Source organism: Nomascus leucogenys, chromosome 14 (assembly GCF_006542625.1).
Source record: "Nomascus leucogenys isolate Asia chromosome 14, Asia_NLE_v1, whole genome shotgun sequence".
Taxonomy (NCBI): Eukaryota; Metazoa; Chordata; class Mammalia; order Primates; family Hylobatidae; genus Nomascus; species Nomascus leucogenys.
In genome coordinates this window covers 28,682,816-28,816,921 of record NC_044394.1, presented here as the reverse complement: position 1 = coordinate 28,816,921, position 134,106 = coordinate 28,682,816, and the positions used below count along the sequence as shown (strand labels likewise).

Genomic DNA, 134,106 nt, shown 5'->3' with positions numbered 1-134,106 from the left:
TGATGGGGTGCACACTGGGAGTGGAGCCAGCTTCAAAGGAAAGAACAGAAGTCCAAGTTTGGACTTGTTAAGTTTGACACATGAAGCAGGCAGCTGGATAAAGCTCTGGAGTTCAGGAGAGAAATCTGAGCTGGAGGTGCACATTTGGCAGCTTCTGATGATATTTAAGGCTATGAAACCAGGTGAGATAACCAAGAAGGTGAGTAAGGAAGAGAACAGGACTAAGATTATGAGGTCAGAGGGAAAAGGCGGGACCAGTGAAGGAGTCTCAGAAGGAAGTGAGGAGGAGGAAAATAAAGAAAGGGTGTGTGCTGGAAGCCAAGTAAAGAAGCTGTTTCAGAGACAAGTCAGTCATCACTGTGTCGGATGCTACTGACACATACCTCAGATGTTGCCTGAGAAGTGAGCAAGGGGCTTAGAAAAGTATAGGTCAGGCCATGCGCAGTGGCTCACACCTGAAATCCCAGCCCTTTGGGAGGCCAAGGCGGGCAGATTGCTTGAGGCCAGGAGTTTGAGACCAGCCCGGCCAACATGGCGAAACCCTGTCTCTACAAAAACATACAAAAATTAGCTGGGCATGGTGGCACATGCCTGTAATCCCAGCTTCTTGGGAGGCTGAGGCAGGAGAATCACTTGAACCCGGGAGCTGGAAGTTGCAGTGAGCCGAGATCGTGCCACTGCAGTCCAGCCTGGGTGATGGAATGAGAATCTGTCTCAAAAAAACAGAAGAAAAGTGTAAGTCATTGGTGACTTTGAAAAGACAAGCCTCAGTAGAGGATTCATGGGAGGAAAACTTGTTTGGAGAAAGATTAAGAGGTGATAAAAAGAGACAAATTAGAGGCAGCAAATATTGATAACCATTTAGAAAAATTCTGCTTTCAAAAGGAGATGCAAAGAATTGGGGCTGTAGCCCCATTTTTCTTAAGTGTTTTTGTTAGGTATTAGCATGTAAAATTAATACTTGCTAAATGAATGTCCTATTTTTTCAGACAGGCAAACATGTCTAATAAGTGTCTACTAAATACTATGTAATTACTAGAACATTATTGGAAAATTAACAATTTACAATGGAATTAACAATCTGAATTCTCTTTTCCGTACAAGGTCTTTTTAGAGATTATAATATCATCTCCATTATAGAAGAAACTGTGCAGGCCGGGCGCAGTGGCTCACGCCTGTAATCCCAACACTTTGGGAGGCCGAGGCGGGCAGATCACTTGAGGTCAGGAGTTTCAGACCAGCCTGGCCAACATGGTGAAATCTTGTCTCTACTAAAAATATAAAAATTAGCCAGGCGTCTTGGCACGCACCTGTAATCCCAGCTACTCGGGAGGCTGAGTCAGGAGAATTGCTTGAACCTGGGAGGTGGAGATGCAGTGAGCTGAGAATGCCACTGGACTCCAGCCTGGGTGACAGATCGAGATTTCATCTCGGAAAAAAAAGAAAGAAGAAAGAAAAGAAAAAGAGGGAGAGAGAGAGAGAGAGAAAGAGAAAGAAAGAAGAAAGAAAGAAAGAAAAAGAAAGAAAGAAAGAAAGAGAAAGAAAGAAAGAAAGAAAGAAAGAAAGAAAGAAAGAAAGAAAGAAAGAAAGAAAGAGAAAGAAAGAAAGAAGGAAAGAAAGAGCAAAAGAGGCCTTCTCAAATTGATATATGTTTTAGGATCTTCACTCCCATCTTCTCAAAATGCTACCATTTATCTCAGCAGGAGCACCTTGTGAAGCATAAGCACAGCAACCTTTGCCACTTATACCCAAGACCTTGCAGCTCTTAGCATCCACTGTCTTACTTCCAATAAACTGTACAATGGGGAAAGGCAGTGAGTTGGTATGTGGGTGCCGTGGGTGTGAGGAAGATAAAGAGAGAGGAGGAAGCATGTCTTAAAAGTCAGATATAACTCCAGTGACTAATTTTGACTGTAATTTTGGTGTCTTGTGCTAATAACAAAGGCTAACTTCAAACCCAAAGGTGCATGTGTGTTTGTTTGTTTTTAAGACTTTTCTTTTTTGGAGAGGTGAGAACAGCAGGAATTTTATGCTATTTTGCTCTTTATTCAAACTATACCTAGGCTATATCATGGTATCTAAATCACTGGTAATATCCTGAAACTTGCATTTTAAAAATCTGATTTAATTTAAATAGCTCTGAAAATATCCTCCAAAAGAGATAACATTTATTGCACCCACAATCATAGTAAAGATCATCTCTAAGTAAAAAGAACATGTTCTATCTTATGCCTTTCACTGACACAGATCATTCCTCACCTAGCTGTATAAGTAGTTTCATTGTGCAAGAATAAATGTTGAAATTATGTTTAATATACTACAGAAAAGAATGTATTGCTAAAGTCTGTGTGAAACCTATGTCTGTGTTAGCAACATTCCAATTGTAATATAGCAGAATGGTTAAGAACACTAGTTTTGAGACCTGCAAAGACAGTGATAGCCCAGGAAGTGCCAGTGAAGGGGGAGGCATGCCCTCCTGAGTTCATCTGGGCACTGGAGAGACAGGTACTGCATGGGGTTGGGTCTAGGAGGTGGCAGAAAGACAGAACATGAGGAGGATGCAGGGCCTCCTGCTCCCATGCAGCGCCGGCTACCATGAGGGCAACAATGCCTCCATGCAGCAGAAAAAGTACTGCAGGGAAAGCTGCATCCTCAGGCCCTGGTGACCTGCAAGTTGGAGAAGTTCCAGGACCAAACAACCCAATGCACCTGCAACAACACAGTCAAAGAGTTGATGGATATGGGGAGCAAGAGTGTGGATGAGCATATAAACCATAACCACGATCAAAAATATAAAGGGTTCCCTCTCATCCACTGGGAAATAAGAATCTTTGCCCATGACCATCGGGGTAAGAACAAGGACTATTTAAAAGAATGAAATATTTTGTCTTTTAAGAAAAATTAAGGAATGAAAAAATCAAGAATTGTATTAAGTTCAAATAATATGTTAACTTGCCACTGGACATTTGGCTCCATTTTACATTTTAATCCATAGGAATAGAAATTGAAGAAAGTGATGATAAATTTGGGGTCAGAGGCTGGGCACGGTGGCTCACGCCTATAATTCCAGCACTTTGGGAGGCCCTGGCAGGCAGATCACTTGAGGTCTGGAGTTCGAGACCAGCCTGGACAACCATGGTGAAAGCCCAACTCTACTAAAAATACAAAAATTAGCTGGGCATGGTGGTGGGTGCCTGTAATCCCAGCTACTCGAGAGGCTGAGGCAGGAGACTCGCTTGAACCCAGGAGGCAGAGGTTGAAGTGAGCCAAGATGGTGCCACTGCACTTCAGCCTGGGTGATGGAGTGAAAGTCTGTCTCGAATAAATAAATAAATAAATTTTGAGTCAGTAGTAGTGCAAGATTTTTCTAGAGCCAGATTTCATGCAGTAAGAGCTTGTTTGAGCAGTATGGGTTTCCCCTGTCACACCAAGCCAGAGCCCTCTGAACCAGTTGTTCTTGGTACACAGGTAGCAATGAACTAGAAAATTCCCCTAATCTACCTGTGGTCTGATAGAATTTGAAGAGGGTAATTCTGTTTGTTGCCAAACTCCCATATACCAGGTGGTGCCACCACACCATTTTCCACAGGCCATGAAGAAACCTACAGATGTCATTTCTAATTTGAAAAGAAAAAATATTTTCAGAGTATTTTTGTATGGTTTGGTTTGATTTTTATGTTTGTTATGGTTTGAACATGTTCCATAAAGTTCATGTGTTGGAAACTTAATCCCCTACCCAACAGCATTGAGGAGTGAGATCTTTAAGAGATGACTTTAAGAGACAGGCCCCCTTCCTCACCCTCTCTCCTTCTCACACTATCTTGCTCTTCTGCCTTCTGCCATAGGATAACACAGCACACAGGCTCTTGCCAGGTGTAGGCCCCTGACCTTGTACTTCCCAGCCTCCAGAACTGAAAGAAACCTGTTCTTTATAAATTACCCAGTCTCAGGTATTCTGTTATAGCAGCACCAAATGAACAGGGACAACATTCAAGGGATTGAAATTGATTAAGATGTGGCACTTGGAGAGAAGGATAAGGATTAGAACTTGGACAAACTCCTGATGGAAGTGCCTTTCTTGCCACCAAGACACAGCTGTGCTTTTCTCAAGGTTCTTGCACATTACATCTTTCAGCCTGGACCCCGTGTGACACATGAGAGGCATACATCATACTGGGCATGAGAAGCAGAACTTTTCACTCACCTCCATGATGGACCCTGGTGCTTCCTTCCCCTGCTCTTCTGCAGGAGAATAGTGGGAAAGGCAGTGACACTCTGCTTTGAAGGGAAAAGGGATTTTGATTATAATGTGTACCAGTGACTGGGCATAAACACTGAAAGACAGATTCTTGGCTGCTTAATTATGAAGTGTTGTAAAGTACTAGATTTGGGAAGACTTGTTTTTTTCTCAAACAGAATGGGATGAAAGCCTAAACCTGGCGTTGCTTGTTTAGCCCTCTCTAGTTGCAGAGCCACTACTAAGAAGATGCCTTGGAAACAGTGAAGATAAGAAAACCATGTCCCCTTCAGCACAAAAGAGTGTCAGCACCCCCTTTTCCAAATACCACTTTTGGTCAAGCCAGGGGCCTCTGGGTCGCGCCACGTTCCTTCCCTGGCCTGGGCATTGTGCTGATTAGGATCTTGCTCTCTTTCTACCACCTGATTATTTGAAAGGATAACAGCTTGTATATTTGCAACTTCAAGGCTATGATATAGTTTCCGTGATTAAAAAATAAATAAGATTTACTCCACTCACCTACCCCCGGCCATAATAAAGCTACAACTATGAATCAGACCAACCAATATTTGAATCTCAACCCCTTGACTTACTAGTTAGGTAGGTTTGGGCTATTTTTGTTTGTTTGTTTGTTTTTTTCGAGACGGAGTCTCACTCTGTCACCCAGGCTGGAGTGCAGTGGCGTGATCTTGGCTCACTGCAAGCTCCACCTCCCAGGTGCACGCCATTCTCCTGCCTCAGCCTCCCGAGTAGCTGGGACTACAGGTGCCCGCCACCATGCCTGGCTAATTTTTTGTATTTTTAGTAGAGACAGGGTTTCACCATGTTAGCCAGGAAGGTCTCGATCTCCTGACCTCGTGATCCGCCTGCCTCGGCCTCCCAAAGTGCTGGGATTACAGGCGTGAGCCACCGCACCCGGCCGGCAGGTTTGGGCCATTTTAACCCTCCAGGGCCTTGGTCTTCTCACTGTTTTTGTTTTGTTTTGTTTTGCTTTGTTTTGTTTTGTTTTAAACGGAATCATTTTGCCTACCTTCATGGGTGAGGATCAAGTTAAGTCAATGCAGGTAAACTATTAGGCAACTAGTCAACTCTCAACATTTGGTGGTTATCAGAGTTCACTATGTGGATGAAGACGATACAGCTATGAGCCCTCCTAGACAGACCCTGGAGAGGAAGAGCTGCTGCAAAGTGTGCAGGAAGCAGGGGGCACCAATGCAGATTTTGCACCCCCTTTCCTCAGGAATTCCCAGGAACAGCCAGGTCACTCCCCATGCTGCTTCCAGCACCCTCGTGTATGCTGATCACTCCTCCAGTGGAAGTGAAAATATTTAATACTTGGAGAACTTTGCAAAGGTCAACTGTGGCTAATAATCCATCCCCCTGAGAACCTCATACCACAAGAACACAGACACACGCACACACATGCATGCACAGACACTCAACTGGCTTAAGAGCATCAAGAGTCAAGGAGGTAGAGCAATTCCAGAACACTATTTTCTCTAGATGTCAACTTCCACAGAGCAGGGCCAGAGAGATTCTGAGACCTGTCCCCAGGGGAATTATTTCTAATACCCTTGATAAAATGTACAAAGCTAGGGTAGGAAGTAGCAAGGTGACAGCAGTGGTTAGGTGGAAAGGTTCTCTAAGAGAAAGAACTAATGAATTGGTTCAGTTGAAGTTTCTTTTATATATTTATTCCTGTCACCTTTCAAGTCAGCAGCTTTTTCCAGGTGACACGGCAAAAGGGCCTGGCAAGTGCACAGGGTTAAGCCAAGGACTATCAATACTGCTCCCTAAAATATTTTCGCCTCTGGTTTTGGGGATCTACTTCTTCTCGGGGTCTCTCCCGCTGCTTTCCTGGTAATAGCACCTAAAAGACCCATGAAACAAATCCCCAATTCAATACAAATTTATAGCTGAGTAAATATGAGCATAGGCTTTAGGAATCCACAGAATTGGAGCTTTGCTTAATACCAGCCGGGAAAATGTGGTTGTCAGTTAACCTCTCAGAGCATCTTCGAGGCTTGGTTTGCTTATCTATTAAATGAGTCTGAATAAGCCCTATTCCCCCAGGTTGTTGCTAGCATCAAACGAGAAATGTATGCAAAGCCCCAGTGCCATGGCTGACACACAGGAAACATTCAAGTGGTAGTGCATTTTCACTAAGTAAAAGGAGTAATGATTTCTTTAGTGGTTTCTTTTAACACAGGAGTTTCTATCCATCCCAAATAGAGGAAAGATATTCTAATAAACCAATCTAATAAACCAATTCTAATAAACCAATTTATGTGATTTGTGATTACACCGTACAACTCAAGTTCCTGTGGAATGCTTAGAGTAATGAATCCAAAGCTCTCAGCAAGCTCCCTGGGCCTGATTTTCAAATCCAAAGTTACTGTAGCAAAGAACTAAAGGAGAGGAAGAAAATCACCACTGTATTAAATATACCCTCCTCCCCTTTTTCCTAAAGGCTGTTTGTCCCCTTCTCTTGATAACTCTTCAGTTCCCAGAGAGCAGAGACTCTTGGGAAACAGGAAGTAGCAAAATGCCAGTGAGAAAATCCCCAGATGAAGAGCAGCAATAAGTCTCTGGGCAACAGTGTGGTCAAAAGGGGGAAATTCCCCCATCAGCCCTCAAAAACAGTCCCTCGGGAAAGCTTAGTGAAGGTTAATTTGGGAAATTCCCTCAGAGGCCATAGAACAGAAACGGAAAACTGCTGTTTAAGAGAAATCTGAACGGAGCAAGCCAGTTTGTGGCTGCCCGGGGTGCTCTCTGCATGAACCGCGCTGCTGCTCCTGCCTGACTTCCTCCTTTTCATCCTGATCCTGAGGGTAACCCTGAAGGGGTCCAGTTGCCAGAGCCACTTGACACCCACCCTGCCCAGGCTCCCAACCCAGGAGAATTAATGCCGCAACACCCAGCCTCTTGACATGAGCTGCTGCTAAAGCAGATTCGCCTCCCCGTTAGGACCTCCTGTGACCCACCCCAGCTCCTGTCCCCCTGGTAGACTAGCAAGCCACAGTCATCATACTGTGCATGTCCCTCACAGTCACTTGCTATAACAAGTCCATCAGGTTTTACTGGGTTTTAATCTAAATGTGACCTTAGGATGACATTTCTTAGTGCTGCTAAGCTCCAAGAGGCAGGGAGGAATCCTCCCCACAGAGAAGAAGAAAAAAAAATCACATAAACATTGTCCCATGAAAGGCTTAGAATGGAATATCCTCTGATCAGCTGAAGCGGAGAAAGCATATAAACACTGCTGGAAAGGGGCCTGGGTCAGGGGGAAGTACTGGCTCTACAGAGCCCTGACCTCCAGATGCAAGCGAGGCCCAGTTCCCTGCTGCAACCACCTCTCCGTGAATCATTTCCATTCCCATAGAACTTCTATTTGGTGTTTTGTTTTGTTTTTTACGTGTGACTTAAAATGACCATTTCAAGAAGATGACAAAAAGGAGATTTCAGTAGAAGGGAGAGGAAAGTAGACTCCATCATGATAGCCTAAATTTGTTCTACTGTATACTTATGCAAAATAGGTATCAAATTTTGGAAAAGAGATTTTAAAGGAGAAAGTACTCTGGGTTTAAAATTCTATTAAAAAATATGCTCTACTAGAGCGTGTATGCCTTTTTTATGTAATCAGGACCCACTGCTGTATGAGTCACAATTATAGATTCTACTTTCAAATATTTTTTGACTCCTAGAAAACAGCCCTGACAAAAACCACTTTTCTGATGTCTTCAAACAAACAGGTTCTTATTCACTTTCTTTCCTGTGGTTTTGTTAAGATTCTTTTCTCCAAAAATTGTAAAGATTGTCAGCCACCTAGTTTTTCCTATGCTTGAAAAAAAGCAATAAACCTCCTTTTTAGATTTGCAAGTTTCCTAGCAATTAGGAATTCATTTTGTATACACAAATAATAATTACAATCATTACATTTAAGCTACTTTCAAAGTCTCCTACACTTGAAAATTCTAGGTAGATTGTCAACATACTCTAAAGAATTATTCTTTCCATTTTTCATCTGAGAAACTAGCAGGTATTCAATTCTTAACTCCTAACAAGGAATATTTTTTATTTCAGGGAAAATTTTTCACTGGCTGTCAGCGCCACTATAGTTGTGAATGTGAAATCAATTAAACGAATATGCAGGTCAGCAAAAAAAAAAAAAAAAAAAAAAAATCTCTTTAATGCAGGCACAGATGAAACAGATTCCAACGTGGGGCTGAGAGTAATAAATAAACTAATAAAAAAAGGAAAGCATGGAGCAACTTTGATAGAAGTAAGCTGTTTGCCTTTGCCCTGGAAAGTTTATAGTGTTTTAAGCAATTGTAAACATGTCAGTATACGTGGATACCGTTTCCATAGCAGCATAGCAACAGTTAGGAGTTTCTCCAAACATATCCAAAGGAAACTAAAAATAGTCTGTCTTCAATATCAAAATACATACATATACATATTCAGACAACAGTACACAGAATGATGTGTAATGAGAAGTTCTGCAAACACCAACCTTTCACAAAAGTACATCACGGATAGTTTTAAAAACCATTGAGTTGAATGTTTTTAGAAATGGAGTAGAAACCAGAGTCTGAGGGAAAGCCACATGCCACGTTGAATTCTAAGATCAGAGGTCCTTGACAACAACTGCCTTCAGCCATTGCTTTGGCTGCTCTACCTGACACTGCTTTTGCCCTTAAAGACCTCTGTGCCCTATTCATCTTTGGCCTGTACCAAAACTGGAGTTGAGTATGTGATATGATACATACTATAATCTCCATTTATTGCAGTATTCTCTCATCTTCTTAAGTTTTCATGCCATTCATTTCTTCCTCCCTATAGAGATTGGATAGCAGCTGCATTTTGTAAAACAATGTAAAACCACAACAAAAATAATGTGAACCAAGTTCACATTTTCCCAGTGAGCTGACTTAAACTGACGCTCAGTGACAGAAATAGTGATTCCAAAATGAAAACAGAGTGTCAAGTACATTTTTGGTCCTTTGCTGTTTGTACTTTTTATTTATATTCAAGAATTACAAGTATTTTAAAAACATCATCTAGTGGGAAATATTATTACTAGGGTATATATAATTTATCATCTAAAAAGGAACACTTGAGAGTGAAAGGGGGTGCTATTTATACTTACATTGGGAAAACAGGTATAAACCAAGACTGTCTCAGGAAGGCCCAGATGAATGGTCACACAATGTTACACATAAGAGTGTAAGTGTCTTGAGGGCAGGAATGTTTTGTTTATTTTTGTATCTTCAGAATCGACTGCAGTGCTTGACAGCTAGAAAGAATTCAACAAATGCTTTTTAAATGAATAAATTTTATCATTGGATTATGTTTTTGTAAAACTTTGAAAAGTATTTCTTATACATAATACTAAGCTGAACATATTTCTTTTTTTAGGTCCATAGTCCAAATGTTAGGGTAAAATAAAATCTTATGTAGCACTACAGGGTGAATCTTCTTCATCATCTGATCTTCTCCCTCAAAGTAAAGAGGATAAAAATGGCAAAGTAAAATATATCCATGAGTCATAAAAAAGATAATTCTATCAGTCTGGGATGGTTTATGAAAGCACTAAAGAAAGGTTAGAATATGAATTCAGATAGGAAGCAATTTTATAATCTGATTTCTATGGCTATGATCCTGGTTTCATTTTTCTTTGCCAGGAATTTCGGCCCCTAGGGAGAAACACAGAAGGAGTAGCAAATGAGCCCACTGCTGGAAAAAATACTATTTGTCTTTCACTATGTGGAGTTTAGAAGAGCACTGGCCATTGGCGAAATCCCAGAAGTGAAGGTAAGAGCCTCTTCTCTTTCTGCCCCTATCTGCCAGTTTTGCAAGAAGTGCCTTAACACAAATCATTTTTCCATTTGATGGGCTTCTAGTCAGTTTTTGGTTTTGTTTATTTGTTCGTTTGTTTTGTTTTGTTTTGTTTTGTTTTTAGGTGGAGTCTCGCTCTGTTACCCAGGCTGGAGTGCAGTGGTGTGACCTTGGCTCACTGCTACCTCCACCTCCTGGGTTCAAGTGACTCTCCTGCCTCAGCCTCCCAAGAAGCTGGGATTACAGGTGCTCACCACCATGCCCAGCTAATTTTTTTTTTTTTTTTTTTTTTTTAGTAGAGACAGGATTTCGTCATGTTGGCTAGGCTGGTCTCAAACTCCTGACCTCAAGTGATCCACCCATCTTGGCCTCCCAAAGTGCTGGGATTACAGACGTGAGCCACAGCATCCAGCCCAGTTCTTGGTTTTTAAACCACACCAGGCAGGGTGCAGTGGCTCACACCTGTAATCCCAGCTACTCGGGAGGCTTAGGTATGAGAATCCCTTGAACTTGGGACACAGAGGTTGCAGTGAGCCGAGATGGCATCACTGCACTCCAGTCTGCCAGGTACGGTGGCTCATACCTGGAATCCCAGCACTTTGGGAAGCCAAGGCAGGAGGATCACTTGAGGCCAGGAGTTTGAGACCAGCCTGGCCAACACACTGAAACCCCATCTCTACTAAAAATACAAAAAAATAGCTGGGCGTGGTGGGGCATGCCTTTAATCCCAGCTACTTGGGAGGCTGAGGCAGGAGAATCGCTTCAATATGGGAGGTGGAGGTTGCAGTGAGCCGAGATCGCACCACTGCACTCCAGCCCCTGGGAGACAGAGCGAGATTCTGTCTCAAAAACAAAAAAAAAAACTATAAACCATACCAAAGGATTGGTGGGGGAAGTTATCATTACATTTAAGCAAAGCACTGAGTGATCCTCCTATGAAAAGGTCTTGCTATCAATCTGCTACCCCTTAGTGGAGAGGCAGCAGAGTTTGGGAGATGGTATTACCTGTCCTTGTCATCTCAGACACTGTAGTCATTCTGTTTGTTTGGGTTTGCAGCCAGATTATTCTACAGGATGTTGCCTAGCATATCTGGATCCCAGTTTCTTCATCTTTCAAAGGGGAAAATAATAATAGTATCCCTTCTAGGGTTATTTGTGAGGGTTAAAAGATATCCATGTAAAACACTTGCGACATGAATCTAAGCTATTATTATTGTCTAGCTCTATATTTCTTTGGACATTTAGCAAGAGTACTACTGAAAAAATATGTAATTAAAGGCAAAATTTGTACTTTCATGTTTCTAATCCAAATCAACCCAAATGTATGTAACCTAAGGCCAGAAGGAATCCGCTAGGCCTTAGGCCACTTAAGGACTAGATCCTATTTTCATCTCTTTCCCAAGAATTCAATTGTTTATTGCTTTCACACCAAGGAGACTTGGCGTTTTATTATCGTTGTTGTTGTTATTCATTAAATTCCATCAAACTCTAGCCAGTTTGTATTCTGGGCCACACCTAGCCACTACATTTTAGGGAAAGCCGAAGGCCTGTCCCAAAAGAATGATATCTCTTCTTTAATACCTAATTTGAGGCTAGGAACATTCCAGATAAGTGAGTTTATTTACAGAATTATGTAAGGCTTTACATTTAATGAATTTCTGGTGTCTAAGGGTAGGAGCAGGGAGAATAGGCTCTTTATAAATACCAAATCATGCTGTTACCTACAGAGTGTGTGCCAGTTGATTAAATAGAGCCAAATTCTGTTCAGTTTGATAATTACTAAATTCAACATTCATAGAGGTTCTTTTTAATTCTGGGAATAAGAAATCCACAAACTCATTAAATTATGAAATGTTTCAACCCTATTATCCTAATACAATTGCCCCACAGACTACATTGCCACAGGAAGTCTTTGGGACAACTCCTAAGGGTTAGAAAGACTCAGTAAAAGGGATTTGATTCACATAAAAGCCACCACCATGTGTGTGTGGTTTTTTTTTTTTTTTTTTTGACAAGGTCTTGCTCTGTCACCCAGGCTGGAGTGCAATGGCATGATCTCGGCTCACTGCAACCTCCACCTCCCAGGTTCAAGCAATTCTCGTGCCTCAGCCTCCTGAGAAGCTGGGACTACAGGTGCACACCACCACGCCCAACTAATTTTTTGTATTTTTATTAGAGACAGGATTTCACGAAGTTGGCCAGGCTGGTCTTGATCTGACCTCAAGTGATCCACCCACCTCGGCCTCCCAAAGTGCTGGGATTACAGGCGTGAGCCACCACGTCTGGCCTGGTTTAAAAAATAAAAGTGAACATTAATCCACCTGATATAAAGTTATGGTTAATGATTCTAAAGAAAGATATTTTTGCTCATGCCCAGCATAGAGTCTTTATCCAGTAAATCTACACTGGCATTCAAAGTGACAAAGGGCAAAGGAAACAGGATCCAAACTTCTTTAAGAATATCTGGGGGCAGGAAACTTGGCCATACATCTGTTTCTTTTGAGTAACAATAGCAATAATTTACTTATCTAGTAGTATTGCCATTTATTCCTTAGCCACATCAACGGAAATCTAATTATTTCCCACAAAATGAGAACTTCTAATGAAACTGTTCTTATTCATTTAATAAACTATAAAGGTCTAAATAGCACCCAGATTTTCTTAGCACCCTGACTTCTCCAAACCTCTCCTGAAATGTGCGTGTACTATGAATGGGACAAGTGTGGCCAGGTGGAAGTACATGAGACTGAGAATAGGAGATATAGCTTCCTACCACAGTCATGGTTCTGTGACTTAGTTTCTATGAAACTGGGTAAATCTTTTGGCATTAAAATGTTGTCAGAAAACAGGAAATTCACATAGCTTCAAAATTTCACCCCAGACCGGGTGCGGTGGCTCACACCTGTAATCCCAGCACTTTGGGAGGCCGAGGCAGGCAGATCACGAGGTCAGCAGATCGAGACCATCCTGGCTAAAACGGTGAAACCCTGCCTCTACTAAAAATACAAAAAATTAGCCAGGCGCGGTGGCGGGCGCCTGTAGTCCCAGCTACTTGGGAGGCTGAGGCAGGAGAATGGCATGAACCCGGGAGGCGGAGTTTGCAGTGAGCCTAGATAGCGCCACTGCACTCTAGCCTGGGTGACAGAGCGAGACTCCGTCTCAGTTGCAAAGAAAGAAAGATATCTACACAATGGAAAAATTTGTCCTTCGAAATTAAAGTTTATTCATGTAAATACTCCCAGTGGTGGCAAAGATACTTCCTTTAAGGTTGAATTTGTGCTTAAATGTCACCATTCCCATTCCAACCCAGCCTACCTTTCTCTTCTTGTTATTTCTCTAGCTCAGTCCCTTATCTGTTGCCTTCATACCTCTTATCCCAACTCCGAACTGTTTTATTAATTTGTTTGTTAGATGTTGTGGCGGGGGTGGTTTTGGTCTGTCTTTCTTATTATATCAGCTCCAAGAGAGCAGGAACTGTTTCTGTCTTACGCATCACAGAATCCTCAACTTCTAACACAGAGCCTGACATGCAGGGGCATTCAACGAGTACTTATTGAAAAAGTGAATCTATGGATGAATGAGTAAATGAATAGATTTAATTTTTTTAAATATCCCAAGTTATTTGGAGTTAAATCTAGAAGGGAGAAAAATAAGTAATCAACCTTCTGTGTCGTAGCTAAAAATTGAAGTAAAACACTAAGTATTTAGTCCCAAGTGGTCTACAGACCCTAACCTTAGTTCTGAAGGCAACTCTAAGATAAAGAGTTCCAAAATGCTTTGCAAAATGGTGTCTTTACCAGGATAAGTTCATGTCTCCCACTATGATTCCTGGAAGAATAACACTAATTTGAATGTATAAGCTATGCCATCTTTTTTAGTTGTGTCATTTTTTAAAGCAAACTGTATTCCTTACCTCACAGTCCTACATACTCCAAATATCTCACATAACACATGGAGAGGAATTTTCTCACTATAAGTCTCACTTTAGAAAACTCCCTGGTCGTCAGCTGACCCCATGAACAAAGCGTCCTTTCAATGCTGAAAGCAACCACAGCTGAATAGCAGATCGGATGAACCAATACTGCCATGGCTGTAATGACGTCCTTAGAAACGCAAGAGTCCTCACTGAAAGAACAAAGATCAATATTTAGTTTCTTGTGTCCCTACAGGCTGTTCATCAATTTTATAGCCTCCTGTTCTGCCACTTCCCTCACCTCTAACTCCAATTTGCTCTTCTAGGAAAAGAGAAAGGTCAGGCTGGAAGTACATAATAGTAATACAAATGCAAAAACACTTTCAACAAAATTCAAAGTTTGAATTACAATAATTGTGCTATGTTGACACCAATATTTGGTATTTAAAAAAAAATAAATATTTTGCTGTATTTTAAAACATTTCAATGCATTTTAAGAGAATAGATCTTTGGCTGTAGTTTAACACTTTTAAATGCATTTTTGGTAGTAACTAAATGGACTTTATTAACTACCTTACAAGTGAAAGAACAGAAAGAAGGGGGAAAAATTATTGCCTAGTTATCTTTTTTTTTTTTTTTTCAGATGGAGTCTCACTCTATTGCCCAGACTGGAGTGCAGTGGCAATCTAGGCTCACTGCAACCTCCACCTCCCGAGTTCAAGCAATTTTCGTGCCTCAGCCTCAAATGATTTTCATGCCTCCGCCTCCTGAGCAGTTGTGATTACAGACAACTGCCACCTCACCCAGCTAATTTTTGTGGTTTTCTTTAGAAGAGACAGGGTTTCACCATGCTGGCCAGGCTAGTCTCGAACTCCTGACCTCAAGTGATCCACCTGCCTTGGCCTCCCAAAGTGCTGGGATTATAGGAGTCAGCCACTGTGCCTGGCATCCTAGTTATCTTTATATCCATTTTATTCCCTGAAGTCCGCAATACTAAGCATTGCACAGTCTGACTCTTGGCCTCAACCATTCCCAGACATAGACTTTACATGCTGCTGCCACGGTTTCAACTCCCATGATACACTAACCTCCTAATTTTCACACATTTAATTTCTTAATAAAACAAGGAAGAAATTAAGACTAGTCTCATAATAATATAGTTCACTTTCCACATAAATTTCTTCAAATAAAGTTTGGAGCTGATGGCGTGGTTCGGGAGTGTTTTTGATGATCAGCCAAAATGGGATGTGATATGATATGCAGTGAGGAGCTAAGCCAGGTCCTTGTCACCATCCACCTTTCCTGTTTAGAAAACATCCATTAACATCGCAAAGAGGCTGCCAAGTTAAGTAATTGTAAAAGACTGTCACTAGGGTAAAAATGGAAGATATCTGCCAAATGGAATATGTTGAATGAATGGCCAGTGTCACCCAAGTGAAACCACAGCCAGAATATGATGTGACAGAGCCAACTAGATTTTTAAAAGAGCTGGGTAGCACCGCGTATGACAAGACCCCCTCATCCCACATTCCTGTGGTGGAGAGCATGGAGGTGACTGAGCTGTTGGTGGCAAACTCATGCCTTCTGCAACTCAATCAGACATCACCAAGGACATTATTATTCTCTAGCTTATGAATAACTGTTTTTATGTCTTCACTATTTATAAACTTATTGTTTGTGGAAATAAATTCCCTGGTCATAATGAAATAAAGGAAAAAAAAAAAAATACGACAGACTTTTTTTCAACCTACCAGAGCATATTTTCTTTTTTTTTTCTTATGACAACGTTTTTAAATTATTTTTTTAAATTGCTCATCTCTTACTCATAACCATCCTGTTGATCAAGTGAGGGATAAGAGTAACCTGCCCAAGGTCCCCAGGTATTAGCTGATTAGAGCCTCTGGGCAGTTGTATCACTTTGGTTCCATCATAAGCTTTTCTTTCTACCCCTTCCCACATCCCATCTCCAGACACTCACCAGGTATGCCATCTCCAAGTGTCCTGGAGCTCCAAAATGACCCTGCCCTTTTCTTCAATAGTTAGTACCTGGGAAGGGTTCAGTCTCATGCAAAAATGACAAGTTTAAATGCATCTTTGTTGCCTCAGCCTATCTGCACCCTTCTGGTAACCTTCTCCTGTGACATTCCATGAAGGGGGTTGTGGGCACAGGCAGGTTGTACTGGGGTTGCAGAAACAGAGGCATCTTTATAGGATCATCTCTATCTTTAGGCATGAATCCACCCACCTCTTAAGATTCTGCCAAGAACTTTCAATTGGCAGAAGTCAGATAGCTCCATGGAGCCAGAGAGTGGTCCATTACCTTAATGTTGCATTATTCAATTTGTGTTTGAAAATGAATTTATTGGTCTGCAGTTTTACCAGGTTGTGATTTGTCAATTAATATTTAATAATTTTTTTGAGACAAGGTCACATTTATCGCCCAGGCTGGAATGCAGTAGCACAATCAGGGCTCACTGCAGCCTCAACCTCCTGGGCTCAAGTGATCCTCCCACCTCATCCTCCTGAGTACCTGGGACTACAAGTGTGTGCCACCACACTTGGCTAATTTTTTTGTATTTTTTTGTAGAGATAGGGTCTCGCCATGTTGCTCAGGCTGGTTTACTATGATTTTAATTCCATTAGAGTACTTTGCATTTAATTGTACTTTAAAACAAAAATGTTTTGTGATATCTTGTTCACTGCTACCCACTCCCCAGTTTACCACACACTTAATCCTTCCAGTTTGGTAGGGTAACACCAAATGCTAGCCTAGATAACTATTAAAATGTCAGTGGTTTAGCACAATCTGTTGGTCAGCTTTTGCTAGGTTATTCTCCTGTGACAAGCAATCCCCATATCAACCGCAAAGGTTTATGTTTTGCTATGGAATATGTTGGCTACGTGTCAGTCGCCCCTCTGCTCCACTTGTCTTCTTTATCTGGGATCCAGCCTAAATGCCCCTTCTGTATATGGGATTCAGGCTAAATGCTGTTCTAGAACAGGAGAAAGGATCATGGTGGAGTCATGCAATAGCTCTTGAAGCTTCTGCTGGAATGTGGTCTACATCACGTCTGCTCACATTCCACTAGCCAAAGCACGTCAGATGACCAAGCCCAACATCAGTGGACAGGAAGGATGCTCTTCCTCCAGAGAAGCTCACCACAGAAGACCCCTGTAGCTCTACAGGTAGCAGATACAATTTACCTAAAACTAGAATTTTGTTTCTCATTCACGTAATACTTCAATGCAAGTGCGCCTGGTTTGTAGGCAGCTTTCCTTCGTGTGATTATTAAAAAACCCGGGCTACTTCCGTCTTGTGGTTCCACCCATCTGCATTCAGCCAGCAGATGGGGAAGAGAAAATGAAGATGCCTCCACTCACTTCTTAAAAGTCTGGGCCTAGAAAAAGAGACGTGCACACCTTCTGTCACATTTTATCGATGACCACCTGGATGCAAGGAGTCAGGAAGGTAGGACATGCTAAAAAATGTAGCCTGCATCTTAGAAGCCACCTTTCAGCAATAACTCCACTATGAAAAGAAGAGGGTAAAGTTTTGATGAATCATTGGCCATCTCTGCCATACAAAACCTCAAACTGGCTATCCGGGGTGTGCCTAGGCTTTATTTCTAGACCCATTTATACTGAAATGGAATGGCCAAAAATATTCCAGATCTTGTTATTTGGGTTTTTGTTGTTGTTGTTGTATTTTTTCATTTTTAATGTAGACCCTACTGAGTCAAATAACAAGGCATAAGCGACTTAGAAAATCCCCATGTCCTGGTCAGGTGCAGTGACTCACGCCTGTAATCCCAGCACTTTGGGAGGCTGAGGCGGGTGGATCACCTGAGGTTGGGAGTTCGAGACCAGCCTGACCAACATGGAGAAACCCCATCTCTACTAAAAATACAAAATTAGCCAGGCATTGTGGTGCATGCCTATAATTCCAGCTACTTGGGAGGCTGAGGCAGGAGAATCGCGTGAACCCAGGAGGCAGAGGTTGCAGTGAGTCAAGATCACGCCATTGCACTCCAGCCTGGGCAACAAAAGCAAAACTCCATCTCAAAAAAAAGAAGAAAAGAAAATCACCATGTCCTTTGTCTAAGGAAACTTTCTACCCCATGTATCATGTCCCAAAAACCAAATAAATAATTTTATTTCTTGGTAGTTCAGAAAGAAAACATTAGTAATGATTTTCACAGTTGTCTCTTAGTTTTTCCATTTCCCAGTTTGGGGTTACGCAACCACTAACGCCGTTGTGTTTGTCTCCAAACCCCTGAATTTGCACATGCAATCCTTTTGTTGCTTAACTGCCCAAGTGAAAAGAATAACTGGCCATTTACAAGCACAAATTTGTGAGTAGGAAGAGGGATTTCACCAAAACTAGGAATGCAAATACATAAACTAAAATTGAAAATTGACCTCAGTGATGACAAATGACTACTGAGAAGTAGCTGCTTCTTCAGTCAACAGAAAACCTCTCTATCAGCAAATCCCCCAACTACTTCCAACTACTCCCTAGCATAGGCCCTTCACTTCTGCCTTCTTTAACATCTGATGGTGGCCCAAATGCACAGGATACTGGCTGAGAGCTCATTTGCAGCCATAGCCTCAGGCTTCTAGAGAACTTTGTTTTTAACTTTTTAATAGCACAGTCACATTCTGCCTTGTATCTTAGTGGTTTGTATACAGCTCGCTCTCTCTCTCCTATGTAATAATAAACCCCTTGAAATCAGAATCCATGTCATATTTGTCTTTCTATTTCCTACAGCACTTACCTGGCACATAATCAAAGCTTACTATTTTTTTCTTATTTTGAATTAGGTCAAGTTACAGCTTAATCTGGGCTCAAACCCTGCAACTGAGGCCACCTTCAGATGGTGCCTCCACTAAGTAAGCTGTGGGATGCCTACGTTGCATTCATTAGGTCAGGCACGTCAAGGTCGCTAATTCCTCTCTCGTAACCCCTCCACTTCTGTCTGCCTTTTCACCGAAGATGCTGATGTCATTGAATCTTGCTTCTAGAGTTTCACATGATAGAAGAGGAACTCAAGAAGGAAAGGGAAATCTGTCCTGCCCTCACCCCTAGCTTCCTTTTTTCCTTACTTAGTTTCCATGTTGGTCATGTGGCAGCCATAGGAAGATGTCTTGGGGTTCTCACTCTGAGGCTCTTGAAAACATAGGAAAGCTGTCCTAAACCTCTGGCTCTCCTTTTTGGTCTCTCCTATCCCCACTCAAATTCATAAGCCAAAAAGCTCATCCTGCTTCTTTTAATTCTTCAGGAAATTGGAGCCTAAACCCAGACAGACCTTTCAGATTTTTCTATTGTAGATTTAACACATCTCAGTAATATCTGTGAAGAAACCATAATCCTGACTTTACCACAAAGGAAGAAGGAAATGGAGGAAGTGTCCTGGTGTGGTAGAAAGAACCATCCAGCAGCCTGGGCAACATAGCAAAACCCCATCTCTACAAAAAATAAAGAAAAAAATTAGCTGAGCATAAGTGGTGTGCGCCAGTAGTCCCAGCTACTTGGGAAGCTGAGGTGGGAGGATCGCCTGAGCCCAAGAGGGAGAGGTTGCAGAAGGCTGAGATCTCACCACTGCACTCCAGCCTGGGCAACAGAGCAAGCAAGACCCTGTGAAAGAGAGAGAGAGAGAAATGGAGAAAGGGGGAAAGAGAAAGAAAGAAAGAAAGAAAGAAAAAGAAAAAGAAAGAAAGGAAGGAAGGATCCATCCAGGTAGGAATCAGAAGATCTTAGTTTTGAGCTCTGGCTCTTTTCCGTTTCACCTGGTTGACCCTGGACAAACTATGTTATGCCCCTCTGGATCTCACTCCTCAGCATAGATGAGCAGGCTCGATTAGGATACCTTTAACATCTTTCCCAGGCCTGGAAGTAGGAGTCACTAACATGGCAGGTTGACGCTATTGTAATAGAGCCACCGTTTCTGATCTGCTAGAGATACGATTTTCAGCCCAAGCATTTGCCATCTGCCTCTTTTGAGTCTTGGCTGGTAATCCATCAACTGTGCTAGATATAAGACCTTATCCAGTGAATTAAGTGATATTTCTTCCATTTTTCCATTTAGAAGAGGCACAAAAGTACATATACCATCCTAATAAAACAGACTTCCATTTTTTAAAAAATGTGACCAGCAGCACAGTACTCTCCTAGCACACCACCTGCCATTATCTCTCCAGGTGTTTACTGTGGGCAGGAGGCTAACAAGGCCTAAGCTTGCTCTTCTACTTTAGAGCTCACTAAAGGAAATAATGACCCCAAGTGAAGAAAAAGCTCTAATTTCCAGCTCCAGTTCTAGTTGGGGTAGAGGGTTCTGTTGTTTGGCAAGGTGTTCTAATGGGCTTCTCACAGCAGGAGTTAGGGTATTATCTGCAACAGGAGAAAGGAAATGAAAGTGTTCTGCATAAAAAATGTGAAAGTCTATCTCCCTTGTGGGCACAGGAATTTGGACAAATACTCCCAGTTGTATTTAGAAAAAAAAAAGGTTTCTATTCAGTCTCTGAGAATTGTTGCTTTTTCTTTGTGCATGCTTGCATGTGTGTTTGTGGTGTCTGTGTGTGGGGAGGGAGGGGTGGGCCGGGAGAGGGAGGTGAAGGAGATGTTCTCATATTCACCCATCCAAAGCTTGCAGGGAGAATGAGAAACTTCTGCACATCTCGGCAGTGAAGAAACCTTGAGGGGACCTTTCCTGAAGGGTTGGAGCTTCTCACTGACTGTCCTGATAAAGTCCCCATGGGGCTATTCTTGATTGAATAACTCAGACCTTGGGCAATGCTGTTGTGGTATCATTAGACTATCTGGTCAGACAAAAGGAGGGAAGCATCTGGTACTGATTTTAATATAATTTCCCTCTTTGGCGGAGTTTCATCCCTGAAGTCAGTTGGTAAGGAACTAAGAAGGAAAACAGAGAGTTGTAGATCTCTTAGGTGGCTTTATTGTTCCTCTATCACTTTCTAGACCTGAGGGTAAAAGAATGGGATGGAGTTTTTCTAAAAACGAGAGCAGCAGAGAAGCAGCACTAAGAAAATTGAAGAATAGGCCATTCTCAGACAGAGGAGACAAGAGAAGCCTTGGTAACACTGGAGCAAGGTTGAGAAGGGCAGTGTGCCTACAGAGGAACCCATGAACAGTTCCCATTGTTTACTGATTTTACCTTGCTTGACTAGAAAATGCATTTGTCAATAGGAATGTTATCATCTCCAAGGGGGCAAATATTGGTTCTCGGTGGATGAACGAAATCTTAGATATTATAATGGCTTGTGGCCCTCCAAATGGCCACAGTAAATAAGGAAATATACAGTGTATCTGTGGAGTTTAAATTTCATAAGTGGAGTAAAGGTTGGGATGGAGTACAATTAGGAAAACAAAATGTCTAAAGGTCTCCTTTGGGGGAAGGGTGATAAGGAAAAAAAAAGGTTGAGGAACAGTGTTCCAGAGCAATTATATTTAGCTTCAGTTTCAAATTATTCACTCCTGCTTGTAATTCCCTCTTGTTCTCTATCCTTTCATTTAAAAACATATAAGTTATGTGTTTGAGGGGGTGTGGGGAATTAGGCCTCCTGCACGTTAGCTCCCAGCTGGGAGCTCCCAGACAGCCCTGGGATCCAAGTGGAGACAGGCAGTGAAGGAAGCAAGAGCCCAAGGCAGAGATGAAGGCTGTGGGTGGATCCACGGCCACGGGGGCGATTCAGAAACTGACAGGAGGCCAGTTCCATCTGTGGGTCTTGAACTGTGGTGCCTGGACCAGCAGCAGCAGAGGCATCACTGGGAACTTGTCAGAAATGCAAATTCTCAGGTCCCACCCCAGACCCTCTGAATCAGAAACTCTAGGGGTGGGGCCCAGCCTCCAGGTGAGTCTGATCCTCCCTCAAATTTGAGAGTCATTGGTTTAGAAGTGAAACAGGTGACCCAAGGAAATGAGGAGCCACGCTTTGGGAGAAAGGAAAACGCAGAGGTTCAGTAAACTAAAATTTCCCACTCTCTAGTTTTTTAATCATCTTTAAAAATTTTCTTTTAGACCTTAGCAATATAAATATTGCTCGTTTCCACCAGGGAGGAAAACAACTCTGCTGTCAAATTTGCTGAGCACAAAGTGAAAGGAAGTCTGCAATCCGTTGGCTAATTAAGATCCATGTAAGTAATCAAGGCAGACAAGTCAAGGACAATGAATCTCAGGCTTGTCTTGGCTGATTCTGCCAACTTCACCAATCACCTAAACTAAATAATCAGCAATCACTTTATTTTGTGTTGTGTAAACACAGTAGAAATGTTCACAAAGTATTCCTAATGTGTAACAGAAAGATTGTTACTTACTCAGCTTCCTATGTAGGGAAGCTAACGTATCTATTCAGGATCACACTGCCACTGACGGCAAGATCCAAGCTCCCAGGTTCTGACCCTAAACTTTCAAATGATAGAGTTCAACTTCTTTTTCTTTTTAATTCTCTCCTTCCTTATGAACTACAGCAATTTGATTTGTAACTTTTTTTTTCTATTTATGAAGCATTAGCAATTATTTGCCCTGAAAACATTTTTAATAAGAAGAAAACTAAGGTTGAATGCAAACACTTTAGTAACAACCCACTTCAGTTTGGTCCTTCTGCTCCTTAGGCCACTGCCGGGTGCATGAACTTGCAAAACTCCAGATTAAAACCCAGGTTCTCCACAGCACTTTTTGCAGGGTTAATTTCTGTCAGAGACATATTAATGATAGACTTTAGAAGAAACACCAAATAACAGTGACTTCCTAGTAACTTCAGTACTAGTCCCGCCCCTAGGTTACCCTATGAAGCTAGACTCTAGTGAAAATATGCCAATTCTTTTCCTGACCAAAACCATAACTGAGTCTCTAGAAAAATTTGTTTGCTGTGATTTGTATTTTTGATATAATAATTATGCCTCCATGCTATTTATGGTTTATATCTGAAATGAACTTGTACCAACTGTTTTGACTACTCTGGCAAGGAGATACCTAAGATTAACCCTAAACAGGTTAGCTATCTCGTAAGGAAGTAAGTCCTCACTCCCTTATGATTTAAATAATCCAAAATACATTTTTTAAACAGTATTGCCCTCCTTCTCTTACTGAACCCGTTAATGTATTACCTTTATGATAACTTTTGTCTGTGTTTCTCAAAAGCCTGTGCTGGCCTTGATCACATGTCAAATTTCAGGTCCTTTGAGTTCTTGACTGTGTAGTTATTTGGAAGGTCATAGCATCTTTCTCCTTCTGGTGGGTTTTTAGATCATATCTCTTTGCAGATTTGTACAGAGAGGTCTGTTTCAAACCAACACCCTCCCAACTCTGAGACGCAGGCTGAACTAAGAGCTAATGAGAAGGCATTCCTGCAGAAGAAAGGAACTGCTCTCAAGATATGCACAGCCTCAGTGTTGTTTTTTTTTTCTTTTTGAAACTGAATGTTTTGTAAAGTTCTTTAATTGCCTTTTTATTTTTGAGCAAACCAGAGAGGGAGACCCTAAGTGTCCTATTATATTATCAAATGAGTACATATGTAAGGAAAGTCTTTTCTTCTGTTGTTTTTTTTATATGAAACACTGAATTAGACAAATAATTTACACTTAGTAGCAGGTGTAATCCTTCTTAAAGACATTTCTTAAGGATCTCCAAGCTTTCCCTGAACAAGCATACATTTTATTCAAACTATGAAGTAATACCCACTAGAGCCTCTCTGGGTATTCCAAAACACTCTCTGCATGTTCCAAAAGAGCCTTCTCTTAGTACAAACCGCAGGTAAACTAATGAAACCACATCGTAAGAGCAAGCCTGAGCCACAGATGCTAAAGGCTAATGTTTATTGAGCGCTTACTATTTGCCAGGGACAGACCTGAATGTTTTACATGTATTCATTTGGACTTCATTAAAAATCTGATGACCTAGGTAGACTTATCATCTTCATTTTACAAATGAGGAAAGTGAGGCCCAGAAAAGTTAAGTAACATGCCTAAGGTCACCCATGCTGGTGAGTGGTCCGACCAGTTAACAAGATCTCTCATATATGGCTTGGAAAGATCTTCCCCACCCCCAACCCCTACTCTTTTATCCCACTGCCTCCCACTCATCCTCCTTCCCACTTGCCTCTTTATGCATTTTATACTGTGGGGTTGGTTAAGCTGGAGCTCTGGTTGCCTTCAAATTCCTTTCTTTCCCTAAACCCTGTCTTATCCTACCTGCAGCCCTGCCCCTGACTGGAGTCACACAGAAAGCCTGAACATCTGACACTCACTGGTCATGCTTCCTCCCACTAGGGACTCGTTTCACGCTGTGCTTAGAGATGCATGCAAAAGTATTATCTTCTGCTGCAAGCAGCAGCCCCTAGGATATACATGTACTCTCTGCTGATGGCTAAATTTGGGGAAACTGAGGCACTCTAACACAGCAGGAGCAACTTAATTTCTCAACTGCTTACATTAAAGATGAGATCAAGGATGAACATACTTGGACTTTTTCAACCTGATGTTTCATCTATCATGCTGCCCCTCCTCCCAAGACTTTCTCTTCCTGAGGACCTCTTGGTGAGAAGTTGCACACCCCACACCCAAGCCAAAGTGGACTGGCAGAGCCCTGCCAGAAAAGCAAACAATGTTTCTATTAAAGGCAGGTGGCTACTGCTCCTTCCTCTTTCTCCTTATCTGAGATGATTAGAAGTCCAGGTACAAAGGACCTGACCCATGTGTCCTACCTTGAGGACCCTGCAATATTAATTAGTTATCATTGTCTGCAGAATAAAAAAGAAAAGAGCCTGTCCATGAATAGCAAACAATACCATCTTCCTCCCCACCCCACCAAATACTTGTGTCAAGGGCAACTGGAGGCAGCAATTGTTCTATTCAACATTTGTCTAGTTGAGACCATTTTGGGGTCCGCTTTATCTCTGCCAGAGTTCAAATCCATGGGAAGTTTTAGGAGATGCAATAATAATATTGGAGCAGGTTTATATTTGCTGCATACAAGTTGGATCATATCAAGGTTATCATCCAAAACTTATTTGAATAATGTTTCATATAACATCCAGGAATTTGAGAGCTTGTTAAGGGAAAGCTTTCAAATGTAAGAACAAACACAAAGCCAGACTCCTGGTATGGCTGAACTGTGGCAGAGATAATTTCCCTCTCATTTCACAGTCAACATGGGTTTATGGTGAGAGCCAAAGACAAAGATTCCTGTCCTCATGAGACTTTCCAATGACTTATTTTGGGAGATTCTTGGATACCAGCTATTTACTTTCAAAAAGTTCAGTGGGAATTATTTTAATGTAAGAAATACTCATGACAGCCGGTTCGGGGGCAACTTTTCCAAACATGCTGTAACAAAATTGGCACTTTTAGCTAAATCACACCCTGTTCTTCAGACATTTGACTCAGATTTTTCTTTACTACAGTAAATCTGTACTTGGATCATGGAAGCTTGTAGGGACTAGCCATGCCAGTACCACCTTAAAGACAGAGTTCCAGGCTGGATTGCATTTTCTAGAACAAATCCTTCAAATATTTTCATTCAAAGAGAACAGTAATGACAGCTTCCAATAATCAACCTGAATATTTTAGTAGAAGGTTTTCTAGACATTTGTGTTGGGATAACTAATGGAACTAATAGATTTAGGAAATGCCAGAACTCCTAATTAAGCCCCGGATACTGCCTCAGATTCTGAATGACTGAATATATTGGGCATTTTATGCCTCATCCTTCATGTAATCCAACAAACACCTATTCTATATTTATTCTAAAAAACTTTACTAAAAACGTTACTAGAAAATATTAAATTTTCTAAATCCTTTCTAAAACTTTACTAATATTAAATTTTTTACCTAAGATCTTTAGAAAATTTTCCAAATTTTATAAAATTGTATACATTTTTGATGCTGCTATTGCTATAGATGTCTTCTGGAAGTTGAGTTGTGCCTTTAGGAATATTTTCCTACTACATCACTGGAATGAGTGTTACAAAAAAAAGTCTCTGTACATTCTGCATGCCTTGATTAAATGTATTAATTTTCTACCAGATCACTATTCCTATAAGTGTTTAAAATAAAAATGAATATGGTCTTCAAACATTCATTCTTCTACTATTTACTCTCCCACTTTCAAAAGCTGCCAATTACTCAAAGTTGCATATTTCTCAGATTCTGTTATATATGATTGCAACAGCAGTGAGTGATTGAAAGACATTTTCCCTAGAATTTTAAGTCCTTTTCTATGCAAAGTTTCAACAACAAAAAAATTTTTTTAAATAGAGACAGGGTCTTTCCATGTCGCCCAGGCTGGTCTCAAACTCCTGAGCTCAGGCAATCCACCCGCCTTAGCCTCCCAAGTGCTGGGATTACAGGTGTGAGAGCCACCGTGCCAGCCAGTTTCAAAGAAATTATAATGAAAGAAAGTTAGGCAGCGCAGTAGGAACAAAGAATTCCACTTCCATGTCATAAAGACTCGGGATCAAGTCTTCTAGTTAGAGCCCTAGCTCTAACTAGCTGTGTGACCTTGAGCAAGTTACTTAATTTTCTAGACCTCAGTTTCCTCATGAGCAAAATGAAAATATTAACACCATCCTCAAAGTTACTGTGAGGACTAATTAAAATAATACTTGTATCCTGCTTAATCCAGTGCCAGCACATAGTAAGCTCTCAATAAGTGGTTGTTAGAATTATTACCAACACATGGGAGGACCAACTTTACGTGAGAGACAGTGCTGGGAGATCTCACATATGCTACCTCATTTAATCCTTCCCAATCCAGAGAAGCAAGGAAAAATTCTTCCCATTTTTATGGATTAGGAAAGTAAGGATCAGAGAGACTGAGTAACTTATTCAAGGTCATATAGCAAAGTGACAGGGCTGGAATTTGCAGCCAGGTCTACCTGACTCTGAAGTTCATTTTTACATGGAAGTTCATCCTTTCCAAATTTCTTTTACTATTTCATGCAAAAACATAGATTTCCATTTTCAAGTTTGTGTCCTTTAATACATAGCTACATGAAACTGTTTCTTTTATCTTATATTATCATAAATAACAAATATATCTTCTGCCATATTTAGTTCTTTCTTCATTCAATTCGAGATAAACATATTTTGTCTAAAGGTTTTATTGGCATTTGGAAGAAACTCAAAATCTGTACTTAATTAAGATCTGTAAACAGAAGCCAGATCAAATCACAGAATAAACAGATTCCCAGTGCTGGGTATGGATCTGTCTTGATCTAAATTTGGATTTCAATCATTGTAACCCATCTTTATACATTCCTTCCTTCATTCAATAAATATTTATTGAATGCTGTATGAGTTAGTCATGGAGCCTGCCTTCAAGGAGCTTAGGGTTCAATAGGAAAGAGAGATATACAAAAAGACCTATAATTCCAGGCAAGAAACAGTAGGTGCTAGAAGAAAAATAGGGAGAAAATGCTGGGGAGTCTCAAGGGTGGCCATTACTTCCTAGGGGAGCAAAGGATCAAAGAAGGCTTTGGGGGAAAAGTGGCCTCCTCTATTAACTGCTCCATCCATCTGTAAACTATTCATGAATTTGTTTTAAAATGCAGCAGGTCCCTGGATAACGTTTCGTTCAACATTGTTATTACGTTGATGAGAAAAAAAAATGGACTCCGCGCCAGGACCCCTGTCTTTGTGGCATTTGCATGTTCTCCCCATGTCTGCTGGGTTTTCTCTGAGTACTCCTACTCAAGTTTCCTCCCACATCCTAAGATGTGCACATCAGGTAAACGGGTGCATCTAAATGGTCCCCATGTGAATGAGTATTGGAGTATGTGTGAATGCACTCTGTGATGGGATGGTGTCCTGTCCAGGGCTGGTTTCCATCTCTGTGCTCTGAGGTGCTGACATAGGCTCCAGTCACCTGTGACCCTGAACTGGAATATGCAGGTTGGAAAATGAATGAATGAATACAAGTTATTATAAAATAAAAATCTGAAAAGTGTTCAATAATCACACAAATGCACAACAATAAATGACGCAGCACAAAAGCACTTAGGAAGCCTACCAGATTTGTCCTTGTTTGATTTTGAACCGTATTGGTGGGAGAAGATGCTCCTTATGATTTGTACTTTGCAAACATTTATTCTTTGATTTAACCCACTACCTCTATGACTACCATCACTCAGTGATTCACCAAAATTTGGTAATTATCCTGTTTCTATTAATCTTCCTTAAATGTAGGTATAACTCACATTTATTTCAGTGTTTAATATTATAAGTGTTTAGGGTCTTTATTTATAAGTCTGGTGATGTTTCTGTGATCAGAAATATGCCATGGAAACTTAACTCTTTTTTAAAAATGTGATTTTTATACATTTAGGGGGTACAGGTGCAGATTTCTTACATGTATATAGTGCATAGTGGTGAAGTCTGGGCTCTTAGTACATTTTCAATCCTCACCCCTCTTCCACCCTCCCACATTTTGGGGTCTCCAGTGTTTGTTATTCCACTCTGTATGTTCATGTACACCCACTGTTTAGCTTCCACGTGCAAGTGAGAACAGGTGGTATATGACCTTCTGTTTCTGAGTTATTTCACTTAGGATAATGGCCTCCAGTTCCATCCATGTTGCTGCAAAAGACATGATTTCATTTTTCTTTATAACTTTATTCCATGGTGTATCTACATCTCATCTTTATCCAGTCCTCCATTGTTGATTCCCTATGTTTGCTATTGTGAATAGTGCTACAATAAACACGTGAATGCCGGTATCTTTTTGATGTAATGATTTATTCCCTTTGGGAATATACCCAGTAGTGGAATTGCTGACTGGAATGGTAGTTCCATTTTTAGGGAGTAACTCTTGTTTATATATCAATTACCCTATGACAAAATTGGTTTTCTTACACATTGTTTCTCAGTTTCCAAGAACCTATGGATGAAGTTAAGTGAAGACTTGCTGTGTAATACAGAAAGTGGTGAATAGGTGGGGCTGTAAATGAAATAGGACTGGCCATGAGTTGATCATGTGAAAGCTGAGTGATGGCAGTACATAGAACTTCATTATACCAGTGTGTCTGCTTTAGGATATGTTTGAAATTTTGCACTATAAAAAGTTAAGGCCGGGCACGGTGGCTTATGCCTGTAATCCCAGTACTTTAGGAGGCCGAGGTGGGCGGATCACGAGGTCAGGAGATCGAGACCATCCTGGCAAACACGGCGAAACCCCATCTCTACTAAAAAATACAAAACATTAGCTGGGTGTGGTGGTGGGTGCCTGTAGTCCCAGCTACTCAGGAGGCTGAGGCAGGAGAATGGCGTGGACCCAGGAAGCAGAGCTTGCAGTGAACTGAAATCGCACCACTACACTCTAGCCCAGGCGACAGAGTGAGACTCCGTCTCAAAAAAAAAAAACCACAAAAAAAGTTAAAATATTGTACAAGCTAACTTACCTGTAGGACTTCCACAAGTCATTTACATGTACATATGTAAGTGGCTACAGAATGTATGATAATGGTTTGGGCCTGGAGGGACATTAGTGACCACCAGAGTGAAATGAACTGAATCTCCCTGCCTCCCCCTCCATACACACAAGCCTACTCAACAAGATCTCTTTAATGTAAAGCCACAAGTCAGAAAGGGTGAACACAGGGTAATAACCCAGGGACTTGCCTAGAGGCAATGCTTACCTCTGGGCAAGGACTGAGCACATATCCTAATGAAAACAATTCGTGTGTGTTTGAAAGAAAATTGAATTCAGTACAATCGATAACGTTCAGAGGCTTCAGGGGATCTGCAGATGTGGACTCATGGAGCAGCATCCTATCACTCCTATCACTCATGGAGATTTTACACATAGGCCCAGGGAATGACATGGTATCAATTTGTCTCATGTGGGTGAGACAAAAGCATTCAATACTGTGTCAACCCAAGAGTTCTCACTGGCTCTATGTAGCACATACCCCCAGAATATTCAGGTGTGTTATGTAGTGATTTCTATTGAATGCAATATAATGTTGTTATAGTTATTATGCGTGTCACTTAATTCACATACTCTCAGGCATATAAAGAAGGGAAAAGAAAGGGTGAAGGATAGAGTTCAGCCACCTGGCAGCATTCCATAAAAACTGGGCAGATTCATGAAATATTACAGTGGGGGAGGTGCTCAAAATAGTTTTTGCACGCTTTTGAAGATAAGAGAGTATATCTGTCTTAGATATTCTGCCTGGATATGTTACTAGCATCGGGATGTTTTGAGGAGGCCGTGCCACCCTGACTCCAACCCCAAATTAAAATTACAGCAGGCAAAATTAGAGTGTCATGCGGCCAGGCACGGTGGCTCACGCCTGTAATCCCAGCACTTTGGGAGGCCAAGGCGGGTTGATCACGAGGTCAGGAGATCGAGACCATCCTGGCAAACACGGTGAAACCCCATCTCTACTAAAAAATACAAAAAATTAGCCGGGTATGGTGGTGGGTGCCTCTAGTCCCAGCTACTTGGGAGGCTGAGACAGGAGAATGGCGTGAACCTGGGAGGCAAAGCTTGCAGTGAGTGGAGATTGCACTGCTGCACTCCAGCCTAGGTGACAGAGTGAGACTCTGTCTCAAAAAAAAAAAAAAATAGAGGGTCACATGCTACTTTAATTCTGTGTTGTGGTACTTCAGTGGCTTCTCATTTGAAAGTGCATAATTATTTTCAAATTATCATATATCATTTCATGGTTAAATTAGATTTTCAGCTAGAACTTCCAGGGGGATTGGAATTCTACATGCAAACTATATTTCAATCCCTATTTATGATCATTTTGGACAACTTTGTTTCCTAAACCCTCAGATCAACTATTTCCCTGGATAACCCTAAGGCACTGGGAAATATCTGAATGGAAGAGATCAGCGCTGTTTTTTATGGCATGTTTGCAAGAGACATATTTTGTCTATGTCAGAAACCTAGCTATTCAGTAGGGATATATTTTTCCAAGAACATCTCAAAGTATTTCTTTAAGAAAATGTAATTCATCTGACCACTTTCCTCTTAATTAAACCCAGCTGTGTGCATATGTGTGTGTGCGTGTGTGCGTGCGTGCGTGCGTGTGTGCGTATATGTGTTTTCTGTACCTTATTTCAATAACAGAGAAGGAAGCTCTTAAGGGCACCTCTGCCTTACACACTATGAGTCAAAATGACTTGGAATTTTGACTCTGTGTTGAACAACTGTGATCAGTTGTTGAACTTTCAGTTTTGACAGCTTTAATAATTCTAAGCATGCTCCTGATATTCTTCTTTCTAAAGAGAAACAGTTGTTTTGTTTACATATGTAGTCAGTATGATAATTATCTAAATTTGTTCCTACCAACCTTGTTTGATCTCTGTAGTGTCGACTGATAAAATCCATCCATTTTGTAGAGCCAAACATCTTTTAGATCTCAGGTCAGAGGTCATTTCCTGGGGGAAAATCAGAAGACTTTAAAGAGGTTGCAAAGCCTGGACTTCCTCACAGAAATCACCACACAGAATAATCTTACAACCTTCAGTTCTTCTAATTTCTACCCCGTGTGATTATTTGATTGGTATCCATCCATGAGACTATATAAATTCCACTAGAGTAGGGCCTTGGTCAGTTTTGCTCACCATTATGTTCTCAATGCCTGGAACAAAGAAGGCCATCAATAAATATTTGTAGAATGAATAAATGAATGTAAAAATAACATAAATGTGTCCATGAATAAGTGAGTAAATTACAGAAATTTCACAAAGAGGTTTTATCAGTAACACTTTGGAACTGCACTGTTCAATACAGTAGCCACTAGCCATATGTGATATTTAAATTTAACCTTAAATTAATTAAAATTAATAAAACTACAAATCCAGTTCCTCAGTTGCACTAGCCACATTTCAAATGCTCAATAGTGACACATTGCTCTTCACTACTATATTTGACAGTGCACAAGATATAGCATTTCCATCATTGTAGAAAATTCTACTAGCACAACTCAAGCAATTCTAAAATTCTAGGCCAAAGAGAGCACTATTTTTTCCAAAATGAGTCAGATCATTATTATTGGTGCCATTGATAATATTAATTGTGCAACTTAAACCTCTTTCCTCTAAAACTATTCCCCCTTGACGACTGAGCTTAAACCAAGTATTTCACCTCTTTTTCTTTCAAAATATATAACAAACAATTTGTCTACTTTGATTTGTAAGGGTCTATATATAGTTTTATATACTTTCCTGAGTACTCAAAAGAATCCTTGAAATTGGGAATATATACTTTTCTAAAAGTGCATTTTTTACACAGGCCAGGCCTCTATGCACTATACATTGGATAAAAATGGGAAAGATATAATGTGCTTTAGAAGCCATCACTAGTATATGAGGAATTGGGATTTGTATTAATTTCCCTAATTATGTTAAGTGCGTGATTGCACACATTCTGGAATTGTAATTATGTGTAAATTGATATAGTTTTCCAAATTAATAATATTCAGTATGTTTGGTGAGATCCTTTAATTTCAACAATTAAGTTTTTTTTTTAAATCAAAGACTCTAGTTACAGTCATCTTATTCTGTAAACTATAAACAAGTATTTTGTTTGTGAAAGCAAAGATCAGAACATTGCCAGTTAGGAAAACAAAATTATAACATTTATACTTAATTTAAAGCAATAATTTGATTTAAATACCCATACAAGCAAAAGCATCTTTAATTATATAAGTTTGAGAAAAAGCATAAGAGAATGGTGAAGATATAAAGGAATGGGGCAGATGCTCAGATTCAGGTACACATACCGGGAAACTGAGCACACCAGGGGAAATTTGCAAATGTAAATTCCTACAAGGCTTCTCTTATAAAGAGCAAGGTTTTATGTCTCCTTTTAGCAAGTTAGACTCTATAATCCCATTTATCCCCATATCTTCATAAAAAGGGAAGATTCTATTCAATAAATCTATGGATACCTTAACTACACCCAGGTGTTTTAAATTATGCCACAAATTTTTTTGTCAATCTTTACCATAAAATACCAAATCCAGCTTTTGCTTGTCAACATAGCTAAAACATTATCATTTATCATATTCTAGTACCTTCAAGTTTTCATACCACATGTGTTCCAAACTCTAGGAAATTAAATATTTCTCTAATACCACACTTTAAAACTTCAAGCCCTACAAATTGAGAAGTACACAATTAACCCGTTTTCAAGTGTATTTGCGGAGATTGCACCTGTGCCTACTTATGAACAAATCCTAAGTTTTCTGTTTCACTCTTCAGTGCTTAGTCAGCCTTTATATCTCAGGATTTTTCATTTATAAAATGCATGTCACATTTGACAAAGGAGAAATTGTATGGTTTCAGCACTTGGTTTTTTGAGCAATTTAGGTCTTGATTCTTAGAAGGTAAACCTAGCAGTTGTCAGAATGCCACACAAGAAGTTTATCCATAAAGAACTTTCAGGAATGAGCCGGGAGGGAAGGGGTCAGATGAGTAGAAAATCGAACTGGGAAGGTCCATGCCCCTTGTCTCTCTTGATTTCCATGTGGAAATTCAGGACCAGCCAATCCCTTTGAAATCTGTCCTAGAAATCATGACTGCAGGAATTGGAAGCTCACGTGACTTCTAGATTGAGGCATGTAGCATCAATAAGTGAAGGAAGGCTGGGAGAGAGATAAGGAGAGATGATTAGAAACTGTGATAAGCCCCATCTGAAAGCATTTAGATATTCTTTTTCTTTTTTTTTTTTTTTAAGTTTTAAAAGATTGCACAAGCCCACTCCATGCAATCTGTAGAGCTGCCAATTTGGAGTTTCTGCTTTAGGAGACAACTCGATCTTAGGGCTAGGGTAAGAGAACTACTGGCTGTAATAATTTCAGGAACTTTTTGTTCCAGTAAAAGTCACAGGCCATGCTTTAAAAGGGCTTAGGAGTCTATTTAGAGCAAGTTTTTCATGTATTATGTTGTAAAACTGAATCTAATTATGAGCCAACTTTAACCTTTCTTCAACTTTTCTCCATCTCTCTTCCCAACTTCTTCTACGTTTTGTTGGCTTGAGCAAGGCTACTTTGTCAAACACTGCCTCATACCAAGTTCTTTCTGACCACTGGTCTTATTGCAAAACATAGAGGGCAGATTTATAATTTGCCCAGATTTTGTATGAAACTATAACAACAAAAAAGGAACTCTAAGATCTGTTGTAAGTTTTGAAGGTGCTGTATTTCTCCTACAGGAGGTATTCCTATTCTTAACAGAAACAGATTATTTGAAATGATTAGGTTTACATTACTCCAGAGTAAACTGGCACTGTATTTAATCCTGTGTAATTTGGGGATGAGTAAATAATCTCTCTACTTCAATTTCCTCATGTTTTAATGTGAATGATGATGGTCACAAGATTGCTATAAGTATCATGTGTACTAAAGCATGTAAAAGTACATTGTATGTTACCTACTAAGTACTTAATAAATATCTATTTTATTGTTACACATCGCACAATCATTCACTAATTATCCTGAACATTGATGATACATACCACACAATGACACTGATAAATTTGGTAATAGTGCTTAGGTAGAAGAGTATCATGAGAGGAAATGGATTGAAAGCAAAGCATAAATGACAACATTTATTGGGTGCTTACTATGTGTCAGACTATGAATAGTGCTTTCTTTGCATGTATTAAATCTCATTTACTTTTCACAACATCCCCATGAGCTATGAACTCTGAATAACTACATTTTTAAAAACGATTCACGTGGTGATTTTTACTCCTTCTATCAGTTAAGCTGGACCTTCTCCAGAAGGTTCTCCAGAATCCTCTCCCCAATTTGATTCTGGGGTTGATTTTGCCAAAAGTAAAATTTGCAGGAGATTTGGAAGACATAAGTAAAGCAGCAGCCATTACTCTCTGAAGATCATCATCTTTCAATACAGTAGTGGACAGACATAAAGGTGCCAGTGGGCTCCAGCTGTCTGCTCTCCTCCACTCCACGTCCTGCCATTTTGGGGGGCCTCTGGCATCAATGACTAATTGCAGTGCCACCTTATACTTGAATGTGAACCTTCTGCGGCAACAGCCCCTCATAGATTTCTCCACCAGCTCCCTATTCACAGTCCTATTTCAGCAGCTGGGCATGTCTGCCTTCTCAGGTGAACTGATGGGTGGCCCCTCTGATCTTCTAGCTCCCCCTTCAGACCCTCTCCTCCCCAGTGCCTCCCATAGTAGTGGCTCTGTTTCTCTGGTTGAACCTGATTGATACACATGTTTAAGATGAAGTAGTTTACCCCAAGATCACTCAGTTTGAATGGCAGAACCAACATTAGAAGCCTTAATCAGCTTCCAGAGCCCATGCTCTTCATAACCACAAGGCAGCATTGTCTGAAGGAGAGGGGAGGAAGAAGGAGATAAGGAAGAAAGAAAAGAGAGAAAGCACAAAGGCTATAGAGAAAGAGGAAGGAAGTAGAAAAAAAAAAGGCAAGGAGGATAGAGAAGGCAGGAGGGAGGACTAGATGATAAGCAATGGGGAGTGGGAGAAAAGCGAAGAGGAATAAAAAATAAAGGGAGGTAGGATAGTACATTGCCAGCTCTACTTGCTCTGCCAATGCTTTAGCACAAAGGGGGAAATTTTAAGCATGGCTAATATATGCCACAGGACTGCAGAGTTCTAGCGCTCAGGTGTTGAGGAAGCAAGTACCCTTTTGGTTTTACTCTTCTGTTAGGAACTAAATCTAAATTTTCATAAAAGTTTGGTTTTGTTTTTAACAGAAGACCTAATAATTTCTCTAAGTATTCACTTTTTTTAGCCATTTTTAATCTGTTTTTTACAATCTTACATAAGCCAGTGATAAATAACGATTTGCAAAGCAGCAATCTTTACTATAGATTTTACCCTTGAGTTGAAAAATCAAATATTTTTATGCAACAGAACAATGGCTAATAATTATAGATCATCATGTTCAACTGGGGTAGTTATCAATTTAACTCTGTATTATTCAACAACAGAGATGCAGCAAATTTTGCACATAATTCCAAAATAGAGGTGTGAAATATCATTTTCCCATGTGACTATTTGGTTTAACCTAGATATTTACTATGTATAGTATTACAGCTGCCAGGGAGACATAGAAATTAAAAACAAGATAAAATCTTGTTGAGTTTTATTTTCTACTCTGAGGCAGCTAATTTTTAAAATATCCTGCCTACGGTACAGGAAGTGCTCCTCAGATGTCCTGATGTGCATGGAGGCAAGAGGACATTATGCCTGATTTAAGGACAAATCATCTCACCTGCTGTCATCCTGCATGACTGCTCATGCACTGCTCCTGACTTGCATTTTAAGCACTGGTCAGTTTGCTTTTGGCAAGAGTGTGCTAGAGCAGGTTTTATGAGAGGACAGTGATAGAAGATGTGACAATCTTGTCCCAAAATGCCCCTTCTCTCCTTAAGGACTTGTTTCTCCTTGAAGCTCTAAGATGCCACAGTCCCTGACCAAGGGATCAAGCTATAGAGGGAGAAGGGGACACCAAACTTGCTCTTACAATGGGTTACCTTCTTGCTTTCCCAAGATGGGGTTGGGTAGGGCAGGCCTGGCTCAATATATTATTTAAAAGGCAGTTATTTTAAAAGACTCTCATCTAAATTTACTTCACTAAATGGCAGTGAGTTTTGCCCCTTCAGAGGCTATTCCAGGCTCAGAATGGTATCAGAAGGCAAAAATTGGATTTTTAAAATTTTTTATTATAAATAATATAGTGACAAATTATGATTATATATGCAACACATATAACTAAATATATAGTTATATATAATAGTTATCCAGTTATAGATAATATATACTATTATCTATAACTATAATGGTAATACATACTATCTATAGTTATCTAGTTATATACATACTATCTATAGTTATCTATAGATAATAGTTATCTAGTTATAGATAATATATACTATTACCTATAACTATAATGGCAATACATACTATTATCTTTGACTATATATTTTTATAATATGATATATGTAACATATATCATTATATTATATAAATTATAACAAATAATTGTTAATTATTTATTATCACTGTGAATCAGAAGAGGCAATGTTAGTTCCCTGAGACGTCTGGGGCTGGGCCTGGAGATTCACCCTCAAGCCCACTCCCTCAGCCATCACCACATGTAATTGTGCCCAAGGAACGCTAATACCCTCAGCCTTTGTCTTACTTCATAAACACCTTCCCACCCTCCTTTTCCTACCGGTTCTCAGTCCTCCCAGATTCTGGCCTCCTGGTTTATTTTCTTCTCTGTCGCCTTTGACATGACTCAGGTTACTGCTGCTGGAGCCCAGGCCTTTCACTACCCTACTCTGCCAGAAGCTCTCTCTGACTAGTGATGGCTGGAGGTGAGTTCTGTTAGGATTCTTGTCCTTTATCCCAAAAAGAATGAAGGCTCCTCAAGCTTCAAACCAATTTCAGAACCACTTGGGGCAGAGATGACACATGACAGCCACTTGCTGCTTCTTTTGCACTGACTTCACACCATCCCCTGGCTATGAAAGGGAATCCAGATATGCAAATAACCTGTAATTATTATGTGGGTGGATTACCATAGCAATGGGTCTAGGTATTTTAGCTGCCTTAGATTATTCCCTAAGGAAGCATTTTACCCTTTGTTGCAACCAGCCTTCTCACTCTGGTTCCAGCCTTCTGCCATGAGCTGAGATTTTGGTTTCTGTGAGAAGCTGGGTTGAAGAGTGTGCCTTCAAGACAAGAAGTGGTTTGTCAAGGCAAGGCCTCAATCACAAACGGATATTATCTACACATTTTCTTCTGGACCATCAACATATTTACTGAGGTCCTCTCCTTTACCTCCTCCTCAAGTCTCTGACAGCTTTGACGTCAGATTAGCCCCACACTTTGATTCTTCCATTTGCCCTACAGTAGTCAAGATTCTTGTATGTAGACAACTGAAATGGACTTTGTCTTAAGCAGATAAGCAATCTATTGGCAGACTAATAGGTAGCTCCTAGAACTGATGAGAAGCCTGAAGAACCAGCTGCAAGAAATGAGCCAGAACCAAGAGAGATTAAGAGATCAGAACAGTCAAATCTACATGTCTGGTCAGGGTACACTGGACTGCTATCACTGACAACCTCTCCCCTACCTCCACAAGACACAGAAATGACCCTGGAAGCCCCATGGATGCTGTTGTCACTAGACACTGGATGCTGCTGCCACTGTCACTTCTGCCAAAATGAGTTATTTCTAGACCTTGCTTCTCCAGTCTAGAGTTATTAGTGGTCTAGATCACATGGCATGCCCTTATTGCCAAGAATATGGAAATTGAGTCACTGGCCTTGCACTTTAGTGATGGAAAGTGGGTCCTATAGCCACCAATTAAGAAAAGGGTTCGACATTGAACACTAAAGACAAAACTATTATATACCTTTACTCAGACATTCTATTTTGGCCCAATATTTAGCCCCAGAAGCCTGCAGACTCCGATTTTGTGTTATGGACCAGGTTTGGGCATTCCACATTCCATGAAGCTCCAACCTGTGCCCATCCTGGTTTTCAGGGCTTACTAATCTAGCTAGACATTTATAGCTTGTAATGACTTTGTCCCAGCAGGCATCCCAAGTTAAGACTATTTTAGTTTCTGCTTAAAATGATCAGGTCAAATTCTGCCCCTAATATACACTTAATTTATATTGAGGCATTTGAGTATTTTGTACAATTACCTAAGGGTTGAGAAATTATTTTCTTTTTTTTGTTCTAGGGTTTGAATAATATTTATTAAAGGCCTATTATGTATAGACATATTATAATTGTTACTATAGTGTCGTATTATCACTCGTTTTTACAAATGAGGAAACTGAGGCTCAGTGAGATTAAGTGATTTGCCCACAAAACTAGTAAAGCCAAAATTTAGATTATATTCTGATTCCTCAGCTTGTATTTTCCCCACTGTACCGTGCTGCCTCACCAGAAAAACTAAGAGTTCTATAGATACATTATTCCATATGCAGGTAGAGCTAAAATTATGCCTACCAATTTTGCTTCAGATTTTAGATGTGTGCTTACTGTTTCTTGCCTGACAATTTACTTTCTATACTTGCCTGACAGAGAAGGTAGCAGATGCACTGTGTGAACAGAAGAAAAACAAAATGTGTCCTCATGCCAAAGTCAAAATTAACTCTAACGAGAGGGAAAAGTTGAAGGCAATTTGCTTTGTGATAGAGTTTACTTTAAATCGTCCATGTTTCTACAACATTTTACAAATCATAGATGCTATAGGGAATCTACCTTTAAAAAATTGTTTAATGAAAAGGTTTGCAAATTTTTTCAGAGTGATAGTTAACACTTCTTACTTATTTGCTTACACTTTTTCTTTCCCTACTTGACTCTGTGATCCATGGATACCATATATCTTATTCATCTTTTTATCCCTAGTACCTGACAAAACACAGGAACTCAAAATTTAATGATTTAGTGGAGGGAAGAAGGAATAACAAGCAAACTATTATCAAGGCAATAATAGTATAAAGGAGGTTGGGCAGTCAAGGCTAAGATCTTTTCTCTCCCAACCAGAGTTCTTTATAGTCCTCTATCAATCTCCTTAATAGGACAGGAGTCTCTTTCCTAAAGTGTAAAGGATACTTAAAAGGAGGTAGATTCAAATTCATCTAACACCCACTGAGCACCTGCTGTGTGTCAAGAGCTTTTCATGTACGATATCTTATGAGAAACATCTAACAAGCTCATAGCTATTATTATCTCCACTTTTCGGATGAAAAAGCTTGGGCTCAGAGAGGTTAAATGCTTTGCCCAAGGTTACATAGCTAATTAAGGGCAGGGTTGGAAGTCAAATCTGGTCTCAGTGAAAGCTCAGCCCTCATTCTACTCCTGCATTACTCCATCCCCATAGTGCATCAACCCATGTACAGTCATATGTTGTTTAACAACCCAAATACCTTCTGAGAAATGCATCGTCAGACAATTTTGTCATTGTGTGAACATCATAGAGTGTGCTTACACATAACTAGATGGTATAGCTTACTATGCACCTAGGCCATACGGGATAGCCTGTTGCTCCTATGCTACAAACCTGTACAGCATGCTACAGCCTACTGAATACTGTAGGCAATTGTAACACCGTGGTAACTATTTGTGTATCTAAACACAGAAATGATACAGTAAAAATATGATATTATAATCTTATGGGACCACTGTCATATATGCAGCCTATTGTTGACCAAAATATTTTGTGTGGTGTATAACTGTATCATATTTCAGTAGAATTTTTAGCACATCTTTTTCACAGCTTAGCAGCCCTGAAATAGAGATGAGTTTTATAAATAATAGTCAAATTATATGAAATATGGTCATGGTTTCCCAAAACATAGTAAGTCCACCATCCCTATTCTATACCATTACCTCTAACCAAGAGTTAGTGTTGGAGACCACCATTCTGTTTGTACTGTTAAAAGAAATCAGGAATGACCTGTAATAATTTAAAGACTGTTAAGAAGATATCTGATTAAAAAAAAAAAAAAAACTGGTTTTTTTTGGGTTTTTTTTTTTTTTTTTTTTTCAGATAACTACCAAAACCTGTAGCTTAGTATATAGTCATTTAATTGGCTTATTTCCTGTAAACCCCCTAATGGAGATCACTTCAGAGGCAGCAATGGTTTTGATTGAGAGTTAGATGCAGATCAATTGGGGAACTGAAGCCATTTGAGAGGACAATGGAGTACTTTGGAAAATATAAAAGGTGCCTTAAAAGAAGGTTAAACAAGAAAGGATTGGGTTGAGGAGTGGAGTTTAAAATGGTAGTAAGCATTTTAAGAAGGTAAATAAATAAATATACACCAAACACAGACTAACTTAAATTTTAAAAAGTATTCACAAAGAGACGATAGCCACTAGAATGGTGACATTAAGAACAAAGGGAAGCTCTAATTTCACATTTATGAGTTAACCAAATGCCCAAGGTAAAGTGAAATAGTTCATAAATTATATTTTAACATCAAAACAATGTCAAGTCACTGATTATTACATTGTCCTAAGAAAAAACTATTGCCTTTTGTGCATATTATCAACTAAAAACATTCTCAAAGTTGACTATTTAGGTCATGACCAAGAAGTATCCAAAAGGCATTGTGACCTTATGTTAATCATTTTAGCTCCTCCTACACATCAGTGAAACCTGTCAGGTAGTATTACATTCATGTGATTTACTCGCCTTTGATTCACTCTAAGACACACCTAGACACATACCTCTTGCCACTAGCAAATTTGATGCCTCATGATAAATAAAACTTATAGCAAGCAGGGACTTGCATTGTTGAGTAGATGATTTCAGCTGTTTTTTTTTTTCCTTCTAAAATCAGAATAGTAGCAGAGAATGATGGATTTCTGCCATGTGGGGGAAAAAAAAGATTATGAGAGCTATTGAGATCATCTCAGTAGGACCAAACTACTATAATTTATTTCTTTGCAAGTTATTATAGATGGGTAAATTCAATCTAAAAGAAAGAAAAACAGAAGGAAGCTAAAATTTACTGGGTATCTACTATGTGCCATCACTTTACACAGATATTATCTTAATTATTTACCACCATGCAGTATCTGTGGGCTAGATAGTGCTGTTTTTCAGTTAATTAAACTGAGACATGAAGACGTTATATGATTTGGCCAAAATCACACAACTAGTACATGGTGCTCCAAGAATTCAACCCAGGTTTCTAAATCCAGACCTCCAAATCCATGCTTCTCATAATTTCATGAAGCATGAAAAGCAGCAAACCTAAAATACACCCTAGGAGAGATGACCCAGATTTTTCTGGGGCTATTCCAAAAAGAAATAATGTTCAGGAAGGGCTGAGCTGATTTTAGGAAAGCCCCCAAAGCTTTTGAAGATGGAAATCTCTCATGCATTCATTTATGCTTTCATTTATTCAAACAGATTTAATGAGTTAGGCTAAAAAGGAAATAAGGATAAAAAGACAAGATTGAAATCCCTGTTCTCTAGTTTCCTCACTGTATTTAGGCATAGACCCATAAGTAAACAGACAGAAAATTATGATATGGGTCGGGGGGTGGGTAAGAGCTGTGATAGGAATAGGCAAGTGGTATTAAGGGTCCTAACCCAGTGCTGCTCTTCAGTTCCCTGGGAAACAGGCTCAGAGGGATATTTGTGTGCAGGAGGCTTGCTTTCAGAATTAGCACCTATAGGGTGAAGTGAAAACAGCTGAACTGGGCAAAAGGGGAAGTGGGATTATGATGTGGTTGCCACAAAGTCCTCAGCCTTTCTATGGGAGAATTATGGAGCTAGGATGGCCTACAGAGTTGTCCCCACTGGAGCAATGGGACCAGGCTTATAAAAGTATAAACTTCTGAATCAACTAATAATTGTAGTCATTCCTGGGCTGGCTCTAGGAAGGAATGCGTGATCTTAAGCTCTCTTCAACCAAGGGCAATCTCTAGAACAAAATGTTGACAAGATCTATCCGTTACCAACACTCCCAGCAGTTAGTGAAATCTGTGCTTCAGTCCGGAGGACATAGAGAAATGCATGCAGCACACCATAGCATCCACTACACCCACCTCCAAGGAAGATTTCCTGGAGAAGATGGCCTTGGAGCTGAGTCCTAAAGGACTAGTAGGAGTTGTTCAGGAGAATGCCACATACAAAAACATGGTGGGTCTGAAGAGAGCGTGCCCAGGGAGGTTTATCACACCTGTGGAAGCACATAATGCATAAAGGAAAGTAGCAAGTGTTGAGGTTGAAGAGGTGAGCAGAGGCCAGGTCCTGCAGAACCGTGGCACGTTCTGCTAAGATGTTTGGATTTTTTCCTGACGGCAAAGGGAGGGCATTCAAAAACTATTTAGAAAGAGACATAATTGGATTTGCTTTGTAGAAAGATCATTCTGGCAGCAAGTGGGGATTATGTTCGATGGGGATAAAACTGAAAGAAGAGAAGCAGACTCATTAGGAGGCTGTGACAGTAATCCCAGAAAAAAAGAATAATACTTGAGCTGACAAGTAGCAGTAATGGTGAGAATGGATGGATAGAAGAGGACAGATTCCAGGGATATTAAGTGGGTAAAACTGAGAAAACTTAAGAAATCAACTGCATGTTACAGGTAGGAAAACGTAGACTTAAGAGTGACTCAGATTGGTTCCAACCATTTGTTGATACAAATCTGTAGGGAAAGATGGTAAGTTCAGTTTTGAACACCTTGTCTGTAGAAACTTCATGTAAAGATCTCCAGCAACCCTTTCCTGAAGCTAAGGAGAGAAATAAGAGTTGGATAAAAAGTCAGAGTCAATACGTAAGTGGTAGGTGGAAGCCACGGGAGTGGATGAGATCATTTGAGGAACATATACTTTTGAGTGTACAGAGACACAGGAGAAAAACAATGTTTAAGGTGGAGAGAGGTCCACAAAAAAGTACTAGAAATGTACAAAAAGTGCTAGAAATGTAGGTAGAAAATCAAAAGAGAGGAAAATTAGAAGTGAGAAGAAGAGAGAGTATCAAAAAGTACCAAGTGCAGTTAAATGCCACTAAAAGAAAAAGGAAGACAATTTTCCAGAATATTGAGGAAGTAGAGGGCCATGAGTGACCTTGGCAAGGAATGTTTCAATGACATAGAGAAGACAGGTCATAATAAAGAGAATAAAGAAAACATAGACGAACCTTGAAGACATTCTGCTAAGTGAAACAATCCAGTCACAAAAGGACAAACTACATGATTCCACTTTTAAGAGGCACTGAAACTTCTCAAACTCATAGAGACAGAAAGTAGAATGGTGGTTGCCAGAGGCTGGGCAGAGGCGGAATAGAAAGTTATTGTTTAATGAGTAGAGGGTTTCCATTTGGGAAGATGAAAAAGTTCTGGAAATGGATTGTGGTAATGGTTGCAGAACAGTGTGAATGTACTTAATGCCACAGAACTGTACACTTAAAAATGGTTACAATGGAAAGTTTTATGTATATTTTAGTACAATAAAAGAAAGATACTAAACAAATGAAAGAGAGATAAGAAAATGGACTGAATGTAGCCCCCTCTCAAGAAACTTGAATGGGAAGAGAAGGAGAAACAGACTAATAGCTAGAGAAGGGGATAGGGTCAAGGAGTGCATTTTTGGGAGACAGCCAGTGAAGAGGGAGATATTAAATATACAGCAAAGAGAGATGCAGTACTGTGGGCTGAGCAAGACAAAATGATGTTGAAACAGGGCCTTGAGAGCTGCCTCTGAATCCCTTTCTAGTGAACACTGAGGGAGGTAGGATGACATAATGGAAGCATGATCATAATCAATGGCAAAAAGGTCTTGCTCTGCCTAGATGAACTTAAACTGGAAATATTTAGGAAATCACTAATGCTGTCTTTAAGTTTAAAAACAATATCCTGTTCATTGTGACAGTTTTAAACCCCGACAAGTCACCCACACAAGTCATTTAAAGATAAAATTGATCAATCACATAATGTAGTGCCTCATGTACAATGAATACAATGAATGATATTATCATTGTTTCCATTGCAATATGTAAGTTTTTATTTTCCAATTACATGTTAGATGATGTTTTATTCAAGAAAAAGAAAAAAAATTATGAATTTTGAAGCTCACTATCAAATTTCAAAAGAAGAATGCTGTGTAAGTGTGGCATTTTTTTTTTTAATGGAGTCTCACTCTGTTGCCCAGGCTGGAGTGCAGTGGCGTGATCTCGGCTCACTGCAACCTCCGCCTCCCCGGTTCAAGCTATTCTCCTGCCTCAGCTTCCTGAGTAGCTGGGACTACAGGCGCCTGCCACCACACCCAGCTAATTTTTGTATTTTTAGCATAGACAGGGTTTCTCCATGTTGGCCAGGTTGGTGTGGATCTCCTGACCTCATGACCCACCCTCCTCGGCCTCTCAAAGTGCTGGGATTATAGGCGTGAGCCACTGCACCCAGCCAAAACGTGGCATTCTTAATTAAATATTTTTCTAATTAAATTTGAATTTACTGCGTGTTATTTTTATGGTATATTATTTAAAATACCTACAAGAAAAATATATACAAATCATGGAATCCTTTAAGTCAAAGAAAAAAAATTTAAATAAAAGAGTAAATTATTTTTTCCAGAGTGAGAAAAGTGGGAAGGAGTTTCTTTAGAAGCACCACATCTAATTCACATATTTTAGGTCTGTCTAAATGGTCCCTGCAAATTATCATCACACATATGAAAAATAATTCTCAAATACTGCACTGTATTTTCTTCTGTCTAGACATAAAAGTTTAGGAATTACAAATATAGGAATCCTTAACATATCTATTCATGAACATGCACATACACTCAAAGTGCCTGTGGAAGATTTGGCTGTTGGTTATGGTTAAATGAATTTGCATAATTTCTTAGTTATATAGAGATACAAGACCAGGAAATCAGATACAAACAGAAATGCTCTCAATTTCAGAGCCGTTACATGAACTGAGTGTTGGGCTTTCTCCAGCAACCTTTAGAATCCTGTTTCAGATCATGTATGATCTCATTAAAAGAAACCTTCAGAGTCATAATATGAGTCCATAATAATGATACTAATATACACATAATCTATGCAACCACATACATTAATCCCAAAAAATAGGTAAATTTAAAAATCCTGATTTTATATATAAGAAGTATGTCACAACCGCCACAAAATATATGTAACCCAAGTATTACACAAAAGCAAGTATGTTTTAGGAGCCATCTATATTGTACCAAAAGAATAGGCATTAGGATATTAAGGATATGCTACATTAAAAATGAAAGCTGGCATTGTCCTCTGAGGTTTAAAACATATGAACCAATTAAAAGTTGTAAGAAAAAAAGAAAGGAAATTAAAAGATTGGTCTTTTCTAAGAGGATGTCAACCAAGTGAAGATAAGGTCTCCTTTCAGCGTTTTCTTTAATAAGCAAGAAGTAGGGTTGTCCTGTATTTACACCATTACTGCTAAAATGCTTCCTTTTCTTTAAAGGAGTAGAAAACAAAACATTATGTTCTTTTAATGAGTCTACTATCTGAGCTTCATCAAGGTGTGCAAAGTACAATTACTTAATTGTTGCTTTGACAAGGCCTGTCATACCGATTCAATATTTAAATAATTATTTTCCTTTTCTTTTTCTTTCTTTTTTTTTTTTTTTGAGACAGGGCCTCATTCTGTCACCCAGGCTGGTGTGCAGTGGCATGATCTCAACTCACTCCATCCTTCACCTCCTGGGCTCAAGCAATCTTCCCACCGTAGCCTCCCAAGTAGCTGGGACTACAAGCACATGCCACCACACCCAGCTCACTTTTGTTTTACTTATTGTAGAGATGGGGTTTTGCCAAGTTGCCCAGGCTGGTCTCGAACTCCTAGGCTCAAGCAATCTGCCCGCTTCAGCCTCCCAAAGTGCCGGGGTTACAGGTGTGAGCCACCATGCCTGGCCTAAATAATCTTAGAAAATATAGGCTGGGTGCGGTGACTCACGCCTGTAATCTCAGCACCCTGGGAGGCCAAGGTTGGTGAATCACCTGAGGTCAGGAGTTCGAGATCAACCTGGCCAACATGGCGAAACCCCATCTCTACTAAAAATACAAAAATTCACTGGACACGGTGGCGCATGCCTGTAATCCCAGCTACTCAGGAGGCTGAGGCTGGAGAATAGCTTGAACCCGGGAGGCAGAGGTTGCAGTGAGCTGAGATTGCACCACTGCACTCCAGACCAGGTGACAGAGCTAGACTGTCTCAAAAAAGAAAGAATGAGAGAAAGAAAGAGAGAAAGAGAGAAAGAGAGAAAAGAAAGAAAGAAAGAAAGAGAGAAAGAAAGAAAGAAAGAAAGAAAGAAAGAAAGAAAGAAAGAAAGAGGAAGGAAGGAAGGAAGGAAGGAAGGAAGGAAGGAAGGAAGGAAGGAAGGAAGAAAAAGAAAGAAAGGGAGAGAGAGAGAGGGAGGAAAAGAAGGAAGGAAGGAAGGAAGGAAGGAAGGAAGGAAGGAAGGAAGGAAGGAAGGAAGGAAAATATAATTATAATAAATGTTTTTTAAAAGGAGAAATATATTCTACATTGTTGAAATACTGTCCTAGTAATCGATGATAAACTTTTTCTAACTTACATATTAATCAGTATATATGTGCTATATGAAGCCTTAAGTTAGAAGAAAGAACTTTCAAAGTAGTTCTGGCACAATGAAGCTTCAAAAATAGGTCTCTCTATGGTTTTATAAACCCAGACCATATCTCATAAAATTTCTGAAGCCAATGAGAAGGCCTATCCAAAGTCAATTACGCTTTGTTACTTAAATATTCTAAATTTTTTGGAACCCACCTTTGGAAACTCTCGGATATTACATTTGGAATCAAAGTAAAAGTAAGATTTTCCTAAAATTGTCAGACTGTTACCCCCTATGGTGTCCAAACATTTTGAAACAAAAATGAAACTGAATGGTTTAATATGGTTTCAAAACGTAATATTAACATTTGAACTGCCTTGAAAAATCTGGAACAAGTAGTTGTAGCTATGTAGCCTCCATCCATCCACCAGAAAAGTGCCTAGGAAGAAAATAATGTTTTTCTTTCTCTTGTACTTTAAACTACACTCACTTCTTTGATTTTTTTTAAAAAACTTCCCACAATTAGCAAATAGGCTTGGTCAAAACTAAGCCTATTGCCTAATTACATTTTTGTAATCAACATAAAGTGCCACTTTCCAGTGCACATATATTCGGATCTAAATTAAGTAATTATCTCCAACACAAAGTTTTCTTGCAATACAATTAAAATGTTAAAACTATTCAGTATCAAATGGTATTTTGCTTGAATGTTGTCTGTCTGTGATCATTAACCAATTGAAAAATTCTTACTATTTTTAAATTGTTAAAATTTTTTGGCCATGCACAGTGGCTCATACCTGTAATCCCAGCACTTTGGGATGCTGAGGCAGGCGGATCACCTGAGGTCAGGAGTTCGGGACCAGCCTGGCCAACGTGGTGAAACCCCATCTCTACTAAAAACATAAAAATTAGCCAGGCGTGATGGCTCCCGCCTGTATCCCCAGCTACTGGAGAGGCTGAAGTGAGAGATTGCTTGAACCACAGAGGCGGAGGTTGCAGTGAGCTGATATCAGGCCACTGCACTCCAGCCTGGGTGACAGAATGAAACCCCGTCTCAAAAAGAAAAAAAAATTGTTTTTTCATTAAAAATATGTCAAACTCCTAAGCAGGACATAGGACTTTAAAGTCAATGGAAGTCAGTACAACTAACTGCAATCAATGAAAACATGGTTTTCTTATATTTCTAGGGAAACTTTCCAAAAATTTTTTCACAAAAATTTTTAATCCCAGTACTCTGGGAGACCGAGGTGGGTGGATCACAAGGTCAGGAGATCGAGACCATCCTGGCTAACACGGTGAAATCCTGTCTCTACTAAAAATATAAAAAATTAGCCAGGCATGGTGGCACGTGCCTGTAATCCCAGCTACTCGGGAGGCCGGCAGGAGAATCGCTTGAACCCGGGAGGCAGAGGTTGCAGTGAGCCAAGATTGCACCACTGCACTCCAGCCTGGGTGACAGAGCGAGACTCCAACTCAAAAAAAAAAAAAAAATCTAAAAGAATTAATAATTAATATTTGAGTTATCTGAAAGCTACCAGATAAGCAATAATTGACTAATTTTTAAATATAGAAACCAAGGCTGAGCACAGTGGCTCACACTGGTAATCCCAGCACTTTAGGAGGCCGAGGCGGGCAGATTATGAGGTCAGGAGATCAAGACCATCCTGGCCAACATGATGAAACCCTGTCTCTACTAAAAATACAAAAATTAGCTGGGTGTGGTGGCGCATACCTGTATGCCAGCTACTCGAGAGGCTGAGGCAGGAGAATCGCTTGAACCAAGGAGCTGGAAGTTGCAGTGAGCCAAGATGGCACCACTGCACTCGAGCCTGGTGACAGAGTGAGACGCCATCTCGAAAAAAAATATATATATACATATATATAGAAATCAAATATATTATTCTCCAATTGCAACGAATGTAGTTTATCCTTTTGTTCTTTTGTAGCTTAGAGGACAGAATGTATATCATGATTATCATTATGGGACCAATCATCAATACAGTAATATAGACGGGGAAAGTGTAGGAAACAGAGTTAAACATGCATTAAACATGTAAAATATACATTGTTCTTTTAAGTAAATCATTTGTTTACTTGGCTGAATGCCTGAATTTTAAGTTTAGAGGTTTTCTGAAGAACATCTCATGTCCTTTCTTTCTCACCAAAGTATACTGCAGGGGAAAATCCAATTATTTCACCTTTCTAATAGTTTGAATTCCTGATAAATTATAATTTCTTATAATTTGTAGAAACATCTAAAAATACTGTGTGATTCATCATTAACACATAATCTAAGTTGGTATTAAAGGGCTGGGACTACTGTTGTTTTATTTTTTATTTTTTCTAGGAGAACATGAAACAAGGAGGGCCTTGTTTCATTCATATTTTTTATTGGGCCCTTATTTATTTTATTAAATAAAGGTTATTTAGCCTTTATTTTTATGGGCCCTTTATTTATTTTATTAAATAAAGGTTAACACAAAATAGCATAAACCTTTATTTAATATGTCTATTTGTACTGTTTCCCTGTATTGAAAACTTTATCTGGTAGAAAAGAAAATAGATACTCCACATAGAAGAATTTTCTAGGTACTTGAAACTCATTCCTTTAAATCCACAAATTAGTTTTATTTTAACCATATCTATTTTTAGACTTTAAAAATATACCATACATTGCCCTGTTTTCTTAAACGGAGACTAACCAACAGAATGCAGTTGTTTCTCAATTATTACAGTCTTAATTTTACACATTCATTATGGTGCCATTTTTATATTCAACCATTTATGCATTCAACAAAGCCCTCAATGACTAGCGTAGTATGCTAAGGACTGTTTCCTTTTACACAGAGTGGCCCAGACTGAAATGTTCTTTAAGCGCTTGTGTTTGTAGTTTTTTGTTACAGCAGTGAGGTATAGTGAGAAAAATTAAGCTTTGGTGACAAACAGACCTGGATTCAAACTACAGGTCCACTGTTTACTAATTGTGCAATTTGGGGAAATGCATGTGACTTTTTAAAGCCTTAATTTCTTCATCTAAACAATGATGATGGTAACTTGCAGAATGGTTGTAAAGAGTAAACGAGATAATAACTGTAAAAAGTCCAGTGCTCCCCAATCTTCAGCCCCATCCCTGTTGTTCTGCTCTTCACAGTTCTTGCTCCTGCCAGTTCACGGTTCTCTCTTTTTTTTTTTCTTTTTGAGACAGTATCTCACTCTGTCACCCAGGCTGGAGGGCAGTGGCACGATCTCGGCTCACTGCCTAACAGGTTCAAGCAATTCTCCTGCCTCAGCCTCCCGAGTAGCTGGGACTACAGGCATCACCATGCTGGCCAGGCTGGTCTCGAACTCCTGACCTCATGATCCACCCGCCTTGGCCCCCCAAAGTGCTGTGATTACAGGCGTGAGCCACCGTGCCTGGCCATGGTTCTCTTACTGTTCCCTGTTGCTTCTCGACCATAAAAACAGGAACCTCTGCTGCTCTGTTCATTGCTGTGTCCATGGCCCCTGCTGTTTGCCAGTAGTACCTGAAAGTGTGGACACCAGTAGAAAACTTGTGTTTGAATCCTGACGCTACTACTTTCTACTGTGTGATCTTGGCCAAATTAATCAACCTCTCTCCACCTCAGTTTTCTCATTTGTAAAATGAGGAGAGTCATAATACTTACCTCAGAGGATAAAATCAGTTGCTTGTGGAATTATCCCTCGCACATAGTTAACACAAAATAGATGTTAGAATCTATAATGAGGCCGGGCGCGGTGGCTCACGCTTTGTAATCCCAGCACTTTGGGAGGCCGAGGCGGGCGGATCACGAGGTCAGGAGATCGAGACCACGGTGAAACCCCGTCTCTACTAAAAATACAAAAAATTAGCCGGGCGTGGTGGCGGGCGCCTGTAGTCCCAGCTACTCGGAGAGGCTGAGGCAGGAGAATGGCGTGAACCCGGGAGGCAGAGCTTGCAGTGAGCCGAGATCGCGCCACTGCACTCCAGCCTGGGTGACAGAGCGAGACTCCGTCTCGATAAAAAAAAAAAAAGAAAAAAAAAAAAGACTCTATAATGAATGGAAAGTTTTTGTTGTTTCTAATCTTCTATGGCCCAAGGAGTGAAATAATCAGGTTTATTTTAATGAGTTTAAAACAGAATAAATTTTTCTATTAATCAAGTTTCTGAGCTTCAGTATATAGCTTTTTAAACCTTTTTTTTTTTTTTTTTAAAGCAGCTCAGAGGTTTTACTTTGACTTCTGGGTTAGTGAGTCCTATTTTGATTGCTGGATAAAGATCTCAAGGTAATTGGGATTTTTACCACATAGAACTGCGAGATGGCCTTTTTTTCTTTCTTTTTCTTTTTGTTTTGTTTTGTTTTGAGACAGTTTCCCTCTGCTGCCCAAGTGGGAGTGCAGTGGCATGATCATGGCTCACTGCAGCCTTGACCTCCCAGGCTCCAGCAATCCCCTCACCTCAGCCTCCAAACTAGCTGGGACTAGGGGCATGTGCCACCACACTCAGTTAATTTTTTTTCTTTTTTTTTTAGAGGCAGAGTCTCACCACATTGCCCAGGCTGATCTGGAACTCCTAGGCTCAAATAATCCTCCCACCTTGGCCTCCCAAAGTGCTGGGATTACAGGTGTGAGCCACCATGCCTGACTCTTTTTCTTTTTTTCTTACTATGTGATTGGACTCTATTTTTTTCTGTTCCACTTATAAAGATAGATTTGCAGTTTTATGCTAAGCCAACCAGTTTGCCTGTGTTCCCATGTACAAACGTTTGCCTTTTATTCACAGATAGCCAACCGTATCAATAGCCAAGTCCACAGTTCACCATGTTATCAGTAAAGCCGTGATATTTATAAATATTAACACCTAACTCATTTCATAATCTACTAAAACGTCAAATATTTACATTATGTATTCCATTTCCTTGTGTCAATTATCACCTATTTATCTTCAACTACTAGCCCAGTCTAATCCTCTAGCTGAATAATCTGTTGGAATTTGGCAATGGAGAGTAAAAGATGAGGGTAAATAGCTATTGTTGAGTAGTGAATAGCAACAACTTGTTTAGGATAGCAAAATTATCTCATAAACGTTACATATTCATGGTTCTAATTGAACAATGAAATCTAGTAATTGAATAAACAAATGTTTTAACTGAAGCTCAAATTACAAAAGGGCTTATTTTCTTACTTTGTATAAGTTTCACTGCTCTATACTTACAGAACAAGGTTTCTACGGTTCCTTTTTATGCTTATTTATCAAGACATAATATGACTATTGATTCCAACATTAGTAGAATTCTAATGGCAATTTTTTTTCTCTGTTGTGTCAAAAGTCATACATAAGCATATGTATCTATGCTGTCATTCTCTTCTGTTCCCTGGACATTTTTGGTTACCCAAGCAATCTAAGGGACTGCTTGAACTACACAATTGTTAGGGTTGATTGGCCAGGATTTAGGTGTAGCATGCTAGAGACTAGAAATTCTAAAACTTTCCCACACAATGGAAGACAGCTTGGGGGTGAGGGAATTCTTGGCAGTATCAGACTTTCCCAGAAGGCATTTGGCATTTGCTCAGTGATTGCAACACAGCAGACACTTTTCCAAGGGGAAAGGTAAGATGCAATAATGACTGCCAGCTAAACACCATTCCTAAATCTTAACATTACACACAATCACTAATCTGGCCCTTTGTTACCTCTCAAAGCTGTACATGGGGACCTGTCTTCAGAATAATTTGACATGTTCTGATTTTATTATTAAGTATCAACTAACAATGATCTGCAACCCCTAGCCAGTCTGATACTCCAGTTGAATAATCTATAGGAATTTGGAAATGGAGAGTAAAAGATGAGGGTAGATAGTTATCAGCTGAGAAATAAATAGCAACAAATTGCTCAAGATAGTAAAATAATGTCACAGGTGGTAATATATGATTGTAATAGAAGAATGAAATTTAGAAATTGAATAAACAAAACTTCAAGCTGAACCTGAATTTATGAAAGGGCTTAGTTTCTTATTTTATATCAATCCTACTACTTTTATGAACAAAACAAGTTTTTCACTGAATTCTGTTTTATTCTTATCAATCAGTAAAACTACTTCTGAATGACGGGGCTTTCTTGGATGTCTAGTCTTCTAAGAGAAAAAAAATTACTTCTCACAAATTTCCTAAATATTAAGTCTGGTCAGTAAGAAACTAAAATGTAGGTATATATCATAGTGATGATAATCTGATTAGCCAAGTTGCGTTCTTTAAAAAGACATACTGGTGGGCTTTTCAACACTTTTTCTCCCTCCATATGAAGGGACTTTTTAAACCGTCTTCATATAGTCTTTGAAATTCTTATATCCAGATAGAAACTGGTGAGTGCAAGCAAAATATCCAATAAACAAAGAATTGAGACCCAGGCTATGGCTTAGGGCATGCTGTTATAAGTTCTCAATGTAAGAGCATCTTAGGAGTGGGGATCATAGGAGAGCTTTATAGGAATTATGGTTTCAGGTTGGGAAGGCGACTGGAATCTGTCAGCATAGAGATGTATTGTGGTCAAGGATCCCAAGATAGTGGTAGCATAGCTCTACGACTTGACTCCAAGAAGTATCTTAGGTTGGGTATCTGAGCTAGGGGGAAATTTTAAGGGTGAGAGTGGAACAAAAGTCAGGTGACTTATTTTCTGTTGTCATCATCAAAGAGAATAGTAGTAGAGGTTAGAGGTTGGAAAAGGTAATTGTGATGCTAATATTTGGAGAATATGATCTTCATCTTATTCATTTCTTGTAGTATCCCTGATAATGTTCTTCAATCCAGCTCTTGCTTAGTAAGTCAAATACAGAGCAAAAATATATGACTACAATTTATAAAGATCTTGGGGGGCATAAAATCTATTTTCAAATGTAAATCACAGATAATTAGTTTTTTTAATACAAATTTGATGTTGATAAATTAATTCTTCAGATTCTTAATAAATTGTTCTCTAAGGTACACAACCAGGTTGAGACAATTTCCTTTACCCATATTCTGGAATCACTTGGTCTGTTCTTACTAGGCCTTCCCATGCATATACCTTCAATTCCAGGTCAGGACTATTTTCCCTTTCATTGGTGAGGCAACATCATTTCTGTTTGTGCCCCACCTCTACCTCTCAGCTCCCAGGTAAAACTGATTCTTGCAGTCACCTCACATCTGCATTAGGCATGTCTCTCCTTTTCCATTCATTGAAATACCTTAGAACTGCATCCTTTATCTTTATTGAGTATACAACTATCAATCTCCTCTTTTTTTCGAATCAGGTTTTTAGTTAAACACTTTTATAATTCTCTTTCTAGAACACATGTCATTCCTACCTCTATATATTTTTTTCTCACTTTGGCAGGAATCTTTGTTAGTAAAAATGTTAGCATATCTAAAACCCAATTTATTTACATTTTCTCCTCTCACAGTGAGTTATGGTTACCCTTACATCCACACATATTTTGGGGCAGGATACCCCATCAAGCCCAAGTCTCCTGGAATATAGTCCCATCAAGTTTACTGAAGGTAGGAAGCTTACTCTTCTTTTTAGTTTCCAAATTTTAAGGTAATAGAAATAGATGATAACCTTGTTTCATATCTATACATATGTGCTGATGCTTCTTGACTTACAGTGGGGTTATGTTCTGATAAACCCATTGTAATTTGAAAATGTAAGTCAAAAATGCATTTAATACACCTAACGTACTAAATATCATAGCTTAGCCTAGCCTACCTTAATTGTGCCCGGAACACTTACATTAGCCTACAGTGGGGCAAAATCATCTAACACAAAGCCTGTTTTGTAATAAGTGTTGACTATTTCATGTGATTTATTGAATACCATACTGAAAGTAAAAAACAGAATGGTTGTATGAGTACTCACCATTAACACACACAGCTGAAACAACACTGGGCCTCAAGAATGTTTGAAGTATTGAACTAAAATTAATTGCTGGATGATGAGGATGCTACATCAACAGGGTCATCAATTTCTCTCTCTTCTGATGAGGCTGGAGAATCAGTGGTAGAAGGCACTGGAGCAGAGACACTTGTTGATATTAAATTCAAAGTATGGTCTCTACCGAATGTGTATAGCTTTCACACCACCATAATGTTAAAAAATCATGTGTTAAGCCATCATAAGTCAGGGACCATCTGTACATATGCTGATACACATATGTACAGTTGCTACTCATCATTAATGAATTCAGTATTCATGAATTTGCCTGATCGCTAAAAGGTATTCATAACCTCAAAATCAATACTGTTGTGGTCATTCATGGACACTCACAGAGTGGCCAAAAATTGAGTCACCTGATGCATATGTTCTCAGATGAGGTCGTGCTCTCTACCCACTTGTTTCAGCTCTCATACTGTAAATAAACATCTTTTTTGCAGTCTATTTAGTGCCATGTTTTTTGCTTTTTGTTGGTGATTTCACTGTTTAAAATGACTCTCAAGCGTAGTGATAAAGTGCTGCCTAGTGTCCCTAATCACAAAAAGGCTGCAATGTGCCTTATAGAGAAAATACATGTGTTAAATAAGCTCAACAGAATAAATATATTGTAGTAGTTATAGCAATGAAAAGAAACAAACTAATCCAACAACATGAATAAATCTCACAGATATTATAGTGAGAAGAAGCTGGATGTAAAAGAGTATAAAGTTGTGGAAGAGTCACTAATCTAAGGTTAAACAAAATCAAAACACTGGTTGCCGCTGAAAGAATAAGAGACACGAGACAATCTTCTGGAGAGATGAAAATGTCCTGTGTTCATGATAGTATTGTGGGTTACATTAATATATTCATTTGTCAAAGTTGTACAACTAATACACGTTACTTCAAAAAAACTGTTAAAAATAACAATCGAGGTGGGGAGTGGGTGAAGGTATAGGTGATGTAAGAGTGACAGACAATTGATCGTTGTTGAAGCTAGATATAGAGTACATACATTATTCTGTTTGCTTTGTATATGTTTGAAACTTTCCATAATGCAAAGGTTTTTTAAAAAAAGAGAGATATAAGAGATACATCAACCAATGTCATGTATATTCCTTATTTGGATCTCAATTTTTAAAAACTGGATATTTGAGAGTATTGAGAAAATATTTGGGGTTTTTACTTTTAGGTGTGATAGTGTTATTGTGCTTATGCTTTTAAAAAAAGATATCCCCCTTTTTAGAATCACATATGGATATACAAAATAAATTTTAGGGCATCTGGGATTTGTATCAAAATAAACCAGTGGGTGTGGTGGAGGTAAAGATAAAACAAGATTGACAAAGAATTGAAACTATGGAAGTTGGATGATGGGTACATGGGGTTCATTAGACTATTCTTTCTCCTTCTGTTTGTTTTGAAAGTTTCTATAACAAGAATATTTTTAAATTGTGCATTAAAAAAAAATCTCCCATCAACTGAAAAACTCCAGGCTGGCTAGGTCTAGCCAAATGGATAGAACTGCACTTATGCTAATACTACATGATACTGATTTTATCTGAGAAGAGACAAGACGAAGGGCAGGAGCCTGAGCTGGTAACACTAGAAGTGGGCGTGGGGTGACTCAGGTCGGGAGGCTGGAGCCTGGGTGCTTTTTATGTTGACGAAGTGGGGTGGAGTTGTGAAGAAATATCCCTGAGAGGTAACTGTGGAGGCTGGAGGAGCAGGAGGAGACACAGGATGATTAAGGCAAAGTGTGAAACTGCTTGGGGGGATTATGTGACAAAATATTAAGAGCAGTACCGTTGGGGAAAGCTAGTTCTGCGGAATCAGTCTCCAAAAACGCAGAACTCAAACAGGAAAGTTTAATTGGCAAAATCCAGGATTACTGTACTCAGGTCTATAAAGAGATTTAAAACAAAAACGGAGGCGTTTAGGGCATAACTTGCTACTTGAGCTTCTAGAGTAACTTGGAGAACTAGAAGAAACTAACGAGAAAGGATTGGGTTATGTGGGCACCCAGCTGGAGGGACGAAATAGGGAGAATTAAACTGAGCTTTATGAGTTTATATTATTTTAATTTACCAAATTTAAATATAGTTGTTACCCTAAGCTCTCTCCTGACCCTGTTCCAGATCTCCAGGATTCTCTAACAATGTAATAAGAGTTTCTACATTACAAATCTGGAGATGGGGATGCCTGACTGACAGTATGTTTCTTTTCTACTTAAACATGAATAAAGTAGCATTTTAGAGAGTCAGATGTGTTCTTACAAGTATCCCTGAAATACTTTTAGAAAAAGAGTAACGTAGGTAGTTATGGCAAAGTGTCGGAAATAATTTTTAAAAATGAATGGAAAATAGGTTCCTACATCATGGCAGACTGAGCTAATGGAAGCCACCTTTTCCGATATGAATATGTAGAAACACTGGGTAAATATAACCACTAAAACAACAATGAAATACATAACTGAGCTTGAAAGAAAGAAAAATTCCTGTTATCAGAAAAAAAAAAAAAAAAAAAAGCTGGGGATGGTAGAGTGGGGGGTAGGGATAGACTCAAAGCCAGAAGCCTGAATATATGCCCTGGCAGCTGGTAGCCAGGGTTTTAATGCCCACATAGGGAGAAGACATGTGCTCTTGCATCTGCAGTGCAGGGGCTACAACTGGGATTTCTGCTAATTCCAGGACATAAAGTCCTATAAAAGCTACACGGTCAGCAAAAAGGAGCCAGAAAAGTTTAGTCTGTCAGACTGAACAAGTACCAAGCAGTTTGTTGTCTGCCCTGAGCTCTAGAGGGAGAAAAAGTATTCTCCTGGGAGAAATCTAAACCCAAAGTTGCATAACTGGTGAGTGTAGGGTCTAAATTTCCATTGCCTTTGTGGCAAGAGAATCCCAAGTTGAGAAACTTAGATAAAAACTAGTCCAGGTAGGAGAAAATATTACATATATATATACACACACGCATACACAGACACATATTTGATGAATGACTGGTAACTAGAATATATAAAGAACACCTGTAAATCAGTAAGAAAAAAAAGAAAGACTATATAATTTGTAAATGGGCAAAATTAAACAGCCTCTTTGAAGACAGGATTTCCAAATGGCCAATATTCTTATAAAAAGTTATTCAGTTGCATGCACAATCAAGGAAATGTAAATTAAAACTACAGTGTTGGGGATGGGCACAGTGGCTCATGCCTGTAATCCCAACACTTTGAGAGGCCGAGGTGCGAGGATCAGTTGAGCCCAGGAGTTTGAGACCAGGCTGGGCAACATAGAGAGACTCTGTCGCTACAACAAACAAAAAAATCTTATCTGTATATAGTAGCACAAGCCTGTGGTCCCAGCTACTCAGGAGGCTGAAGTGAGAGGATTGCTTGAGCTTGGGAGGCCACTTCACTCCAGCCTGGGCACAGAGCAGGACCCTGTTTCCAAAAAATAAATAAATAAATAAAACTACAATGAGACACTGCATACTTACTAAAATGAAACCAACAGAAAATAAAATGTTGGTAAGACTGTAAACACACGAATATAAATAAGTATTGACTGCAAAAAGCAATAAAAAGTTGCTTTTCCTCTATACTAATGAATAACTGTAATATATAATGCCCAGCTACATGACCAGAAACCTCCAAATGATCCTTCCTTTCTCTTTCCTTCACCTCTTACATCCAATCAGCATATCAAGCCCTATTCATTTTATCTCTTGAAACATCATTGGTCTCTGCCCCCTTCTTTTGATTCCCCACACTTACTTGGTTTGTCCATCATCTCTCACCTGCATTACTGCATATTCTCTTAGCTAGTCACTCTGTCAAATACTAGTATAATTTTATAGCACTCCTCTGCTTAAAATCTTTCAACAGTTTCTCATTGCCAAACTCTTTTGTCATGACATGGCATATACGACTTCTATGATCTGGTCTCAGAAACTTCCTGACCTGGCCCATGTCACACCCTATGATCTGGCCATATTGAACTGCTTGTAGTTCTTTAAATGGACTGTTACTTCACTCTTTCCATGTCTTTTTTAATATCGCAAGCTCTGCTGAAATGTCTTTGTTCAGCTTGTGAGCACCTACTCATTTTTTAGGATTCAGCTCAATTGCCACCTCCTCTTTGAAATGTTTTTCTGACTTTATTCTCATGTAAAATTGATTATTCCCTTCTCTGCATTTCCCCTTTCCTAAACATCAAAAAGCTTAGGACCAGCTGGGCGCGGTGGCTCATGCCTTTAATCCCAGCACTTTGGGAGGCTGAGGCGGGTGGATCACGAGGTCAGGAGTTCGAGACCAGACTGGCTAACATGGTGAAACCCCATCTCTACTAAAAATACAAAAATTAGCTGGGCGCGGTGGTGGGCGCCTGTAATTCCAGCTACTCCGGAGACTGAGGCAGGAGAATTGCTTGAACCCGGGAGGCGGAGGTTGCAGTGAGCGAGATCGTGCCACTGCACTCCAGCCTGGGTGACAGAGCAAGACTCCATCTCGGGAGAAAAATTTAAAAATAAAAGCTTAGGACCAAGACTAATTAATCTTTGTATCCATAGTCTGGCACCATAGTATGTGCTCAGTAAGTATTCCATGAAAGAATACATGAAATTTGAGATACAAAAATTTAAGTAATTAGTCTATCAGCAAATACATCTATTTTAGGGATGAAAACACAATCTAAATCTTCTCTTTATGGGTTTTCCACTTCTCTCAATTCACAGTATTATTTAAAATTCGAAAATAACTGCTTGTGTATATGTTGATTGCACTAATACTGAGAATTTATAGGCTGCATTCTTTGGTGTACAAGCAGACTCCTTTAAAGCATTGAAATTTTAACTGCCTTGTCTTTGACATTTTCTAAATATATCTAAAATGTCAGAGCCAGCATTTGGGGCCTACAAATCTTTTGAGTGAAAGCCCAGGCCTTCAAATTATGTGCCATTCACAGGTTTAAAATAGGAACATGTTCTATGTTGACTACGAGCTATTTGGAGACTTTGAGGACATCAGGAGAGAATAATTTTATTTTTGGGAGAAATATTGGAGGTAAGAATTCTGAGAGATAACCTACTTATAATCTGAATATTAAACACACATGCACATGCACACACACACACACACAACTTTATCACTCTCAGATCCCAAGAATGTCAGTAAGAGTCCAATAGGCAGTCTAGGGTCAGTATAAACCGTGAGAAATTTGGACTAAACATGGGAAGATATGTTCATTTGAAGTGGATGAAATATTTGCAGTGAAAGGAGAAAAATAAGTTTGCAGCAGTTTCTTCAAGTTATAAGAAAAGACGTGTATCTAATTTCCTCTTCCTCATTTACTAGCAAATTATATTTATTTCATGTTGTTTTAGAAATGGCATCAATATTGTGATTTTTCCTTATGTTCTTATCCCAAACACTGTTTTCATGTTTGTTTGAGGAAAGAGTAGAAACACAGTTTTAGTTGATTTTGATATAGTCAGATTGTACAGGAAACTTGAAGTTTACTGAGCAACATCCACAGATCAAAAACTTTTTAGAATTTAAGAGATCCAAAAAACTTTAGTCCCCCAGGATTCACTTTCTTACTGAAATGACTAGATGACTGAATATACCAAATTGGAAACTGCAGATAAGCAACAAAAGGATAGCCCCTCTGGTGAAAGAAATGTAGGTATTTAACTAGATATGTAGACTGAGCATATGGTAATTGGAGGTGCACTCATTTTCCACGACTGAACTGTCCTGAATTCAAAGGAATGTAGATTCTGAAGAACTGTACAGAACTGTATGGTGGAGGTAAAGTCACAATTTCACAAAGGAATTTACAGATTTTGATATATAAGTGAATGTCATCATGATTTTCCACACCTGACTTTGGAGAACAAACCCGAACTTATGTCTAACCTGTGGGCCATCTACCTTATTATTGTGGTTTGGTTTCAAAGTACTACATATTGACTGAGCATTTGCTGCATTCCAAGGCTGGGCTAAGCACTTTACATGTATTTTCTCCTTCAAGAAAAACTAATTAAACTAATAGTAAATGATGCCCACATGAAAGATGCTGTATCCCTGGAATTTTAGTGACAAATATAGGAACCTCACAACTATGTTGAAACGCAGGTGGATCTACCTGATTCTGAGAAATATACTCTATTTCATGAAACTTCTAAACTTCTATAGGCTTTTGAGTTTGATTAGGTTCAGCTATACATAACACAGTACAAAACAGCAATGTCTTTATACAACATATAAGTTTGTTTCTTGGCTGGGTATGGTGGCTCACACCTGTAATCCAGCACTTTGGGAGGCTGAGGTGGGAGGATTGCTTGGGCCCAGGAGTTCAAGACCAGCCTGGGCAATATAGCAAGACTCTGTCTCTATTTTTTTAATATAAAAAATTTTTAAAAATAAAAACAAAACAAGTTTGTTTCTCACTTAAAAGAAGTCAGGAGGTAGAGTCCAGAGCTGGTATGTCAGCTCCACGGTCATTAGGGACATAGATATCTTCCATATTTCTGCTTCTCCGTTCAAGCTTTTTATTTTTAAGATTTCATTTTATCTCCAGTATTGACTTCTTAGCCGTATCTGTTTTTTTCATTTTGATGACTGCTCTAAGGTTTAGCTTATGCATTTTTAACTCATCACGATTTACCTTCAAATAATAGTATAATACTTTGTGTGTAATATAAGACCTTTCTATATAATTCCACTTCCTCCTTCCATCCTTTGAGCTATTGTTATCAAACTACATGTTTGAAGACTTCAGCTAGAATTTTGTCCCTTATATATAAATGCTGACAGAAATCTTTAATTATGAACCTGAAAATACAGTCTTGTCATTTTTATTTTAAAGTCAGTTATCTTTTTTAAAAAATTTTTAAGTCAGGGGGAGAAGTTTTTTATAATTACTCATATTTATCATTTCTGGCACTCTTCATTCTTTAATATAAATCCAAGTTTCCAAGAAGCTGCTTTAACATTTCTTGCAGTGCAGTTCTGCTGGTGACATCCTCACAGCTTTTGTTGTCTTAAACTTCATTTTTGAAAGATTATTTTCTCTAACTATAGGATTCTACGTGTCAGGGTGTTTGTTTGTTTGTTTTGAGACAAGGTCTCGCTCTGTCACCTAGGCTGGAGTGCAGTGGCGTGTTCACAGCTCACTGCAGCCTCGACCTTCTGGGCTCAAGCGATCCTCCCACTTCAGACTCCGGAGTAGCTGGGACTACTGGCATATGCCACCACGCCCAGCTAATTTTTGTATTTTTTTGTAGAGACGGGGTTTTGCCATGTTGGCCAGGCTGGTCTCGAACTCCTGAGCTCAAGGGATTCACCCGCCTTGGCCTCCCAGAGTTCTAGGATTATAGGCGTGAGCCACCATGCCAGGCAGGTTTTTTTTTCAGCACTTTGGAAATGCCTTTTCATGGTCTTCTGACTTGCACAGTTTCTGATTAGAAGTCTACTGATATTTGGCTGGGTGCGGTGGCTCATGCCTGTAACCCAGCACTTTGGGAGGCCAAGGTGGGCAGATCACGAGGTCAGGAGATCGAGACCATCCTGGCTAACACGATGAAACCCCGTCTCTACTAAAAATACAAAAACATTAGCCGGGCATGGTGGTGGCCGCCTGCAGTCCCAGCTAGTCCGGAGGCTGAGGCAGAAGAATGGCGTGAACCCGGGAGGCGGAGCGTGCAGTGAAGCCGAGATGGCGCCACTGCACTCTAGCCTGGGCGACAGAGCGAGACTCCATCTCAAAAAAAAAAAAAAATAGTCTACTGATATTTTGTGTTTATTCCTCTATACATAATTTGCCTTTTTCCTCTGGCTGCTCATAATATTTTCTTATTATTGGTTTTCAACAATTTAACAGTGATGTCTTTTGCAGTGGTTTTTGGGAGTGTGTGTTTACTCTGCTTAGGGGTCATTGAGCTTCTTGAATCTGGGTTTATAATTTTCATCAAACGTGAAAATATTTTCAGCTATATTACTTCAAATAATTTTTCTGTCGCCCCTCTGACCCATCTCTCATCTGGAACTCCAATTACACAAATATTAGAGCACTTGGTATTATCCCATAGATCACTGAGACTCTGTTTTGGGGGGTATTTTTTCATTTTTTTTCTTTGTGTGCTTTCTTTTGGCTAGCTTCTACTGCTATGTCTTCAAGTACACTAATCTTTTCTTTTGGGTGTCTAATTTGCTCTGTGCCTAATCTGCCTCTGAGTGTTAATCCCATCCAGTGAAATTATTTCAGAAGTTGTCATTTTAATTTCTAGAAATTCCATTTTTTATATCTTTGATTTCTCTCTTTCAGCATACTGAGCATACTTACTATTATAATTGTTTCAATATTGTTGACTGCTAATTCTATCATATCTGTCATTTGTGGCTTTATGTTGACGGACTCTCCGCCTGGTTGTAGATTACTTTCCTGCTTCTTTGTATGTCCTAGTTCTCTTGCTACTTCCCAGGCATTTTCACAATCTTCCTGCCTACACCTTAAGTGCTGATGTTCTCTAAGGTGCTATTATTGACTCCTTTTTTTCTGCTGTGCATACTCTCCCTGGGTGATCTCATCCATTGCCATAATTTCAACAGCCATTTATATGATGGTATATTCCAGTTGTATCTTCTGCTGCCCAAATCTGTCTCCAGGGCACAAGAGTCATGTACATAACTGATCACTAGCTCATAAGCACACAATCCAAAAATCTGGGATCCATCGTTGGCTTCTTCCTTGCAGTAGACACTGTGGTCCACTTCTCAGACTCCATGCTTCTTTTTCTGAGTAATCAGCTCAATTTTCACTGGGATATTTGCACCTCCTCATCATAGCTTTGGTAGAAGCTGACTTCTATGGCTCTAAGGGTACGCACCTGTCTTCATCCTAAGATAATTATCCTTGTGCCATCTCCTGGCAGCCATTTTTGGTTTATGTAGGGACATGTGACTAAATCATTGAGGCTTCTGGGAAAGGAGTTTTCTTTCCTTTACAAAAGAGCTTCCAAAAGTGAATCTTTTTCTTATTTCTTCTTGGACCTAAATAGCGAAACTTAAAGCTACACAAGTTTTTGGCAACCGTCATTGACGATAAAGCTAATACTAAAGAAGAAAAAGCAATTAAAATGAGGAAAAAAAAAGTGCCTTTAATGACATCTCCGATTTGTTGAATCAGTCATCCCTATAGACTGCCTTTTTCCTGAACTTTCTAGCTAGATGGTTCAATAAATCTCCTTTATTAGTTAAGCCAGTTAGAGCTGGGTTTTCTGCTGCTTTCAACCACAAGCATCATAATTCATAACTTTACTTTTCCCTTCACCCCCAAACCTAGGCAATTAGTCACGATGTTCTATATTCTATCCCCTGAATAGTGTCTGATTACCCTCAGTTTTCTCTTCTGCCACTGCCTTACATTAGTTCAGTCTCTCATGGTTTTTTCCCCTGTAATACTGTAACAGGTCCCATACATGCCACACTCCATAGAGTGATCTTTCTAAAATGCCTATCTTATCAAAATTTCATGTGCTTACAATTCTTGTGTGGCTTCCCATTGTTTCCAAGAAAAGGTCCATGTTCCTTAGCATATTGTGCAAGATTCTACATTATCTAAGCTGTCTCCCTTACCTTTTTCAGTGTCTCCTCCTGCCACTCCCCCAACTCCATTCTACTGCCAGCAATGCAACTATTTGCTGAACCAAAATACGTTTGGGTCTCACACCTCTAGGTATTTGCACTTGATGCCCTCCCCAACACCACCCCCAATGCTCTCACCCACCTCTCTCTTCCTCCTCCCCTACCAAAATGCACAAACATGCTAATTCCTAGTTATCTCAAGTGATCTTTGAAGCATTTCCTGATTTTGCCCACATCTGTGGATAGCTGTGCATTTTCCTATTGTAGTACTTCTCAAATTAAGTCTATTTACCTGTCTCCTCCTTTGCATAGTAAGCACTCTGAAAATAAGAATGTTTCTTTTACATTTTTGTATCTCTATTTCTGGGGCTCAAAACAGTGCCTAGCACAAGTAGACACTCAACAAGCATTTTTTGAATGAGCGTATAATTGTATAGTCTGTAGATATAAGGATTTCTGATCTTGAGACTCCCTGAAAGCCTTGCTCCAAAAGTGTGTCTGATTCCCAAGCATTAATCTTTTTCTTCCAGGGTGTGGGGTTCTAGGTAGGCAGAGAAGGAAAACAAAAACGCTCAGGACGTGTTGCCTTTAGCTCTCTGGAGAGCCAGTAATGTGTCCTGCCTTTCTCCACCCTCCTCCCTACCACCTATCCACACCTGGGTGCCCAAGATGGGTGTAGACTTAGCTGACCAGCCCAACAACATACTCATACCTTGGTTCAGACTGCTCTTATTACCAAACTAAAGTTGGCCAATACATATAAACAATTTTCAACTTGTCTTTTCAACGTATACTTTATAAAATTTGTATGTCTTAAAAACTGTAGGCCTTAAAATGAACGAACCCGGATTCTTTTATAGTAATCAAGTAAAATACAGGGGTCTTAATCCTGTACTTTGCCTTTGCTAATCTTAAAGTTAGATGTGACTAACTGAGCAAAGTAATTAATTACAGGATTTTGATAGTGGTGATATTCCTAAATTTTATAACTTAATTGTTCAATTACTGGAAACAACTACATTTCAACAAGTCTTAGGTAAAGAAAATTGAATTTAGAGATGATTCAATTGAGGGAAGTGAGGGACAGAGGAATTTATGATTTAGGGTTTGTGGAAGATAAATTACGCAGCAGGGAAGACTGAAATATGGAGAGGAAGTCAGACCTCACTGGGTACTTACGACTGGTGAGGCTAGGAGTTGGGGGTGGAGCGAAGTAGGAAGGACCGTCTAAGGGCTGGATCCCCAACAACACCTTAATACAAGACCGCCCTTGTTCAGCCAACAGCAGCACTGAACACGTTCGCTAAGTGTGTCGGTGACCCTGGTAACGGTGGGAGGGGGCGGCCCAAACCTCGCCCTCGAGCATGCTCAGTGCAGAGTGAGCCTGGTCGGGTGCTGGACAACAATGCATCCCTTTTTTCTTCAAGCGGAGAACTACAATTCCCAAGAGCCTTCTCGGCGCGGCGACACCGCCTTCCGCTGTGGCCCTGCCCCGTCCCCTCCCTCAGGCCCCGCCCTACGGCTAGACCCCTCCCCTCCCTGCGAGTGTGTGTCAGTGACCCAGAGGCTGTGTGAGGCGGAGGGACCGTCGGGGGGCGCCGCCGCCGCCTCCACCAGCAGCAGTAGCAGCAGCAGCAGCGCCAGCCCCGCGGCGCGGTCGAATTGGTCCCCAGCCCTCCGGGAGCGCACCACAAAGCAGCCCCAGCGCCTCTCCCTGCGTCCGCAGCTCCTCAGCGCTCGGCTCCGTGGTCAACTTCCCCTCGCTGGGCTCGGCTGGCTGGCGCGGAGGGCAGCGGCGGAACGGCAGGCTGTCTACTCGCGCTCCCCGCGCACAACAGTTCACCCTCTCGCCTCGGGTCTCGGGGGCGTCTCTGGGATCCCGGCCACCAGCAATTGTCCGGTAAGTGTGGCCGCGGGATGGATGGCGGCGGGGCCGCCGAGGGGCGCGGGGAGGGCGGGCGCGCAACTTCCTCGGCGGCTTCCCTAGCGGCCAGCCAGCCGGCTCTCCCTGCCCGCCTGCGCGCCCCTGCGCCCCCGCGGCGGCGGGGAGCGGAGTTTGCGGCGCCTCCATCCCGCGCCCTGGCTGGAGGAAGCGCCTTTGTCAGGAACCGGCCCTGTGCGGCCTCCCCCTCCGCCCGGGAGCGGGGCGCGCGGCGGCGAACTCCGAGCCCCGCGCCTGGCTGGCTGCGCGCTCCGGCTGCGAGAGGGGAGCTCTGCGGGTGGCGGGGAGGAGAGGGAAATGAGAGAAACAAAAGGGGCGGTGGGTTTCCCTTTTGTTTGTGCGGATCTGATAACTTCTTTTCCTCCCTTACATAACGCAGACTTCAAGTTAGTCATTCTTTTTATTGTTATGATTGTTGTCATCATCTCTGCGCGTCTTTCACATTTCCTTTCATCTTTGGATCTCAGAGCATTTTAAACACACTAATTAATTTCACTCCCGGGTCCCCTAGGAAACAAGTTAATACGTCCGTTTCCCTAAGTGGGTAAACTGAGGTCGTGAAAAGCTCTCTAATTGATGGATATGCTTGATCTTCTACCGCGCCCAGTGTCTGAGGATATGAAAGCGTTTATGAGGAAGAACCCGTTCTCCAAAGCCCCGTGGAAAAGTTAAAGATACTCATTTTACTTACAGGTTAACTGAAGTCCAAAAGATGTCTAGGTAATTGTTACGTAGTTCAAACCATAATTCTTCTTACATAGTGTTTGAATCTTAAAACCTCTAAAGACTTAGTGAAAAATGCCCCGAGTAGGGAAATTAATGTAAATCATAAACTCACGTCACCATCTACTTTTATTTTTGTACGTGCAGGTCTTGTAAGAGAGCAAGAATGGGACAGAGGGCAGAGGTTTTTAAAAAATGTACATTTAACAGATTTTAATCACTACACACAAGGAAATGTGCCTTGGTTTTAACAGCACCAACAATATTCCTGTCGTTTAGTCATCAAACAGTATATCAACAAATATTATTGAGAACTTTGTTCATAAGGTGCTGGTTGTGCTAAAAACTGAAGCTTTATATATAAGAAAAGGTCATGTGTTTCGGTTCACAGGCTCTTTACTTTTTCTTTCTCTGCAGAATGTTACTTTGTTTTCATTGCACATGATCTTTTGTTTCAGAAATGGCATTGTCCTTTACTGTGTTGAATATGTATTACTCTTACACTTAAGGATAAATGAATTTATTATTCAGTTCGCAAAATAGGGTGAATTTAAAATATTTTAATTGTGGTAAAGGTTCACTTTATTCAGTTCTGTTTCAGTTTACGATGCGTTTTCTTTATAGCCAACAAAATATTTTCTGAGTGATAAGATTTACATGTCTCAAAACATTGTTCTTATTGTACAAATACAGCATATGAATTCCTTATGTTTTTTAATTTATACCAACAAACTCTTCTGGAGAAAAATCTTTAACTCTGAGGACCTTATTTATTTTGTGAGGTTTCATTTCTTCGGTACCAAACTGGAAAGTACCAAAAACTTAAATCAAGCATCACTTCTACTAGCTCTTTCCTCAGGTAAATAATAATCAGAACTGTAGTAATAGTGAATAGTTTCACTTACTCTAAATTCTCTTAAATTTAATTTTGTATTGTATAGTTGTCCTTACATTTTAGATTTTGGTGGTTGCATCAGAAAATGAAAGTGAGATGTTCGTTATTTTATTTTTTTTTCCCAAAGCCTTCTAACCTGTTCCCTTTCTATAGTATGTTAAAAGAGATCTTGAATTTAAAATAAATAATTGGAAAGTAGAACAGTTATATGTATGCAAAGTTGCATGTAGTGAAGTGGTTATAATGTCGCATGTAGTGAATGTACAGGTTTTAAAGAGGAAACTATCACCTGGCTTTTTATTAGCATGGTAGAAGTGCCGTAATGTAATAGTAGTAGTATTTATTTGCTTCTAAAAAGTAAGCTGGAAATTCGCCTCAGTGGAATTTGTAGGGGGAGGGAATCCATCCTTTCCTTAAGATTGGCATTTAAATGTTCTTACAGTTGGTTATGTTGAACTTTCTCTGTGGTATTTTCAAGCCAGATTTACCAGGGACATTTGTACGTTAAGGAAGCTATTAACACTGTCTTGGCTCAGTCACTGGAATCCGCAGGCAGAAGTTAGTGTTGACTGGCGAAGTCTGGCTTTGCAGGTTTCATAATTTCTTTGAGACCCCTTAAAGGAAATGACTGAAAAGTACGGGTTAGGAGGTTAGTCTAGTACTGCCAAATGCCACCGAGGCAAGTTTCAAAGGGGAAGCCAAAGGATGTTTCCATTTGATTTAACTTCAGCCTCTCCTGGGTTGTCAGAATGTCACTTTTGTATTTTAAGAGTTCTATCATTTCAGAATATGATTTATTATGGTTTTCTAGTAGGTCAGGTGATAAGGACTGTAGATAGTCATTATGCTTCGTGGACAACTAATGTTTTTAGGCAGAAGCTTCTATAGCTGATAAAGATTTTAAGCCAAAGACTTAGAATTGAAAACTAACACATACATACACATTTTACCATAATACATCAATGTAGACCTATCCTAGTATTTATTAGGTTAGAAAGGCTTTTTGGATTATTTTATTATACAGATATATTTAACTGTAAATATTAAAATTTCATAATGACTAATATATGATGGCACTGAGGTGGCTTTAGGAGCTCCTTTGCGGGGGGAGAAAAAAAAACATGTTATTCCAAAAGTTACAGTTATGTCTTTGAGGAGAGTAAAGCAGATTTAAAAGCCAGTGAAAAAAGGAAGAAAATCAACAAAGTGAAGAAAATCTGATGAAGATGTTTTTAAATAATACAATATAAAGATTCTTGGCAGCATTTATATATAAGGGACAAAATTCTAGTTGAAGTCTATAAACAGTGAATTCCACTTAGCACTTTCTGTTTATAGATTTCTAGCCATCTTTTCCAGATTCCCTCTGAATATATTACACAGGCAAAGTAAATAGAAGTCATTCTTTCAAGGGATTTGGGTTCTTGGAGATTTTTTTACACTTGTGGTAGTGGGGGAGGGGAAGTGCTTATTATGTTTTCTTAGTTTAAGTGTGACCTGTGCCATAGAATATTTCCCTAGACTAATGTGTGGGAACCTCACATTGACATTGACAAGAAATATTGGTCATTGAAAGATCTGGATATGATTTCAAGTTCTGCACTAGCTTTTTTTTTTTTTTTTTTTTTTTTTGCGTGTTGTCTTGAGTAGATCACTTCAATTTTTCCTTCAAAGACTGAAAATAACTGCCTAACATATTATGTTTAGTAGGTCCTAAATACTTTTTGTTGTTTAATGAATTTACAGGTAATAAAGAGAAAACACAGTGTTTCTTGAATGGATGTCAGGGAATTTCTAATTTTTTTCTTTTTTGATAGAAAAAAGTAATCAAAACATAAACATCTGATTGGAGTCTTTCAATTAGCATAGCTACCTTCAGAAATAAGCCTAGAGAAAGAGAGCTTCATCTGGTAGTTTAACAGAAATGAGTTGTAAATGACTCTTAAGAAGAATTGACAATTTTTCAGAATGTTGTGCCAGATGTTTTAGATTCTTTTTGCCACATAAACTCCACTTCAGAGAAATGGGGTTCTACATAGTACTCTTGTATCACCCCGTAATACCTTTACACCTCAAAATACCAGTTGCAGAAAAATAGAATGTGTTGCTGATGCCTATAAATGGGAAAATCCTGACATCTGTCATCATCCTCCAGTTAATCTTCATGTAGTTTTTTAAAAAATTAATTCAACACACATGTAATTTACTTCCTTTTCAGAAAATTTGTTGTTAATTTTTATTTTATAACGAGCCTCTTGGGATGTTGCTAATTCTAAAAATATGTAATACCCCCGGTTTCCCACCATCTTCTGCAGTTTCTTTTTCTATTATGTTTTTGGCTACAGTTTTCTTTTTCCCCTAAGCTGTCTAAAATAAGCTAAGAAATGTTTAAATGTAGTTGACAAGAAACACAGTCAGTAATTTATCATGCTAAAATTTCAACATACAAGGTGCAATGAAATCTGTTTTAGGGATAGTACACTTTTGAAGGGGGCTAAAACAAGGACAGCAAATAAATTTCATTTGGGGTACCAAATCTGATTGTTTAGTGGTGGCTGCCTAGAGTGCTGTGTTTAGAAAACTGGGAGTCCTTGTTCAAACTTAGCAGGAAAGAGTACTGTGATTAGCAATTTCTGCTGTTGGTGAGCGGTGGGCTTTTGGCATGGATGCCAAATACATTCAATATTTATTGATGCCGTTTACATGTCACAGGTCTAGATGCTGATACCTCACAGACTGAAATCTCTGCTTTCGTGGTGTTTACATTCTAATAATAAGACACAAACCATAAAATAAATAAAATACATTGTGTTTTAAGAGAAATGACTGGGCGCAGTTGCTCACACCTGTAATCCTAGCACTTTGAGAGGCTGAGGTGGGAAGATCCCTCTTGTCCAGGAGTTCAAGACCAGCCTAGGCAACATGGTGAGACCTTGTCTCTACAAAGGAGTTTTTTAAAAAATTAACTGGACACGGTCCCAACTACTCAGGAAGCTGAGGTGGGAAGATCACTTAAGCCTGGGAGATTGAGGCTGCAGTGAACCATGATTGCACCACTGCACTCCAGCCTGGGCAACAGAGCGAGACCCTGCCTCAAAACAATAAAAATTAAAAAATAAAAGAAAAATGGGCCAGGCGCGGTGGCTCACGCCTGTAATCCCAGCACTTTGGGAGGCCAAGGCGGGTGGATCACGAGGTCAGGAGATCGAGACCACGGTGAAACCCCGTCTCTACTAAAAATACAAAAAATTAGCTGGGCGCGGTGGCGGGCGCCTGTAGTCCCAGCTACTCCGGAGGCTGAGGCAGGAGAATGGCGTGAACCCGGGAGGAGGAGCTTGCAGTGAGCCAAGATCGTGCCACTGCACTCCAGCCTGGGCGACAGAGTGAGACTCCGTCTCAAAAAAAAAAAAAAGAAAGAAAGAAAAATGACCTGATTTATTCAAAAAATTAATAGCAAGAAATAGGGAGGGAGAACTATAAGATTAAAAGAGACTTAAGAGGCTTATCCACCAAATGCAATGTATGAACCTTAGTTATATCCTGCTTTGAGCAAACTAACTGTAAAAAGACATTTATTCAAAATTGGGGAAATTGAGACTCTGGATATTTAATGAAAAGGATTTGTCCATTTTTTCAGGTGTGAGAATGTACTTTTTTTTTTTTAAGTGTTCTTTTAGAGATGTATAATAAAGTGTTTACAACTTAAAATGTGCTGTGTGGGTTTTTACTTCAAAATATTGAAAGGGAGAGGAACACAGATGAAACAAGATTGGCCATATATTGAAAATTGCTGAAGGTAGATGCTATATGGATACATGAGGTTTCTTACTTTGTCTTTATTTTTGTGTATGTTTGAAATTTCCCCTAATAAACAGTTTTACACACAAACAGAAAAATAAAGCAGGGAAGGAGAAAGGAGAATAAATGGGATATGTGTATGAGGTTGGGAGGAGGATACAGTTTTTTGTTTTTTGTTTCTTGTTTTTTGTTTTCGAGATGGAGTTCTGCAGTCGTCACCCAGGCTGGAGTGCAATGGGGTGATCTCAACTCACTGCAAACTCTGCTTCCTAGGTTCAAGTGGTTCTCCTACCTCAGCCTCCTGAGTAGCTGGGATTACAGGCACACGCCACCACGCCCAGTAGAGTTTTGTATTTTTAGTAGAGACAGGGTTTCACCATGTTGGCCAGACTGGTCTGAAACTCCTGACCTCAAGTGATCACCCACCTCGGCCTCCCAAAGTGCTGGGATTACAGGTGGGAGCCACCACACCTGGCCAAGATGCAGTTTTAAAGGGTAGTGAGAAAAGACTTCATTGAGAAGATGATAAAGAGTTAAGAAAGTGAGTAATGACCTGAAGGAGGTAGCACAGCAAGCCTTGCAGGTCTCCTTGGAGCAAGACATTATACACAGAGGGAATAGTAAGTGCAGTGGCCCTGAGATGAGAGCATGCCTACAACTGCAAGAAACTACAAGAAGACAAGGATGTGAGCCAGGCATAGTGGCTTGCACCTATAGTGCCAGCTACTCAAGAAGCTGAGGTGGGAGGATCACTTGAGCCCAGGAGTTCCAGACCAGTCTGAGCAACATAACTAGATCCTGTCTAAAAAAAAAAAAAAAAAAAAACAAAAACTAGGGTAACAGGGTGAGTATGAGTACATAAAATCAGCATCAGCATGGGAAAGGAAGGTTAGAGCAGACTAAATTGTGTAGGGCTGGTTATCTGTCTTTAAAGGAAAAATATTTTATACACTTATCTAAAATAAGTCTTATACTTTAGTCACCGTGGAAATTATACACTTAACAATACTATCATTACTCAGTATTTTTAGAAAAAAATTTTTTTTTTGTCATCTAAGCCAGTTTAAGACACTTGAAAATAGCTCGTTACTTTGTATTTGCTCCTTGTTTTTAAGGAAAAACGGGGTGATTGGCCACGTGATATTTCATGTTATTTATCAGATATGACTCACAGAGGATCTTGACAGAAAGAAAATGGGAAGTAACTTGAGGCTATTTCTAAAAATCAGATCCAGTCTGAGAAGGCTGTTATTGTTTGTAAAAGTCAGATCCACCCATAGACTAAAAAGGAATTTTAATAATGTTGTGGATAATTGTAGCATCATTTGGAATAAGGGTATATAACCTCTAAGAGTGACTAGTATGGAAGGCACCATACTAATTTGGATATTTTAAGGTCTCACAAAATGCACGCACACACACATACAAGATCATATACAATTCTTAATACTAAGTATTCAAAACAGTCATTTCAGGTAAATTTCATTTATATTCTGCATTCAAGACTAAAGGGATGGTGTTTAAAATGCAGTGAAGTTGTTTAACTCATGTCACTATGGCATACACTTGGGGAACTAAAAGACTAACACATGTTAGTGGTAAGAGATGAATCTGGCTCTTAAGTCTTATATTCATGCTTCATTTCTCAGATTAGTAGTTGTTTTGAGAACATTCTGATTTACCATAAAGAACTGTTTTTAATCTTTATTAATAAAGGCATAGAAAAAATTGGATCTCATCTAAATGTTTAAATGCCCCCAAAAACCTCAATAAATATGGATTGTAAAAATCTACTCTCAGGACAATATACATGTAGGATTACTAATTTTGAACAATTACTATACTAGTTCATTCTTTAGAGGTACAGTTTTTCCAACCTGAGAAACTAAACATTTCAGTGATTTTTACTCTCCTGATAATATTGAGTAAAGAAAGCCATTCTTTTTCTTGTTATTTATGTCCAATGGTGGGGGAGCACAACGTTTTCATTTGTTTTGTTTTGTTTTGTTTTGTTTTGTTTTTGAGACAGAGCCTTGCTCTGTCACCAGGCTAGAGTGCAGTGGCACAATCTCGGCTCACTGCAACCTCCACCTCCTGAGTTCAAGTGATTCTCCTGCCTCAGCCTCCCAAGTAGCTGGGATTATAGGCGCGCACCACTACGCCCGGCTAAATGTTTGTATTTTAGTAGAGACGGGGTTACACCATGTTGGCCAGGATGGGCTCGATCTCCTGACCTCGTGATCCACCACCTCAGCCTCCCAGAGTGCTGGAATTACAAGCGTGAGCCACTGCGCCCAGCCTCATTTGTATTTTTAACCAATCATATTTAAAATTTAATGCCATGAAGTAGAACTTACGAACTTCTATTATGTAATTACATAGTGACCACTAAGAATATAAGTATATAACTGTGTAAGGAATACTTTAACAAAGCTTCCTATTTAAACATTTTTCAGTAAATAGTTAGGAATCTAGTTCTTTAATTCACTCAGAGTTTTTGTCCTTTTAGTGTATGTAGATGTGTATGTATAGATAGATAGCCAGACTCTCTTACCATATACTGCACATACTGTCAGGACTGAGCTGCTAGACTAGATTATTTAACGTATTTTAAACGTTAACTAGTTTGTTAACATGGAACAACTGAGCCCATATAAAGTGGCAGTGGTTTTTCATAAAGATCTTTGAAGTTCTATGATGATGACCATACTGAAGTGTGACTTATTTTAGAAATAGCTTTCATTCAGGCTGTTGATTTACTGGTAGTATCATGAATCTGTTTTTCATTTCCATTTTTGTGGAATAAATGAATAACTTCTGACGGAAGAGAAAGAGAGGGAAAGCAGCAAGAGAAGGAAGGAAAGGAAAAAATAGTTTACAAAATAGTAAATATGACTATGGATAATTCTCTTAACCTGGATGTGCTTAAGTGTCTATGACCTAATGAGCTAAGGCTCAAGTGTGTAAATTAAGTAGAGAATAGAAGTAATAATACAACTTTCATTTGAAGAAAAGTTGTTGCTTTGCAAAAGGGCATCTTACATTTCATGTTGACTTAAACCTTATGACCATGATAAAATCTATACTTAATTTTGGAAATAATAATGAGTAACAATAATTGAGAGATTATTTGAAAATTCAATCTATTAAGCTTTGTAGATTTTTACAGCAACAGGTTCAAGGTTATTCTTCTCAGCTTGTGCATTGCAAGATACTTGTAATTTCCTGCCTGTCTCACTTTCATCTATTCATTACTCTGCCAATAGCTCTCTTTATCATCCTTTGCCAGCTTTAGTCATGCCTATTGCTCTTCAACAGCGTTTTCTATGTTTGTCTGCCATTTTTATACTTATAAAGTAGACTTGGAATGAATTAAGGTTATAAAGTAGTAACCTGTGGATGGCAAATACAGTACTTTTCCTATTTGTGCCATACTTAATCTTTTTAAACTTTCCTTGCCTATTTCTGGTGTGTGCCTTGGAGATCTCTCATCAGACACTAAGAGATAACTACATGACCTGTAGGATGTAATACTTTTTTAACTCAATAATGTAGGAAACAGTTTGAGTTAAAACTCAAACTCATTGAGTTAATCCTACATCCATCCAGAACCTACATACCTAAACTAGCAAAGTTTGATAGTAAAATTAACAGCCTAGTGGAATTTCAAAAACTATTTTCAGCTCTTGATGTTTGTTATCTTTTCTAAAAATGTCAAACAATTGGGGACTTCATCATTACTGTAATACTAATCATATATGACCTTAGGGGAAAACTGTACTTCTGTTGAGCGTCTCTTTGACAGTCAAGAGGAAAAGATAAAAAGATAAGTAATGTGGTAAAGAAGGTTATAACTTCTTCCTTCCACAAGAATGAATTATGAAGTGACTGGCCCTGATATTTTTCTAGTAACTCATTGTAGTGCTCAACATATCATTTGGCTTAATCTTTAGAAGGCACAGTTTAATTTTATTTTTTAACAATAAGTGAAAACAATTGAAAGTGCTTTGTTGGTTCTTCAAAACCTTAATGTTGAATTCCTGGTTCTTGGCAGATACTATCCGTAGTACTTCATGTTCCTCTGGGTTTATTTCAGATTTAATGAACTGCATGTACTGGAAGCACTAAAAGCTGATTGGCTTTAATTTAGACTACAGTTAACATGATGGATTTTTCTTTGAATTGTTCTCACTGTCATTCTTTAAATTTACCATCAAAGGATCAAAACATCCAAATTACAAAACTAATTCAGTTCATCATTCATGAGAAAATGTGTTAAATACGTATCTTTTGTAAAGTAGCAGCTGCTTCTAATTAGAAACCAGTCCTATAGACATACCTTATGTATCAAAAAGCTTTTTAAATATGCTTACTGCTTTACTGTTACTTTCATTTAAAATAGGATGATCCAGTTTCTGAACTAGCCTTGTCTGTTCCCCAAAGGAACTAGGATGAATTTTGAGGAGGGGCTCTTAAACTGTTAAACATTGAGCAGATCTGTAACTTCATTGAGAGCAGACATTTTTAAAAATTCATCACTGACATTTATTCAACAAAAAGAAGATCAGATTTTGCTAAAGCCTTTTGGTTGTGTCTCTTTTAGAAATAACATGTTGATTTATTTGCATATAGTTCAGCTCTTAAGGACCAGTCTTTTAAGGCTTTAGCCAGAATTTGTCTCCTAAAGCTGACTTTAAAATGGCTTCCAAAAGGATTTGCTGAGTTTCAGAACTGAGTAGGCTGCTAATGATTCAGTAGGCCCCCTCATTTTCCTCCTCCTCCTTAAATTGAAGGCTCCTTCATACCATCTAGGTACCCTGAGTCATCATGGATAAACTCTAAAGAAGAACTGTCATATGGAAAAAACTCTCCATGAAGTGAGAATGTCAGAAAGCAGTCTGAGTCAGAGATCATTCATTGATCACAATGATACAATCTATAGGTTGTGGGCTTCATTTTAAATCTTTTAACGTACTTCCATGTATGTCCTTATTATAGGATTATAAATCCTATAATGCCCATAAAACCATCTGAGGTGTTTATTCCCAGTTAATTTCTAATTGGTTTGGTTTTTATTACATGAAAAGGATTTTATATTTTTTATTGAATAAATAGAGAGGAGAGGCAATATGATACAGGATACAAACCACTATATCAGAAGTTAGGGGACCTGGAGTTCTGATTTATCTTCTCAATATGTGACCTTGTATATTTCATTTAACCTCTTTGAGCTTGAGTTTCGTATCTTTACAAGGTCAGTAACTCCAGCACTCACACCCTCTTTGGAGCCAACCCATGGCAGATACAGGTACTAGCTGTATCTGTATCGGTATCTGTATCCCAAACCAGCTTCAGGTAACTTTTTTATACAGCACTGTCAGAAACTATATATATAATTGCCATTCTGATGAAATCTCTTTATCATCTCAGCTATATCGGGTCTCTTCCAGCTCCAGGATTCTATGACTTTAAATAATTTGCCTATAGAAAGTCTCTGTCTTCTATCTATACTGTCTTCACATTGAGTGCTCAGGGTTGAAACTTACTCTATGAGCTTGAGAATTCTTTGTAGTCAGGGATAGCATGTTTATGTTTCATTTAGTGATGTTAAAACAAATGATTGAAGAAAACTCATGGGGGTACTTAAAATTCCAAATGAAATGGTAACAAATAAAAATGTTTAGTGCTAATTTGATGGAAACTCATTTTAAGTTCTAAACGTTTATGGCACAGACCTCAGGTTAGTGAAATTCGAAGTGATGTATTTGTTTGGAGGGCACATAATGAAGACATAGGAATCCTAGACCCAGAAATAAAGAGGCCTGAGTTCTAGCTTTGCAAACTGTTTTTTTTAACCTGGTTAGTGTCTTCATCTATTGTAATGGTATCAGACCAGTGTTTTTCATTAATGTATTATACAAATTACCTAAGGATCATATTACAATGCATATGCTAATTCAGTAAGTATGGCTGGGGCTTAAGCTTCTTCATTTTTAGCAGGCTTCTGGGTGTGCTACTGCTGTAGGCCATGGACCATACTTTACTTATAAAAGTACTAGGCCGTTTCCAAGGCCCCTTCTGGTTTAAAGGGTCTTTAAATTATAACTCCACTTCTTTTTTTCCAGCTCTTTCGTATCACTGTTAAACTTGTACTTTTTGAAGCCACATATTCCTAGACTCATTCCCTGTTTTCTCAGTTTGAGAGCTCCATTAATTTTGTTGTTTTTCCCTTTCCAGAATGAACTTGACGTAGGTGGTCATTCAAGTTAAAGCTAAGGTAGTATAATAGAAAGAGTCTTTAATAAGAAGAAAACTACCATATGCCTCCCCCACTAATTGGTAGCTCTGTTGCCTTGGACAGTTGACTCAGTTTACTTAATCTCAAGGTTCTGAGAACAAGCCTCACCGGGACTTATTAAATACCTTATCCAAAATGCTTGGGGCAAAAAGTGTTTTGGATTTCAGATTTTTTCAGATCGTGGAATATTTGCATTATACTTGGAAGAGCATTTCCTTCGAGAGTTGTGTTAGCACTTGAAAAGTTTCAGGTGTTGTAGCATTTTGGATTTCAGATTTTCAAATTACAGATGCTCAACCTGTATCTTCCTGGTAAGGTTGTTGAAAGGAATAGAGATAATATATAAAGTTCTCAGCACGATGTGAAGCATAAAGTAGGTACTCAAGAATTGGAAGCTATTTTTATTATTTCTACTGGCATCCTGACTTGGTCTAGTAGAAAGAGAAAAAGGAGTGGGAAAGATCTGTTGCCAATTCAGGACCTTTCTCTGTGAGCCAACTTAAATTTTCAACTGCTTATTAGACATATTAACTAAAATTCTTCAAACTTACCATAGTGAAAAAGACCTCTGTTTTCTTTCCATATCTGTTCTGCCTCCTTCAGTACTGGTAGAGATTACTGTTTCTGGCTGGGCGCAGTGGCTCATCCCTGTAACCCCAGCACTTTGGGAGGCCAAGGTGGGTGGATCATTTGAGGTCAGGAGTTCGAGACCAGCCTGGCCAACATGGTGAAACCACGTCTTTACTAAAAATGCAAACATTAGTTGGGCGTGGTGGTGTGCGCCTGTAATCTGAGCTACTCCTGAGGCCGAGGCAGGAGAATTGCTTGAACCTGGGAGGTGGAGGTTGCAGTGAGCCGAGATGGCACCACTGCACTCTAGCCTGGGCAATGGAGTGAGACTCCATCTCAATTTAAAAAAAAAAAAAGAGAGAGATTACTATTTCACTCTCTACGTGCCGGTTAGGATCCTGTCATTTCTGCCTTTGTTTCTCAAGTACAGTTGGCCTTCTGTATCCGTGGGATCTGCATCTGAGGATTGAACCAAACATGGATCAAAAATATTTGGAAAACAAATACAATAAAAAATAACAATACAACAATAAATACAACTAAAAAGTACAGTATAACAACTATTTTCATAGCACTTACATTTTATTAGGTAGTATAAGTCAGAGGTCCCTACCCCCAGGGCATTGACCTGAACCTGTCTATGGCCTATTAGGAACCAGGCCGCACAGCAGGAGGTGAGTGCTGGGTGAGCAAGCATTACTGCCTGAGCTCTACCTCCTGTCAGATCAGCAGGGCATTAGATCTCACAGGAGTGTGAACCCTGTTGGGAACTGTACATGTGAGGGATTTAGGTTGGGTGCTCCTTATGAGAATCTAACTAGTGCCTGATGATTTAAGGTGGAACAGTTTCATCCTGAAACCATTTCCCCGCAACCACTCACCCTTAACCCCCATCTGTGGAAAAATTGTCTTCCACGAAACTGGTCCCTGGTGCCATAAAGATTGGGACTGTTGATATAAGTAGTCCAGAGATAAAGTATACCAGAGGATGTATGCAAATACTATGCCATTTTATATAAGGGATTTGAGCATCTGCAGATTTGGGTATTGGAGAGAAGTCCTGGAACCAGTCCCTTGCAGATACCAAGGGACAACTCTATATATTTGTTTCTAACTTGCCCCATGGATGCCTCAAAAGTACCTCCCATTTCCATGCCCAGGGTCAAACCTTTGGGGGCCTCTTCAAAGTGATTTATTACCCTTAATAGAAGTTAATTTCCAGCATTGTCCCTTTTCCAAAAAAATTCTCTTTAGCAGAAAATAGTTTCTATACTGAAGTAATCATTTCTAAATAATTGATAATAGAAATATTCAGGTAATTCAGTAGGAATTTACTGTCAGAAAAACTCTAACAGGAAACCTTTATTGAGCTACTACTGTGTACTAGACATTTGTTTAATGTCCCGTGACAATCCTTTGAGGTAGGTCATATTATATTAAAAGGTAATAGGGTAGGCCGGGCGCGGTGGCTCACACTTGTAATCCCAGCACTTTGGGAGGCCGAGGCAGGTGGATCACGAGGTCAGTAGATCGAGACCATGGTGAAACCCTGTCTCTACTAAAAATACAAAAAATTAGCCGGGCGTGGTGGCGGGCGCCTGTAGTCCCAGCTACTCGGGGAGGCTGAGGCAGGAGAATGGCGTGAACCCGGGAGGCGGAGCTTGCAGTGAGACGAGATCGCGCCACTGCACTCCAACCTGGGTGATGGAGCGAGACTCCATCTCAAAAAAAAAAAAAAAAAAGAAAAAAAGGTAATAGGGTATAATGATTGCAAGTATAGGGTTTCAATCCCAGATGTCAGCCCTTACTAGTTGTTTGACCACAGGCAATTTGCCAAACTGATCTGAGCTTCAGTTTCCTTCTATATGAAATAGAGATGATAATATCACTTATCTCCTAAGAACATTATTAGGAGTTAAAGAATTTTTTAAAAGCTCTTTGAAAAATGCCGGGCATTTATTATGATAAGCACTGCATATGTGTTAGTTACTGTTTTTTATTATCTTAGTCTTACAGGTTAGGAAACTGAGACTCAGTGAAGTTGGTCCAGGTTTCACAGCTATTAAAAGATAGTGCCAGGAGTCGGACGTAGACAGTCTGACTCCAGAACTCCCTTAACCATTCTATTTTACTTCATCTCAAGTAATAATAATTTATCTTATCCTCTTGCATACAGCCTCCATATTAATGGCCTCATTGTGATCATAGGAGTAATACAATTCGTTCTAGCAGTCACATGTGGTACTTAAAATGTAGAATTTCTAAAATATGCAGGTAAAAGCTCACTTTAATACAATCTGAGAAAACATAAGAATATATATTTAATTCTATTTTATTTCATGTTTCTTATTCTCTATTTCTTGTTAACAGTCACCAAAATCCCTAGAAAGTGGAAGTACTAGTTTTACATTACTATATAGTGACTTTAGTTGACGTGATTTACTTGCTCTGTTAAATCTTCTTTTGCTAAATATTTTCAGAATGACTGGAGCTCATTACCATGTTGTAACTACATAGTGTGCTTAAAATCAAGAATTTTTATGAATATGATTAACTGGTACCGAAATTATGTAGTGATTTGCCTGTTTTTAGTTTTTCTGTGAATTTTAATTTTTATCAGCTGCTTTTTGTATAGAAACTTTGATTTTAGTATTTTGATGTCTTTGTATTAGATGCATATATACTTGAATCTGCTTAAATTTACAAGCTTTAGACTGCGACAATCATTTAGTCCTTTAGTAAAAATAAAAAGCACATCTGATTACTATTTAAAGCTTCTGTAGATGATTTGCTCTCTCCCCCACCCCATTCCCCATTACTTATTAATTTCTTTTTTCCATTGTTAGTGTTTTATTCCTTTGTGGCAAAAGAATTTCCTTTGTATTAAGACAGTATAAAGACAAAAGATACAAAAACCTGATAGTGTTTGAGAAGAGGACAGATTTGAAAAACCAGAATTATCTATGAGGAAAAGTCTGTTTTTACCTTGGTTTTGAAACTGGATTCTGTGACCTAGTGTATTTACTTTTGGGGAAACAAACATACTTGAAATAGTTGGTATGTCAGTTAAGACACTCTATTGTGACAGAAACAACTCAAACAGGCTTAAAAGGGAAAAGGGAAATGTATTGATTTGTGTACATTGGTTCAGGATAGGTGTGGCTTAAAGAATGGCTCCACCCAAGGCTCTCATAATGTCATCAAGACTCAATTTCTGTACATTTCTTAGTGCTGCTTTCTTGGTGTTGGCTTTCTGATCCATCTGTACATGAGCATAAGATAGCTTCAATTCCCTTAGCACCTAAATCCACCCAGTGTCATGTGTAGCTGGAAAGAGTGACCATCTTTCTTAGAAGTCGCAGCAAAAGTCTCAGTGCATTTCATTGGCTCTGACTGGCCCACTCCCTTGTGGCCAGGAGAATATGAAGCTCTGATTTTTGAGTCTGAGCCATATGTCCAACCATCAAGTTTGAGGATAGAGTCAAATCCAGATATATATAAACTGAGAATAAAAGAGGGGTTTCCTCCAAAAAGGAAGTGAAGATACCATTATATGAGAGAAAAGAGGAATTTGGGCAGCAGAAAACAGATGCCTATAATGCTTGATAGTGCCTTTTCTATTTTAAGGGTTAGCACTCAACTAGGAAAGACTTGTTCATGTTTTTCTTTTTTTTTTTTTTCTTATTTAGTATTTAGTGCTAACTTGGGATTTGTATGAATTTCTTTCTACATTGCTGTTTTAAAGCAATATATACATATACATATATATATATAAATTGCTAGAACTTTTTGACCCCTGAGAGCTTTAAGAATATATCAAAATTTAAAATTTGGCACTACTTTAACAAATTTAATATCTTATTATTAATTTTCCTATTAGCTTTAGTAATGAAATTTGTTGATAGCTAGTTTTGTAATGTCTTAAGCAGACTGTGCTTTTGGACCAAGAAATTCATAAAGAACCATGAAAATGAAGGTTCTCTCCTAGATACTCAGGGCCTCAGGGAGAGAGAGGAGTAAAAGGTTATGAAGGGCAGTAACAGAGTCTTTACGTGTTGATTTCTAGAACTGATTTTAGTCTGAAAATGAAAACCCAGTTCTTACCAAAAAGGAAAATAAGTTACCCATTGTGTTTTACTCTTCCTTTTTAACACCCAAAGTATGAAATGAAATAAAAAATAATAGGTTATGGCCTCTAATATCATTTAGATAGCTTCTTCTATTTCCTCTGTTATATTACTGTGTATATGAATGAGCACATCTATTCCCAAAAGGCTTTAACATTCTATAGTCTCTAGGAAATTTTATTTTTTTCTTCTAAATTTCTTGAATAAATTTTATAGAAATATTTATGCCTTTTTTATGCACCAAATTAAAATGAAGACTTCATAAGATCTAATTTAGCAAACTTTAATGTCTTTCCCTTATTTCTTCAATATTAAGTGCTGCAAAATGAGCAAGACAGTTTCTCCCTTGGAGGAGTGTTCGGCTTTAATAGAAGATAGCACAGGGTCATATGTAACTATAATATAAAACGGATAAGGCCCATAAAAGAATTGCAGATAAACTATGGGAGCTCAAAAAAGATTATGCCCAGTTTAGGGCATAAGGAAAAACTTTCAGACTGGGAAAAGAACATCAAATGGGCCTTGAAATATTATTAGAACTTTTTACAAGTGAGTAGTGATAACGTTAACAACACTTGTTTGCTGAGTATTACATATGCAGTTTCGTTTTTTTCAAAAATGTCTGATATATGAACGTAGCATAGTGGCATATGCCTGTAGTCCCAGCTACTCGAGTGGCTAAAATGGGAGTAACCCAGGAGTTTCAGACTAGCCCGGGCAATACAGCCAGAACCTGTCTCAAAAGAAATTCTTTTTTTGATATATGTGATATAGAGAGTAACAACCATGTCACTTTAAATTGGGGGGAAAAGTTGGGAAGAATCTGGAATTATGGTGGATTCAAAAGACACATGATTCAAAATTTGAAAATCAAAAGTCACGTAGCTTATTGGGACACATCAAATGAGAAGCTTTCTACTGCAGCCACCACAATAATTTTTCATAGTATATACTAGAGTTGAGAATCATTTCTAACAAAAATTACGTTGTGTCTCTGGAGAGGTAATCAGTGATTTGCATGAAAACTTAATAGTACATGCATTGCCTTAAAAAGTGCTACTTTAATCTTCTATCATTTAAGAAATTCCTGTGACTTTATGTGGATCATCAATACAAGCAATCATAGACTATATTCTATTATACATATTCTAGAATCAGCAGTGTATTTATTTGTTTGGTGTTTACATAAGTCTTAGTGTGTTTTATAAATAATAGGATGGTTTGTTTAAAGTGGGCTTTTGAAGATACAGTGTGACTTTAAATGAATGGTCTTAGAAAACTTATAAATAGCCTAAATATGTACTGAAGAACATTTCATAATCACAAAAAAAGAAATAATATATCTCATGAATTATTAAGAATCTGTCCTTAAATAAAGTCCTCTTTTTGAAAAGGTATTAAGAAGAGGAATTAGACAAAACTTGTTTGAATATGATTGTAATTGCAGTTTACTGAGTTACATATAAAAGAGCCCAATTAGTTTTAACAAATATAGTATCTGGGTTTATGCTATTCTGAGCCTCGTATTTTTCATTGAATCCCAGGGGTATATTAAAATGCCTCCCTTTATGTTTCTATACAAAAGATTGTTCTGACAGTAAGTTTAAGTGATTTTCACAACTTATTGCTGTCTAAAAATTTCTCTTGACTTCACATTTTGTTCTGAATATGTTGGTTTCTTTCCTCCACCCACACAATGTTGAAGGCAAGGGAAGCAAGAGTTGCAAAGTAATACAGTGAATTTGAGAACCCTGGCTTTTTTTCAAAACAAACCTTTATTATAAGATTGCTTTTTACTGATACCAAAAAAGGGTGGCATTTTGGCAAATGGTCAGTAAGTGTATGAATAGCCTAATTGATTTAGCTGGAATGAATAAGAAGCTTTGCTATTTGTCCTTGTAGATAGTTGGCTCAGTAAACATTGTGATGGTGATAGACCAAATTTTCCATGGTGAAAGGTAAAACAGAACAACAAAAAACCCACCAAACTTATAGTTCCAAATATCAGCAATTTTATGTCTATGTCAAGGTCTTCAAAGAAGGAGCAGTGTGTTAATTAGGATCTCGTTTGAATTTCTATTGTGAAAAAATAATCATGTTAACTTACATAAAACCCAAGAGTTTGACAGATGTTACTATGTGAAAATATTAATAGAGGAGATCCTTGCTGAGAATTTAAAGCTGCATGAAATTGTGTGTGGAAATTTAAACTTATCATATACTCCACAGTAAACGCCAATAAAGGCAGATGGCATAATTAGGACAAAGATAATAGTAGAAGCAAAATAAGAATTTTTTAAAAACCTTATGGATGTCACATTAGTCTGACTCAGTCTGTAACTCTAGTTAGAAATGTAAAATTTGAGGGATTTTGGGGGTACTATAAGAAAAGAATCTGCTTTGGGGGTGGGATGTGAGGAGAAAGAAATGTTTGTGGCAATTAAGATGTATATAGTATATTTAAGAAGTACATTTGCAATTCTAATCACTTAGTTCAAAAGGAGAAAAATATGTGTAACTTTATTTACTTTTAATACTATTATTATTATTACATGATTAAAAATAGAAAATCTTGAAAAATTCTAGAGGGTAAAAGTGTTATTTCTAATTCCATTAGCTCCTTTTAAGATAGGAACATTTCGTATTAGTCTCCTAGCACAGAATCTGAACCATAGTAGGCACTCCATAAATGTCTACTGAACTAACCTGAATTTTAGAAGTAATCAGGGTGCAAAGCAGAATTATTTTTCTAGGCTTTAAAACTATACCACTGCTCCTTACCCCTATGCACACCTTTGAATCTCAGTTTTGATACAAATAGGTTCTCAGTTTTGGGTGTGAAGAAAACTGGTTGATATTTTTTTTTAATCTACTAAATGTTGGCCAGAGCTGAAATTGCCTGAAAGGGAACTTGATTTAGCAGAATTCCTTCTTTTCAGAAAGAAGGACTTAGACTAAATTATATGAACGGGAGGATCCTGTTTTTATCTGAGATGGTTGATTGGAAAAAGAACAGATAAACTAAGGTGGAGAGCTGATTTGAAAAAAGGAAAAAAGATAGTCCTGTCTAGTGGTCAGTCCTAACAGTGTGGTTAAAGGGGAGCTAAATTTCAACTTTCAGGGTCAGCTGAGACCACCTAGATTTTCTAAGTTAGTTCCAATTTCAAGAAATTGACAGCAAAGAAAAGAATTATAGTTAGCAAAATTGCAATTGTCATAGTCAAGGTCTTGTCGGTAATAGAGGGTTGGGGAAAAAGTTAAAACAGCATTAAATGAATATATTTTTAACATAACAAAAGTTCCCAGAAGACATCCACTTCAAATTCAAGCCATATTCATCAATGTTAAAAACCTAAAATAAAATAAACTTAAAATAAAAAACAAGAAAACCTCACTCAACATTGTTTGAAAAACATAACTGTGATGTTATGATCTACTAAAGCATGGTATCCCAACAAATTTCATACAGAATCATGCCTGTCTGAAACTTTAAATTTTTTGTAGAGACAAGGACTCACTCTGTTGCCCAGGCTGGCCTGAAACTCCTGTGCTCAAGCAATCCTCCTGCCTAGGCCTCCCAAAGTGCTGGGATTACAGGTGTGAGCCTCAAATAAACTCTTAGTGGCTTGGAATTTAACAGATCTTGTGCTTTCATTCTCCTTTATTTTGTTGTTGTTGTTTAATAAACAAGTGTTATGTAACAACCTGGACTTTTGCAAATTAATATGCGTTAAGGGAATCTTTTTTCTGGTCTTGGTAGTCTATCCATCTTTCTAAGAGTATAAAGAGATTTTTCTTTACTATGAAGATGTAAAGAGGAGTTAATAATTGTCATACCTTTTGTTTACACCAAACTGAATTTTTTCAAGTAAGGTTTTATATTTTGGTACACAGATATTAAAAATCATAATTGAACAGTTTTTGTGGGTTTGTTCCAGTCCACCTTCTTCTACTCCCCTCATCTCTAAGTAAACTCATACTTGATCTAATTTGTCCTTGTTCTCAATATCTAAAAATAGGAAGAACATATCTAACATCTACAGAGATTCCTTCTGATTAATTTTGTCCAGGCTAGTTTTACATAGTTTAATAAGCATCCTCCAGCTTTATATACAGTTTCTTCTTTAACATAATTGCATTCCAGACATTTTCATGCAATCCATTTTACTTGAGGAAAGAGCCACACTACTGATCTGTTCTTGATCCATTTACCCAGAGAAAAAGGAAGGGTGCAAACTCATCTTTGGTGATTCCAAGGATCCTGCCTTCCTTAGGGAAAGAGCCTTTCTCCTGGGAGAAATTAAGTCGTAATATATGCAAATACTGAGGGAGCCCACACGAGCCTCCTGTATTCATCAACATAGATTTTCACAAATAAACAATAAAAAATTACCACGACAAATGAGAATCAGTAACTAGAAAGACAACCAGGCTGTGTGTGTCTTTTGTGGCTTTCAATTTATAGCTTTCCTCATCTGTCTTGTCTTAATATATATGGCACATCTTTCTCCACCTGTAGATTGACCTCTCATCTATCAGTTAATCTGTTCTGAAAGGTAACTCTATTTGAGATGACTTCCCAAGAGTTGCAAAAGTGAATTTTATGTGTGCTATACAGCCTGTGTTTGGGGTCAGACTATTTGAATACTCCGCTCAAATTTGTCAAAAAAAGTAAGTTACCATAATGTAATAATAAACAGACTAAAACTTTAAATTTGATATAGTACATTATTTTTGTCCTAAACATTGTTTCCAGACATCTGGCACTGGTTGGTTTATTTATTTATTCATGCAATATGGAATGGTAGAAGGAACACATGCTTAAATTTAGATCCCAGCTCTAGCCACTTAGTTTCTAAACGACCTTGAACAAATTATTTAGTCTAATTTCCTCATTTGTCATAGGACAATTGTAAAGATTAACATATGAAAGTTCCTAGTACCTACTATATACATGGGTGTTTTCTTCCCCTTTCTGAAACCTAGGTTTAAAGGGTTTTCATTAACTCTAGGATAAAGTTCAGTCTCTATCCTGATTCTTAAGGCCCACTATTACAGGCACTTCTTTACCTTTCCAGATGCATCTCACTCAGCTATTAAACATTGATTCAGCACTTCCTGACAGTCACTGAGCTTACAAAGCCATGGTTCATGATTTCCACAAACTTACTTTTTATTTATCTCCTAACCAAACTCCAGGGAACCTACTGACTTACCCTTTCCTGAGAACACAATATACTTTTTACCCCTTGTCTTTTTTTATCTTCATGCGATTGTTTCTTCCGCCTAAACTGGTTTTTTTTTTTTTTTCATTTATCAAAGTCTGGTCTGTCTCTCAAGGTCCAAATCGAATACCTCTCCTTCTATGAAGCTTCCTCTTGTTCCTCTTCCTCCTAAGTAGTAACACTTTTCTTTGAAGTCTTACAGTATTTATGGTCTTTTGCGTTAATATGATATCTGTTCTGTACTGATTTAATTTACATCCTTTTTTAGTAAACATAAGTAAACAAATGTTTGGTATAGGGAGCCATACCTTTTGCATTAGTTTGAATACTCCCATAACTTCTGACCTTATAGTGAATGCTCAGTAATATTTGTTGGGTTAGTAATTGTATTGTTGGTGACTCTAGATGCACTAAATTAAAAGTAGGGAGACCCGCTGGGCACGGTGGCTCATGCCTGTAATCCCAGCATTTTGGGAGGCCAAGGCAGGCGGATCATGAGGTCAAGAGATCGTGACCATCCTGGCCAACATGATGAAATCCCATCTCTACTAAAAATACAAAAATTAGCTGGGCGTGGTGGCTCATGCCTGTAGTCCCAGCTACGTGGGAGACTGAGGCAGGAGAATCAGTTGAACCCAGGAGGCAGAGGTTGCAGTGATCCGAGATCGCGCGACTGCACTCCAGCCTGGCAACAGAGTGAGACTCCGTCTCAAAAAAAAATAGGGAGACCACAGCCCTTGATTAAGAACTGCTCCAACATCAAAGCAAATTAAACTGCAAAGCAAGCTCACAATGGTTATTAATAGAAGAAATCATTAATTAGCATTTTATGGAGAGTACACGTTGAATATCCCTTAACCAGATCCTTGGGACCAGAAGTGTTTTGGATTTTGGAATATTTGCATATATATTATGAGGTATCTTGGGGATGGGACCCATAAAATTCATTTATGTTTCATATACATCTTATACAAATAGCTTGAAGACAGTTTTATACAATATTTTTATTTTGTGCATGAAAGTTTGTGTTAAGTACTTACATGTGGAATTTTCCACTTATGATGTCATGTGTTGCTCAAAAATTTCAGATTTTGGAGCATTTTGCAGTTTCAGATTAGGGTTGTTCAACCTGTACTAATCTAGGTACTTCTATGGTGAAGGGATATCATCATCTGGTAACCTAGATATATTAGTTATTAGAAGATTTTGACTTCTAGCTATTTAACCAAATAGGACTATTAGCTAGCTAGAGGGACAGGCTAGGTAATTAATTAAAACATTAGGTATTTATATTAAATAACAGGCATTGGATTAAATACCAAATCTTGTTGGTTTAGTAATGTCCTTGTCCTCAGAGGAATCAAGTGAAACTTATTGGTCATGGGATTATATTGAACTATGTATTTGAATATTCAGCTTGCTTTGATGCTGTTGCTATGGTATAATACAAAAATCGATTTGGTCTTTCTACCATGCTGTCTTCCTGGCACAGAGTTCCTATAACGCTTAGAATTTTTTTGAGTGATAGGATGTCTTTTATTATTTATAACAACCCCCTTTCTGATCATAATAGAAAGGTAACTTAGGGTGGGGCCCTGAGATGGTCTCAGGATGGGGCTGGTCACCAGAAGGACCAAGAAATTAAGAGGGTTGGGACTTTTGTCTCACCCAGTGACCTCTGGGAAAGGGACAGAGGCCTGGAGATTGTTTTTGGATTGGTGAACACATCAAGTTGCTGGGAGGGTGGCATTCCTGGACAGGGCATGGAAGCTCCACTGCCCTACCCTACCCGCGCCCCCGCCTCCTCCACATACCTTGCCTTGTGCATCTCTTCCATTTGGCTGTTCCTGGATTGCATTCTTTTTAATAAACCAGTAAACATAAAAGAAGTGTTTTCTTGTTCTTCTGTGAGCTGTACTAGTAAATTATGGAACCTGAGGAGGAGGTTGTGGGAACCCCCAATTTATAGCTAGTTGGTCAGAAGTCAGGTGGTTTGGGACTTTGATTGGCATCTCAACTTAGGGGAGTCTTGTGGCATGAGCCCTTTAACTTGTGAGATCTGACACTAACTCCAGGTAGATAATACTGTCAGAATTGAATTGATTTGTTGGATGCCCAGTTGGTGTCAGAATTGGAGAGTTGGTGGTTGATGTTAGAGAGAACACTCATTGAACATGATGCAAGATTATCAGCAAAAACATAAACGAAAGGGCCGGGCGCTGTGGCTCACGGTTGTAATCCCAGCACTTTGGGAGGCCGAGGCGGGCGGATCACGAGGTCAGGAGATCGAGACCATGGTGAAACCCCGTCTCTACTAAAAATACAAAAAAAAAAATTAGCCGGGCGTGGTGGCAGGCGCCTGTAGTCCCAGCTACTCGGAGAGGCTGAGGCAGGAGAATGGCGTGAACCCGGGAGGCGGAGCTTGCAGTGAGCCGAGATTGCGCCACTGCACTCCAGCCTGGGCGACAGAGCAAGACTCCGTCTCAAAAAAAAAAAAAAAAAAAACATAAACGAAAAAGCACGTTTATGATTAAAGCTAGTCTGAAACAGATTATGAGATTTAAAATTCCAAACCTAAGTGTCAATTTCATAATTTCTGGTACAAAAAGCATTTCATTTGGGAAAGCTTTCAGTTTTGCTTGTGAAAATTTATCTTGTAGAATGTTCAAATGATCAGTTTCCCTCAGTTTCTCTGGCCAAGAAGTAGGAGTTAACAGTATCTAGAATTTTTAAAATTTATGTAGGTTATAAAGTTGCATAAGATCAGTAATATATTTGAGTTCCAGAGGTATGTGCCAGCTTCCAGTGAACCTTGAGTCTATAGCAGGCTTTTGTTTTTAATGTGCTAGAGCTTTATTTGCTTGCTTGCTTTGCTTTATTGAGGTATAATTTTTATACCATTTATGTAAACACTTAAAGGGTACACTTTAGTGGTTTTTAGTATAGTCTCAGAGCTGTGCAGCACAATCAATTTTAGAACATTTTCACCCAAGAAACAAATCTCATGTCATAGCCTTTAGCTATCATTCCCCAATTTCCTATTCTCTCCTCTTTCTTTCCCCTCCCAGGCAACCACTAATCTACCTTCTTTCTGTCTCTGGATTTGCCTTTTCTGGACATTTCATATAAATGGAATCATACAATATGTGATCCTTTGTGACTGACTTCTTTCACTTAGCAGAATGTTTTCCAGGTTCATCCATGTTGTAGTATATATCAATAATTCATTCCTTTTTATTGCAAAATAATACTCCATTGTATGGATATACCGCATTTTGTTTATCCGACCATTGATGGACATTTGGGTTGTTTCTACTTTGGGGCTATTATGAATATTGCTGCTGTGAACATTAATGCACAGTCTGTGTGTGGACATAGGTCTTCATTTCTCCTGGGTATATACCTAGGAATTGAATTCCTGAGTCACATGAGAACTTAATGTTTAATCTGGAGGAACTGCCAGACTGTTTTCCAAAGTAACTACACCATTTTACTTTCCCAATAGCCATGATTGAGAACTCCAGCTTTTCAACATCCTTACCAATATTTGTCATTATCTGACTTTTTGATAATAGCCATGGGTTTGAAGTGGTCATTGTGGGTTTGATTTGTATTTCTCTAATGGCTAATGAGCATCTTTTTATGTACATATTGGCTATTTGTATATCTTCTTTGGAGAAATAAATTGATCTTTTACCAAATTTTAATTTCATTTATATTTTATTGAGTTATGAGACCCCTTTAGGTATTCTAGATATAAGTCCTTAATCAGATATATGATTTGCAAATAATTTTTCCCATTATGTGGGTTACCTATGGCAGTACTTTTGATACCTAGCTTTCTTTTGTTTGTTTAAAGAGACTGCCAGGTAAACACAGCCCACAAAGTGGGAGTATGAACAGCCAATTTAGGGAGGCAGTGCTCTCTCTGGTGAGCAAAAAGAAACAAATCTCCATGGTATGCCTTTCATTAAATTTTTGTCTAATTTTCAGCTTTTTCTTTGTGGTATAAAAGTATAACAACATATAGAAAAGAGTGGAGCTAAAGTTGAACACTTGGCCATCTCCTGTAATAATACACAGTACAAGGTAGGAGTTACTTATTGGCTGACTGCTCTGTTCTTTAGTGCTTGTGTATTGCCTCCAAAATTAATGAAACAGACTCCAACATAGGAGTCCCAAGATCAGTTAGCTATCTGCACTACTTAGCCCTATGACTGTCATCAAATAACTTACCCTCTCTGAATATAGATTTTTCTCATCTATTATAAAATGAAGTTGGAAGGAAAATTGAACAAATTGCACAATATATTCTTTAAGGTTCTTTCCAGCTTTAAAATGTAATTATATAATACAGTAACAGTGATTATTTTTCTTCTTAAACCTTGTTGAAAAAATCTTAGGCCTAATGTACATTTTCTCAAAAGAATTGGAGTTAGATGGATTTGACAAGTAAAAAACTGGGCATGTGTCGATATTCAATACAAATGTACTGTAGAATAGCAAATGCCATCTGCGTGAATTTGCACTGTGGGATGGAGGAACGTGACCTAAGAGTCACCAGAGTGGAGTGGAACTAAAGGAAGAAATAATTTATGCACCTGCTGAGGGTGTGGTTAGAGGTAAAGGGACTGTGAGGAATGAGTCCTTGATTGCCTTCTTGGAAGTATTCAGAGATCATTAAAGAAGAAGGACGTTCTCAGAGGTCAGTGTGTCCAAGGGTGAAACAAAAACCTAATAAGAAAAATAGGTCTGTAAGAAAAGAAACATCTGAAAAGGACTAGAAATTGTGAGGTAAGTACACTTTTTTTTGTTCGTTTTTTTTTTCTGGAGTTATTTTTTTTTTTAAGTTTCAGAGTACTGAAAGTTTATCATTTTCCCTAAACTCAACTGAGGTAATTGCTAGAGGTTCAGACATCGTAGAGGAAAATAAGGAAGTTTAAGACTTTTGTAAGCCAAGCAGGATGTGGAAGAGTAGGGGAAAGGTCATTGAGATTCAGGTTCATTTGCCAAAGTTTGGTAACTTTGATCCCCACCAAGAACACTACTTCAGGTTTTGGTTATGTTTTGTTTTTGTATTTGACTGGCCTCCATGATGTTATTAATTAAACATCATTGTAAATAAAGCATATATGAGAAGCAAAAAGAAAGTTTTTTTTAAAAATGTAGTTTTGAAAAGAAAAGGTTAGAAATTTAATTCTAACCCTTTTTTCTTTATGAATACGATTATTTGTCCCATTATAAAAATAGGTCATTATAATACTCTTTTTTAAGACGGAGTTTTGCTCTTGTCCAGGCTGGAATGCCATGGCGCAATCTCGGCTCACTGCAACCTCCACCTCCTGGGTTCAAGCTATTCTCCTGCCTCAGCCTCCCAAGTAGCTGGGATTACAGGCATGTGCCACCACGCCTGGCTAATTTTATGTTTTTAGTGGAGACAGGGTTTCTCCATGTTGGCCAGGCTGGTCTCGAACTCCTGACCTCAGGTGATCCACCTGCCTTGGCCTTCCAAAGTGCTGGGATTACAGGCGTGGGCCATGGCACCTGGCCAGCTCATTATAATACTTAGAAAATATGGAGATTTTATCTTTAATGTCTTCTTAGAACTTTTTAAGAAAAAAAATATTTCCTCAAGAGATTATTTGATATAAACACAGATCTTCAAAGACATAAGGAATTTTATACTCTCAGTGCTCTGTTTTTAATCATTAAGATGGTAATGATGATCTAAGAACTATTGATATCTTGGTTTCCCTAGGGTTAAGCAGGAAATATACTTCCAAAGTTAAGAGAATTGGTATGTTGGTCCAAAGAATGGCAGGACCTCAGGTTTTGTTATGGAATCAAGTATAAGGCACTGAGAGTCAGCTACAACTACATTCTATTTAGTATGAGTATGAAATTTGTCATGTCCGGCTTCTTGAGCAATCTCATCGGCCCGGAATCACATGACAAGGCAGGATCATCAAATAGCAAACCCTAGAATATGCCCCGATAATTTTTGCAGGTATGTTTCCTGGACTGAACAGGTATCAACATTGGATATAAGCAGCCTACCTGCGCAGATGTATTTCGCTGTAACCTAAGTGGGCCTGCTGCCAGCACAAGGAACAAAAGAAACATTAAACAGATTTACAGAACTGCTTCAGGGGATGTGACAGTTACAGAATGCTGGGAAGCAACAGAAGTAAACTTGTAGCTGTATGATAGAGGGTGGTTCATTTTGTGCCAAGGCATTAAGTTACTAGGTACTATTACAGTGATGTTCTCTTAAAAATGATAGTCCTACTGTGAACCAGAACTATTGTCCTGTGGACACATTGTAAGAAGTCTTTGCAGATAAACTTAGCACCACCAAAAGTATTTTTACACTACTTTTTAAAAAAAAGATACAAGGTATTTATAGATGGGACTTTGAATGATTCCAATTAAGATCACCAAGGACACTTACTGACTCTCCAGTCAGGTTTTATTAGCAATGTATTATTCAGTGTAGTGTAATTGAATTAAGGCTCAAATTGTCTGGATAGCTATTTACTTAGGTGGCTGTGAACTATGGGTATCAATACTAATTTTAGGGCTCTGCTGTAATAACTAGTAACTTTTTACAGAAGGGTTGAACACTTGAGGGTTACTAAAGAACTTTAATAAAAGAATATCAAGCATCTTGACTCAAGTTGACCTTTAATGGGTGGAGATTATCGATGATTTGCATGGGCAAATTATTGAACAAGTATGAACAGCATTTACTTGTGACTTAATTTTAGTATTCTTTTAAATAATCTTAAATGTAATTAATCAGGTTCGCCTTTGGCTATTTGGAGGATTAGACTAGCTTTATGTGTAACCATTCACTATAAGAAAACACAGTTCTTTTCCTGAGACAGCATATGGGGAAATTTGGATTAGCAGGCAGTGCTTTCTAGAATGGAATTTACAAGTGGGATAATCTGAACAGCACATGTCAGTATGTAGGTGCTTTCCATAGCTATTTGATTAAGCTTGTCCAATCCCAGCTTACCTCTGGGTACTGCTGTAGTTTCTCCGTATTCATGAGCATCAAATGTATCTAATTTATTTTAAAGTTGTAAAGAATAAAGCTGGAAATAAACAAGTGTGATCAATTGAAAATGTGATTGAATGTTCACCTATTTTTATGCCTGGGATAATATACTATTTTATAACCAGACCACAAAAATCAGTTTCACTTAATAGTGCTAAAGGGGCTTCTTTCTTTACGTATGAATTGTATTGATTTTTGTTTTTTTAAAATGGAGTGTTGCTTAACAGATTGAGTACTATACTAAATCTGTAAAAATAGGTTTACTAATATGAAAAGGTGCTTTAGTATCATAGTTATACTTCTGACATTTATAGAATATTTATGTAGTTAATTCAGGCTGCTTTTTAAGAAATGGAATATCATACTTTTTCTGGAAGTACCTTACTCTATAACTTGATATTAAGCCTGTGTTAAAAATTGCTCTGTGCTTCCTCTTCCATTTCTTCCCTTTTGGGCCACAGACTTCCTTAGGGAGGAGATGAGGGAGAAGTGAATTCTCACTTCAGTCAATGGAATCTAGAATTATGTAGTGTTTACCTATTTTGCATAACATAGGCCCACCCACACACATTATGAGGTGCTTAAGTGAAAGAACCGTGGACAGCCAGCTATTCAGTGTGTGGTTCCAACTGTAACTGGCAGATGCTTTAATACGATCTGGATTTTATTTTTCCATGAGAAGGTTTTTTGTATAGCTTGTGGTGGTAACGATGAAATAGAGAGGTAGGTGTTCTGTGGCTTCATTTTAAGTGTCACATTGTCAATGCTTCAGGTTAAAGTAAGCTTGCAAAAGGAATAATTTGAAGCATAATTCATCAGATCTTTTCTATTTAACTTTTCACATTTATTTTTTCATATTCAGTTTTAGGAAGTATGTTGTATGGATTAAATTTCCTTCCATCTTAGGGAAGGAGTTAAATAAATCTCAAGCTCCAAGGCTTTTGTGTTCTTGGAGAATATTTATATTATGAATCTCATCTCTCATCAGCCTTAAAGCCTAAGAAATATCACTACAGGTGTCTATTGCCTGTTGATTATTGGCCAACAGAGAACTGAAAGCTGTTCATTTTTAATATTTTTGCAATCCAAGCTACAGTATTTAGGGCTTTAAAAAAACAAAAAACATGTTTTAGAACTTAATGTTGTTCATTGCTTACTTTTCCGTTACAAATTTGAGAATTATGTTGTTGTTCGTAGCCAGAATGGTGATGCTGTCACAGTACTTTAGTTAGCTATAGACAGCTTATTCAGAAGCATAGTTTTTCAGCCATAAATCTTTTCCCAAGATCTTCTCAAGAAAGAGATCTGGACCTTTGAGACAACTACAATTTAATATTTAAATATTATCATAAGGTGGGAAAAATTATGAAGAATTTGTTAAAAATATTGACAGTCACGCTTTATAGAGATTTTAAGTAATGTTTCTACCTGAATATTCTATTCTGTTTGTTCTTCCTCTGATATGGTTGGAAGAGATTTAATAATTTTAGGTCTGATTATTGATTACGGGCCTCTTTCTGCTAAAAAATGAATACTTACTTGTTAGTTTCCCAGCAGTGTTCTTTTTTGAAACATTTTATTTTCACCAGAAGAAAAAATATAATTGAACTTTTTTTCTTTCTATTGGAAATTCATGAAAAGCTTAATCTGATTTCTAGAATACAGACATGCTGCTCAGTAATGTATGATTGTTTTGGATCCAGTTTTCTAATCTGTTTGTGAGAAGGTAATAATCATTCTCTTGTGTAGGTATAAAATGGATGTTAAGTTAGTGACAAGACAAGTTGTAATTTTGGGGAGAAAGTTGATCATCATAATTTACCTAATTGGGGTATTTTTAATGTGCTAACATAACAATAATCAAGAGCAGATAAAGAGGGAATTCATAGAAATATCCCAGCTGTGTGTATTTATTGTTTTCTTAATGAAAAGGGTTAAATAGGAATATCATACTGAGTGATTTAAAATATTCACTCTGTTTAAACAAACAAAAGGGCCGGGCACGGTGGCTCACACCTGTAATCCTGGCACTTTGGGAGGCCGAGTTGGGCAGATCACGAGGTCAGGAGATTGAGACCATTCTGGCTAACATGGTGAAACCCCGTCTCTACTAAAAATACAAAAAATTAGCCGGGCGTGGTGGCGGGCGCCTGTAGTCCCAGCTACTCAGGAGCTGAGGCAGGAGAATCACTTGAACCCGGGAGGCGGAGGTTGCCGTGAGCTGAGATCGCTCCACTCCACTCCAGCCTGGGTGACAGAGCAGCACTCCATCTCAAAAAAAAAATTATTGGGTAAACATTATGATTTGGTTAAAGAAAGATTAGATGCTACTTTTGAAAACTTTTCGTGAGCCAAAGAGAAAATTAGAACTCTCATAAGATGAAATTTTTTTCATTAGAGTAGTAATTGTCATCTTTTAATAATGATTTCTATTAGTAGTCGACTTTACTACAATATTGGAGACTTATTTGTAATTTGAATTTTCAACTACGTTTTTCTGTTTTCATCCCTTTTGAATGGAGCTTATAATGGAATTTCGAAACTAAAAGACTTAAAGTTAGCTTCTCTAAAAGAATAGAGAATATATGCTCTATTTAGGTGTTTGATTTAGATGTAGTTTCCCCCCCCCATGGAGAATCAAACATTGATACAGCATTCTACCTTGAAACTAACTGCAATGTTTTTTGAAGTCTTTGATTGTATTTCCAGGTCTATTATATATTAAGAGTGGTAAAAAAAAAAAAAAATAGAACTTTCTTCATGGTATCAAAAGTTATCTACAAAGAACAGATTATAAACATTTCTTAAGATACTGAGAAATACGAATCTCTGAGAAAATAATTAAATATTAAGTGATGGAGCAGCATCACCATAAATCAATCAAGTATTTATTAAGACCAACTTTGTATGCCTGACTAAATACATAGTAGGTATTTAATAAATGCTTGATTTTTTTAAATAATTTTAAGATACCCGAAAGTCTTTGACTTGTAGTCATTTGAAATTTTGCTGAGGCACAAGTTGAGTCCTGTGCTATGAGGTTGGTTTATTTAAAAAAAAAAAAAAAAGTGTATTTAGTGAGTGAACCAAACTAAATTTCATTCAGTCCTCACAACAAATCCTATGAGGTGTGGGAAGCATTGCCATCATTTTATGGGATGAGAAAATCATGTGCTACAGAGCTGGTTTGTAAATCTGAGAATTTGTGAAGGACCCTCCTGACTATCAAGGGCCCAAGTTCTCAGCTGGCCGTAAGTACAGTCATGGCTTAGTCCTTCATGAGTGTCTCTTCTAGTTTAAAGAAAACACAATAATAATGAAATAATTAGTGATAATTCAATAAAATGTCTGACTTTCTGGCTTTTCAAGATTTATATTTTTTTTAAAGCTTTTTAAATGAAATGTGTCAGAATTACCCAGGGCTGCTTCTTGTTCTTTATTCTTCCTCCTCCCAGCCCTCATTCCTCTTCCCTTTCATAAACTCTTAAGAGAATGATTGGCTGGGCACGGTGGCTCACGCCTGTAATCCCAGCACTTTGGGAGGCCGAGTTGGGCAGATCACGAGGTCAGGAGATCGAGACCATCCTGGCTAACACGGTGAAACCGTCTCTACTAAAAATACAAAAAATTAGCCAGGCGTGGTGGTGGGTGCCTGTAGTCCCAGCCACTTGGGAGGCTGAGGCAGGAGAATGGTGTGAACCCAGGAGGCAGAGCTTGCAGTGAGCCGAGATCACACCACTGCACTCCAGCCTCGGCGACAGAGCGAGACTCCATCTCAAAAAAAAAAAAAAAGAGTACGATTGATGTGGGTAGGTGGCAGAACTGAAATAAGTTCAAATACTCTTAAAGATGTTGGTATATAGTATTAACTCAGAAGCTATAATATAATTGCCTATATAAAGTGTTTTCTAATAAAACCACCAAGAGCATTCAATAGTAAAATTGCCCCTTATATGTCACAAGTGTTTTTTGTTTTTATTTTTAAGAAAACACCATGAAGTATGGTTCTGCCAAATTCTTGCCAGTGTGTGGCTAGGTCACTTGGGTTAGGTATCACTCAGTCCAGTGGGTGGTCACACTTGTGTAGTACCAATTGTCCCTGACAGTTTTCACATCAGAGAAAGGACATGAGACCTGGCAAGCACTATGACTTGGCAGGGCCAGTACAGCATGGAACTCTCATACCTTTAAGTTGGGAGAAGGCTGACTGCACTCCAGTCTGGGTGACAGAGGGAGATTCTGTCTCAGGAAGAAAAAAAAAAAAGTATACCTTAATAAAAAATAATTGATTGCTTAAAAAATATGCTAACAATCATCTGAGCTTTCAGCAAATTGTAATCTTTGCTAGCTGCCAACTGATCAGGGTGGTGGTTGCCAAAGGTTGGGATGCCCGTGGCAGTTTCTTAAAATAAGACAACAGTGAAGTTTCCCACATTGATTTCTTCCTTTCACAAAAGATTCTCTGTAGCATGCAATGCTGTTTCATAGCATTTTACCTACAGTAGAACTTCTTTCAAAATTGGAGTCAATCCTCCCAAACCCTGCTACTGCTTTATCAACTAAGTTTATGTAATATTCTAAATCCTTTGTTGTCATTTCGAAATTGTTCACAGCATCTTCATCAGGAGTAGATTCCATATAAGGAAACATTAATCTCCTTGTACATTTCCATTAGAGCTTTTGGGTGACTAGGTACATTGTCAATGAGCAGTAATATTTTAAAAGGAATCTTTTCCTGAGCAGTAGTTCTCAACAGTGGGCTTAAAATACTTAGTACACCATGTTGTAAACAGATGTGCTGTCATCCAGATTTTGTTGTTTCCTTTATAGAGGACAGGCAGAGTAGATTTAGTATCATTCGTTAGGGACCTAGGACTTTCAGAATGGTAAATAAGCATTGGCGTCAACTTAAAGTAACCAGCTACGTTAGCTCCGAACAAGAGAGTCAGCCCATCCTTTGGAAGTTTGAAACCAGGAATGGACTTCTCTCTAGCTATTGTGTCCGGAATTGGTGGGTTCTTGGTCTCACTGACTTCAAGAATGAAGCCCCGGACCCTTGCGGTGAGTGTTACAGCTCTTAAGCTGGCGCGTCTGGAGTTTATTCCTTCTGATGTTCGGATGTGTTCGGAGTTTATTCCTTCTGGTGGGTCCGTGGTCTCACTGGCTCAGGAGTGAAGCTGGAGACCTTCGCGGTGAGTGTTACAGTTCTTAAGGTGGCGCGTCTGGAGTTGTTCGTTCCTCCCGGTGGGCTCGTGGTCTCGCTGGCTTCAGGAGTGAAGCTGCAGACTTTCGCGGTGAGTGTTACAGCTCATAAGAGCAGTGTGGACCCAAAGAGTGAGCAGTAGCAAGATTTATTGCAAAGAGCAAAAGAACAAAGCAACCCGAGCGGGTTGCCGCTGCTGTCTCGGGCAGCCTGCTTTTATTCTCTTATCTGGCCCCACCCACGTCCTGCTGATTGGTAGAGCCAAGTGGTCTGTTCTGACAGGGCACTGATTGGTGCGTTTACCATCCCTGAGCTAGACATAAAAGTTCTCCACGTCCCCATCAGATCAGTTAGATACAGAGTATTGACACAAAGGTTCTCCAAGGCCCCACCAGAGCAGCTAGATACAGAGTGTCAATTGGTGCACTCACAGACCCTGAGCTAGACACAGGGTGCTGATTGGTGTATTTGCAAACCTTGAGCTAGATACAGAGTGCCGATTGGTGTATTTACAATCCTTGAGCTAGACATAAAGGTTCTCCAAGGCCCCACCAGAGCAGCTAGATACAGAGTGTCGATTGGTGCACTCACAAACCCTGAGCTAGACACAGGGTGCTGATTGGTGTATTTACAATCCCTGAGCTAGACATAAAGGTTCTCCACATCTCCACCAGACTCAGGAGCCCAGCTGGCTTCACCCAGTGGATCCTGCACCAGGGCTGCAGGTGGAGCTGCCTGCCAGTTCTGCGCCATGTGCTCGCACACCTCAGCCCTTGGGTCGTTGATGGGACTGGGCGCCATGGAGCAGGGGGTGGCGCTCGTCGGGGAGGCTCAGGCCGCACAGGAGCCCATGGAGGGGGTGGGAGGCTCAGGCATGGTGGGCTGCAGGTCCTGAGCCCTGCCCCGCGGGAAGGCAGCTAAGGTCCAGTGAGAAATCAAGCGCAATGCTGGTGGGTCAGCACTGCTGGGGGACCCAGTACACCCTCTGCAGCCACTGGCCTGGGTGCTAAGCCCCTCATTGTGCGGGGCCGGCAGGGCCGGCCGGCTGCTCTGAGCAGGGGGCCTGCCAAGCCCACGCCCACCTGGAACTCCAGCTGGCCCGCAAGCGCCGCGCGCAGCCCCGGTTCCCGCTCGCGCCTCTCCGTCCACACCTCCCTGCGAGCTGAGGGAGCCAGCTCCTGCCTCGGCAAGCCCAGAAAGGGGCTCCCACAGTGCAGCGGTGGGCTGAAGGGCTCCTCAAGTGCCGCCAAAGTGGGAGCCCAGGCAGAGGAGGCGCCGAGAGCAAGCGAGGGCTGTGAAGACTGCCAGCACGCTGTCACCTCTCACTATGAAATGCCATCCTAGATGGCATCTTCTTCAATAGAAGGAAGGCTATTGTCAACGTTGAAAATATCTTGTTTAGTGTAGCTGTCTTCATCAATGACCTTAGCTAGTATATCTTCTGGATAACTTGCTTCAGCTTCTCCATCAGCACTTGCTCTTTTACCTTGCACTTTTGTGTTGTGGAGAGGTGACTTCTTTCCTTAAACTTCATGAACCAACCTTTGCTAGCTTCAGTCTCTTCTTCTGCAGCTTTCTCACCTCTCTCAGCCTTCATAGAATTGAAGAGAGTTAGGGCCTTGCTGGATTAAGCTTTGGCTTAAGGGAATGTTGTGGCTGGTTTGATCTTCTATCCAGACCACTAAAACTTTCCTCATATCAGTTATAAGGCTGTTTCATTTTCTTATCATTCATGTGTTCACTGGAGTAGCACTTTTAATTTCCTTCAAGACTCTTCCTTTGCATTCACAGCTTGGCTAACTGGCAGAAGAGGCCTAGCGTTCAGCCTGTCTGAACTTTCAATGTGCCTTGCTCAGTAAGCTTAATCATTTCTAGCTTTTGATTTAAGGGGAGAGACTTGCAACTCTTCCTTTCCCTTAAACAGTTAGAGGCCACTGTAGGAGTATTAATTGGCATAATTGCAATATTGTGTCCCAGGAAATAGAGAGGCTTAAGGAGAGTGAGCAAGATGGGAGAAACAGTAGAGCAGTCAAAACCCACTCAGCATTTATCAGTTAAGTTTACCACCTTATATGGACACAATTCAGGGCACCCCCAAACAGTTACAACAGTAACATCAGAGATCACCGATCACAGACCACCATAACAGATACAATAATAATAATGAAAAAAGTTTGAAATATTGTGAGAATTACCAGAATGTGACACAGACATGAAGTGAGCACATGCTGTCAGAAACTTGGCACCAATAGACTTGCCCACGCAGGGTTGCCACAAACTTTGAATTTGTAAAAAACACAGTATCTGCGAAGCACAATAAAATAAAGCAAAGTGCAATAAAACCAGATGTGCCTGTACTTTAAAACTCAATTGTTTCAGCAATTCCAGAGTGCTGATTTGTAACCTTAGTTTTATTATCTGTAAAATGTGGGTTATAATAGTTCCTATCTCGTAAGGTTGTCCCAGAGATTAAATCACTTAATACATGTAAAGTGCTTAGAACAGTGCTTGGCACAGAGACTGAATTCAGTGTTAGCCATTATGAAAAGGGACTACCAGTGTGGGATGCTGACTTTAGAAAATGATAGGATTTCCCTTGAATATCCTTTTATCTCATGTTTTTGTTCCAAATAACTGCCAAATCCCACTGAATTTGCTGCTTTATGCAGAATTTTATTTGGGACTTTAATGGTTAAACCTAGAGGACTTTCTAGTCTTGCTTTGTGAGGAGCATTTTGTCCTTTTAGGAACTTTGGTAATCTAAAATTGTTGAATACAAGCTAAGAATGGGCAGAGACAGTAGAACTGTTTGGGTTCTTAGTTGTGTGTTTAAAAATATATTTTCTAGGTGTGGGAAATTAAGTGATTATTTGTGGGTAAGGTTGCAAGACTATATAAACAGCTGTCCTTCCACAATCAGGGAGCACGTGACCCTGTCCCTGAACTGTCTGGACTCACTTCTAATGTGTATGTTTTTCTTCCTGGTAGTACCAGGAATTTACCTTTGTGAAATACCCTGATTTTCCACCCTGAGGTTCCTTTCTGTCCTCATTTTTAAAATAAGCACACAAAGTCCACTTTATTTACTGAAATATTTGTTGTTGGTCACTACCAGGAAATGGTTGACAGATACAATGAACATTGAGGAAGTGACAAAGGTTCAAATAATCTCAGAAAGCACTAGTCATAGTTGAATAGTTGTTACTAATCTATGCTGAAGTATAACTTTCTTAGGGTTTATTTTACATGTGAATACGTTCTAGTCTTCTAAATGGTCCTATAATAGGGTCTTTTAGTCTGTTTAGGAATTAGCCCCATTCTACCTTGTCTGGGGTGTGGAGTAATGACATCAGAAAACCTGGACCACCTTACCTCTGGTAGCTTCAGTTTCTCCATTTATAAAATGGGGATAAATGATTGTACTTTATAGTTGTAATAGAAACTAAATGGGGTAATGTATGTTGAGTTAACATGTGGATCTCAGTCCTAGCTCTGCCAGAGTTCTTTGGCCTTCAGTCACTGGGCTTTTCTGACCTACTCAGTTCCCTTATCTGGAAAATAGAGTTCAGACTTTCCTACCCAATTCACAGGGCTATTATGGGGGTCAAATAAAATAATCTTTACGTGAAAGCATTTGGCTAATTACCATTCTATGCAAGTTCAAGATAGACCTTACCCCAAGGTTGATTCAAATTGACACCGTCTGCTGACCTAAAAGAATTCTCCCATGCTTGCCAAAACCTGCTTTTAATTTTTCTAAATATGGGCCCCTTAGTCCAGAAGATACTTATCTAGCCTCCAAAGATTTGCCTTTCTCTAAACAGCAGGCTACCCAGCACTAGCCTTAGAGCTACTTCCGTGGCCACTCTAGCTCTAGTCGCTTTCCTTCAATCATTTGAGAGAGGTAGCCACAATATTAAAATATTTTAAATGCACAGAAACATTAATAATTAATTGCCATCAAGGCAAGATTCTCATTCTCACTCTCAGCCCCTCTTATCAATTCTAGTAAAATACTGAAACTACACCCACCTTCAAAGCCACGGCCTTTACTAACACAAGTCTTAGTATAAATAACCTTTTATTATCAGTATCAGTATAATGTTAGTAAGCAAACATTAAGTACTTTACTGTGTGCCAAGAAGTATGCCCAAGAAAGGGGAAATTTCCATCCAAAGAACAAAGTATGTTGTCTTGAGGATTAGAGCAGTGGTTCTCACAACGTAGGGGAATGAGTAGTGGGGAGATAGGAAGTTGAGGCATTTTTAAAGTCACAACTAGAATGTTCTACTGGCAGCTAGGTAGAACAGAAAGGCCAGAGATACTGCTGAACCCCCTACAGTGCACAGGCCAGTACCCCACAATATCAAAATATCAGTAATGCCCAAGTTGAGAAGCCCCAGTTTAAAGGAACAAATACTGTCCCTAGGAAAGATGTTAACTCCTTTTCCATCAGGATGAAATAAGTTATCCCTGTAGGTGATAGACTATCAGCATGCTATTTGGCTTCTCTAAGAGAGGAGGGTGGGAATTTGCACAGGTGGTGTCCTGTATCTTGGGAAGGGGAACATAGACTTCACTTCCTCCACTGCTGTGTTGAGAAGCTAAAAGACACTAGCAGAAAGTAGTAACCTCCAACTACTACTGCACACCATTATTTCTCCTTTTATTTAAAAATGCTGCGTGCTACTCCTGCTGGTTGCAAAAGAATGAAGAAGGTGATTAAATTTTCACTCTTATCAAGAAACTGCTATGAATTAAACTCCAGTCATCAGCTGAATTGGTTTCATAAAATGGTTCCACCGCAAACATACAAAAGCAGTTCTTTCTGTTTGAGTCATCCTTTTGAAATCAGCCACAAGGAAACTCTAGTATAGGTGGAAATCTGTTTTATCTGAGATAATATATGCAGTCCACATTGTTTTTCATCATAAAGAAATGTTATAACATTTTCATGTTTTAAAACATTTTCCTTTTTTTCTCAGTACCCCATTATGCCTACCCACTTGCCCACTAAAATAGAAGTGCTCAGAAGATTGTGTAAACAATCTGCATAAGATTTGTTTTGTCTCTTGCTTAGTATTTGTTTTGCTTTTTTTTTTAGGGCAGGAATTTTGTACTTGTGTTTAGTAGGTAGTAAGCAAAAGGCTGTGTGTGATGTAAATAATGAAAGAAAACATTTGTTATGTTGAGAGACAAAGATTGATTTCTCAGTTTTTCTTCTTTAGGTGAAACTGACAGATATCATAGAAAGTCTTTCCTTTGGGAAGATTTGATATGAAAATAATTGTATTTCACTGGCCCTTAAAGAAGAAATGATTAGAATGTTTAACAGTCAAATTAATAATACTGTTCCTAATAAATATATATTTTATGAGTAACTTTTCATGTTCTCTCAGCCCACAAAGAAAATAACACTATTCCAGAATATATTTATTTAAAAAAAATTTTTTTTAACTCTGGAAGTTTAGTTCCTGCTAATGAGAGCAACATGCTTTCGAGTATCAAGCGAAGTTTCAAAGTAATAGATAAAACAGAGGACAGTTTTATTAGGAAGATTTTCTCTAGCATTTCTTCTAGTCTTCAGTAGAATTAGTGGTGCTATTTCATGTTCTTGGTGCTAGATAACATTGGGATAGGGCTGAATACATGAGGTCAAACTAACTTAATTGAAGACCAACAAATGGAGCCAGTAATTGAGACACTTGGATGTTTTTTATGTACATGCTCATTTAAAGTTCTGAAGTACATGACTTCAGGAATTTTTTTTTTTTTTTTTTTTTGGAGACAGAGTTTCTCTCCGTCACCCAGGCTGGAGGATCAGAGCTCACTGCAGCCTCGAGCTCCTGGGCCCGAGTGATCCTCCCACCTCAGCTTTCTGAGTAGCTGGGGCTATAGGTGCATGCCATGACATTTGGCTAATTTTTTCTGTTTTTACTTTTTTTTTTTTCTTTTGTAGAGACAGGAGTTGTGCAGGCTGGTCTTGAACTCCTGGCCTCAAGTGATCCTCTCACCTTGGCCTCCCAAACTGCTGGGATTACGGGCATAAGCCACCATGCCCAGCCTAGGAATTCATTTTGAAGAATTCTTTTACTCAGATTTTAAAATATAGAGAGAATATATAAAGAGAGTGAGTAGGAAAGCACTGTCTAGGTACTGGGCTTTGTTAAAGAGTATAAACCTTTGGGAAGATCATGAATCTTTTTTCAGAGAACACATAAAAAAAAGTTCCAGGAAGAATAGCTGTCATAGCACATTTTATTTGCAGTTTAATAATGCCAGTTGTATATTGATTGATTATATGCCATTTTTAAATTTTAAAAACTTTATCTTGGGTCATTTATGTATATAAATAACTGGTACTACAAAAGTGTCTTATTTTGGGTTTTAGATTATCAAATACAGAAGTAGAAGCCAAGATTGAATGTGTTCCTGTGATTGAAACTTTGATGTCACTGATAAAATATCCCCAGATAAGGCCTTCTAAGGGATCTAAGCAGAGTAAGAATATGTCTGATTGGAAATAACATTGTTTTTCTTGGCTAATTTGACCAAGGGCTCTAGAAAGTATATGGAGGGTATATGCCAGCTCTACTCTTGGTTTTTAGTTTCTTGTCTAAGCAAAAAAATTGTTCCTTTTGCTATAGAGGCAGTAGAACTAAATCTATAGTGTTAGGCATGTTACTTGTAAATTCTTATGTCAGGACCAGATGGTCACTTATATTTTTTCCAGCTCCCAAATTCCCTTTATTCTAGTTTAGTCCCATCATTTTCAGAGATGAGGAAACAGATTGCTTTGTTCAAAGACAGCTAGAACTGGAATACAGGCTAATACTTGCCAGCCATGTGATATACTAATGTCAGCCAAATATGGGCATTTACACTTTCAGATGTTTGCCATATCTGTGCACTTACTAATTCTATTTAAAACAATTTAAATTGACTCCTTTAAATGAATAAGCTTATTTTAAAGGAAATTTTTTGCTACTATAAATAGAAAACCATTATATCCTTTAAATAGTAACTCTAAATAGGAATTCAAAACAAAGCAACATTATTAAAATTTAATTTAATTTAAAATTAATTTAAATTTAATTGTTATTAAATTTTTAATTATTTTTGTTCTTGGTCAGAAATGTGTCAAAGCATTGTTTTCATGTTTGATGTCAGTTCCTTAATTGTCTAAACAGAAAAAGCACAGCTAATGCCTCTAGTTAAGCTTCTGTGTAACTTTTTAAAATGAAATGCTTCTTAGAGGGGAAATGAGAGGGCATGAATACATGTTTATACACTGAAGTATGATTTCATGTATATCAGAAGATCTTATTATATGGAACCAAAATTATTCTTTGGTTGATTTAATTGTTGTTGAAACTTCAGTTTTTACATTGAAGGTTTTAGTTAGCTTAGCATAAGTTTTTTTTTCTAAATAAGGAATCTGATTGCCTCACAACTCAAATGTATCACAATTATGGTGAAATAGCAATATATTGGTTTCTGTAACCTTTTAAATACTGTAATGAATTAAAATCTCTTCAGCAAAAGCAAATATATCTAGGGTGACGAGAGGTGTTTTTAGTGTATTTGAATGATGGAAATGTTTTTCTTAAAATATTTCTGAAGCATTTTTAAAATAATTTTTTGAATGTATTGATGATAGTAGTTGTGTGTTAGTGTGAATGACTGGTCTAAATGTGTATGTCACTTCCAAGGGATTAGTAGGGGTCAGGATGATTTGTTTTATTCATTGTCTTTTCCTTTGACATGTTCTTATTCATTGGGCTACATACATTCCCTGTTGCCTTTTCACCAAAAGTGCCACTGCACAGGCCGTATTTCACTGTACTGTAGAAAAAGACAAGTAGACCTTTTTCATTCGTGAGATTCCTATGAAACCTGTTGGTGGAGGTATAAAATGAGGAGACTTTTATGGGCTAGCTAGTAGGAGTTTTGCTGTGAAACCTTTGTAACAGATCTATCAGGAACTAGGGAGAGAAATAAATACAGGAAATACTTGATCCCATTAAACTGAGGATGAAATAGACATGATAATATTTTGGGGATTATTTGTTGTAGTGATTTTTCCGGCTGATCAGAAGTGTTAATTTTTTGTTATACTTGTGTCAAATTTATATACATATATATATTTTGAGATGGAGTCTTGCTCTGTCACCCAGGCTGGAGTGCAGTGGTGCGATCTGGGCTCACTGCAACCTCTGTCTCCAGGTTCAAGTGATCCTCCTGCCTCAGCCTCCTGAGTAGCTGGGACTACAGGCACACGCCACCATGCTCTGCTAATTTTTGTATTCTCAGTGGAGATGGGGTTTCACCATGTTGGCCAGGCTGGTCTTGCACTCCTGACCTCAAGTGATCTTCCCACCTTGGCCTTTCTGAACTATTTTCTTTACACACATTTGGAACTACATCTAACTGTATTATAGTTTTCACTTTCACCATCAGACAAAATTTAGAAAATTCAAGAGAAGGAAAGTTTATTGTATTTACTCATATTTTTGCTACCATGTTTTTACATCTTCTCTGATATTTTAAGGTTCTTTTATTTATTTATTTTCTGTTTAGTTGATTTCCTCTAGCCATTCTTTATTTATAGTGGATCTGCTGGTAACAAATTCTCTCAATTTTTCCTCATCTGAGAATGTCTTGACTTCCCTTCCATTTTTGTCAGCATCTGAAAAATATTATGCCACTATCTTCTGGGTTCTATGGTTTCTGATGAGAATTCCACTGTCAGTCTAATTGTTTTTCTCCTATAAATGCAGTGTTCTCTCTCTCTCTGCTTCCAGGATATTTTCTTTTTTTTTGTTTTTCCTTTTTTTTTTTTCTTGAGACGGAGTCTCACTCTGTCTCCCAGGCTGGAGTGCAGTGGCGTGATTTTGGCTCACTGCAACCTCCGCCTCCTGGGTTCAAGCGATTACTCCTGCTTTAGCCTCCCAAGTAGCTGGGACTACAAGGCACACCACCACGCCTGGCTAATTTTTGTATTTTTAGTAGAGACGGGGTTTCACCACGTTGCCCAAGCTGGTCTCGAACTCCTGACCTCAAGTGATCCGCCCACCTCAGCCTCCCAAAGTGCTGGAATTACCAGCGTGAGCCACTGCGCCCAGCCTCTTTAAGTACTTTTTCAGCTTTACTCTTTCTTCTGTCTTTTTGACATGTGTGTCCAGTGACACACGTTAGATTTTGCTGTAGTCTCACGGGTCCATAAGGTTCTGTTTTTTGTTTCATTTTGTTTTTCCTATTTTCTCTCTATTGTTCAGATAGAGTAATTTCCACGGTTCAGTTCTATCATAGCTGCTTTTAAATCTTTGTCAGGTAATTCTGTCATCTAAGTTTTGGCACCTGCTTGATTATCTTTTGCATTATTTTTGTTTTTGTTTTGAGATGGAGTTTGGCTCTTGTTGCCCAGGCTGGAGTGCAGTGGCGCGATCTCAGCTCACTGCAACCTCCACCTCCCGGGTTCAAGTGATTCTCCTGCCTCAGCCTCCTGAGTAGCTGGGATTACAGGCATGTGCCACCACGCCCGGCTAATTTTGTATTTTTAGTAGAGACGAGGTTTCTCCATGTTGGTCAGGCTGGTCTCAAACTCCCAACCTCAAGTGATCCTCCTGCCTCGACCTTCCAAAGTGCTGGGATTACAGGCGTGAACCACTGCACCCAGCCTATCTTTTGCATTGTTTTAAATCTTGTTCTTGCTAGGATGAGTGATTTTCTGTTAAAACTAGATATTTTCATGTTGTGTTCCTAGACTTTATATATCATCTAACCCTTCTGTTTCCACTGGCTTTTATTGACACTGCTTTGGCAAGGTCATAGGGGGTGCCTCATTACTGCCAGGTGGACATAGAAGTCAAGGATCCCTACTCAGCCTCTACTGACGCCTCAGGAAGAGGATCCTTCTTGCTATTGCTGGGTGGGGGTGGAAGTCTAGCTGACACCACTGAGGTAGGTGTTGGGGCATGCCCAGCCATCAGGGTGAAAGTCCTGGCTCCCTAGTTGGCCTACTTTGACATTGCCCCAATAGGGCATTGGAGCTCCTCACTATAGTTGATGAGCTGGAAGTCAAGGCTCGTCACTTAGTTTTTGTTGGTGTGGGTGGTGATGGGGGCAAAACTGTTTTCTGGGTTTGGCTGGAGTGGAGCAGTTACTGTCAAAAGTTTTCTGTCTTGCCAGGCTGTCCCTTTCTTGTTTCTTTGGCTAGAGAGAGCAAGCTTTTGTTGTGGCTCTTTTTGTCTGTGCCAGTTGGCATTTCCAGGTTGCTGCCTTCTTTAGCTCCAAGTCTGGGATATATTAGGCAAAAAGAAAACCCAGAGAATTTACACCACCATGTCATTCCATGGGTCCTGAGGTCCCTTACTTAGTCTGCCTTCTCTCCACTTTTCACAGTCTTCTCATGTTTTGTATATAACGTCCAGGGTCTTTAGTTATACTTAGCAGAAATAAAAGGGAAAAGTATATCTGCTCTATGCTTCTATAAGTGGAAGTCTTCAAATTTGCATTTCTGACTCCTTTAAACAGTTTTATAAAATATATAATCATTATTGGGCAAAATGTCCCATAAAATGTATATACCATGTGATGTTTTGCATAATATTGTGTTCAAGAGGACTGCTGGAAAATAACATCTTTATTTAAACTGAAACGAATTGTTCACATTATTAATGAAAACTTTTCCCCTCTAGGAAATAATGCAAAAGGTGTCCCAAGGCTCTTGACCAGTGAACAAAGATTTGAGAAAGACAGCCAAGCTCATGTTTTCTCCTGATCAAGAAAATCATCCATCTAAAGCACCAGTAAAATATGGTGAACTCATTGTCTTAGGGTAAGGTTTCTCCATTTGATGACACACAGTTTAATAATATATGCTAACTTTGGCATCTAGGCTAAAAGTACTTTTTTTTTGGAATTTATATCTTACCTGCTTCCAAAAAGAATTTAAAGCTACAGGTAATGTTACCAAATAAAGAAACTCTTTTAATTCTCATATTCATGCCATCTTTTAAAAGCACTCAAATATGACAAAAGCTTTGTCTCACCCTTACCCACAGAAAGGGCAGTTTCTTAAAGATGAAATGGAAAGTCCAGGCGTGGTGGCTCACGCCTGTAATCTCAGCACTTTGGGAGGCCGAGGCAGGCAGATTACCTGAGGCCAGGAATTCGAGACCAGCCTGGCCAACATGGTGAAACCCCATCTCTACTAAAAACACAAAAATTAGCCGGGCGTGGTGGTGCATGCCTGTAATCCCAGTTACTTGGGAGATTGAGGCAGGAAAATTGCTTGAATCCTGGAGGCAGAGGTTGCAGTGAGCTGAGATCACGCCACTGCACTCCAGCCTGGGCAACAGAGTGAGACTCTGTCTCAAAAAAAGAAAACCGAAATGAAATGAAAAATGTATTTGTCCATTGTCACAGTCATTCCATTTGTCTTCCCTATCCCATGTTTTGCCTCAGCTGACTTTACCAAAAATTCCCTTTCCCTTCCCTGCTTTAAGTCATTTCATGTAGGTTAGTCTTCATTTATTCTTTTGCCCCTCTACAGTCGTTATTGCTTTGTGCTGTACATTTGGGTTAAAGGAGTTGTATATGTGTATGGTGACAGCATAATGCCTCTGAAGCCCAGGACCTAGCTACTTCTTAGCTCCTAACATAATTTCATCCATGTAACTCACAGAAATAGAATCTGAAGATTGAGGAATAGATGATTCTGTTATTCCAAATTATTTCAATTTATTCCACTTAAACTTGCCATAACTATCAAAATGGAGACACAGTATTAGCCTTTCTTAACTAGAGATCTCAGAAACTAGAAAATTGCTCATTTTAGGCCAGGTGCAGTGGCTTATACCTGTAATCCCAGCACTTTGGGAGGCCTAGGTGGGCGGATCACCTGAGCTCAGGAGTTCGCGACAAGCCTGGCCAACATGGTGAAACCCCATCTTCACTAAAAATACAAAAATTAGCTGGGCATGGTAGTGCATGTCTATAATCCCAGCTACTTGGGAGGCTGAGGCAGGAGAATCACTTGAACCTGGGAGGAGGAGGTTGCAGTGAGCCGAGATCAGCGCCACTGCACTCCAACCTGAGCAACAGAGCAAGACTCCATCTCGAAAAAAATAAGAAATAAGAAAATTGCTAATTTTATTTTCCCCCTGCTGTTTCTCTCCTTTTGCCTAAAAAGCAACTCTAGATATTGCAGTATGTTTGAGAGTCAGGTTGTTAAAGTGAGAATGCGTTGTTTCAGATGAGAGAGTAAGAGAAACTGGGGAGATCATATGAGCTTGACTGGTGTTAGGAATCCTAGAATCCAGTGCTTGTTCCAGCACTGCTAGCTGTGTGACCTTGGGCAAGTCACTGAACCATCCTGGGCCTTAGTTTCCTTGTCTGTAAAAATGACAGACAAGATCATCTAAGGCCCTTTGAGACTTAAAATTCTTTTCTCAGAAACAAAACTTCAAAAGATCATAAATTTAGCATAGTAACTACAGTGTTAGAACTTCAAATCACATAGATTTTAATGGTATCAATGACAAACAACTCTTAACTACCAAAAACTTTTCCAGATTAAATTCTTCTAGCAGGAAATTTGAGAGTCATTTGAAGAATAGTTTAAAATTTAGCTTAGGGTTTTAAACTGCCAGTCTTAGCCTATAGGTTCCTCAGTTAATCATTAGCAACAGTGATTGTCTCTGTGTCTGGTACTTGGTGTCTTAAAATGCAGATAATTTTTCTTCTCAACCCTCTAGAAGTGAAGCTGGACAAGGTTTCATGCTGTTGCTACTTAGAAAAGAGCTTTGAACTACAGGAACGCAGTGTGGGACTAAAGAGCGAGATCCAGAAGTGGGATGAGTCATGCAACTCAGAGGACAGTAGTGAAGGGGCAGTGAGGAATTGACAGAGGGTCTGGTGGCAACACAAAGCCTAGAATAGCTAAAATAATTATTAGCTAAGGGGCTGTACTTTGGACTTACAGCAAGCTAGCAACATTACCAAGGGCTTTCTCCAATACAAAGTGTCTTATTTTTTATAAAGGGTCAATGTAGTTTCTACATATGGCAGTCACTGAGTAAACTCTCTTCTCAGCTTTAAAACATTCTTCCTTGCCAGCCACAATTACAGGCCATTTTATAATCACTTCCTCCTCCAGCCTCAAAACTGTCCCTGTTCCCTGCTTCCTTTCCCCCTAGATTGACCAACTACATATGGTAGATCATCAAACCCAAGATTTGTCAGGGGGCGGGGGCAGGGGAGGTGGACAGTGAATGAGGAAAGATTATTATTAAGCTACTGCTCATGCCTCAGTGAGGCAGTAAAGAATGACATAACCACATGACAAACATACTTAAATTCAAATTCTGGCTTTGCCAGTGTCACTTCAGAATATAATTCTTCTGAGTCTGTTTCCTAATGTATAAAAATGGGGACAATGATTTCAATCTGGTAGAATTTTTGCAAGGGTAGATTTAGTGAGGTGGTGTGTATGGGATAGCATTCAATAGTGCCTGGTACATAGTAAACACCCAAATATTTTTATTTTGTTTTTAACTTTTTTCCATTGGTTTAGTACTTGCTTACCTTTAGGATGTGTGTGTGTGTGTGTGTGTGTGTGTGTGTGTACGTGTTATGGAGAAATGGTCGTAAGATCTGAACAACAAAAGTATGTTTACTACTTAGCAAACATGTCTGTTGGACAGGTTCTGCTAACATAATGAGAGTGCATTTGTACATTCAGGTAGCTAAGACTTAACAAATCTAAAAATTCCGTATTTCAAAAGTTCAGCTATTTAAAGTGTTTGGTTCACAATTAAAGGAGATTGTGTTTTAAAAAATACATACTGTACTTTTTAAAGGTTATATTAGCACATGCAAACGATTCACCTTAAAAAAACAGAATGAGTCATAAGGAGTCAGACATGCCATTAATCAGCTCTTAATTATGTTCCATAAAAGAGGGAAGGAAAAAAATAGAGATAACTCGAATCTGTATATAATCCAAAAGGTTCTCTGTGACTTGGAATGAAGCCAGAAAAAGAATCTCATTTTGTTTCACACACTGGCACCTGGTATGGAGATCAACAGTTGCTCAAAGGAATTTTAAATAATTATAATATGTTAATAGATAATTAGTTGGGAATTGATTCTGTAAGGCAAAGTCAAACATTTGTTTTATAATTGTGCAGTTCTTGCAAGAGATCACCTATACTTTTTTTCCCCCATCAGGTATAATGGGTCTCTCCCAAATGGCGATAGAGGAAGGAGGAAAAGTAGGTTTGCTTTGTTTAAAAGACCTAAGGCAAATGGGGTGAAGCCCAGCACTGTGCATATTGCTTGTACTCCTCAGGCTGCAAAGGTAAAAAAAAAAAAAAAAAAAAAAAAAAAAGGCTACATAAATTAACTTGGAAAAATTGAAAGACTTTTATGTGTTGTTTATATTCTCTAGCATTCCCCTCACATTTCTATTTCAGAAATTGCCTTTTGTTTGGATTGGAGAAGAGACTTTGGAGACATGGTATTTGAAGAGCTGCCATATGGAAGGGGAATTGGACTTTAAAAAAAAAAATGACAAACCAGGATCAGTGGGTGGAAATTAGAAGGAAACATTCTCTTTCCTTATTGAAAGAGGTGGGATGGGGGACAGGGCTTTATCTAGTACTTAGAATTATGCAGCTGTCTGCCCTGAGAAGTGGGAAGTTCCCACTCTGTTACTAGAGGGGTCTCCCTGGGCTGGATGAAAAATGTGATGTATAATATGTGTATTCAGGTATTAGAAGCATGTTTGGATGAGGTAATTTTTAAACTAAGGGTCTTTACTTAAGATTCTGTGTATTGGTTGTATGCATTTTTGGTTTATAACTTCATATATTTTAGCATAGTACCTTGTACAAAGTAGACCTCAATAATTATAAAGTTGAATCAAAGCTATGAAGGCAATATCCAATTGCATCTACAATATAACTTCTCAACCCCCTAGCCTATTTCATGCTTCTAGCCCCCTTTTCATCTAAGAAAATTTCCAGAAGCTGGACCACCATTTCAGGATACTTGGGCTTTTCCTAGAGTGACAGACAAGGAGGGGGAATTTCACATCTTTATATTTTCTGTGAATTCGTCTGCCTCCAATTTTATAACACTGACTTTGTGTTATAAAGAATTTGATATTGTAATGAGCAAATAAGAAAAATTAGAGTTCTTTGACTCCTGGAAGTACCTGTATCTTTAGCTAAGTAGCCCTAGGATGTACATTAATATTATACCATCTGAAGCATATCTCTGTAAGTTAAATAAACAAGAGACAGAAAAATTGGCATATGATGTGGTTTTAGGTCGCAGCTTCAGTGTCTGAAGGTAATTGGCTTTTCAGCTTTGTTTTATATCCAGTTTGATTTGTGAAAGAATCCTTAGGCCTTGACTAGGACTCCTCTGTTACTATTTGGGAGCCAGTTAGTGCAGAAAAGGGACAGTTTCTTTTTGCTCCTTTGGCGAGAAGGAATATACTAAGCAGGTGGTGGAAGTAAACCTCAGATTGATTGAATCTGAGGAGCTTCTTACAGTATCTCCCCCAGGAGTGCTCTTGACATTTTGGGTGTGCCACTTTTTCATTGTTCAGGACTTTCCCACATACTACAGGACATTTGTGGGTCCTTCACCCACAAAATGCCATTTGAGCCTACAAATCCTTGTAACAGCCAAAAAATGCACAAAATATTTTCACATGCCCCTTAGACTGCTAATACTACCTCTGTTTGAAAACCACTATCAGGGAAAATATTTCTAATCCCTGCCTCTGTAATACCGTATTCTGTACTTTTCTTCCTATTTTACTCTGCCATGCCATCATGTTTTCATTGTTATCTCTTTTTCATCTTTCATCTTTACTAGGCAGTAAGAATCTTAGGGATCACAGATTGACTTTTGGCTGGATGCAGTAGCTCACACCTATAATCCCAGTACTTGAGAGGCCAAGGTGGGCGGATCACTTGAGCTCAGGAGTTCGAGACCAGCCTGGGCAACATAGTGAAACTCCATCTCCACCAAAAATACAAAAAATTAGCCAAGCATGGTGGCATGCCTTGAGGTCCCAGCTACTTGGCAGTCTGAAGCGGGAGGATCACTTGAGCCCGGGAGGCAGAGGCTGCAGTGAGCTGAGATCATGCCACTGTACTGCAGCCTGAGTGACAGAGTGAGACCCTGTCTCAATTAAAAAAAAAAAAAAAGATTGACTCTTCCTCTTTAAATTTTGGAGGAATGTATTTGTGAGGTCATGATGAAAATTAAGCGTTTAGTCTGGCAGTCATCTGGGATGAGTAGTTAAAACCCTGCGTTCTAGTCCAGTGAGACTCAAACGTAACTTGACATAGTTTTTATTCTCAGTCTTAGAGTAGGTTTAATAACTAACAAACAAAGATTACAATTTCAAAGCACATAAAAACCAATGTTTTAAAATCTCTTTAGCCACTAAGAATTAATTTTCAAAATACTGAGTAATTATTTCATTGAAAAGTCAGCTGTTTAACAGGGCACAGTGGCACATGTCTGTTAGTCCCAGCTCCTTGGGAGGCAGAGGCAGGAAGATCACTTGAGCGCAGGAGTTTAAGGCTGTAGTGTGCCATTTTCCTGCCTGTAAATAGCCACTGCACTTCAGCCTCTGCAACATAGTGAAACCTGGTCTCTTAAAACATATATGTGTGTGTGTGTGTGTGTGTGTGTGTGTATATATATATGTGTGTATATATATGTTTAAAACCTGTAAAACAATTATATAGTATTTATGAATACCTAAATGTATAGAAAGAAATATGTAAAACATGCATGTAAATGATCTACACTGCATTCTTGAGGTTGGATACCTCTGTGGAGAAAAGGGAACTGTGAGAGACATGTAGGCAGCCTCAATTGTATCTGTAGTTTAATTCCTTAAAAAAATCAGAAGCAGGCCAGGCACAATGGCTCACACCTGTAATCCCAGCACTTTGGGAGGCCAAGGTGGGCGGATCACGAGGTCAGGAGTTCGAGACTAGCCTGGCCAACATGGCAAAACCCCGTCTCTACTGAAAATACAAAAATTAGCCGGGTGTGGTGGCATGCACCTGTAATCCCAGCTACTCAGGAGGCTGAGGCAGGAGAATCACTTGAACGTGGGAGGCGGAGGTTACAGCGAGCCGAGATAGTGCCACTGCACTCCAACCTAGGTGACAGAGCGAGACTCTGTCTCAAAAAAAAAAAAAAAAAATCAGAAGCAAAAGTGGCAATATTAAGCTTTGATAAAGCTGAGTCGTTAGTATAGTCTCTTTCTATATTTGGAAATAGGGTATTTCTGTATTCTCTTTGTATATTTGGAAATTTGACAGTCTTAAAGCTGTCGTTTTAAGGCTTTATCTATTACAGATTAGTTGCAAATTGAAACCAAGTAAAAGCTTATGATGCCAAACTTCTAATTAAGAAGGATTTTTTCATTTAGCTTCTTTGCTGTTTGTAATTATTCTCTTCTGTCTTTGTGTCTGTTTTATTTTTATGCAGCCCATTTCTACTTCCTTTGTGTGATGACTAGATTTTTCCCCTCCTTTGATATTATCTTCAACTCATATACATAGAAAACACTTGAAAACAAAACTGAAAAGTTCTTTTTAGCGATGTTTTTAGTTTGAGATAAATCAGAAGTACCGTCATAAGCATTACATCCCTTTCCTTTGGTAATGTTTAATCATTCTATGAATCTTTCTTTTGTTTTTTATTTTTTTCTTTTATCTCCTGGGACCAAATCCCAAATGCATTTTTCTGTATCTCACCCAGCATATGGCAAGCATTTGTCATCTGTAGAGTCACAAAATGGTTAGAAAACCAGTTAATTTGGCTTATGAGTGAACTTTATAGCTCTCTGAATGACTTCAAAAATAAGATTCCTCTTATTTTGCAAGATTTTGCATTTTCTTCTTATCAGAGCAGTACTGTTGTTTTCTATGTGGGATTTGGTTTTGATTATTTTATAATTTAAAATACTTAATAAGGGAGTCTAGTAGTTTGATAAAAGAAAATTATGGGCCAGGCGCGGTGGCTCACGCCTGTAATCCTAGCACTTTAGGAGGCTGAGGCAGGCGGATTGCCTTAGCTCAGGAGTTCAAGACCAGCCTGGGCAACATGGTAAAATGCCATCTCTACTAAAAATACAAAAAAAATTAGCCAGGCGTGGCAGCGTGCACCTGTAGTCCCAGCTGTTTGGGAGGCTGAGGCAGGAGAATCACTTGAACCTGGGAGGTGGAGGTTGCAGTGAACAGAGATTGCACTCCAGCCTAGGCGACAGAGCAAGACTCCGTCTTTAAAAAAAAAACAGAAAGAAAATTATGTTTTTACTCTGTAACTGCTTCTAAATATTCTTCGGTACCCCATTCAACCCAAGAAACTACTGTCACAACTGACAGGAGTTATTAACCTCTCTAAATTTCAGGGGGAAAATGTATAAATATGTCATGTATTTGATAAATAGTTTTCCCTTTTTTTAATAAAAAGATTATCTGATTGGATTGACCTGCCTACTAATTTTTGCTATTAACTTTTTCATTCTTAGGCAATAAGCAACAAGGACCAGCATAGCATATCATATACTTTATCTCGGGCCCAGACTGTGGTGGTTGAATATACTCATGACAGCAACACCGATATGTTTCAGGTATTTTAACATCTAAAAATTTTTTTCTTAAAAAACAAAAAAGTTAAAAATCTATTGTTGGTGACTTTTGCTGAGGTCAGATAAAGGATTATCAGATTCTTATATTGTATTTTATTAAAATATAGATTGATTGCTAACCCTTATAAATAGAAGTCAGTATAGCATGGTTGAGATGGGCTCCAGAATAAGAATTACTGGTAAATATTACATAGCCATTATATGACTGAGTTTCCTCCTCTGTAAAGTGCAGATAATAGACTCTCCCCTATGACTGTTAAGAGGCTTAAATGATCTAGTACATGTAGAGTACTCAGCGCTGTGCCAGGCACTTAGTAAAAACACTTAGTGAATAGTAGCTATTATCCAAAAAAGAAAACAATAAATATTCTGCACACATTTATGACTTTTTCTACCACTACCTCCCACCTTCCTCTCTAGGCAATAAACAATCCAGGCACTTGCTAACTATTTGTATTATCTATGTGAAATCAAACCTTTTTCTCAGCACGTATTTGGTCAATGCTACTCATGCAATAAAAGTATTTTTCTCTTCTTGTACCAATCCAGTGCTGATATTTTTATAAACTGATAGATTTTAGGACAGTCAATTCCAAAGATGTAAATAGAATCCTTGATCTTCTCCCTTAATATTGAGCTCTCCGAAGCTTAGGCTTTTTAAAAACAAACTTAAGTAGAACATAAATTGCCTGATAATGTTGCTTTTATAATTATTGTCACATGACTTTTCCATTTTTCTTTATTTTACAAGGCAAATAAAAGTGAAAAGGCCTAGAAATATATTTAATTTCAGTCAATAGTGAAATATTTCTTTGAAGTCACTCCCTCTGCCTAACCCTTTTAATGAGATGAGATACTGAATTTCTTTTCTCTAGTTAATATTAGAATGTGGGCATTTATTATGTTTTCCTCGCTTTTACCAAAAATAAATAACATCTTTAATGAAGATTAATGTTTAGATCCAAGAAAAACCTAACACAAAGCTTTAGGATGATTCTTCACATTTTGTTTCACTGACAAGCAGTGAAAATGAATGAGCTTAGCTTTTTTTAAAATCAAGATGCTACTAGGCCTGTAGTCTCAGTTACTCAGGGGGCTGAGGTGGAAGGATAGCTTGAGGCCAGCATGGGCAACATAGTGAGACTTCATCTCTTTAATAAAATATAGATAAATATATGTGTGTGTGTGTGTGTGTGTGTCTGTGTATCTCCAGGATATTTAGTCACAGGCTAGAATTTTAGCTTCAGAAAGTACCTTAGATTTATTTGTTTACCGCTTATCTTTTGTAGATGAAGTTAACTGAAATCTTGTGAGTTAAAGATGATAGAGTTACTTGGGGGCAAAACTGAAATTAAACCAGGCATCCTGAATTCTGAAACAATGTCCTCACCATCTAATGAAGGCCCTTAAATAAGTTTTAATAGTTTGGGTTTTGTCTTTTTCATAAAGTAGAGAATTTTTCCCAGTATCATAAACTGATTATGCCCTGTGTACAGGTATTATACCTTAGGAAAATCCAAACATTTCTGCATCAAAAAGACTGTGATGTATCAGAAACTACCTTGATAAACTAGCCAGTCTTTGAGGAATTGTATTGGAAACATTCTAGGATTGTCTACCCTGTAAACTGAACAAGAACATTTGTTCAAGTCATCAGATATTCCAACTCCAACTCTATGCATTGTTTGTCACTATGAAGTACATAAGGGAGACATTACAAGCTGATTACATGCCTAGGTGCTGTACTGACCCTCTAAATCTTAAGCACATTGATTGTGTTGAAGAAGGATGGAGAAAAGACTTTACACTGGTGCCTTTTCATGTAGATCTTTTTATCAGGTAAAGTAGGATTTTTGCCAGCAACCAGTAGAAAAGCATTCTAGCAAAAGAGATGGCGAAGAAGTAGTACACAGTGTGGTAAAAGATTGACGAATAAGCTATTGTAGCTAGTATACACAAATAGCAGGAAATTCGGCTGGATTGGTAGATGGGAGGCAAATCTTGAGTCAGTTTCTAACTATTATCAGAAATAATAAACTACAAATTTTGGATAAGCTATAAGGAACCATTGAGTTTTCTCAGGAGGGTAAGGGAGAGTAACAAAAGAGCTGTATTTTTAATGCTAATAATAGCAGGGGAAGAATTATTAACAATCATATTTGCCGGGCGCGGTGGCTCACGCTTGTAATCCCAGCACTTTGGGAGGCCAAGGCGGGCGGATCACGAGGTCAGGAGATCGAGACCACGGTGAAACCCCGTCTCTACTAAAAATACAAAAAATTAGCCGGGCGTGGTGGCGGGCGCCTGCAGTCCCAGCTACTCGGAGAGGCTGAGGCAGGAGAATGGCGTGAACCCAGGAGGCGGAGCTTGCAGTGAGCCGAGATCGTGCCACTGCACTCCACCCCAGGCGACAGAGCGAGACTCCGTCTCAAAAAAAAAAAAAAATCATATTTTGGCATCTGATCACATTCATGGTGGTTTTTTTCTCTTTATAGATACTTAAGTTTCTTCCTTCTCATTGTCATTACAAATATTGCTTCGGTGTCTTAAATATTCTCTTCCAAGACCCAGCTGAAATGTCAGCTCTCTGGAACAGTCTCTTTCCAATTAAGTGCTACTTCTGTTGATTCTGAATATTAGTTCAATCCTTGGCCTGTATCTTTTAGCTTTTAAAGAGCCTTTTTATTTGGGGAAATATTTTTAGTTTCAAAGATCTGAGCCCATTTAAGATATCTTTATTTTTAAGAATAAAGAAAAGGAATATCCAATCGTATATTTGTTAACTAGTTTCCCTCTAAAACTATCCAATCTAAGTAAAAAGACCTTATACTTGACGATTGGACAGAAACACTACAGAGGTTTATTTGAAAGTGTGCTGATATGAGGAACTTGAGGCTAAAATATGTAAAGAATGACTTTTAAGAGCCTTTATCTTTGTAGAGGGTCAATATTTTTTCTCAGTACCCACGTTCTTCAATTTTATGGTACTACTTTATAACAAATACATTCATGAACTGATCATTTCCAAATGTTTGCTTTAAAGCCCTGTGACACTTGTCACTTTTGTCATCTCCCCATTGATTTCCTTTTTTCTTTTCAACTTTCAAAATGAAATTAACTTATTTACTAGCTAGTACCTCTGAAGATATTTTTAATCTCTGACACCTCACCCATCCAGAACTCTTATCTAGGAACCTTGTCTCTCTGAAATATCCCTAAGAACCAAGAAGAGTATATATATATAAAATAAATGCCACAAAGTTGATGCAGTGAAATTCCTTTTCTATTCTCCCTAGAGAATCCCTTAGGCTCTCACCAGAACCTTTTGAAATACTTTTCTCTGAAGTAGGTTATTTGATTTCTCAACCCATAACAGAGTAAGAGTAGCCAGTTAAAAGAGGGGCTTGTTGCTGGAGACAAGCATGACCAAAAACAAGGAGTGATGATAGCTGACAACCTGACAGAAAAGAAACAAGAAAATATATGAAGTATACATAAGACCTCAAAGCAAGGCTATGTAAGCCCTTGACATAAGCACCAGCAGTCTTGTATACCTCTTATAGCACCTGAAGACATCACTGCATTTCAGCTTAATGTAAGTGGTATTTATAGTGTAATGTTCTGCAGTCATCCTAAAAGATTTACTTATATATGTTCACTATATTCTGTTAAATAAGGTAGAATATCTCTTTAAATATCTCTGAAGAGAAAAAACCTACATGATACACATATTTCCATCCAAAAGGGTTAAAATTAAAATCTGTAGCCATCTAGAAATCTCAGCCATTCTTGAACTCTTCATTCCCTAAGGGTTTCGTATATTGTTGTAAGTTCTCATTTAATTCCATGCTCTAAGTGATTACTTCATCAGAGACAGTCTGACTCATTAGTTTTCAAGAGTATAGATGCCCCCAACGTTAAGTATGGTAAACTTCAACTTTAGAAATTTCAGAGGCCTAATGTTTTCTCCTTATTGTGCCCTTCTTGTGGATTTTTCACTGTGTTCTTTGAATGGGTTTATAGATATTTTTTTTTTCCCTCAGATTGGCCGGTCGACTGAAAGCCCCATTGATTTTGTAGTAACTGACACAGTTCCTGGAAGTCAAAGTAATTCTGATACACAGTCAGTACAAAGTACTATATCAAGATTTGCCTGCAGAATCATATGTGAACGGAATCCTCCCTTTACAGCACGGATTTATGCCGCAGGATTTGACTCATCAAAAAACATCTTTCTTGGGGTAATAAGCTTTTTTTCTAAATGATGCTTTCTTTTATACTAGCTTTCATTCCAAATTACAAGTAATTGGAAGCTCACTACTATTATTTCTACTAGGAGAAGGCTGCCAAATGGAAGACATCAGATGGGCAGATGGATGGCTTGACCACTAATGGTGTTCTTGTGATGCATCCACGCAATGGGTTCACAGAAGACTCCAAGCCTGGAATATGGAGAGAAATATCGGTGTGTGGAAATGTATTTAGCCTACGTGAAACCAGATCAGCTCAGCAGAGAGGAAAAATGGTAAATACTGAATGGTATTTTCTTAATTAGCTACAATAAACACATAGGATGAGTTGAACTGAATGCATTACATACATTCCAGAAAACTCTTAAATCTATTGCCAACACAGAATACTATCAAACACTGACTACCAAATTCTATACTAGAGGACAGTATCTTAATATTTCATTTAGTAGCCGGCGCGGTGGCCCACACCTGTAATCCCAGCATTTTGGGATGCCAAGGCAGATGGATCACCTGAGGTCAGGAGTTTGAGACCAGCCTGACCCACATGGAGAAACCCTGTCTCTACTAAAAATACAAAATAACCCAGGCATGGTGGTGCATGCCTGTAATCCCAGCTACTCAGGAGGCTGAGGCAGGAGAATAGCTTGAACCTGGGAGGCAGAGGTTGCAGTGAGCCGAGATCGCGCCATTGCACTCCAGCCTGGGCAACAAGAGCATTTTAGTAAACTCTAGAAGTTCATTCTTCTGTCATATCATGTTAATATATTTTAAAACCTAAGCTTTCTTAAACTAAACAGCACTCTCTCTGATCTTTTCTGTTGCCATCTGTAGATCTTTGACCATATTTACCTCATTAAAAATATTAGACTTATTGATTAGCCAGATGTTTTAATCACAAGTTGTCTTTACCATAAGGCTAAAAAGAAATGTGTTAATGTTTGATATTTTATCCTTGATTTTCAAACTTACGTTTTTCATAACTACTGTCAGTTTCTTGAATATTTAGTGAAAATCCTAGGAAATCTCATTTCTTGAGTAAGGAGTACTTAAAACCAAAACACTTATGTAAAAATCCAAAACAGAGTGGTAAATATGTTTTTCAACTCTTGTCTCCTGTAGGTGGAAATTGAAACCAATCAGTTACAAGATGGCTCGTTAATTGACCTCTGTGGTGCAACATTGCTATGGCGTACTGCAGAAGGCCTTTCCCACACTCCTACCGTGAAGCATTTAGAAGCTTTAAGACAGGAAATCAATGCAGCACGACCTCAGTGCCCTGTAGGGTTCAACACACTAGCATTTCCTAGTATGAAGAGGAAAGATGTTGTAGATGAAAAACAACCATGGGTATATCTAAACTGCGGCCATGTACATGGCTATCATAACTGGGGAAACAAAGAAGAACGTGATGGAAAAGATCGTGAATGTCCTATGTGTAGGTCTGTCGGTCCCTATGTTCCTCTGTGGCTTGGATGTGAAGCTGGATTTTATGTGGACGCCGGCCCTCCAACCCATGCGTTTAGCCCGTGTGGGCATGTATGTTCAGAAAAGACAACTGCCTATTGGTCCCAGATCCCGCTTCCTCATGGTACTCATACTTTTCATGCAGCCTGTCCCTTTTGTGCACATCAGTTGGCTGGTGAACAAGGCTACATCAGACTTATTTTTCAAGGACCTCTAGACTAACAGACCATTGTCCTGCAGGACTACATTATAAATTTATAAGCTAAGTGAGTTGGGTTTTCGAACCTGTTGTCCACGTCACAGTTTTTCTGCTCTGGTCATTTGCATTAAGATGAAGAATTTTTTAAAACATTTATAATAAATAGTAGCAATTTCTGAGCAAAAATCTGGGAAACTCAAGCAAAGGAATTTCTGAAAGTATCAGTCTTCTGAATTCTGAGTTTTGAAAATATATTTTGAGGAGAAAAAGACATAGTCTAATTTGATGCCTTCCTTTTAGTGTTTTTGAATCACCCATCCTCAGTGCTGAAATTGTTTTGTATAACTGAGGGTACTGTTGGTTCAAACTATGTTAGTTTACAGTTTGTTGCAAACATTGTAAAATATAGCGACGTGTATATTAACTTTTTTCTATTTATCTTTATTATAGAAAATACCTTAGAATGTTCTTGATAGAGTAGCATGGTAACGATGGTGTCACACCCTTGGTGTGAATGGTAGCTTAGTGAGCAACCTAGCTCAAGGATTTGCAAAGTTAGGAAGAAGGACAAGAGAGCCTCTCTCCCACCCCAATCTAAATATGGAATTTGGTAAATTAGACTACTTTGTAATTTGTAAGACCAAATTCATATTAATTACCATTGTGTGAAAGGTGTTTGTTTTTAACCACATTGAAGATAATCAGGAAAGATTTTTTCTTAATGTTTCTCTCGAGCATAGTACTATAACAAAAACTTAATGCTAAGAAACATTTTATATGCTCCTTTGAATATGCAATTTAATCTAGATTATCTATTTTTCTCCCATGATAACTAATCTGTTTTTAGTATCAGCAGCATTTGGCAAGTTTATTTTTTGGATATAAACTGTGGTTCATCTGTTCACTGTTTCTAGACAAAAATCATTCCCATAAGAAAAAGTATAAATTAGCAAGAAAGGAGAGTGACTTGATTTGCTTTTGGAAAAAGAAATGCTTAATTAATTATTCTGTATTTGGCCTTATTCAGGCATTAGGAAATCTAGAGATCTAAAGGGTTGAATGACAATAGTGCCCCCGTTTTTATCAGACCAGCCTTAACTCTGGGTTTGCATCCTAAGGAGATTGCCACAGTGAGACTTAAGCAAATGTTTGGTTGGCAGATGAGCACCAATGACTGCAGCGTGGAGTGACGCACTGCATGGTCTGTTTATTCTCTAATTCCAATATGTCTTTTGCTTCCAGAAGCAAGAACAAGTTTCTTCTCTCCCCTCCTTCCCCCCTTTTTTTCAAAGGCACCACAAGTATAGACAGTTGCACTACATCAAATCTTTGACACTTGTAGAGACCAGTACACTTTTAGATTAGACAGTATCTTCTTTTAATATTTTGATTTGTTTTCCTTTAGTTTGAAAAGTTGTATAATACTTAATTGACTGTAGCAAAGTTTTATGTGTGGTAGCAGAGCTTTAATTTATCCTATTACAAAACTGTTCCGAATTTTCTTTTTGTTTTTAAAAAACAAAACTTGTTGCTTAGAAGCCATGAACTATTTTATTTTACTTCAACTGTCAAAACTTCATTGTTTTAAAAAATGATCATTTGGGTTCACTCAGGAAATGCATGTCAGGAAACTTGCATTATAAGTTTATTAGTTGTGATGTATCAGTAACTGCTGTTACCCCTTTTTTCAAAGAAATATAATTGATTTTGAAGTTTTCTAGATTGTCACATGCTTTGTGACTAATGCAAGAAAGCAAGTCCTGTGTTGTATTTGTTCTAGTCATTTCTATTCAGGCTATATATTGTAGCTTAATTTTTATTTGCAATTAATTTATTTAAACTAAGTAAATACTTTTCAAAATAGATATTTGAATTTGTCTCTGTGGGTTCATTTTTGCATAATCGAGAATGAGAAACCAGAAGTGAAAACTGTGGACAACTCTATTCCACACTCCAAAAATACTCATTTGAAATAGATGAAAAGTTTGCATTTAATGTAACACTTTAAAGTCTCTGGTTCTTTTTGAAAAGCATCTCTTATTAATAAAGGAACTTTTTGTTAGTGGTTGAATAATTGAGGCCTTTTCTAAGTTAAGCCTTGCTAGGGAGTTGGCACCTGTAAGTTGCATGTTAGACTATTTAAATAGTGGCTTTGTAACCATAAAAGTTTCACGCCCTTCCCAAAGTTGCCTGCATTTTCTTCTAACAGGTAAAAACAATTTCTTCTAACAGGGAAAAACCTGGCTCATTTTCTATCAAATTCAAGTTTTAAAAATTCAGGCAATTTAAATGATCAGTTGGGTGTTTGCTGTTCAAGCAGAACTGTTATTTTGCCATGGCTACTAGAACACTTTTACTTACTCAGTTGTATTAAGGGAATGTCAGTATTCTGGTCAAGGAGGAGAAAAAGTTGTATTTAGGTCTCCTAAATGCATTCTCAAGAAAGATAATCTTTATGGCTTATTTTTATTTATTTTATTTATCAAAGTAATCGTTATATTTAAATGCTACTTAATTTGTTCAAGGAATTAAATTTCCCTTTATCTAAAATGTTAGGGTAATGAAGCAAGACATGAAGGGCAGCCATTCAGACATCAGAGTTCTTTTACTAGGTTATCCTCTTGCAACCTTTGCTTACTTCCCTCATGTAAAAGTCTTCAAGTACATGTAAAGCAGGGTAGGAATAAATAATAATGTAAGTATGTAATTACTTCTTTTTTTTTTTTTGAGGCGGAGTCTCACTGTTGCCAGGCTGGAGTGCGGTGGCACAATCTCGGCTCACTGCAAGCTCCACCTTCCAGGTTCATGCCATTCTCCTGCCTCAGCCTCCCAAGTAGCTGGGATTACAAGCACCCGCCACCATGCCCAGCTAATTTTTGTATTTTTAGTAGAGATGGGGTTTCACCATGTTGGTCAGGATGATCTCGATCTCCTGACCTCGTGATCCGTCCACCTTGGCCTCCCAAAGTGCTAGGATTAATTACTTCTAACATTTGAGTGTCCCACTTCACTCTTCCCATCTGACCCAGACTGAGGGCACTGGTGAAAGTCCACTTATTATGTCTCTAAGGTTATAAGCTCAACATAACTCTTAACACTTTGGCCCTTCGTTGCAATGGATCATCTTGTGCTACCAGTTTTTTTTTGTTTAAGACAGGGTCTTGCTCTGTTGCCCAGGCTGGACTGCAGTGGTGCAATCACAGCTCACCACAGCCTCAACCTCCCAGGCTCAAGCAATTCTTCCACCTCTACCTCCTGAGTAGCTGGGACTACAGATACACACCACCATTCCTGGCTAATTTTTTTCATTTTCAGTAGAGATGCCATCTCACTAGATTTCCCAGGCTGGTCTCAAACTCCTGCTCTCAAGCAATCCTCCTGCCTCAGCCTCCCAAAGTGCTGGGATTACAAGTGTTGAGCCACCACACCCTGCTGTGCTACCGCACTTTAGAGACCACTGGTTAATAAACCTATGTTCCATTCCCTTCTCTGTTTTCTCTAAGCACTGCCCTATAGCAAATCAGAACAGCAAAACTCTACATCACTGAACTGTGTTATTCTGTCTGTCACCCCCACTTTCAGAATTACTCTTATATAAGTATTCTTTAATGTTTTGTCCTCAAATTTTATCTACTTTTTTTTTTTTTTTTTTTTTTTTGAGACAGAGTTTCGTTCTGTCGCCCAGGCTGGAGTGCAGCAGTGTGATCTCAGCTCACTCCAACCTCTGCCTCCCGGCTTCAAGCAATTCTCCCTGCCTCAGCCTCCCCAAGTAGCTAGGGTTACAGGTGCCCACCACCACACCTGGCTAATTTTTGTATTTTTAGTAGAGACGGGGTTTTGCCATGTTGGCCAGGCTGGTCTCGAACTCCTGGACCCAAGTGATCCACCCACTTGGCCTCCTAAAGTGCTGGAATTACAAGCGTGAGCCACCACGCCTGGCCTCTGCTTTCTTAAAACAGATTTTTATATACCCACTGTGCACCAAGCCCTGTCCCAAACTGGGTGATACAGCAGGAAAAAAATAAAATAAAGCCCTGCCTTCATCGTATTTGTATTCTAGTGGACAAGACAGAAAGGAGCAAGAAAAAGTAAATATACAATATGATAGAGAGTGAACTGTGCTGAGGGGGCACATAAAGTAGAAAGAGGAGATGCAGATGCAAAATGTCATATGCTGGGGCAGGAGAAGTGTTTGCAATATCAAACAGGAAGGCCAGGGAAAGCCCCACTGGGAAGGTGGTATTTGAATAAAGCTCTAAAAGAGCTGAAGAGAGAAGGGAGTGGCCACTTAGAAGGGCATTTAGGCAGAGAGCTCTACAAGGCCCTTGCAAGGGCCTGAAATAGAAGCATGTCTGGGATATTTCTACAATAGCCAAGAGGCGTGTGATGCCAAGTGGTAATGAATCAAGGAAGAGTAGCAGGTAAGGTCAAAGAAGTAAAATGACAGAATTTAAGTGAGACATAGGGATGACAATAGATTATGGAGAGCACCCTGGGATTTATGGCTTTAATTCTGAATGAGATTGGGACATTGGAGGGTTTTGAGCAGGTGAGTGACTTGATGTGACAAATTTTAATAGGATCTGAATACACTGAACATGGGATCAGGGAGAACATTGCAGTAATCCTGGAGATAAATCATGGTTTGGATAAGGTGGTGGCAGTGGAGGTGGTTTGAAAAGTGATCAGATTCTGAATGTGTTTTAAAGGCAGACCTGACAGCATTTGCTAGCAGATCAGCTACAGGGTTTGAAAGACAGAAGAGGGATCAAGGATGACTCCACTCAATCAGCCTCAGCAACTAGAAGGATGGAACTGCCATTTGTTGAAGTAGAGATTATAGGAAGAACTGTTCAGGGGATGAGGCTCACTGATGGAGGAATCAGGAACTCAGTCCTGAGTATTAGACTGAGGCACCTGTTAGACGACATTTGCCAAAGGAAGGACATCTCCACTTTTAACTACTATCAAAGTTCTCAACCATTATGATCAGTGTTCTCTGTATACCCCACACTAGCTTAGAAACAAACAAAAAGGTATCCCTCCTGATTAATGGTGAATTTCCTTTCATTGAAATAGAGAGTTGGGACACCTCTCATGTTTCTGTCTTTGCTTTGGCTTCCCTCTAAGGAAATGAAGTTTTGTTTTCAATTATAATTGCTTCATTTAGCCAAAGTATTCTGATAAAGTTTTTCTTCCTCCTCGCCATATACACCTTTTTCCTTGGCTCTTGCCTTTAAAAAAAAAAAAAAAAAAAAGTCTTCAGTTTTCTTGAATCTTAATATTTTGCTGCTTCAAATCCTTTTTGGCAGTGGCAGAGCGCAAGTTGTACTTTGCTTTTAAAGTTTTTGAAAAAATATTTGAGTGCTTATGGAAAACAGAATTCTTAAACCTGTAAGTTCAGATTTTAATGTCCAGTTCCCCTGAAGGAAATAGGCCTGTATTTGATAATTATCAACAAAAAACAGTAATAAGATAGAGTTTTCCTAATAGTCACCATAAAATACCATGTCATGCATTGTGTTAGATGATGCAACAGGAATGTTGGGTTATTTAGGTTGACATTAAATTGTCAACTCGGCTATGTGTGTGAATATTAAGCCACAGCGTACAAGCATTCCTCACAGCTAACGTGCGTGTTTGCTATGTGTCAAGCACTATTCTAAATGTACCCTACTAGGAATATTACTGATATTTTAAAAATCAAAGCATCCCTGTGAGGAAAGAACTGTTACATCCATTTTACAATGGAAACCGGCCATAGCAATGTAACTTGCCCAAGATTCACGTGTCTTTTAACTGGGGGACTTAGAATTTGAACTTTAGAAATCTCACCCAATTTGTGTGTACATAATCGCCACGTTTTGTTGCTTCCCCATTTTAATGATGGAACACATTGAAGGAATTATTTTGCGAGTTGGTAAATAAGTATGATTTCTGGCACATGATAGATGTTCGAAAACTATTTCTTGGATGATTGAAGAAAACTGAGAACTCTGGACCTTTAAGCTACTTAATACTGAGTAGAAGCATTAACAAAAATAGAAGAATAAAGGTTACATACAAGCTATTTATTTGATCAGAAAATATGCTTTCATTGGCTGAAAAATAGGAAGGGAAAAGGTGAAGATACTACAAAAAGTGGCACTAACTGGAAAGTTGACAAGGCAACAAGAAGAAAATCGATGGTGCCAGAATAGAACAAAAGGATTACCCTGGAAGAAAGAGAAGAAATATCAATGATAGCCAAAAAAGATGTCATCCAGACATTCAAATTTTTAAGAACCTATTTTAATGAGGAAAGGCACAACAAGCAGCCAATATTTAAAGGGAAAATTAAGATTTCCTGAAGTTGTATTATATCATATTACTGTATAACTATTAATAAAAATAATAAAATATAAACTAGACAGGATCTTGGACATCAAGTTACAGATGAGGAAATGAAGGCCAAGATGAACTGATTGCTGATTGACAGATCTGGTATTAGAACTTCCATGCCTATGTCTACCCTCCAAGACTCAGTTATATTTCCATGTTTTGTTTGTTGAAGCAGAGGTAAGAACATTGCATTTTAAGTTTTTGTTTTTAAATTGTGTCTGCAGAATAAAACTATCAACTCTTGTTGTCATGTAAACAATGATTCCCAAATGTAAGGAATGATCTGCTTCAGATTTCATTCAACTAAAAGCCTGCCTAGTTTGGAAATGAAAGACAAAAGCAGGGAAAGAGAATCAAGAGTTGTCCAGTAGACTCACTTACAGTCCTTTGGTATGCTATATAAATCGTTATAAATCATTCAGCTAATATATGAGTGCTCATTCAATGATAAGGCCCTTATTTTACTATTTGTTATGGAGATAGGACAGTTATTTTGCATACCATACCTCTGCAGGAATGCAATGCATTCAGATACTGTTCACTTTCAATTGGCTTCTTTGTCAAATGACCTTTGGGAAATTAGTTATTTGAAATGGAGATGGTAATGTCCTATTAAAATGTTAAAATCACTATACTATCAAGCAATTCAAAGAATCTTTTTCAATTCACAAAGTAGTTGAACAATAGTAACCTGAACCATAGTGACCATAAAGTTGCCTAAATTTGGGGCCTGGCACAGTGCATCACGCCTGTAATCCTAGCACTTTGGGAGGCCGAGACGGGGGGTCACCTGAGGTCAGGAGCTCAAGACCGGCCTGGCCAACATGGTGAAACCCTGTCTCAACTTAAAAAAATACGAAAATTAGTGAGGCATGGTGTGGTGGGCACCTGTAATTCCAGCTACTTGGGAGGCTGAGGCAGGAGAATCATTTGAACCTGCGTGGCGGAGGTTGCAGTGAGCTGAGATCACACCACTGCACTCCAGCCTGGGCAACAGGGCAAGACTCCATCTCAAAACAAAAAACAAAATTGTCAAAATCTGGAATCATGAGGGGCAGGAGTTGAATTGGACCAGGTATATACGGACAAGAGAATGAAAGGTTCACACAGGCTGTCTGGTATCTACAGCCAGGAGCTCCCAAAGTAGTATGGGCTCAGGTGGCAGCTGCGGAATCCCCCCCATGAGTCTTCCCAAGTTGTTTTGCACAGGGATTGGGGAAGAGAGAACAAGCAGTTTTTTGGAGATTGGTCTCTCTCCCCAACCCCCATCTCCCTCTTTTTCTCTGTCTCCCTCTCCTCTCTCATAAACACACCCACCAAAGAAATCCTCCAAATTTTGGAATAAGTATAGCTTCTCAAGGTGACTAGATTGAAAGAAACAGTGTTCACTTGAGTGTGTGAATTCTAACATGTTTCTTAGTGTCATTTCTGTATTAGTCATACTGCATGAATGCAAATGTTGATTCTATTTTTCATTGATTTTATTCAAAGAACTCAACTGTGACAGGAATCCCTGAATCAAGTATACTATGCAAAGTTGGTATCTTGTTGCAGAGGTAATACAACTGTGAAGTGATACTTGTTATGATGAAATTAAAGTCAAAGATACGACTCTTGGGATGTAACCTTTTGCAGAGAAGCATTAAAAGAATGTTATTCTGCTTTGGTATATGCTATAGGATTTTTAAAGTTTGAGAGTTAACAAGAGTTTCTTTGCAGCTGCTTTTATGGTTTCCTTATTGCTGCTGACTTCAGATATAGCCATATTTATTTACCAAAGTGTTTTAATTCCTCTTTAAATACAAAAGGACCATTGAAAATGTTGTCTGGGTGGAATTTCACAAATACAAGGAATTCTTCAGACAAGGCCTGGGTCCAAGCCTTAATCCAGTCTGGCCTCAGATACCAGTCCTTAAATGTTCCTTTATCAAAGTAGGTAACAATGGGCAGTTATTCACTGTAAATAAACTAGGGACTGAGTGAGGGGAGTTAGAAAATATCAAGATAAGCAGTTTGCCCTTCGGAGACGATTCAGTTATACTGAAGCCAGCATTTCCTATTATTTTGTAACATACTTTTATTTTTAACTCCTTGGCTCTGTGGTCATGAATCTCATTACCTGCCATTCTATGGGAACAAAGTAATTCAACCCTTTGGCATCAATGAATTAATACTTCTTCTACCCTATTTTAGTTCCTTGGGTCTTTGGTGCTGGCCCTATGTATGGAATTAGACTTGTAACAGCAGATGGTCTCAGACTAACAAATTTGCAGTCTCTTTATTTTGGGAGCTCAGTGGGCTCTTTGAAATAAACTAAAATCGGAGTTTTTTTGTTTTTTTTTTTTCCTTTTTTGAGATGAAGTGTTGCTCTGGTTGCCCGGGCTGGAGTGCAGTGGCGCAGTCTCAGCTCACCACAATCTCCGCCTCCCGGGTTCAAATGATTCTCCTGCCTCAGCCTCCCAAGTAGCTGGGATTACAGGCATGCGCCACCATGCCAGGCTAATTTTGTATTTTTAGTAGAGACAGGGTTTCTCCATGTTGGTCAGGCTGGTCTCGAACTCCTGACCTCAGGTGATCTGCCTCGGCCTCCCAAAGTGCTGGGATTACAGGCATGAGCCACTGTACCCAGCTGGA

The 134,106-nt window shown here is 38.8% G+C and overlaps 1 protein-coding gene across 2 annotated transcripts; it reads left to right on the top strand.

Annotated features, from left to right (window-relative positions):
- The first annotated feature begins 66,137 nt into the window (after positions 1-66,137).
- On the top strand, positions 66,138-126,966 carry PELI1 (pellino E3 ubiquitin protein ligase 1). Of its 2 annotated transcripts, XM_003262453.3 has the most exons (7): positions 66,138-66,534; positions 111,179-111,318; positions 114,714-114,843; positions 119,056-119,157; positions 123,219-123,416; positions 123,512-123,700; positions 124,548-126,966. In XM_003262453.3, exons 2-7 carry the CDS (start codon positions 111,248-111,250, stop codon positions 125,112-125,114), a joined length of 1,257 nt encoding a protein of 418 aa, XP_003262501.1. In that variant the 5' UTR covers positions 66,138-66,534; positions 111,179-111,247; the 3' UTR covers positions 125,115-126,966. The 2 variants fall into 2 exon arrangements, with proteins under 2 accessions (XP_003262501.1, XP_030683145.1); XM_030827285.1 differs by lacking the exons at positions 66,138-66,534; positions 111,179-111,318; positions 114,714-114,843 and adding an exon at positions 114,870-115,002.
- Positions 126,967-134,106: the final 7,140 nt, after the last annotated feature.

Excerpts from the sequence above, each read along its gene's own strand:
- PELI1 (XM_003262453.3), top strand. The coding sequence starts at position 111,248 with ATGTTTTCTCCTGATCAAGAAAATCATCCATCTAAAGCACCAGTAAAA. Across the intron at positions 123,417-123,511 it reads CAAAAAACATCTTTCTTGGG|GAGAAGGCTGCCAAATGGAA; the intron begins GTAATAAGCTTT and ends TATTTCTACTAG. Across the intron at positions 123,701-124,547 it reads CTCAGCAGAGAGGAAAAATG|GTGGAAATTGAAACCAATCA; the intron begins GTAAATACTGAA and ends TGTCTCCTGTAG.